The sequence below is a fragment of the Sus scrofa genome, chromosome 8, assembly GCF_000003025.6.
Source record: "Sus scrofa isolate TJ Tabasco breed Duroc chromosome 8, Sscrofa11.1, whole genome shotgun sequence".
In the NCBI taxonomy this organism is placed as follows: domain Eukaryota; kingdom Metazoa; phylum Chordata; class Mammalia; order Artiodactyla; family Suidae; genus Sus; species Sus scrofa.
In genome coordinates this window covers 53,676,045-53,820,223 of record NC_010450.4, presented here as the reverse complement: position 1 = coordinate 53,820,223, position 144,179 = coordinate 53,676,045, and the positions used below count along the sequence as shown (strand labels likewise).

General features: G+C 40.2%; 2 protein-coding genes and 2 long non-coding RNA genes across 19 annotated transcripts; 1 reads left to right on the top strand and 3 right to left on the bottom strand.

Annotated features, from left to right (window-relative positions):
• Nucleotides 6,503-39,371, bottom strand: LOC110262102. Its single transcript, XR_002346665.1, has 2 exons — nt 39,085-39,371; nt 6,503-6,781 (listed from the first exon to the last, which is right to left on the bottom strand). It is a non-coding gene; the product is annotated as an uncharacterized LOC110262102 (long non-coding RNA).
• LOC100519853 (zinc finger protein 525-like) lies at nt 42,856-81,374 on the bottom strand. Of its 11 annotated transcripts, XR_002346656.1 has the most exons (7): nt 80,990-81,105; nt 76,884-76,943; nt 75,301-75,427; nt 59,449-62,247; nt 58,405-58,467; nt 45,527-45,648; nt 42,856-44,242 (listed from the first exon to the last, which is right to left on the bottom strand). XR_002346656.1 is itself a non-coding variant. In XM_021101315.1 (4 exons), the coding sequence occupies exons 2-4, from the start codon at nt 76,896-76,898 to the stop codon at nt 61,322-61,324; spliced, it is 1,068 nt and encodes a 355-aa protein (XP_020956974.1). In that variant the 5' UTR covers nt 76,899-76,943; nt 81,260-81,374; the 3' UTR covers nt 56,594-61,321. The 11 variants fall into 11 exon arrangements, 4 of the variants coding, with proteins under 4 accessions (XP_020956974.1, XP_013834167.2, XP_020956973.1 ...); XR_002346657.1 differs by lacking the exon at nt 58,405-58,467; XR_002346660.1 differs by lacking the exons at nt 58,405-58,467; nt 59,449-62,247.
• Nucleotides 81,140-129,223, top strand: LOC102159863. 4 transcript variants are annotated; one of them, XR_002346663.1, is made up of 5 exons: nt 81,140-81,356; nt 95,475-95,574; nt 105,990-106,109; nt 126,040-127,330; nt 127,719-128,493. It is a non-coding gene; the product is annotated as an uncharacterized LOC102159863 (long non-coding RNA). The 4 variants fall into 4 exon arrangements; XR_001298304.2 differs by having other exon boundaries at nt 126,162-129,223; XR_002346664.1 differs by having other exon boundaries at nt 105,993-106,109; nt 126,040-128,535.
• On the bottom strand, nt 83,235-116,489 carry APELA (apelin receptor early endogenous ligand). Of its 3 annotated transcripts, none has more exons than XM_013978711.2 (3): nt 115,236-116,484; nt 113,949-114,038; nt 83,235-83,466 (listed from the first exon to the last, which is right to left on the bottom strand). In XM_013978711.2, the coding sequence occupies exons 1-2, from the start codon at nt 115,309-115,311 to the stop codon at nt 113,950-113,952; spliced, it is 165 nt and encodes a 54-aa protein (XP_013834165.1). In that variant the 5' UTR covers nt 115,312-116,484; the 3' UTR covers nt 83,235-83,466; nt 113,949. The 3 variants fall into 3 exon arrangements, with proteins under 3 accessions (XP_013834165.1, XP_013834166.1, XP_020956975.1); XM_013978712.2 differs by lacking the exon at nt 83,235-83,466 and adding an exon at nt 90,147-90,289 and having other exon boundaries at nt 115,236-116,489; XM_021101316.1 differs by lacking the exon at nt 83,235-83,466 and adding an exon at nt 107,164-107,192 and having other exon boundaries at nt 115,236-116,489.

The window sequence follows — 144,179 nt, the reverse complement described above, 5'->3', positions numbered from 1 at the left end:
TCTATTTGACCCATCTTATTTTCATGGATTTGTGTACAGGGAATGCCATATTGAGATATATGGAGATATAATTAGAAGTAAGAAAACTAAAAAGGAAGAGGGTATGTGTACACTCTTTTAGAAAGAATTTAGACATATTGGATCACAACTGGTAATTTCAAAATTCTGCATGAATTACTTCCAAACTAACTAAACCTACATATTGGTAATATAAATCTATTTTCTCTACATTACATAGAATAGATTATTTTCATAGCTCTTGCGACATGGCGAGAGATGCTCCCCTTGCAGATCCTGTCTTTTTTGCTTGCCTGTTCATCATGGCAATGATTTGAGTTTTTTATTTGTTAAAAATCATGTACCATTTCTTTTAAGATATGCTCAGGCATTTTAAGAATGGTTTTCATTAAATGTAATGGTATACAGTAGTTACTTTGAAGATGAGAGTAATCCCTTTGTGAGTGTATTATGTTGATTTTGAATAATTTATACCTTGTATTACTGCCATCTTTGAGGCAGGAACAGTAAGAAAACTGTTCTTCACTTATTGTTTCTTTTCTATTTCTTTAAATTTAATATTTTATTGAAGTAGAGTTGATGTGCAATGTTGTGATAATTATTGCACAACAGAGACTCATTTATACATATGCATATATGCACTCTTTTTCTGACTCTTTCCCTGATAGGTTATCACAGAATTTTGAGAAGAGTTCCCTGTGCTATATAACAGGTCCCTACAAATCATCCATTTCCTGGACAATAGTGTGCATATGTCAGTCTCAAATCCCACCTCCATCCCTCTCTTCCACCTTTCTCATTGGTAACCATAAGTTTCTTTTCAAACTGTGTGTCTGTTTCTGTTCTGCAAATGAGTTCATTGGTATTATTTTTTTAGATTCCACATATAAATCATATATGGTGTTTGTCTTGACTTCAGTTCTTAGGATAATCTCTCTGTTTCTGTTCAGCAAGGAAGCTAATTTGTATTATTTTTTACATTCCAACATATAAGTGATATGTGTTGTCTTTCCCTGACTTCAATTTCTTTGATAATCTCTGAATCCAATCATGCTGCTTCAAAAGGCATTCTTTTGTTCTCTTTTGTAGCTGGGTAATATTTCCTTGTATATATGTACCATGTTGTCTTGATCCATTCATCCTTAATGTACATGTTGTTTACATGTCTTGGCTTTTGTAAACAGTGTGTTGTACTACTTTCCATTCCCAGAAGCAGGGTAGGAGTGTTTCTTTTTCTCCACATACTCTCCAGCCTTTATTGTTTGTAGACTTTTTTTTTTTTTTTTTTTTGGCATTTTAGGGCTGCATCTGCAAGTTCCCAAGCTAAGGGTCAAATTGGAGCTACATCTGCTGGTCTATGCCACAGCCACAGCAACACTGGATCCTTAACCCACTGAACAAGGCCAGGGATCAAACCCACATCCTCATGGATCCCATCTGGTTTTGTTAACTGCTGAACCAAGAATGGAACTTCCTGTTTATAGACATTTTGATGATGGCCATTCTGACTGGAGTGAGGTGATACCTCTGGTAGCTTTGATTTGCATTTCTCTAATTCTTAGCTTTGTTGGGCATCTTTTCATGTGCTTTTTGGCCATCTGCATGTTTTTTTAGAAGAAATGCCTATTTAGATATTTTGCCTCTTTTTTTGAATGGGTTGTTTGTGTTTTTCATATTGAGCTGCATGTTTATTTTGCATATTTTGGAGACTATTCCATTATGGGTCACTTTTTGGCATATACTTTCCCCTGTTCCATTGGTTGTCTTTCATTTTGTTGATGGTTTCCCTTGCTGTGTAGAAGCTTTTAAGTTTAATTGGGGCTGTTTGGTTTTTTTTTTTTTTACTTTTTCTTTTATTGGATCAAAAAATAGGAGTTCCCGTCGTGGCGCAGTGGTTAATGAATCCGACTGGGAACCATGAGGTTGCGGGTTCAGTCCCTGCCCTTGTTCAGCAGGTTGACGATCCAGCATTGCTGTGAGCTGTGGTGTAGGTCACAGATGTGGCTCGGATCCTTCATTGCTGTGGCCCTGGCATAGGCCAGCGGCTACAGCTCTGATTCGACCCCTAGCCTGGGAACCTCCATATGCCGCAGGAGCAGCCCAAGAAATAGCAAAAAGACAAAAAAAAAAAAAAATACATTGCTGCAATTTTTTGTCAGAGGTTGTAATAGTTATGGTTTTCTCTGGTAGTTTTATAGTATCCAGTCTTACATTTAGGTCTTTAATCCAATTTAAGTTTTTTATGTTTATGTGTGTGTGTGCATGGTCTTAGAGAATGTTCTAATTTCATTCTTTTACAAGTAGCTGTCCACTTTTCTTCACATCATTTACTGAAAAGACTGCCTCTTCTCTTTTATTTTTGTGCCTCCTTTGTTGTATGTTAATTGATGATAGGTATTTGGGTTTGTTTCTAGGCTTCCTATCCTGTTCCATTGGTTTGTTTCAATTTTATGGACAGTTCCATATTGGTTTATTGGCCATAAATTTATATTATAGCCTGAAGTCAGGATCCTGATTCTGCTGGCTCCATTTTTTTCTTTCTCAGGATTTTTATGGCATTTCTGGGTCTTGTATGTTTCCATAAGAATTTAAAAATATTTGTTCTAGTTGTCTAAACAATGTCATTAGTAACTTGAATCTTTAGATTGCCTTTGGTATTATAGTCATTTTGACAATATTGCGTCTTCCCAATCCAAGAGCATGGTATATCTTTCCATCTGTTTGGTTCATTAGAGATTTCTTTCATTGGCATCTTCTAGTTTTTGCAGTATGGTCTTTGCCTGCTGATTTAGACTTATTCCTAGGCATTTGATTCTTTTGAATGCAATGATAAATGAGATCATTTCCTTAACTTCATTTTTGGAACTTATGTTGTTAGTATATAGAAATACAACCGATTTCTGTGTATTAATTTTCCATCCTGCAACCTTACCAAATTCATTGATGAACTCTCATAGTTTTCTGCTACCAACCTTAGGATTTTCTATGTATAGTATCATGTGGTTTGCAAACAGGGACACTTTTTTTTTATGTATCTCTTTTTCCACTCTGGAGTCTTTTGATTACTTTTTCTTTTCTAACTGCCATGGTGAGGACTTTGAAAACTATGTCAAATAAAAGTGGTTAAAGTAGATGTCCTTGCCTTGTTCCTGATCTTAGAGAAAATGCTTTCTGCTTTTCCCCATTGAGTATGATGTTACCTGTGGGGTTGTCATATTTGGCCTTTCTTATGTTGAGTTCCTTCAGTGTCCACTTTCTGAATATCACTATATCAAAAATGGATATTGAATTTTGTCAGAATCTTTTTCTGCATTGATTGAGATGATCATATAGTATGTATTATTCACTTTGTTAATGTGATGTATTACACTAATTGATTTGCACGTAGTGAAGAATACCTGCATGCCAGGGATAGTCTACTTGATCATGGTGTATGTTCCTTTTAATATATTTTTTGATTTGGTTTGCTAGGATTTTGTTTGATGATTTTGGGGTCTATGTTCATCAGTAAATTTACTTTTTGCATGAATTTATTTTTTGTGGTATGTTTGGGGTTGGTGTCAAGGGAGTGGTGGCCCCATAGACTGAGTTTAGGAGTGTTCATTCCTCTGAAATGTTGTGGAATAGTTTCAGAGGGATAGGTGTTAACTGTTCTCTAAGTGTTCAAGAGAGTTGGCCTGTGAAGCCTTTCAGTGGTGGACTTTTGTTTCTTGGACATTTTTAATACATTTCAATATTTGTGATCAGTCCATTCACATTTTCTCTTTCTTCCTTGGTCAGTCTTGGAAGGTTGTACCTTTCTAAGAATTTGTCCATTTCTTCTAGGTTGTTAGTTAATATTGGAGTCTTTTTTCTTGTAGTAGCCTCTTACGATCCTTATGACCTGGATATTTCCATGGTGTCCATTGTAGCATCGCCTTTTTCATTTCTCATTTTATGGACTTGAGCCCTCTCCCTTTTTTCATAGTCTGGCTAAAGTTTTATTGGTTGTTTTGAAATTTTCAAAGAACCAACTTATATTTTCATTGATCTTTTCTACCATCTTTTATCTATATTTTATTTCTGCTCTGACATTTACATTTTCTTTCCTTGTAATAACCAGGGTTTTTTTTGTTTGTTTGTTTGTTTTTCTTTCTTTAGCTGCTCTAGGTCTAAGGTTAGGTTGTTTCTTTGAGATTTTCTTATTTACTGAGGTGCTAAATTGTGTATTGCTACAAACTGCAGGTTGCATTGCTATATGCCTGCAGGTTGATCTGGCCCAGATTCTAATGGAGTCCCTGCTTTGCCCTGGGACCCAGCACACATGAAACCTTGTATGCACTCTCCAAGATTGGTTTCTCTGTTTTCCCCAATCCTGTGGAGCTCCTGCCATCAAGTCATGCTGGCCTTCAATGCCACATGCTCTGGGCTTTACTCTTCCCGTTGCCACACTACCAGACTAGGAAACATAATTGGGTTCAGAACTCACACTCCATTGTGAGAGCCTCTTCAACATAGACATTTTCTAGCATGTGGTTTGCCCACCTGTAGGTTATGGGATTTCCTTTATCACAAAGGTGCCCCTGCTACCATCTCATTGTGGGGACTTCTTTTTCTTGGGTGTAAAATATCCTTTTTGGATAGGTTCAATTTATTTGGTTGATGATTCTTAAGAAGTTGGTTGTGATTTTTGTGGTTTTGTGAGAAGTGGTGTGTTTCAGTCCTTCTACTCCACCATAATGCCTATCCCCTGATAATGTTTCTTCCCAGTCTTCTAAGTGACATTATCAAAATTATTCACTTTATTGTGACAATTTCATCAGGTAAAAGCCTGAATATTCCCAGGTCCTGATGTTGTTTAGGCATGTATATGAAGTGAACATAATTGATGGTGAGGGGTGTTTACTTGATACTGTATAATGGGGAGACAAATATTCCAACTGAGTGATGCCATAGCATGAGGTAAGAGGCAGAAAATGTACAAAATGAAGAATTGCATCAATCTGCCTGTGGAGAGCATATTCCCTTTTCACTGGTTAAACCACTGACACACTAAATTTAGGAAGAAATTCTATTTTTTATTTCCTAACAACTTCCAATTTTCAAATGTATCCTCATGGTCTTCCTTGCTACATATGAATCCCAGGCATTGTCCTTCTTTCCTTTGTTATGGACACAGAGCTTTTGCTGCTCTCCTCACCCCAATCAACCATACAGACCCTTGTAGTTTCTCATGTGCACTTTCCATTTTTTTCTAAAGGAATGAGAAATTTAAGTGACAAATTTTCTGTCCCTTATAAGATTCAACTACAATATTGTGATTAGTTATTATGGTAAGAGTGAAGAAGCTTCAATGGACCAAAGTTTTAACTCAGTCAGCATAAGGAGTCATGTGAAGACTGAAAAAATAGGACAATATTATTTAAGAGAGTCCCAAGATTGTTTGAATGTAAATACAGAGAGTTCTTTACGAATGTAGGAAGGAAAGACCAAGGAGGCTCACTTTAACCACTCCAGGTTCTTAGGCACCTAGTGTTGGTGCATTGTAATGTAGACATGACAGAAATGGAGACTTGGCATGTGTAGTGGTTTTCTTAGAATCCAGGAAATCAGACACTGACATCATGATTTAAAGAAATTTCTAATCAGGAAATTCCCATTGTGGCACAACAGAAATGAATCCGACCAGGAACCATAAGGTTGTGGTTTCAATCCCTGGCCTCACTCAGTGGGTTAAGAATCTGGCATTCCCATGAGATGTTGTGCAGGTCACAGATGTGGCTTAGATCTGGCATTGCTGTGGCTCTGGCACAGGCCGGTGGTCTACAGCTCCAACTAAACCCATTGCCTGGGAACCTCCTTATGCTGCAGGTGCATCCGTAAAAAGGACAAAAGAAAAAAAAAGAAATTTCTAGTCAGGACTGAGGACTAGACATGATTAGTAGAGAGAGGATATTCCATTTTCCCAGGCTTAGATCAGTGACAGTTTAATGGAGAGGGAGTGTGAGTGAAACAAACTTTGTGAATACATCTTTAAAGTGTCACATGGAGGAGTAGATTTGGGAGAAGAATAAGCCTTCTGGGAACTGTATGGACAGGTCAGCAAGGCATGTGCTCTAATTTCACAGAAAACTACTACCAGTTATGTAACTGTAATACAAAATACATCTCCTTTAAATGAATAACCTTCCAGGGAAGCTGACCCACGAGTGGCAGGGTCCTTTCTCACTTTCTCTTAACAGTGTGATGGTTTTGTCATGAGTTCTAGATTCTGGACCAGGGGATCCCATAGATGGATGAGAGCTTCACCAGTCAGAGGCAGTGAACTTTTCTTTTGCAGTTTCTTTTTCTAGAGGTTCCCAAATTTTTCACAGCCCGTTTTGTCTTTTGACACATCTTGACTAGATTAGGAGGAAATGTCCTTCAGTTGTGGTCATTGCTCTGATGAAATTAGGCTGAAGTTTGTGCTCCCACTTAGCATTGACATAAAAGATATATGATACTGTGTCTCTTTTGATAGTTAATATTTTATGTTCATTTATACCACAAAGTAACTTATGCAAATTTACAGAAAAGCATGTCTATTTGGTGTTATGTATACAGAGCAGAGATTGATGTTCATAGTTGATAAAAGGGCTGAGAATGCATAAGGTACCTTCTCTCTTTTCACTTCTCTGAAATTGTTTAGATGTGCAGAGTTCTGTTCTCTCATAATGTCCATATGGTTGCCACACCATAAAGCATCAAACCTTGTTCCATGCAGCAAAAAGGAGGATGTGAGAATCTGGTAGGACATGGGCATTATGATTTTTTTAATTTTTCAATTAAAATATAGCTGATATACAATGTCCCTTCATTTTTTACTCCACAGGCAAGTGACCCAGCCATATATTCACACACACACACCCACATTTTTTTTCATACTGCCTTCCATCATGTTCTAACCCAAGTGACTGTACACAGTTTCCTGTGCTGTAGAGTAGGATCCCCTTACCCAACTGTTTGAAATGTAATAGTTAGCATCTACCAACCCCAAACTCTCCATCCATCCCCTTCGCTCCCTCCTCTCCCCTGGCAATCACAAGTTTGCTCTCCATGTCCATGATCTGTTTCTGTTTTGTAAATAGGATCATGTGTAATGTATTTTAGATTGCACATACAAGTGATATCATGTGGTGTTTGTCTTTCTCTTTCTGATCTACTTCACTTAGTATGTCTCTAGTTCCATCCACATTGCTTCAAATGGTATTATATTTTCCTATTTGTTGCTGAGTAGTATTCCATTGTGTGTGTGTGTGTGTGTGTGTGTGTGTGTGTGTGTACCACATCTTCTTAATCCTTTCATCTGTCAATGGACATTTGGGTTGTTTCCACATCTTGGCCTTTGTGAATAGTGCTGTGATGAATATAGCGGTGAATGTATCTTTTTAAGTGAATGATTTCTCAGGATATATGTCCAGAAGTGGGATTGCTAGATCATATGATAGTTCTATACTTTGTTTTCTGAGGAACATCCATACTATTTTCCGTAGTGGTTGTACGAATTTACATTCCCACCAACTGTTTAGGAGGAGTCCCTTTTCTTCACCATTTGTTTTTTGTTGAATTGTTAATGATAGCCATTCTAACTACTGTGAGATATCAAAACACTGTAGTTTTGATTTGCATTTCTCTAATAATTAGTGATGCTGAGCATTTTTTCCTGTGCCTGCTGGCCATCTGTATAACATATGTTCATAGAAATGTTCATATAAATCTTTGCCCATTTTTTGATCAGGTTGTTTTTGTTGTTGAGTTTTATGAGTTGTTTGTATATTTTGGACATAAAACCCCTCATTGTTTGGATCTTTTGCAAAGATTGTCTCCTGTGGGTTGCCTTTTCATATTTTTAGTGGTTTACTTTGGTGTGCAATTAGTTTCTCATTGGTTTATTTTTGTTTTTATTGTCATGATTCTAGGAGGTGAGTCAAACAAAATATTGTTGTGATTTATGTCAAAGAGAATTCTGCCTATGTTTTCCTCTAGGAGTTTTATAGTATCTAGCCTTAAATTTATGTCTTTAATATATTGAGTTTATTTTTGTATATGGTGTTAGAAAATATTCTAATTGCTCCCTAATGTTGAGCTGCAGAACATGCACTTCTGGCGGTCTCTCCCTTGACCTGGCTGCAGGCAGAATTGCTCTCTATAGATCAGAATGTATACCAGTGCACCTCCATAGCTCCCTTGGCATGGAAGAATGGCCACTGGAAGGAGCCTTGGAGCTTGTGTTTTTCTCTAGCCAGGTACCCCACAGCTCCCACAGGGAATGTGCCCCAGTAGCCCTTTCATGACTCTCCTGGCATGGAATGGAATGGGTGTCACTAGTGCAGGCCCCCACAGAACTGCTTAGCAGGACCACGAAGGATGTGCTTTTCCCAGTCAGGCAGTTTGAAGCTGCTGCATGGATCATGCACTGATGGCCCTTCTGTGGCTCTTTTGGCATGGAATTTGCTCCACTAGAGTGGGAGCCACTGGCAGGAACAGCAGACCTTGTTTTGTTCCTCTTCCCCCCTGCTGTTACTCCTTCTGCTCTGAGTTCTCTGTAGCTCTAAGTGTAAGGCTGTTCTCCATCTCCTGCTAAGCAGACACTCCTTCTCTCCAGCACCCCTAAACAATGGTGCCTAGCCTCTAATCCTGATGGGTTGCCTTAACTTATACCCTCAAATGTGGTCACCCTATACTCTAATTCCTTCAGGCTGTTTCTGCAAGGCCAACCAAGCTCTCTTTGTGTCTAACCTGAAAGACCAGAGTTTGAGTTCCTGACACTTGCATTGGCATACCATTGCCACTATGGCACTGATGGTTTGTGGACTCTTCTATTTTAACTGCTTCACACCAATTGCCCTGTTCTCCTTTAGTACTCTAACATTCCTCCTCTGTCCAGGCCAACGTCCTCACTGGTGGTGGAACGTCACAGGGTGCAGGAGTTTCTCCTCTTTCCAACTTCCTCCTAGGAGTGACTGTACTGTCTCCCTTCTTTCCCATCTCTCTTTTTCTTCTTTACTTTGTCCTTTAAGGTTTCATGAAGTTTTTCTGGCCCTATCATAATCCTGAGATCTTTTGTCAAGCGTTTGGCAAATTTTCTGTGTGAAGAGTTCCACATGTAGATATATTTTCAATGTATTTCTGGGAATAGGTGAGCCACATGTCTTACTAATCCAACAGCCTCCTCTGGACTATCCTTTCCTTTTTTCTTTTTTTTCTTTTAGAATTTTGACTGGAGACAGGATTAAGATGGCAGAATAGAAGGACTGGAGCTCAACTTCTCTCTTAAAAACAACAAAATTCACAACTAAGACTGAGCACTCTTCACCCAAATAGACTGGGAACTTTTAAAAAGATATCCTACTCCAGAAGAAAAAGAGGAGGACACATCAAGAGGTAGGAGGGGGAGTTCCCGTCGTAGTGCAGTGGTTAACGAATCCGACTAGGAACCATGAGGTTGTGGGTTCGATCCCTGCCCTTGCTCAGTGGGTTAACAACCCGGCATTGCTGTGAGCTGTGGTGTAGGTTGCAGATGCGGCTCGGATCCTGCGTTGCTGTGGCTCTGGCGTAGGCTGGTGGCTACAGCTCCGATTGGACCCCTAGCCTGGGAACCTCCATATGCCACGGGAGTGACCCAAGAAATAGCAAAAAGACAAAAAAAAAAAAAAAAAAGAGGTAGGAGGGGTGATTTCATGATATAAACAACCCCATACCTCCTGGGTGGGAAGCCCCACAGACTGGAAACTAACTGGTCACAGAGACTCACCTACAGGAGTGAGAGTTCTGAGCCCCACATCAAACTCTCTCATGTGGGGATCTGGGACTCTCTCAGATAGAGCCCCTGAAGGATCTGGCATTGAAGGCCAGTGGGCCTTGTGCACAGGAGCTCCATGAGACTGGGAGAAACAGAGACCCCATTCTTAAAAGGTACATGCAGACTTTCACGTGCACTGGGTCCAGGGCAAAGCAAAGTCTCTGTAGGAATCTGGGTCAAACCTAACTGCAGATCTTGGAGGACATGCTGGGAAAAGAGGGGTGAATGTGGCTTGTTATGATGGAAGGACATTGAAAGCAAAGCTCTCAGGAATATTCAGCAGCCATGCCTTTCTCTGGAGATAGCCATTTTGGGAAAATCTAACCTCACCCATCAGTCAGCTGCTGAGAAGCCCCAGGGCAAACAACAACACAGGAGGGATCACAGCCCCGCCCCTCAATAAACAGGCTACCTAAAGAGCCCTCAGGGCACACAGCTGCCTCTAATCCCATTCAGAGACAAAGCCCCACCCACCAGAGGGATTAAAATCGGCTCCACCTACCAGTGGGCAGGCATCAGCCCCTCCCATCAGGAAGCCAACAGCAAGCCCCCATACCCACTTCAGCCACAGGGGGGCAGACATCAGAATTAAGAGAGGCTACAACTCTATTATCTGTGAAAAGGTCACCACACCAAAAACCTATAAAAATGAAAAGACAGAGAACTATAACGCAGATGAGGGAAAGAGAAAGGAAAAACCCCAGAAAAACAGCTAAGCCATGAAGAGATTCTCAGCGTCCAGGAAAAAGACTTTAGACTGTTGACAATTAAGATGATGCAAGACACTGGAAATAAACTGGAGGTAAAGATGGATAACTTAAGGAAACACTGACCAAAGAGATACAAGATATAAAACTTAAACAAGAAGAGATGAAAAATACAATAACTGAAATAAAAAATTCACTAGAAGCAGCCAACAGCACAATACAGGAGGCAGAAGAATTAATAAGCAAGGTGGAGGACAGATTAGTAGAAATTACAGATGTGGAACAGAAAAGAGAAAAAAGACTGAAAAGAAATGAAGAGAGTCTCAGAGAACTCTGGGACAACATTAAACACACCATCACCCATATTCTAGGGGTGCCAGAAGAAGAGAGAGAGAAGGGGACAGAAAAAATATTCCAAGAGATAATAGCCGAAAACTTCCCTAACATGGGGAAGCAATCACTCACTCAAATCCAGGAAGCACAACGAGTACCATATAAAACAAACCCAAGGAGGAACACCACAAGACGCATATTAATCAAACTGACCAAAATTAAAGACAAAGAGAAAATCTTGAAAGCAGCTAGGGAAAAGAAACAAGTGACATACAAGGGAACCCCAATAAGGTTATCAGCAGATTTTCCAACAGAAACTCTGCAGGCCAGAAGGGAGTGGCATGATATACTTAACGTGATGAAAGGAAAAAACCTCCAACCAATATTACTCTACCCAGCAAGGCTCTCATTCAGATTTGAAGGAGAAATCAAAATCTTCACAGATAAGCAAAAGCTGAGAGAATTCAGCAACACTAAACCAGCCTTACAACAAATACTAAAGGAACTTCTATAGGAAGAAAAGAAGAGAGGAAGGAAAAAAAAAGAGCAGCAGAAACAAATCCAAAGCAATTAATAAAATGGCAACAGGAACATATATATCTATAATTACCTTAAATGTGAATGGACTAAACGCCCCAACCAAAAGACATTGACTGGCTGAATGGATACAAAAACAAGACACATATATGCTGTCTTCAAGAGACCCACTTCACTTCTAGGGACACAAATTGAAAGTGAGAGGATGGAAGAAAATATTTCATGCAAACGGGGATCAAAAGAAAGCTGGAGTAGCAATAGCCCTAACAGACAAAAAAGACTTTAAAATGAAGAATATTTTCAGGGACAAAGAAGGTCATTATATAATGATCAAAGGATCACTCCAAGAAGATGATATAACAATTTTAAATATCTATGCACCCAACACAGGTTCACCACAATATATAAGGCAACTGCTAACAACCTTAAAAGGAGAAGTTGACAATAACATAATAATAGTGGGGTACTTGAACACCCCACTTACAGCAATGGACAGAACAACCAGACAGAAAATCAATAAGGGAACACAGGCCCTGAATGAAGCATTAAACCAGATGGACTTAATAGATATTTATAGGACATTTCATCCAACAATAGAATACACATTCTTCTCAAGTGCACATGGAACATTCTCTAAGATTGATCACATCCTGGGCTACAAATCCAACCTTGGTAACTTTAAGAAAATTGAAATCATATCAAGCATCTTTTCCAACCACAACGTTATATGACTGGAAATCAACAACAAGAAAAAAACTGCAAAAAACACAAATACGTGGAGACTAAACAACATGATACTAAGCAACCAATGGATCACCGAAGAAATCAAAGAGGAAATTAAAAAATACCTAGAAGCAAATGACAACAAAGATATAACATTCCAAAACCTATGGGATGAAGCAAAAGCAATTCTAAGAGGAAAGTTTATAGCAATACCAGCGCACCTCAGGAAACAAGAAAAAGCTCAAATAAAGAAGCTAACTTTACATCTAAAGCAGCTTGAGAGAGAAGAACAAACAAGACCTAAAGTTAGTAGAAGGAAAGAAATCATAAAGATCAGAGCAGAAATCAATGAAATAGAAATGAAGAAAACCGTAGAAAAGATCAGTGAAATGAAAAGCTGGTTCTAACCCAAATGTCCATCGACAGATGATTGGATTCGGAAGATGTGCTATATATACACAATGGAATACTACTCAGCCATAAAAAAGGATGACATCATGCCATTTGCAGCAACATGGATGGAAGTAGAGAATCTCATACTGAGTGAAATGAGCCAGAAAGACAAAGACAAATACCATATGATGTCACTTATAACTGGAATCTAATATCCAGCACAAATGAACATCTCCTCAGAAAAGAAAAGCATGGACTTGGAGAAGAGACTTGTGGTTGCCTGATGGGAGGGGGAGGGAGTGGGAGGGATCGGGAGCTTGGGCTTATCAGACACAACCTAGAATAGATTTACAAGGAGATCCTGCTGAATAGCATTGAGAACTATGTCTAGATACTCATGTCGCAACAGAATAAAGGGTGGGGGAAAAAACTGTAACTGCAATGTATACATCTAAGGATAACCTGACCCCCTTGCTGTACAGTGGGAAAAAAAAAAAATCACATCCTTATGCAGTCACTAACCATCCAATCTAAATTTTGTTCCCCATTATCATTTTCTAGCTAAATACCATGCTTTTCCCTTGCAGAGTTGTCATTATACATTGTAACATAATTTCTAATTATACATTATGTGATTGATTACTAAACTATATAGATACACTGAAAAAAAAAAAAAAGAAAAGCTGGTTCTTCGAAAAGGTGAACAAAATTGATAAAACCCTAGCCAGGCTTATCAAGCAAAAAAGAGGGACGATTCAAATCAATAAAATCAGAAAAGGAAAAAGGAGAAGTAACAACGGACACCACAGAAATACAAAGGATCATAAGAGTCTACTATATGCAACTATATGCCAATAAAATGGAAAACCTAGAAGAAATGGAGAAATTCTTAGAAAAGCACAATCTTCCAAGACTAAACCAACATGAAACAGAAAAGATGAATGGACCAATCACAAGAACTGAAATTGAAACTTTGATTAAAAAAACTTCCAACAAACAAAAGTCCAGGACCAAATGGCTTCACGGGCAAATTCTATCAAACATTTAGAGAAGAGCTAACACCTCTCCTTCTGAAACTATTTCAAAAAATTGCAGAGGAAGGGATACTCCCAAACTCATTCTATGAGGCCACCATCACCCTGATACCAAAACCAAAGACACCACAAAAAAAGAAAACTACAGGCCAATTTCACTGATGAACATCAATACAAAAATCCTCAACAAAATACTAGCAAACCACATCCAACAACACATCAAAAAGATTGTACATCATGATCAAGTGGGATTTATCCCAGGGATGCAAGGGTTCTTCAATATCCACATATCCATCAGTGTGATACACCACATTAACAAACTGAAGAATTAAAACCATATGGTCCTTTCAATAGATGTGGAAAAAGCCTTTGACAAAATCCAACACCCATTTCTGATAAAAACCCTTCAGAAAGTGGGCACAGCGGGAACCTACCTCAACATAATAAAGGCCATATATGACAAACACACAGCAAAGATCATTCTCAATGGTGAAAAGCTGAAATAATTCCCACTGAGATCAGGAAGAAGACAAGGATGTCCTCTCTTGCCACTACTCTTCAACATAGTTCTGGAAGTCCTAGCCACAGCAATCAGAGAAGTAAAAGAAATAAAAGGAATCCAAATTGGAAAGAAAGAAGTAAAACTATCACTATATGCAGATGACATGATACTATACCTAGAGAACCCTAAAGACTCTACCAGAAAACAGTTAGAGCTCATCCATGAATTTGGTAAAGTCACACTATAAAAAATTAATACACAGAAATTGATGATATTTCTATACACTAACAATGAAAGAGCAGAAAAAGAAATTAGGGAAGCAATCTCATTTACCATCACAACCAAAAGAATAAAATACCTAGGAGTAAACCTACCTAAAGAGACAAAAGACCTGTACTCTGAAAACTATAAGACACTGATGAAAGAAATCAAAGATGACACAAATAGATGGAAAGACATACCATGCTCATGGATTGGAAGAGTCAATATTATCAAAATGACTATACTACCCAAGGCAATCTACAGATTCAACACAATCCCTATCAAATTCCCAAGGACATTTTTTCACAGAACTCGAACAAAATATTTTAACGTTTATTTGGAAGCATAAAAGACCCAGAATAGCCAAAGACATCCTGAAAAAGAAAAATGGAGCTGGAGGAATCAGGCTCCCAAACTTCAGACTATACTACAAAGCAACAATCATCAAAACCACATAGTACTGGCACAAAGACAGAAATATAGATCAGTGGAACAGGATAGAAAGCCCAGAATTAAACCCAAGCACCTATAGCCAATTAATCTATGACAAAGGAGGCAAGAATATAAAATGGAAAAAGGACAGCTTGTTCAATAAGTGGTGCTGGGAAAACTGGACAGCCGCATGGAAAAGAATGAAATTAGAACACTCCCTAACACCATAGACAAAAATAAACTCCAAATGGATTAAAGACCTAGATATAAGACCAGACACTATCAAACTCTTAGAGGAAAACATGGGCCAAACACTCTCTGACATAAACCACAGCAACATATTCTCAGATCTACCTCTTAGAGTAATGACAATAAAAACAAAAATAAACAAATGAGACTTCATTAAACTTAAAAATTTCTGCACAGCAAAAGAAACACTAAACAAAATGAAAACATAATCCACAGAATGGGAGAACATCTTTGCAAGTGAATTAACTGACAAGGGATTCATCTCCAAAATTTATAAACAATTTCTTCAGCTCCATACCAAAAAAACAAACAACCCCACCAAAAAATGGGCAGAAGATCTAAACAGATGATTCTTCAAAGAAGACATACAGATGGCCGAGAAACACATGAAAATATGTTCAACATCACTCATTATTAGAGAAATGCAAATCAAAACCACTATGTGGTACCACCTTACACCAGCCAGAATGGCTATCATCAAAAAGTCTACAAACAATAAGTGCTAGAGAGGGTATGGAAAAAAGGAACCCTAGTACACTGTTGGTGGGATTGTAAATTGGTGCAACCACTGTGGAAAGCAGTATGGAGATTCCTCAGAAAACTAAAAATAGACTACCATTCGATCCAGCAATCCCACTCCTGGGCATCTATCCAGAGAAAACCACGACTCACAAAGACACATGCACTCCGATGTTCATTGCAGCACCATTTACAATAGCCAAGACATGGAAACAACCTAAATGTCCATCGACAGAGGAGTGGATCAAGAAGATGTGGTACATATACACAATGGAATATTACTCAGCCATTAAAAGGAACGAAATACTGGCATTCTTAGCAACATGGGTGGACTTAGAAACTATCATGCTAAGTGAAGTCAGCCATTCAATGAGACACCAACATCAAATGCTTTCACTGACATGTGGAATCTGAAAAAAGGACAGACTGAACTTCTTTGCAGAACAGATGCTGACTCAAAGACATTGAAACACTTATGGTCTCTGGAGGAGACAGTTTGGGGGGTGGGGGATGTGCTTGGGCTGTGGGATGGAAATCCTGTGAAATCAGATTGTTATGATCATTATACAACTACAGATGTGATAAATTCTTTTGAGTAATTTTTAAAAATAAATAAATAATATATAAATAAAAAGAATTTTAACTATATTTTGGCACTCCCTTTTGACCTGCAGCTTTTCTGTAGAGAAATAAGCTGAAAGTCTTCTTTGATTTTCTCTTGCTGCCTTTAGAATCCTTTGTTTATCTTTCACTTTTGCTATTTTTAAAAACAATATGGCTTGGTGTATGTCTGTTTGAGTTCATCTATTGGGGACCCTCTGTGCCCCATGTACCTGAATATGTTTCCTTCTTTAGACTTTGGAGGTTTTTAGTCTTAAAGTACATGTTAAGCATCTTTTTTGTCTTTCCTTAACTTCTGGGAACCTTGCTATGCATAGGTCAACATGTTTTATATTATCCCAAATATCGCTGATATTGTTTTCCTCTACTCTCTTTTTTTTTTTTTTTTTCTTTTTCCCCATTTGGCTATCTGTGTGCTGTCATGGTTGGGTGATTTCCAATATTCTGGCTTCCAAGTCACTTATTTGTTCCCTCACATTATTCATTGCCTTTAACTCTGCTTTTATCATCGCAACTGAGTTTTCTAATTTTTCTTGGCTCCTCTTATAATTTCTAGTTCCTTTTTACAGTAATCACATTTCTGTTGATAGCCTGTCTTCAACAGTATTTTCATTACCTCCTTTTGAAGTCAGTATCTATTAGACAGTTTCATTGTTTGCTCCTTCATGGGGGTTCCCCTCTTCTTTTAATTGGGATTGCTACTTCTGCTTCTTCATTCACTTTTATTTCTCTTACTCCAGATATGTGGAGATTTTCTTGTCCTTTCAAAAGGCTGATTTATTCTTTCAGTGTTCAGTAGATGTACTGTGAGAATTGTTCTACACATGGATTTTTTATTATATATTTTTGGAAAAAGATAATATCCACCTCCCACTCCTCTGCCATTTTGTACTGATCTCCCTTCCTTTCCTCTTTTGGTCTCATCTCCTTTTATTTGATGTCTAGCTTTTGCTTTATATTTGGATTAATTTTTCTTTTTTCTTTTTATTTGGTATATAGCTATTATAGAATTTTGCTTTGTGGTTATTGTGATGTTGCTAATTAGTAATCTATATACATATATTATTTTTTTTAATTATAAATACCAGTTTCGATATCATATTTGTGGATGGTTCCCTACTTGTATTGTTTGTTTGCCTTTTTACCATTGAGAGTATTTCATAATTTCCTCCTTCATAAATTTCCTGTTTCTACCTGTGGCCTTTTCCACTTAGAGGAGGAGTTCTTTTAGCATTTGTTGTAAAGCTAGTTTGGTGTGTTGTTGTTTACTTTTAATTTAAATTTAATTTAAATTTTTAAATTTTAATTTAAAGCATTTGATCTCCCCATCAAATCTGGATGAGGCCTGGTGGGGTAGCATATTCTTGGTGGCAAGTTTTTTTTCCCTTTCATTATTTTAGATATATTGTGCCACTCCCTTCTGATGTGCAAAATGTCTGCTGAAAAATCATGATAGCCTTATAGTGATTCCCTTGTATATTATCTTGCTTCTGCTGTCTGTGTCTTGGTTGGTGAGGCTGGTCTGGAGGCTTGTGCAGGCTTCCTGGTTTAAGGGGCTGCTGCCTGCCCACTGGTGGATGAAGCAGATCTTGGCTCTATGCTATTCAGGGATGTTTCAAGGAACATGTCTAGAGGTGAATGTGGACTCATAAAGCCTTTAGACAGCCTGACTGCTGATAGATATTGCAAATGATCCCACCCACCCACCCACATTTCATCTTTTGGTTTCATCTGTGTGTCATTGAATGTAGAAAACTTTCTCTCTCTCTCTCTCTTTTTTTTTTTTTTTTTTTTTTTTTTTTTTTTTTTGGTAGACTCCAGTCTTTTGTATAGAGGATTGCTCAGCATTGGCTCTTTTGATTTTTTTTTTTTTTTGTATTTTTAGGGCTGCACATACAGCATAGGAAGGTTCTCAGTCTGGGGGTCCAACTGCAGCCATAGCTGATCTTATGTCACAGCCTCAGCAACATCAGATCTGAGCCACATCTGCAGCCTACACCACTGCTCAGCACAGCTAACTGCAACTCTGGATTCTTAACACGCTCAGTGAGGCCAGGGATGAAATCCATGCCCTCATGAACGCTAGTCAAGTTTGTTAACCACCAAACCATGATGGGAACTCCCTTTTCTTCCAAATTTTTAAAAATTTATTTATTTATTTATTTCACAGTTGTGGTTTCTGTGTGCTTGTGAGAGGAGGCGAGCTCCAGGTCGGTTTAATATGCTGTCTATTCTTCAATCTAAAAAATTTAATAATTAAGCTTTGAATATATGTTAGCTTTCCACAATGAGAATTTGTTTCAACCTTGCCAAGAAATTACATTTATCTAAGAAATATTGTATAATAGCTTTCCTTTAATTTGTTCTTAACTCTCATTGATTCACACAGGTAAACATCACTTTATCCATGAATCTGATTTTGAAATCTCATCATCTTTCTCACAAACTCTTCTTGCCTCTGCAAAACTTTAGCACTCCCATGGTACCACAGAAGCAAAAACCTTCCTTGGGAAACTTTTTCCTCAGAGGGTTGAGTGTTGCCACATTAGATGGGTGTTTGCAACATGTCAGGATAAAATTCCACAAGGTTCTTTCATTTTTGTCATATCTTGTATCAGCCTCTGCTTGCCCCTCTGTTCAATGATTTTTGTATAACACACTGATGAAATGCCAGCTGTCTATGATCAGGGCAAAGGGCAGATTAATTACCTGACAAATAAAATAAAGGCAGTGTCTTGCTATGGTCAAATGCTGTACAGGATTGTTTTCATGCTAATTTAAGAGTTTGGGGGGAGTGAAGCTTAAGATTCCTAATCTTTACTCCATATACTGATTACACAGCAGCCAACTGGACTACTTTACATCACTCCGTGGGACATGTGTACAAAATTTACAGATAAAAGCATAAATACTATTGCTGTCTGTTTGTGTCATGGAAATAATTTTTTGGTCTCATACTAAGGCATCTAATGTGTATATTTTCCATAAAATTGTTAAATCTGTAAGGCTAAAATATTGGAATTTCAAATATGATAAAATCTAAGACCCTCAAATTTATTTCCATTTTGGTGATGACAGGATGCCATGAAAGATTTGACTTTCTTCAACAGAATATGTAAGGCTCCTTTAGAGGCCTGATTAGAGAATATGAAAATAGCCCCTGGAAAAAGTTAAAATTCTCCAGTTCAACTAATTAGTAAGATGGTAGTAAGGGCTCTCCATTATCCTACATCTTAATATAGATGATGTGAGTGGTGGGGATAAAACAAACAGCCTAAATATCCTTCATTTTTGTATCTTGTGCTACTAGTAGAAAGAGGAAAAATTAAAGAGTCACCATTTGATGTAGCCAATTGGTTGCCTGAAACTACAGACAAATGTGCTTGCTTGTATTTTCTGTGCAGTTACTCTACTTTTGGTATCAGTTACTCATGATACCTCCCTCATCTCCAGCAGCATTAAGCAGAAACCGATAAAAACCATATGATCCTCTCAATAGATGCTGAAAAAGCCTTTTACAAAATACAACACCCATTTCTAATGAAAAGCTGAAAGAATTTCTGCTGAGATCAGGAATAAGACAAGGATGTCCGCTCTCACCACTACTCTTCAACATAGTTTTGGAAGTCCTAGCCACAGCAGTCAGAGAAGGAAAAGAAATAAAAGGAATCCAAATTGGAAAGGAAGAAGTGAAACTATCGCTATTTGCAGATGACATGATACTATACATAGACAATCAAGAAGATTCTACCAAAAAACTGTTAGAACTCATCCATGAATTTGGCAAAGTCACAGGATACAAAATTAATACACAGAAATTGACTGCATTTCTATATACTAACAATGAAATGTCAGAAAGAGAAATTAGGGAACCAAATCCCATTTATCATCACATCAAAAAGAATAAGATACTTAGGAATAAACCTACATAAACAGACAAAAGACTGGTACTCTGAAAACTATAAGACACTGATGAAAGAAATCAAAGATGACACAAACAGATGGAAAGACATACCATGCTCTTGGATTGGAAGAGTTAATATTATCCAAATTACTATACTCCCCAAGGCAATCTACAGATTCAAAGCAATACCTATCAAATTACCAAGGACATTTTTCACAGAACTCAAGCAAAATATTTTAAAGTTTATTTGGAAGTACAAAAGACAAAGAATGGCCAAAGACATCCTGAAAAAGAAAAATGGAGCTGGAAGAATCAGGCTCCCAGACTTCAGACTATCAAAACTTTATGGTACTGGCATAAAGACAGAAATATAGATCAGTGGAACAGGATAGAAAGCCCAGAATTAAACCCATGCACCTAGAGTCAACTAATCTATGACAAAGGAGACACAAATATAAAACAGAGAAAAGAGAGCCCCTTCAGTAAGTGGTGCTGGGAAAACTGGACTGTCACCTGTAAAAGAATGAAATTAGATCACTTCCTAACACCATACACACACAAAAGAAACTCAAAATGTATTAAAGACCTAGATATAAGACCAGATACTATCAAATTCTTAGGGAAAAACACAGGCCAAACCCTCTCCTACATAAACCACAGCAACATCTTCTCAGATCCACCTCTTAGAGTAATGACAATAAAAACAAAAATAGGAGTTCCCATCGTGGCGCAGGGGTTAACAATCCGACTAGGAAACATGAGGTTGCGGGTTTGATCCCTGCCCCTTGCTCAGTGGGTTAACGATCCGGCGTTGCTGTGAGCTGTGGTGTAGGTCACAGATGTGGCTCGGATCCCGCGTTGCTGTGGCTCTGGCGTAGGCTGGCAGCTACAGCTCCGATTAGACCCCTAGCCTGGGAACCTCCATATGCTGCAGGAGCGGCCCAAGAAATGGCAAAAAGACCAAAAAAAAAAAAAAAAAAAAAACAAATGGAACTTCATTAAACTTAAAAGTTTCTGCACAGCAAAGGAAACACTAAACAAAATGAAAAGACAACCCACAGAATGGGAGAAAAATCTTTTCAAATGAATCAACTGACAAGGGATTAATTTCCAAAATTTATAAACAACTTCTGCAGCTCCATACCAAAAAAACAAACAACCCCATCAAAAAATGGGCAGAAGATCTAAACAGACAATTCTCCAAAGAAGACATATGGATGGCCAAAAAACACATGAAAACATGTTCAACATCACTCATTATTAGAGAAATGCAAATCAAAACCACTATGAGGTACCACCTTACACTGACCAGAATAGCCATCATCAAAAAGTCCACAAACAATAAGTGCTGGAGAGGGTGTGGAGAAAAAGGAACGCTATTACACTGTCAGTGGGAATGTAAATTGGTGCAACCACTGTGGAAAATAGTATGGATATGCCTCAGAAATCTCAGAATAGAACTACCATTTGATCCAGCAATCCCACTCCTAAGCATCTATCCAGAGAAAACAATGACTCAAAAAGACACATGGACTCCATTGTTCATTGAAGCATTCTATGCAATAGCCAAGACATGAAAACAACCTAAATGTCCATCGGCAGAGGAGTGGATAAAGAAGAAGTGGTACATATACACAATGGAAAATTACTCAGCCATTAAAAGGAAAAAAAATAATGGCATTTGTAACAGCATGAATAGACCTAGAAATTATCAAGCTAAGTGAATCAGTCAGACAATGAGACACCAACATCAAGCACTATCACTTACATGTGGAATCTTTTTGTTATTGTTGTTGTTGTCTTTTTGTCTTTATAGGGCTGCACCCGTGGCATATAGAGGTTCCCAGGCTTGGGGTCTAATCAGAGCTGTTGCTGCCAGCCTATGCCAGAGCCACAGCAATGCCAGATCCGAGCCATGTCTGTGACCTACACAACTCCTGGCAACGCCAGTTCCTTAACCCACTGAGCGAGGCCAGGGATCAAACCTGCAACCTCATGGTTCCTAGTCGGATTCATTTCTGCTGTACCAGGATGGGAATTCCTACATGTGGAATCTTCAAAAAGGACACAATGAACTTCTTTGCAGAACAGATACTGACTCACATACTTTGAAAAACTTATGGTTTCCAAATGAGACAGGTTGGGGGGAGAGGGGAGGAACTGAGTTTTTGGGATGGAAATGCTATAAAATTTGGTTGTGATAATTGTTGTACACCTATAAATGTAATAAAATTGAGTAATTAAAAAAAAAGCAGAAACCAAAATATATTCTTTGGTATTATGAGGAAGTGAAGAAATGAAATATTTTTAGCATGTTTTATACTGGTACACATGTCACCCTTGTTTTCTATGTGATGCCATGCATGGAGGGTCACTGGTTTCAGGGGAGTGTGTATTCATGGGAAGAAAAAGAGAAGTCCCCCATTCTGGTCAGATCTAGATGCTACTAACTACAAAGTAAAGGCAGCAGAGATCTTGCAGAAAAGAGCCAACATTAAATGAAATGCCCTTATTACTCTAAGCAACCTCTCACCATAGCATACCATAACTCCCTGAATTCCACACACACTTGCACAGGGAACAGTGTAATATTACTAGAGCATGTGACTCTTTCACATGAACATTCTTGATATTCGAAAAAACAAAAACATTCTTAATATTCGAAAAAACAAACAAGTGACAGGGTTTGAAAAGGCTTCACAGTGGGAAGAAAACTACTATAACAATACAGACAGGTCCTTTTGGGTGGATTCATCATCCTGTTGATTTTTCTGCTTCAGAATTGATAGAAGAGATTGGTGTTTAACATGATTACTCCCCCATCCTGTCAGTGTTAGATGGAGTACCCCATTAGGAAGAAGTGCCTATAAAGAAGCTTAGCAAGGCAAACTCCACTGCCGTCTGTTAAGAGGGGGTGCAAAATATTTTAGCCCAAATGCCTTCATCCTTTGAGGTCCATCATTTTCATATATGGATGATCTTCTGTTTGTTGGCAGTTGTGGAGAATTGCTCTCAATATCCCTGTTTAAACAATGTTATCACATGTCTTCCAGAAATAATAGCTGATAAAACATGAAAAGTTTGAGTTATTCTTAACAATTAATGTTTGTCAAGACTATCATAATTATAAATGTTCAAAACTTTTAACATGAAAGGAAAAATAGAATCTGTGGTCCTTACTGTGGTATAAATATTTGGTCCCTTAAATTTTCAGGTTTTGAAATTTGGCTCCCATGGTGATGACATCATGTGAATTTTTGGGAGGTGATTAGGCCACAATGCCAGAGACCTCGAACATGCGATTAGTGACATAAATGTAGCCAACAGAAGCTCTTCCATCCATCCCATCATTTCAATACACAGCTAAAAGACCCATTCATGAAGCAGAAATTTGTCCCTCACCCAACAGAAAGTAAGCTGGTAACTTGTTCTTAAACTTCTCAGCCTCAGCCATTATAAGAATAATATATTCTATTGTTTCTAAACTGCCGAGTCTCTGGTGTTTTGTTTTGGCAGCCAGAGAGCTGGCTGCAGAGAAATATCTCTGAGTTCGAAGACCTGTCAATAGAAACCTTGAAATCGCAAAAGAAAAGAGAAAATTGGCTGGAAAAAAATCAACAGAACAGAAGAATCCATCATTAGGGAAAGACTAAAAATGCTATGATATGTACATAATGGGTTAGCAGTATTAAAAGAAGGATAGAAAGGAACCAAAATTAATTTTTAAAAAGTAATGACTGAGAATTTCCCCAAATTGATGTCTAACACCAAAATCACAATATCCAAACTCAGACAAAAATATGAACAGGAAATTACTGACCAATATTGCTCAGGAACACAGATGCAGACATTCTCAACAAAATCTTAAGAAATTGAACCCAACAATGTTTTGAGAGAATTATGACTGAGAAGCATGTATCCCAAGTGTGCAAGGCTCATTAATCATTCTACAGTCAAATAATTGTATTCATCATATTATTGCCCTAAAGAAAAAAAAATATTATGTCAGTAAATGCAGAAGATGTTTGAAAAAAAATCCAACACCGATTTTTCCTAAAGACTCTCAGTTCAATATAAATGGAGTGGAGATTTCTCAAGTTGATAAAAAAAAACTTCATCTAACATTGTACTTGATGGTAAGAAACATGAAGCTTTCCCACTAAGTGCAGGTAAAAATTAAGGATATTCCCTTCCATCACTCATTTTCAATATTTTACTCAGTCCTTGCTAATGAAATAAAGCAAGAAAATAAGTAAAAGAAATACAGATTGGGTAGACAAAATAAGAAAAACAGCCCAGATAAAAAGTGGACTTGGAATTACCTCATGGATCAGCAGTTTAAGGATCCAGTGTTATCACTGCTATGGCTCTGATTACAGCTATGGCATGGGTTGGATCCCTGGCCCAGAACTTGTGCTTGCCATGGGCATGGCCAAAAAAAGAGGTGGATCAAGAAATTTTACAGAGTTACCAAAGAAACTTTACAGACATCCTACCAAAGAAAATAGATGCTCTGCACATAAGTATATGGAAGAATTATCCAGATTACATGCTATCATTAAAATGCAAATTAAAAATACAATGTTATCCAACTACATAGCTCTTAGCTTGGTAAATGTGTAATAGCTACAACAGCAAATACTATAGAGGATGTGGAGCCATAGGAAATTTCATGCATTGCTGGAGAAAATGAAAAATAATACCGCTACTTTGGAAGATAGATTGACAGTTTACAATATTGAATATTGCTGTACCCCCACAACTAATACAACACTGTAAGTGAACTCTTCTCTGACAGAATTTTTTAAAAGAAAAAACAAAACAAAACAAAAAAACAGTCACATTTTAGACAAGAAGTCCTACACATGACCTTCCTCTTCAGCTCATTCAGTACTATGTCATCCATTCTTGTTCTTCTGGGAGTCTAGTTTTTCCATGGGTTCTGTTGACCTGGTCTGAGGGTGGAGGGTGAAAGGGACAGGGATGTTTCCAAGTGTGCAAGAGCCTCTGTGAATGAAGGCTTGTCAGATTTGTCAAGTGAAGTGGGTGCCTTGATCACTGAAGGCTATGAAAGGTAATAAATCTCAAGTGGCAGGCACATTTTTGGGGAACAGTCTCTGGGACAGGTGAGGACCTCAGGTTTGCATAGAGGGAGGGAAGGCTTCACCCCACCCAGAATACCTACCTACCTAACTTCATGAGAGAACGTTTGGATGACCCATCCTAGGTGGCAATTGAATGAAGTCTATTTACTGGGGTTCAGAGAGGGCAGGTCAGGCACTGACTTCTCCAGAAATCTTCCTGCCCATGTCCAAGGGGGTGTGGAATGGGGAGTGGGCCGGGAGCCTGGAGAAACCAAGACCAAGTGGCCTATCTCCCATAGCCCTGTCCATTTATTGAATGAACAGAGTGGATGTGATCCAAATCAGCTGCCACCACCTTCTCCATCATCCACCACTCCCACTCTCTCGCCTGCAGCCATCTTTTAAAAGGCATGAAAGTGAGTGAGGACCCTTCCCCTAATACTGGGTGGTTCAGGCCCTGGTGTCTTCGACAAATATTTCATCTATTGTTGTGAACAATTCTGCCTCAATGATTTGTGAACATTTCAGGAGCCATGGGAGCAGTTAGTCATTATCACCAGCTCCACACATCACCCTCAACCCCACCCCCACTGCCCCCAAAAATTTTGTGGAAGGGAGCACACTTTTCTTTCACCCAAGAGATTTATTTCCTGCTTTCAGAGGGGAGAAGGAAAAGAGGGTCAGAATGGCCCTCAGATGTTGTCGCTTAAAATTCCCAACAATCCCTATACCACTGAGGGAGGCACGTTCTGGGGAGTGGGGGGAACTAATGTGTATACCCCCTGCCTCACTTTCAAAGTCAAACTCAAGGAGGATGTGAATGCCTTTCATGCCACCGGTCAGGTGAATGGGATGGCTTTCTAGGGAAATCCTGATGTCTCCTTTCACCACCATGATGAAAATCCAGAACCAACCCTATAAATTACCATAACTTTGTCAATTGTGTTATTAAAAAATTAAACAACACACACACACAAACCCAGAATGAAACACCCTCTCCTTGACTGGGGGCAGTTGGGGGGAGCAAGCAAGAGAATTCCCAAGTCAGTAGGAGAGGGTCATCTGCAGTGGTGTGAAAAACCCCAAGCTATTTTCTTCCTCTCAAGGTGAATAAACTTTGCAGATGGGAGTGGGTGCCCTCCACCCAGAGGAAAGGCAGGGAGAGTTTTCTCCCTGAAAAGCTTATCCTGCCATAGCATTGACATTATCAACGGTAAGAGGATTTCATTTTGGGCAGCAGCGGCAGCATGGCAGCTGCAATGCCTGGGCCACTTGGAAACATAGACGAGCCATCGAGGCTCGTCTGTTACCCCCAAGGTTGCACAGTGACAAAACTCCTTTGGGGGAAAAAGGCGGGTGAGTGGGTGCGATTCCAGTGTGTCTGTCTGCATTCATTAGGTGTGGGAGAGGAGAAGACAGACATGTGTGTCTTTGACTATCCTTCTTTTTTTTTTTTTTTTTTTGTCTTTTTGCTATTTCTTGGGCCGCTCCCGCGGCATATGGAAGTTCCCAGGCTAGGGGTCTAATTGGAGCTGTAGTCTCCGGCCTACACCAGAGCCACAGCAACGCGGGATCCGAGCTGTGTCTGCAACCTACACCACAGCTCACGGCAACGCCGGATCGTTAACCCACCGAGCAAGTGCAGGGACCGAACCCACAACCTCATGGTTCCTAGTCGGATTCGTTAACCACTGCACCACGACGGGAACTCCTGACTATCCTTCTGAGGACTTGCCTGAGAGCACTGTGTCCCCCAAATACAGCTCGAAAAAGACCACTGCCCTCCCCCACCAGAAGTAGAAGTCCCTTGAAAGAGCTGGCTCTGAACTTGAGCTTCTAGAGGAAGGTTTCTCTCTTGCTTTCAAGTCAGGAAGAAGAGGGTGTCCTTCTCACCATGAGTCCTTTCTGAAGGGCCCTGGCTTCCAGATCAACCTCAAGCAAAAGTGGTCTGTTTGGGGGTGCCCTATTCGGGTTCCCTCCCCACAAACCCCACGCACACATGCATGGGGAATGGTACTATGTTCCAATTCCATGTAAAGCTCCAGAATGGCCTCAGTCTGATGTTCATCTTCACTCCTCTTCAAATAATGTCTGCCCTCACCCCACCATGGCCTGCCTCCTTTAAGGCCAAAGGAACTGTAAGTATCCCCGAGGAAGGGGAAGGAGGATTCCCTGACATGCAAAGAACAGTCTTACGGAAAATGATGATGCCATATGCCAGGGGTGGGGGCGGGGGGGAGTGAGGGAAAGAGACAGAGACAGACAGGGAGGGAGGGACAGACAGACAGACAAAGGCAGAACCAGAGGGAGAAAGAGGAGGAGGGGAAAGAGTCAGTGAAACAGAGCTAGGTAAATGACGCGAGGCCTGGGTATTATTCTGAGTGTTATTATTGATGTGTGTCTGAACTCCTCCTAAGGCCTTTGCAGATCCAGATCAATCCTTTGAGACAAAAGTCAGTCTGCTGTTCCCTACCCATCTGAAGAGCTGTGGTTTGGGCTTTCCAGCCGGGAACCCCTCTTTCTGCCTCTTTGTCCAAAACACCTTTCGTGGGATCTAGAAAGTCTGTTCCGAGACCATCCTAGGAATAGTCATTTCCATATTGACCATGAGACCATTGTGCCAAGAGACGGATCCAAGTTCTGGAACCTCCATTCTCCCCCCACCCTTCCTCCTTTGGACAAAATCTCCTTCCCTTCATGTGCAAAATCTTACTTTTTTTTCTCAATGAATTTTCATTACATTTATAGTTGTACCACCATGGGGAAGATCCTTCATGTCCCTCTAGAATGATGGATGTGGTAGCATGTCTCAATGACGCTCCAAATCCTTGAGCAGGACTCCAAAGGCTACCATCCCATCTCCTCGCCCCACTCGCTTCTGGCTTCTCGCTCATGGTTCCCCTCCTTTTTCCTCCCCTGCAGTTTATCTCCATCTCTGCCGCCCACTTGTAACCTCTCTCCCACTTTGGAACGTGCCTCCTTGGGCCCAGTGGACCGCTTCGGAGAATATTAACAGCAGCCCACCGGCAGGTGGCGTTGCAGAACAAAGTGCAGCAGAGTGAGCAGGATGAAGGCATTAGGATGGCTGCGTTGCCAGATGGATGTGTAGGGCTTAGGCCCTTTCCTCCTGGAGCGCAATTCTTCCGCCCTGGCCTTGAAAAATTTCGACTGTGGGCCGTGGATCTTTGATTGAGGATCCTGGCCTATACTTTTTACTTCCTAATGCCGGCCAGGGCATCCATTTTTGCCACAGCTGAAAAGGCGTTCACAAAAGGGACAGGTGGGCGACTAAGGGAATGCAGTGTAATTCCCCCCCACCCTTTTTTAAGGGTAATATTTAAATTATGTTACGCTGTGGCGCGACAGGATCCATCGCTGGCGTCTATGCAGCACCAGGACTCAGGTCCGATTCCCCGCCTGGCACACTGGGTTAAAAGGATCCAGCGTTGCCACAGCTGTGACTCACACCTGATCCCTGCTTCTGGAACTCCATATGACCCTGGACGGGCCAATGCATACTTACATACCCACCTAAATACATAATTAATTGATTCAAAAAGCGACGGGTTGTCACCGCCAGGGAGCCGGCAAAATAAAATGATATGCATAAAAGTGTTTGGACGTGTTTGATTTCAATGAAGAAAAAAGAAATCAATAGGCCAGGGCAGAAGTCCTTCATAACACCTAATACACCTCCATAGGCCGTGTCTTAGAGACCAAGTCCACGCGGACAGCTGGTCGACCCTTACGGACAGGGTCCGCCAGACCAAGTCCGCGTGGACAGAGGGTTGATCTGGTCCACCACGAAGGCGCGCAAGGGCTGCGACCCACTGTGCAACCACAAACCACACTCCGCGCCGGTGGTGGCCTGGAGCACCCGCTAGAAGACACGCTCGGAAGCCCGTCAGGGTGCCCATCACCTCCCCGCCCCTGCGGCATTCCCCCAGGAAAAAGGGTCCCACTGGGCCACTCTCCAATGCCCCCACACCTCCGTTGCGCCCCCCTCTTCCCTACCCCCCCTCTCCCCCGTCCCAGCCCGGGGGCACAGGGCCCCCTGACAGGGTGAGGAGGAAGTGAGGTGCCCGCCGAGGAGCCAGGCGCTGCGAGGGGCGCCCCCTCTTCCCTTGCCCTCTTGCCTCTAGAGGCCACAGGGGGCCATGCGCCTTCCCCTTGATCGCCAGGCACGGTGGACGACCGCGGGTTGCGGCGGGCAACAATCATCACCACCGCTCCCTTCGCAGGGACAGGGGAGGCCCGCGGAGCGGAGAGAATGGAAAGGAAGAAAGAGATGGACTTGCGGAAGCACAGCAAGCCAGCCGTGGTCCCATCCCAACACCCTTCTAGGCGGAGGGTGAAAGGGGGGGCTGCCGCTGCCATGGTTGCTGAGGGATCGCCAAACCCTTGTGTCGAAAGTTGACTTTCAATAGATCTCAGCAAGGGAAGCTGCTGAAACCCAAACCCAGAAGCAGGTTGTCTAGGAATGGTTTAGCTCGTGGTTCCTCACGATAGTGGGGTACCTGATGGGCGAGGGGCAGGCCACGCTTTCCCGCAGTGCCCCCAACCCGGCCCCAGTTTCCCAGGAGGAAGGGTTCTCTGCACCGGACCCTGGCCCCCATGTGCGTGTAGGGGCAGGCTGCTTGTGAGTGCACAGGGACCCACCTGAGGAACTGGCCTGGGACGCCCTCTCAGAGGCCAACTGAGGCACCCCTGGCCCTGTCCTATCATTCTGCCTGCGAGGGATTCTGACTTATAGGCTTTAGGCCATAATGTCACAGATGGTAGCTTCTGCGCTATTGGCTCCTCAGCCAAGAACATACACCAAATGTCTGAGCCTGAGGTTCCTCTCCTGCCGAGCAGGATTACCATAGCAACAATACCTCATCAGTAGGGTGAAACTAACCTGTCTCACAAGGACAGTCTAAACCTAGCTCACTTTGGTTATTACTGAGTGAATAATCCAAGGCTTGGTGAATTCTGCTTCACAATGATAAGAAGAGCGGACATACAAGGATCAAAACGCAACATCGCTATGAACGCTTGGCCGCCTCAAGCCAGTTATCCCTTTGGCAACTTTTCTGACACCTCCTGCTTAAAACCCCAAAGGTCAGAAGGATCATGAGGCCCCACTTTCATGGTCTGTATTGGTACTGAAAATCAAGATCAAAGGAAGCTTTTGCCCTTCTGCTCCATGGGAGGTTTCTGTCCTCCCTGAGCTCACCTTAGGACACCTGTGTTACTGTTTAACAGGTGTGACACCCCAGTCAAACTCCCCACCTGGCACTGTAACCACTTCCTTAGCGCCAGAAGTGAGAGCTCCTCCAGGATCGCCCCATACCACCTCACTGGGTCAGCGAAAATAAACCATCACAGTAGTGGTATTTCACCTGCTGGTGGTAAGGCTAGTGGATCCCCCCTCCACACTGCCCCTCTCCATAAGACCACAGGATGTGGGGGGGGACTCCCACTTATTCTACACCTCTCATGTCTCTTCACTGTGCCAGACTAGCATCAAGGTCAACAGCATTGTCTTTCCCCGCTGATTCCACCAAGCCCATTCCCTTAGCTGTGGTTTTGCTGGATAGTAGGTATGGACAGTGGGAATCTCATTCATCCATTCATGTGCTTCTCTAATTAGATGAGGAGGCATTTGGCTACCTTAAGAGAGTCACAGTTACTCCCGCTGTTTACCCGCAATTCATTGAAATTCCTCAGTTCCACATTCAGCGCACTGGGCAGAAATCACATCAGTCAACACCCGCTGTGGGCCTTCCTGATGCTTTGTTTTACTTAAACAGTGGGATTCCCCTGATCTGCACCAGTTTTAAGTCTGGCACCGGCAGAGGAGAGGAGCTTCATGGAACCGCCGCCCGGGGGTGCACCTGGCAGGGGAGACACACATGCAGGAATCCAAAGTGCGCGGAGCAAGGCAGAGAGAGGAGGTGGGGTGGTGTTGCAAAGCAACACGCATGCACCACGCCCCTCCCGTGCACTGTTCCCTCTGGGCTCCCCAAGGGCAGACACAATGCCAGCCACAGCCCCTGCTATCCACAGGAAGGCTCAAGTCCAGAGTCAGCACCGATGCTCCCTGCCAGTGCATCCCTAAACACACACACAAATTTAGAGAAGAGTTAACACCTGTCCTGAAACTATTCTAAACAATTACCAAGGAAGGAATACACCCAGCTTCAATCTATGAGGCCACTATCATTCTGACACCAAAACCAAAGAAAGACAAAAAAAGAAAAATACAGGCCAATATCACTGAGGAACATAGATGCCAAAATCCTCAACATTATATTAGCAGACTGAATCCAACAATGTATTTAAAGGATTATACATTGTGATCAAGTGGGATTTCTCCAAAGGATACAAGGATTCTTCAATGTCCACAAATCAATCACAGCGATACACCATATTAACGAACTGAGGAATTAAAACCATACAATCTTCTCAATAGATGCAAAGAAATATTTTGTCAAAATTCAACACTTATTTCTAAAAACAAAAAACTCTCAGAAAGTGGATATAGAGGGAACCCACCCCAACCTAATAAAGGCCATATATTAAAGACCCACAGCTCACATCATTTTCAGCAATGAAAAGCTGAATTTCCACTAAGAACTGGAATAAGACAAGGATGTCCACTCTCACCACTTTTATTCAGCATAGTGTTGGAAGTCCTAACCATGACAATCAGATAAGAAAAAGAAATAAAAGGATCCAAAGTGTGAAAGAAGTGAAACTGTCACTGTTTGCAGATAACATGATCCCATACATCAAAAATCCTAAACAGGCTGTGAGAAAACTACTGGAGTTCATTAATGAATCCAGTAAATTTGCAGGATATAAAATTAATATAAAGAAATCTTCTGCATTTCTATACAACAGTGAAAGATCAGAAAGAGAAATTAAGAAAATAATCACATTTGCTAATGCATCAATAAAAATAATGTATTAGGAATAAACCTACTTGAGGAGGCAAAATACCTGCATTCTGAAAAATATAAGGAGCTGATGAAAGAAATCAAACATGACACACACAGATGGGAAGATATACAATATTCTTGGACTGGAAGAATCAATATTGTCAAAATAACCATACCATCCCAAGGCAGTCTATAGATCCAATGCAATCCCTGTCAAACCACCACAGGCATTTTTCAAAGAACTACAGGAAAAAAAAAAAATTTTAAATATGTGTGGCAACACAAAAGATCCCCCTCCCCAAACCAAAGCCATACTGAGAAAGAAAAATGGAGATGGTGGAATCATGCTTCATGACCTCTGCTATACTACAAAGCTACAGTGATCAAAATAGTATGGCATGGCACAAATACAATAATATTGATCAGGGGAAGAGGATAGAACATGCAGAATTAAACCCACATACCTCTGGTCAACAAACCTATGACAAAGGAGGCAAGAACATACAGTGGAGGAAATCACAGCAATATCTTTTTGGATCTACCTCCTAGAGTAACAGTACATTTACATAATGGAGTATTACTCAGCCAAAAAAAGAACAAAATGATGCCATTTGCAGCAACATGGATGGATCTAGAGACTGTCATACTAAGTGAAGTAAGTCAGAAAGAGAACGACCAATACCATATGATATCACTTGTATCTGGAATCTAAATTATATGGCACAAATGAACCTATCCATAGAAAAAAACAAACTCATGGACATGGAAAACAGACTTGTGGTTCCCAAGGGGGAGGGGGAAGTAGTGGGATGGACTGGGAGTTCAGGGTTTGCAGATGTAAACTACTGCATTTGGAGTGGTGGATAAGCAATGAGGTCCTACTGTATAGCTCAGGAAACTATATCTAGTCACTTGGGATGGAACATGATGGAGGATGATGTGAGAAAAAGAATGTTTATATATGTATAACTGGGTCACTTTGCTGTACAGCAGAAGTTAATAGAATACTGTAAATCAACTATAATTACTATTTTTAAAAGAAAAAATGCTGGAGTTCCTGTCGTGGCTCAGTGGTTAACGAAACCAACTAGGAACCACGAGGTTGTGGGTTTGATCCCTGGTCTTGCTCGGTGGCTTGAGAACCTGGCTTTGCCGTGAGCAGTGGTGTAGGTTGCATACACAGCTCGGATCCTGCGTTGCTGTGGCTCTGGTGTAGGCACGCAGCCACAGCTCTGATTCAACCCCCAGCCTGGGAACCTCCACATGCCACAGGAGCAGCCCAAGAAATGGCAACAAAGACAAAAAGAAAAAAGAAAAGAAAAAATGCTAACTAAATTAACAAAGATTACTGATAGAAATGCAGGTCACTGTAACAAGGCACTAAAAACTAGAAAGTTGAACCAATCAAAAACAGACAAACTGCTGGGATAAAAAGCAATCTAGGAGTTCCCGTCGTGGCGCAGTGGTTAACGAATCCGACTAGGAACCATGAGGTTGCGAGTTCGATCCCTGCCCTTGCTCAGTGGGTTAACGATCCAGCATTGCCGTGAGCTGTGGTGTAGGTTGCAGACGCGGCTGGGATCCAGCGTTGCTGTGGCTCTGGTGTAGGTTGGCAGCTGCAGCTCCAATTCGACCCCCTGGGAACCTCCATATGCCGTGGGAGCAGCCCAAGAAATAGCAAAAAAAAAAAAGACAAAAAAAAGCAATCTAGAAGCAATGAATAGCAGACTAAATGACACAGAAAAATCAATAAGGGATCTGAAAGAATAACGGAAATCACCAATCAAGACAGCAGGCAGAAAAACAAATGGAAAAAAAAAAGAATAAAGCCAATATACAAGATCTATGGGATAGTAAAAAATGTGCCACCCATTGCATAATAGGGGTTCCAGAAAATATCTGCAAAGACACAACCAACAGGGGGTTAAGATCCAAAATATACAAATAACTCATAAAACTCAATGTTGAAAAAACAAACAATTTTAAAATGGGCAGAAGACCCAAACAGACATTTTTCCAAAGAAGACATACAGATGGCCAACAGCACACAAAAAGATGCTCAACGTCACTATCCGAGAAATGCACATCAAAGCCACAATGGAAGTGTTACTTCACACCTGTCAGAATAGCTATCTTCAGAAAGTCTACAAGCAATAAATACAGGAGAAGGTGTGGAAAAAAGGGAACACTCATACACTGTTGGTAGGCATATAAATTAGTACAGCTACTCTGGAAAACAGTATGGAGATTCCTTAAAAACCAAAAACAGAGCTACCATATATGACCCAGCAATCCCACTCCTGGTTATATATCCAGGAAAAATGAAAACTCTAATTCAAATAGACATGCACACCTTAATGTTCACAGCAGCATTATTTACAGTAGCCAAGACATGGAAACCATGTAAATGTCCGTCAACAGACAACTGGCTTAAGAAGATGTGGCATGTATCGCCAATGGACTACTACTCAGCCATAAAAAAAATAAATAATGCCATCTGCAACAATATGGATGCACCCAGAAACTATTACACTCAGTGAAATAAGTCAGAGAGAGAAAGAGAAATACTGTATAATAACACTTATGCATGAGATTTAAAAAGTAATACAAATGAATCTATATGCAACACAGAAACAGGCTCACAGGCATAGAAAACAAACTGAAGGTTACCAAAGGTGGGGGCTGGCGGGGGGAAGCACATATTGGGAGTATGGGATAAAAAGATACAAACTACTTTACATAAAATAGATAAGCAACGGGATTTACTGTATTGGATAGGTAATTACAGTCAATATCTTATAATAACCTATAATGGAATATAATCAGAAAAAATGAATCACTGTGCTGTACATGTGAAATTAACACAATACTGTAAATCAACTCTACTTTGATAAAAGAAAAAGCCACATAGGATAAAATTTACCCTCTTAACTATGTGTACAGTTCAACAGTGTTAAGTACATTCACATTGTTGTACAAAGAATCACCAGCACTTTTCATCTTGGAAAACTGAAATTTTTTACCCATTAAACAGCAACTCCCTATTTCTCCCTTTCCCTCAACCCTGGTAACCACCATGCTACTTTCTGCTTCTATGAATTTGATTAAATACCTCATAGAATTAAAAGGACTTGTCTTCTTGTTGAACATTTTTTTAAGCAACCATATTTTTCAAATTTTCCAAAGCAATAAAGATAGTTTTCACAGGAAAACAACAACTACAACAAAAAACCATGGTCAGTGTGTCATTTTAGTAGCAGGCCACAAGGAAATAGAGGTCTAGAGGTCAGAACGTAAGAAATCTCACAGTGCTGTTTTTTTTTTTTAATTTGAAGGAGGAACAAGAATTAAAGAAATAGGACTCAAGTTGAACAGTAATCAGTGTCTTCATCACTAAACACAGATTTAATCTTAATATTTTGATGAAAAAATATTTGTATTCTAATCTCCCAAAAAATGCTACATTTCTCTTATAAAACCTAATGCAATTTTGTGTGGGACTGTAAAAACTGATGGATTCCTAAGCATTTCTTTTGACTGAATTTCATTGTAGTTCCTCCTTACTCTTGTTACTGGCTTCTTGGTTGTATAAATGCACAACTGGATCACTGCTTTTCACACATGTCAACATAAACTGTGCTCACAGCTTTGTAAGGCAGATATTGCAATTCCACCACAAAGACAAGGAAGGAGATTAGTGATTTATGCAGGTAACAGTGACAGCAGACATATTCCTTTAATAAATATTGTCTATTACGTACCAGACACCCTTCTAGTGCTAGACATACATCTGTGTCCCAAATAATTAAACAAAAACAACACCTGCCTTCATGTACCTTACATTCCAATAAGCAAGAGTCAAAAAGCTCATTGTGGTTTTTTTTAGAAGATCATTTATCAGTCTGCTATTACTAGAAAACAAACCAGGGCAAAACACAATCAAAATCGTAAGGATATATTATTTCTCATGAGAAGCAAGGGAGATGAAAATGTGAGAGAGAGGGTTAGGAGGTCACATTAAATCAGGTTACCTTCTTGAGAAGGTGACTGGTGGGCAGCCTCTTAGATGGCCCTGCTGACCCATACCTTCCTCATAATCCTGCCTTGCATAGTTGCCTTCCTTGGAGAGTGAGCTGGACCTCATGACTTCCTTCTCAAAAACAGAGAAAGTGATGGGATGTCACTTCCAAGACTAGGTTACAAAGAGGTGGTCTTCCATCTTGCATAGCCTTGCTTGCCTGCTCTGATGGAAGCTGGGCCCCATGCTATGAGCTGCCCCACAGAGAGACCCGTGTGGCAGAGAACAAGGGGAGGCTCGGCCCTCAGTTCACTAGCCCATGAGGCTGACTGAACACTGCTAATGCCACATGAGTTTGGAGGGGCTCCACTCTCAAGGGAGCTTACTGAAGGGACCTCAGCCCTGGTGACATCCTGACTGAAATGAACACTTGAGGCAGAGGCACCCAGCTATGTCACAACCTGAAATCCTGACCCACAGAAACTAGGAGAGTTGTTTTGTCTTTTCATGCTGCTAAGATTTGGAGTATTGGTGACACAGCAACAAATCACACAATGACTTGATGGAGGTGAGGGAGTTAGATCTTGGAGACCATGGAATAGCAGATCTCTGCAGAAGGCAAATATCTATGGACTCAGAGTTCTAAAGTACAGAGTCTCCTTCAAAGACAAGATGAAGGACTCTTGCATTAACCATGTTATTCCATAAACAGCTGCACTATGTCCTAAGGATACCCCCTTTGATATTATTAAGATGATAATCTTGTTATTGCCTATGCCTGTCCCTGCCCACTAATCTTGTCACCTCCTCTAATCCCATTAATAATTATTGCATCACCTTCCTTAATAAAAATCATGTGGGCTAAAGCCTAGGTGCCTTTGTTCTGTGAACAGAGTGCCTCCTGGTCCCCACTTTCTAAATGTAAGCAGTTTTGTGTGTTCTGTTATACTGCGCCATCCCTCTTCCAGAATTCCCCATTTCCTTGCAGCGCTGGATGTGGCAGTTAGTCATGTGGCTTTCTGGGGGAAGAGCAGTCTACACAGAGGGAACAGCCAGTGCCAAGGTTCTAAGATAGGGCCATGACTGATTTGCCCAGGGAACAAAAAGGAAGCCAGTGTGTAGGAAGAGGGAATGAGAGCAAGAATAGCAGTTGGGGTCAGATCATATTCAGAGCTAGTAACTCTGGCCTTAGTCTGAGAGCAACTGGAAGCTGTTGTAGAGTTTTGACAGAATAGTGATATGATCTACATTTTGGAAAGATCACTCTGGCTTGTACTGAGAATCAGCTAGAGGGAATAAGAGGAAAAACCAGGAGATCAATGAGGAGTCTGCTGCAGTCAATTAGGCAAGAAATGATGGTGGCTTAAATCAAGAGTGTAGCTCATAGTCATGGTCACAGGGACGGTGTCAGGATGTAGAACCACTGGTTGGTCTGTGGTGCATGAGAGAATGAGAAGAGTCATGGAAGACCCAAGTGTTTTCAGTCTGAGTATGTAAAGAAACAGGGAGACTGTAGGAGGATCAGGTGTGGGGATGAGGAAAATCAGAAGTTCACGTTTGTGTCAAACTCCAGATATCAATTACACACCATGTAGAGACCTTAAGCAGGCAGTTGGACATGACTGTGGAGTTGAGGAATGATGTTTAGGCTGGAGATATACGTATATAGAAGTTGTCAGAACACAAACAGTTTTAAAGTCATAAGACTGCATGAGATCACCATCTACTGATAGAGAAAGGGACCAAGAACCAGGAATTTGTGTTTACCCACATTCAGAAGTCAGGTTAAAAGAAAGAATCAGTGAAGCAACCAGGGAAGGAGCAGCCAGGGAGGGAGGAGGAAAACCAAGAGTGTGTGGAGTCTTGGAGTCAGTTAAAGGAAGTGTATCAAAGTGAAGTGACCAACAAGTACTCTATGTTCACATGTTTACTGAGAAGTGACCACTGGACTTAGCATGGATGCCAGAGACATAAAGAACAGTGGCAGGAGTTCCCATCACAGCTCAGCAGTAATGAAAATGACTAGTATTCATGAGGATGTGGGTTAGAACCCTGCCCCTGCTCAGTAGGTTAAGGATCCATCATTGTCATGAGCTGTGGTGTATGTTGCTGATGCAGCTCGGATGCCACGTGGCTGTGGCCATTGTGTAGGCTGGAAGCTGCAGCTCCAATTCAAACCATAGCCTAGGAACTTCCATATACAGCAGGTGTGGCCCTAAACACACACACACACACACACACACACACAAAAAAAAAAAAAAAAAAACAAAACAAAAAAACACAAAAGCAGTGTCAGTAGAGGTGTGAGGTCTAGAGGGTAACTGGACTGGGTTTATCAGTAAAAGATAAAGAACTTTAGCTAATAAATTAATAAATCTTTAGTTCTGATGCAAAAGCATCAGCAAAGTGAGGCTGTATCTGGTGAGGGAAACAGGGTTAGGTTTTAGGGTTGGTGGATGCAAACTGTTACATTTGGAATGGATGGGCATTGGGGCTCTACTGTACAGCACAAGGAACTCTGTGTGATTTTGTCACTTTGGTGTAGAACAGAAATTGAAGAACCATTGTAAATCATTGTAATGATAATCAAAAAAATGTATTTGCTGATGGGAAAATTGAGAAAGGGCAATACTTTGTTGATTTAGTAGGAGGAAGAATGGCTAACCAATGTCTTTAGGTGGAATCTAGTTAGTGCTCAAGGAGAGAACCTGGCTTTGAGTAGAAATCCACAGAGATTATTCATGCTTTCAGGAAAAAATTATAAATGACTTTGAAAAGACCAAAAAATGTTACTGGTGTTTTGTCTAGCACAGCCTTCAGGTTATTCGCACTTTGTCTCTGAGCTATTTTACAGCTTTCTAAGTCACAGACAATTTGTAGGAATGCAAAAAATTATTTTCTATAGACATGCAAATGAATTTTGTACAGTGGGGCACAACTGATTTCCCTCCCCCATGACAGAAGCCAGTTTGGCATCTCTTAAGCAAATTCATTTTGGCATACCTCATCATCCATGTATGTGTCTGCTCTTTGAAATTCTTCTGTGAACTGCCACTGACATCTTCCTGGTTTCTTAATTATTTAATGAGTTCAATAAAATCTTTGGCACATATGGAAAGTTCTCGTTGTGTCTCAGAAATAACAAGCTGACTATTATCCAAGAGAATGTGGGCTTGATCCCTGGCCTCACTCAATGGGTTAAGGATCTGTTGTGGCCGTGAGGTGTAGTTCGCAGATGTGGCTCGGATCCCTTGTGGCTGTGGTGTAGGCCAACAGCTGTAGCTCTGATTCAAAACACTTAGCCTGGGAAGAGGTGTGGTCCTAAAAAAGCAAGGAAAAAAAAAAGGCACATATTCATTTTATATATGTATGTGAATCATAATTTTACTTTTTTTAAAAAATATCTTTCAATACTAGTAACATGGGCAGATAATGTTTATGGGCAAAGGCTCAGGTGGGTGGAGGTAGTGGTGGTATTCTATGGAAGTTCTCTTCCAACATCTTTTCCCTGAGGACAGAGATGTGACAGTCAGTAGAATGGCAAAGTGAATGGACTAGCAATGTACGATGGTAGCACTGAAGACCTCTTGAGGTTAGTGGCCACCAATATGAAGGGGGCTGTTTATGGACTATTTCTCAAGTCACAGTTCAGCTGCATAGGTGCACACACAATGGAGGGAGGGCTGATTTTAACCAGAGTGTGTCTTGGTGAAATCAGCAGGAAGCAGCAGTATGGGGAGGCAAGAGAGTTGGGGATATATACAAAGGAATGATTAGAATTGGAATTGAAGCCCAATGAGGAGATAAGAAAAGACAGAAAAATGAAGACAATCATGTCATGATATCAATAGATGGAGGTCCCCATGGGTTGGAAAGACTGTTGGAGTTGCTGTACTAGAACAGTGAGCTGGAAAGACAAGGGCTGGTAATCAGAGAAGCAAAGTATTCAACATGCGGTCAGCCCCCTAGCATCTGAACAGTCTATGGTTTGAGAATCCCTACCCAGGAGTTCCTGTCATGTCTTAGTGGTTAATGAATCTGTCTAGGAACCATGAGGTTGCGGGTTCTCAGTGGGTTAAGGATCCAGCATTGCCATTAGCTGTGGTGTGGGCTGAAGAAGCGGCTTGGATCCTGTGTTGCTATGGCTGTGGCATAGACCAGTGGCTACAGCTTCAATTAGACCCCTCGCCTGGGAACGTCCATATGCCTTGGGTGCAGCCCTAGAAAAAGACAAAAAAAAAAGGAATAAAAAAGAGAGTCACTTAGCTGATAAGCACCAAACTCCTCTTTTTGTGCGTGGAAAACACAGATGATTTGCGTGGAGTGTTTATTCCCCTTCTAGTTTTATTCTTATGGTCATTCTCAATGAGATGATTCTATGAAATCAAGTCTTATTTTCTCCAAGAATGAACAGAATCTGCAGACACAGGCAGCATGATGAGCAGGGTCTCTAGGGAAGGTTGTGCAGTTTTTGCACCGCACAGAGGACACCAGGCTGAACAGTGAGTGGCTTGAGACCCAGCTCAAGCTCTGCTTGTTGAGCTACAGTCCCATCAACCGTTATCTTGTATACCCACAAAGGTACATGCCCTGCTGTCATGGGGATATTCCTAGAGTAATGACTTTTCTGATTCACAGAAAGATGCAATGCAGGGTCGCCCTCTGGCCCAGTAGAGTGTGTTAAGGATTTGAATTGCCACAGCTGTGGCTCAGATTTGAACCCTAGCCAGGGGACTTCCATATGCCATGGATGTGGGGGAAAAACATGTGCATAGAATAGCCCTTTATTTGAATAATTAAATTTTGTTTTCTCCAAACCAAAAGATGTCTTGTTAGGAGATCACTGGTATTTGAGAAAAATGATGAAGTATGCCACCTTCAGGGTTTCTGTCCATTTGTCAGAAAAATCTTAGAAGATTAGACTAATATGAGACCCTGACAAAAATTCGTTATTTTTTTTTTTCTGACAAACAATGTGAGCAAGTGGGCAAAAATTGCTTAGACATGTGTAAAGAATTTCTACTTGTTGATTTACTATTTTAAGATCTTTAACATATCAGTTCATTTTGAGATACATTATTTAATAATGGCCCTTAAATTTTCAGGTAACTGTAGTTATACAAATGTTTATAGTCTCCTTAAACAATCCACTAAGCCTTACATAAAAATTTCAGCCAAGGCTTTCTCTTTTTTGATAGAAATTTCAGCCATAACCACTCACTGTATACAGAACAAAGTTTTGTGGACAAACTAATCCATGCTCAATGAAAGCAAATGTTAGTATAGAAAATGAGCTGCAACTCAGACTTAAACACTATTTTAAGCACACTGTTATTCAGTAGTTAATCCAGGGAATGCTGTTATGAGGTAGTTGATTATCATTTCCCCAAATTTAATAGTAACAGAAAAGGAAAAATTAGAGCTATTCCACTAAGCCAATAGGAAAATCAAGAACCTCTGTCCCCACCAAAGCTATTTCTGGATCATTTATGTGAAGAATTTGCAGATTCCTTTTAGGCATAAGGAATATTTTCACCAACACAAAGAACAATGCTGACGGTGATCTTGCAAGCACTGCACAATTCTCAATTATTTTCCATGCTTGAGCTTTCAAAGACCACGGGGCTTTGCTCTGAACCCCTCTGTGGACATCACTACTTCCTTTTTTTCTTCACTTAGAAATGCAAAGTTTGGGCAAGGAAGGGGGTACTGAGAACATTCTCTTACAGCCCGATAGGCTTTTTCCCGGGGGATCTTCATTATTTTACTTAAAAGTACAACACAATTCCAGAACAGCAGCCAAATTCCTAGTTGTAAGCCAGCATAAAAATGCATGCTAAAGTGAAATATATTTTTCCCCAAATACTATGCCACTAAAAATTACCCATGCCATTTATGTGGAAATTAAGAGCAAAACACAATATGCTTTACATTCCTAATGTAGAAAGGTGTGTTCCTGACTCCTGGTCCTGAGGATGGCAAAACCAAATGATGAGTGAAATGAGTATGTCATTTATTTGTAGGCTGAGCAGCTGATGGAGGTGGTATCTGATTGCTGGAGGAGAAAATGCTATATCCGAATTCTAAGAACTTTAGAATATGGGCTGACATACACATATTTAAAGTCAGATTAAATAGGAATCTATGTATGAGTGTCAGTTGACTCCTCCAGGGATGGGGCTGGAGACGATATTCTTAGACAATAAATTCCATATGTGTCAGGTTAATAATGAGGTTCTTTCCCTCAGAGCATGATACATCTTACTGCAAAACTTTAGTACCCAGTACTAGAATGAGACATTGGTATAAAATTAATAAAGTTAATTAATACCTCAGCCAATAAGCCAGTAAATCTTATGCTGCATGGATGTGCAGGTTTTACTGCATTGCTCAGGCTATAATTTTCTATTTTCTTACAATGCATTTATATCCATGTGATTCAGTCATGGGTGATTGCTTTATCACAAGCTATTTCAAGTGTAAACTTTCTTTTTATTTTCTTTTTATTTTATTTATTTATTTATTTATTTTGGTCTTTTTGCCATTTCTTGGGCCACTCCCACAGCATATGGAGGTTCCCAGGCTAGGGAGGGGTCTAATCAGAGCTGTAGCCACCAGCCTACGCCAGAGCCACAGCAACATGGGATCTGAGCCGTGTCTGCAACCTACACCACAGCTCACAGCAACGCCGGATCCTTAACCCACTGAGCAAGGCCAGGAACCGAACCCACAACCTCGTGGTTCCTAGTCAGATTCGTTAACCACTGCACCATGACAGGAACTCCTAAACTTTATTTTTAAATATCTTTGGATTTATCCTATTAGAAGAAACTCAGGCAGACATAAATCCAATTTGAATAACTACAGATAAATGAGGCTACAGCACTATCCAATCAGACATGGAAGTCAGTTCCATTAATGAAGGCTTTTTGTGCACAAATATAAAAATATTTTATTGTCAGATGCTTTCACTTTTAAGGTACTCCTTTGAAAGGGATGTCAAAAAAGTATTACATCAAAGAGGTTTCAAACTTTCTGTCAGGCCATGATTTGAAGGGGAGATGACTACTGACAAATACATAACAGAAATATCTGTGGTAATAGGTGAAAGTATAAACTAATTCCAATAAATTCATCTTTTCCCTGAATCCATTGGTATAAACTTACACTTCGTTGTTATTTTCTTTTTTTTTTTTTTTTTTTTGTCTTTTGTCTTTTTTGTTGTTGTTGTTGTTGTTGTTATTGTTGCTATTTCTTGGGCCGCTCCCACAGCATATGGAGGTTCCCAGGCTAGGGGTTGAATCGGAGCTGTAGCCACCGGCCTATGCCAGAGCCACAGCAACGCGGGATCCGAGCCGTGTCTGCAACCTACACCACAGCTCACGGCAACGCCGGATCATTAACCCACTGAGCAAGGGCAGGGATCGAACCCGCAACCTCATGGTTCCTAGTCGGATTCGTTAACCACTGCGCCACGATGGGAACTCCTCGTTATTTTCAAAGGCTATTCTGCCTTGATTGCCTTGTAATAAGCAGTTACTGAGCACCTATCATATTGTGTGGTCTAGTTCATTTCTAGCAAAAACAAAGCCACAGATGACCTATCCCTTCCTTTGTGTAGGTTTGAAGCTGTTCATATGTTCTTGGTTAGTTTGTTTTTGAGGCAGCTTGCAGAGGTTTCATCTACTCTTAAGCAGTTTGTTGGTTTTACAAAGCTCTCCCAGGTCTGCCACAAGTATTTCTTCTCTGAAGACTCATTTCCTTGAGGAGTAATGAAGTCTTTTGGGTACAGAAATGGAACAGAGGTTCAAGCAGTTCTACAGACAATGTACTTTGGTCTCTGGAACTTGTGGTCCTTAGGAACTGAACCCATCACCTGGTTTGTATTCTTCATGACTGAGGTTTTCTTCAAACAGAAATGGTAGGAAAGCTTTCTTATGCTTTGGATAGGATTTGCTTCTGTAAAATTTGTGACTGAGGAAAGCAGACAGGGCCTGGTTGAAGAAGACGTGTGTTACCAGGAGCCATGAAGTTAAGCTGTTGAATCCAAAGGTGACAGCCATGGAAATGTAGATCATAAGCTCCGCTAAGTAGTTACAAGAAGAAACATATTCAAACTAGTCTCCAAAAGGGATTTGGTGGTTACAATGAATGACCACTTCTGAAATGGAAAAGGAAAATATCCTGAAAATTGAAGCTGCTAAAAGAATGTTTTATTACATCACTCCCCAAATAATTTACAAAAACTCATTTAGAAGGGGGTTCCCACTGTGGCTCAGCAGAAACTAATCTGACTAGTATAAAAGAAGACACAGGTCTGATCTCTGGCCTCACTCAGTGGGTTAAGGATCCAGCATTGCCGTGAGCTGTGGTGTAGGTCACAGACACTACTCGGATCCCGTGTTGCTGTGACTGGTATAGATTCAAACAGCTCTGATTCAAACCCCAGCCTGGGTACCTTCATTAGCTGCAGTGGGTTCAGCCTCAAAAAGAGAAACACACACACACACAAACCCAAAACAAAAAACAAAACTCATTTAGAAAAGGGTGTCATGGACCTGTGCAAACCACCATGTCATTAGCCATTACACCCCACTGTCAATCTACTCCATGTTAAAAAGTCACATGCTTAAGTTACACTAACAACTGTCAATAAGCACAAAGAGAGCCTGTTTCTCAACAATCCTCCAAGCTAGTAATTAAGAGCTCAAACTCCAAAGTCAGACTTCACAAGTTCAAATACTGGCTCTATCACTTTTTTAAAAAATATTTATTATAGTTGATTTACAATGTTCCATCAATTTCTGCTGTATAGAAAACTAGCTGTATCACGTATAGGCTGTGTAACTTTAGATAAGTTGCTTAATGAACCTCTTGTGCCTTAGGTTCCTCATATGTCAAATGAAGATAAGATTGTACCTACTTCAGACCAGTACTATGAAGCTACATAGAAAGCACTCAGGATGGGGCAGGCACAAAATACACACTTGATAGATGCTGAAAAGTACCATTCTACTTTTAATATTTCAAAAAGCCTAATATGAAGCACTTGGTAAATGCTGAACAGTACTATTCCACTTTTAGTATTTCAAAATGCTTAATAAGACAACACAAACTCACTAAAAAGTTTTTACCTTTGTCTGGAATAACTCAGCATAGAAATACCAGTAGTATTAATTATGTTTAGACACATGTATGCAGAGTAGACCCCACATGTAGGCAGAGAACAGAGTCATAGAATTCAGGGCTATATGGGGCCAATGTGGTATTTCAACATAATGCTCTCATTTTATGGAAGATCAAGACCCAGAGAGTCTTGTCAAAAAATGAGTTATTAATAGATGAGTCAACTAATTACAGCAGGAGAGAAAAGAGTGAAAGAAGAGGCAAAAACTAACTTCCTAGGGCTAAAATCCACATGCAGTGGTTCTAAAGGCAATCTTACCTGCATGATTTTTCCTGAGATTGCCCAGAATGCCATGGCACTTATACTGATGGACAGATGACTATATGAACATCATCATTTGAGGATGTGGAAGCCCCGAGTCTGCATCAAGAGGTCCTTCCCTATCACATAGACACAGAAGTAAGAATCATTTCATTAGCTGACCCTGAAAATTTTCAGAGGCTCAGAGAATTAAAAAAAATTATAGTCAGTACAACACCATTATCCACTTAGTTTGCCCCTCATGACTAGAACATCATTGTAATGTAACTTTCCAAGTTCTGAGGGGAGAACACCCTCCTGGTGGATGAAGGAGGCATGTTCCTGAGCCAGGGGCAGCCACTGTGGCCCCCAGCAGAGAATCCCATGCTGACCCTTCTCTTGCTCCTTCTTCAAGTGCTTCAAGTACAGAGATCAGGTCTGCCTCTCTTATGATGCAATCTTGTGTGCTGGGTCATTTTGCATTTTTATTTATAAGCCTGCTGTTATGTCTTTCTTACACTCTGCTGTCAGAAAAACATTTTCTAAATGATCTCACCCTGAGCCACAGCTAGGGAAACCTGGAATGCTGACTGGCTCTGGATACTGAAGAAAGTCACTGGAAGTAAGTGCTAATGGTAATGCTTCTCAAAAAGAAAAGAAATGTAAACTGCAAGATAAAAACCAAAATGGTATCTCTTCCTGATTAGAAAGAACCTAGTCAGAGAGACTTCATTTCAGGTATAGAAACACTCAAAGCCTCATCGTCCTCTCCCTTCTCCAGCTACTCAGAAAGATGGGAAAACTCCAGGTCTCCTAAGGCCTGGCACCAGTGAAACAAATTAAGGACTTCCCTATGTTGTGCAGGAATCAGTCAAGCTAATTAGGGACCTGACTGAGGAAGCACAGCTGCCCACTGGTGTCAGGAAAGAGCCCAAGGCTCTGGAGTCAAGAAGGAGCCCCTGCAACGTTGATTCAAGTCAGAGAATCAAGGATCAAGCTATTCCAAATGGGTACCTGGAGGCATGACTCAGACGAGGAAAGCAAATGAATGATAACAGTCGTCTCCCATTTCCTTCTTTCCTTTCCTTCTTTCTTTCCTTTTTCTTCCTGATTTTTAGGGCAGCACACATGGCATTTGGAAGTTCCCAGGCTAGGGTTCAAATCAGAGCTGTAGCTGCTGGCCTATACCACACCTACAGCAACACAGGATCTGAGCCATGTCTGCCATATATACCACAGCTCACGGCAATGCTGGATCCTTAACACACTGAGCGAGGCCAGCGATCAGACCTGAGTCCTCATGGATACTAGTTGGCTTCATTACCACTGAGCCACAATGGGAACTTCCAAGCTCTTGTTATTTTCATCAGACCCCACAGCTGGCACATGCCTCTGTGTATTCTCTCTCAATGAACTCCTGAACCAGTCCTTGCCATTATTGCCCCAAATAACAGCAGATGACCTCTTGAAGGGCAAGTGGGTGAAACACAAGTTTCAAAAATGCTTCAGAAAGGAGTGTCTACAAGCTAGTTTGTGGGTGTCTCAGCAGCCTTTCCCTGCCTGTTTCTACAGGAGGGAGGGCAGAAATTAGGGTCCAGTCAGTAGAAGAAACTCCAGGAGAGATATGTTATGCTAACAGACTATAAGCTAGTTGGCTACCAAAGTGCTCTGGAAAGTTTCTTAGTGTGAAAACCTAGGACCATTCTCCAGTAATGACAGTTCAAACTGTGACATGGCTACATAAGGATGCCACAGCAGAAGGCTAAGGGAGGAAAAACTGACTTGATTCAGTTCAGAGAAATTAGATGGAGATAGTAGCTGAGTGGCTGGAGCCAATAAATAATCCAGGAATTGAGAAAGATTGTCAATAAGCTGTACTTGAAAATCATTCCTGGAGCCATGGAAGCCTTGGTTTGTCCAATAGCAAGAGAGAGAGGATGATCAAGGACACTGACTCTGAAATCAAACCTGAGGAGAAAGCTTACCCACTGAGTACTGGAAATATCCAGACCTTGGTCTCAATTTATGAGGGAAAGGCCACCTTTAGGAAACAGGGAGCGCTGGACGCAGAGAAAATAGTAACCAATGATCTAGCTTATAGAGTCTGAGCAGATGAAGTGAACTCAGCACTAAAAACTCATTTCAATCTCCCAAACTGTGTTTCTTTTCTTTTTTTTTTTTTTCTTTTTACAAAAATGATGGTCATATGTGTTAGATATCCAATCCTCCTTCCCCCTGGCCCCCAAGTCACAATTCATTTCCTCCTCAGAAGCAAAGGCCAGGATTTTGCTTCCCTCTTCCTGGCTAGTGAGAGGGGAGAAGTGTTAATAGACAGAATTCTGATTGCCCACAGTGCTCTTCTGTGCTCTCACCACAGGCTGCCTCACTAGAAGAAAGGCTTCATTGTAACAGAAACAATCACAGAACTAAATGGTAACAAAATGGCTCCCTCCTTCCTCTTCAAATCACAACTATTCACCAGGAGTTCAGGCAGCCTTTCCTCCTCTGGTGTTCCAGGATTTCAACCTGAAGGACAACATGACCTCCCCACCCACATCCCTCTGCCCCACCCCAGGATGAGGCTTTGCTGAGGCCACCTGGCTTGCAGAACTTGTCTCCTATTCTTGGGTTGTACCTGGATTCCTGCTCCACTCCTGACCCTAGTGACTCTTTCCTTTCAGACAGACTCTACAGTAGTCCATGGACATTCATACCATTGAGGGAAATGCCACATCTTCATCTTTGCACCAGGCTTCCTGACAACTCTGCACTTTTCTCTCTTTACTGAAGGCACTTCTGCTCATGTTGGCATCTCCCAGGTTTTGGCAGTTATGTTAATGTGATGTATAACTTTCAGGTACATTTGGGCACACTGAGTTTTTAAACCTACCATCAGAGCAGCTGAACTGTGGCTGGAGAAATAGTCCATGAACATCCCCCTTCACACATTGGCGGCTAACCACATATGGTCTTCAGTGCTACCATCACATTAAAAATCACTAGTCCATTCACTCTGTCATTCTACTGATTGTCACATCTCTGTCCTCAGGAAAAAAAAAAAAAAAAAAAAAAAAAAAAAAACGAACTTCCACAGAATACCACCACTACCTCCACCCACCTGAGCCTCTGCCCATAAACACTGTCTGCCCACATTACTAGTATTGCAAGATATTAAAAAAAAAAAAAAAAGTAAAATTATGGGGGTTGAATTGGAGCTACGCTGCCAGCCTATACCACAGCCACAGCAATGCGGGACCGAGGCTCATCTTTGACCTGCACCACAGCTCACGGCAATGTGGGTTTCCTAACCCTCTGAGCCAGGCCTGGGATCAAACCTGCATCATGGATACTAGTCAGATTCATTTCTGCTGTGCCACAACAGCAAATCCTTCCTTAAAATTTAATAGAACTTGCCTGTGAAGACATCAGGTCCTGAACTTTTGTTGGTTGGAAGTGTTTTTTACATCACAAGTTCAATTTCAGTATCTGGGATTGGTCTATTCATATTCTATATATTTTTTTCTCTTTCAGGCTTGGAATGTCATATCTTTGTAAGAATTTGTCATTGACATCTCTGCTGGTGAGGGGATATCCTTGGGTGTGAGCATCTCTCTTTTCCTTCAGCACCTTCCCAGTGGTGTAGGTCTCCAATTATCCCTCCCACTTTTTTCTTTTCTTTCCCCTTTATCCTTGCCAGTTCCATAAAGACCTTCCTTGACCTTTCAGGTGTTTTGAGTTCTTCTGTCACTGTTCAGTCACTGTCCTGTAAGGATTATTCCATGTGTAGACATATTCCCGATGTATTTGTGGGAAGAAGAGAGCTCCATGTCCTCCTGCCACCATCTTCATCTACCCTCCCAATCTATTTTATGGCTCGATGGCTTATTTTTTCAGTTCTGAAAATTATTACATTCCAAGAATATATTAGAATATATTTTCCCATTCATCTACTAAAGGACACCTTGATTTACATTCTGGCAATACTGACTAAAGGTTCTATAACTATCAGTATGCAGGTTTTTGTATGGACTTAAGTTTTTAACTCCTTTCAGGATATATATATATAATAACATATACATGAGAATACTTGCTTCTCTGTAAGTTGGGGAGTATTTTCAATAATGTACAAACTGGGTGGGGGGATGCGCTGGGGTTGTGGGATGGAAATCCTATAAAATTGGATTGCGATGATTATTGTACAACTACAAATGTAATAAATTCATTGAGTAAAAAAAATGATATAGCATGTACACATGCATCTTAAAAAAATAATAATAAAGTACAAACTGTCAATCTGTCTTCCAAAGAAGCTGTATTATTTTTCCTTGACTCCAGCAATGAATGAGATTTCCTAAGGCCCCATATGCTCAAGAGTATTTGTTGTTGTAATTGTTACACATTCGACCAAACTAAGCACTATGTCATCAGATATCATTGTATTTTTAATTTGCATTTTAATGATAACATGTAATCTGGATAATTCTTCCATATACTTATGTGCAAAGCATTTCTTTTCTTTGGTAAGATGTCTGTAAAGTTTCTTGGTCCAGTTATTTCTTGGCTGTGCCCATGGCAAGCACAAGTTCTGGGCCAAGGGCGCAAACCATGCCATAGCTGTAATCAGAGCCACAGAAGTGATAACGCTGGATCCTTAAATTGCTGATCCATGAGGTAATTCCCAGTCCACTTTTTATTTGGGCTGTTTTTCTTATTTTTCCTACCCAATCTGTATTTCTTTTACTTATTTTCTTGCCTTATTTCATTAGCAAGGACTTAGTAAAATACTGAAAGGGAGTGATGGAAGGGAATATCCTTGATTTTTACAGGCACTTGGTGGGAGCTTCATGTTTCTTATCATCAAGCACAATGTGACATGGAATTTTTTTTTTTTAGTCTGTTGTTATCAACTTGAGAAATCTCCATTCCATTTATATTGAACTGAGAAACTATATGAAGAATGGGTCTTGGAATTTTTTCAAACACCTTCTGCGTCTACTGACATAATAGTATTTTTTCTTTAGGGCACTGATAGGATGAATATAATTGTTTGATTGTAGAATGTTTATGAGATGTGCATATTTGGGATAAATCCTTTTGAGTCATGATACACAATTCTCTCAAAACATTGTTAGGTTCAATTTCTAAAGATTTTGTTGAGAATGTTTACATTTATGTGTCTGACAAATATTGGTCAGTAGTTTCCTAGTCGTATTTTTGTCGGAGTTTGGATTTTGTGATTTTGATGTCAGACATTCATTTGGAGAAATTCTGTCATTACTTTTTAAAAATTAATTTCTGTTCCTTTCTATCTTTATTCTAATATGGCTATACCCATTAGGCATACATCATAGCATTTTTAGTTGTTCCATAATGATGGATTCTTCTGCTCTGTTGATTTCTTTCCAGCCAATTTTCTCTTTTGAGATTTCAAAGTTCTCTTGACATTTCTTTGAGTTCAGAGATGAGAAACTCTGGCTGCCAAAACAAAATACCAGAGACTTGACAGTTTAGAAACAACAGAGTATTTTATTCTTATAATGACCGAGGCTAAAAAGTTTAAGAACAAGTTACAAGCTTACTTTGTGTTGGGTGAGGGACAAATTTCTTGTTCATACATGGCTTTTTTTTTTTTTTTTTTGGCTTTTGTCCTTTTAGGGCCGCACCTACAGCATATGGAAGTTCCCAGGCTAGGGATCTAATCGGAGCTGTTGCTGCCAGCCTAAGCCATAGCCACAGAAACACCAGATCCAAACCATGTCTGAGACCTACACCACAGCTCGTGGCAATGCCAGATCCTTAATCCACTGAGTGAGGCCAGGGATCAAACCCACATCCTCATTGTTCCTAGTTGGATTCATTTCTGCTGTGCCACGACCTGTGTACTGAAATGATGGGATAGATGGAAGAGCTTCTGTTGGCTACAATTATGATACTAATCCCATGTTTGAGGTCTCTGGCCTTGTGACTTAATAACCTCCCCAAAACTCACGTGATATCACCATGGGAGCCGAATTTCAAAATTTGAAAATTTAAGAAACCAAATATTTATACCACAGAAGGGACCACAGAGTTAATTTTTCCTTTCATGTTAAAAATTTTGAACATATTTATTTATGATGTAGTCCCAACAAACCTTAATTATTAAGAATAACTCAAACTTTTCATGTTTTATCATGGAAGACATGTGATAACATTTTTTAAACAGGGATACTGAGATCAACTCTCCACAACTGCCAACAAACAGAAGATCATTCATATAGAAACACTTTGGACCTCAAAGGATGAAGGCATTTGGGCTAAAATCTTTTGCACCCACTCTTGACAGAGGGCAGGGAGTTTGCCTTGCTACCTTCCTTATAGGCACTTCTTCCTAATGGGGTACTCCATCTAACACTGATAGGAAGGGGCAGCAATCATGGAATACACCAATCTCCTCTATAGATTCTAAAGCAGCAAAGTCAACAGGATGTTGAATTCATTCAAAAGGACCCGGCTGTTTTGTTACAATAGTTTCCTTTCCACTGTGAACCTTTTTCAAACCCTGTCACTTGAACTTGTTTTGTTTTTTCGAATACCCAGAATGTTCATGTGAAAGAGTCACATGCTCTAGTAATACACTATTCCCTGTGCAAGTATGTGTGGAACTCAAGGAGCTACAGGAGGCTATGGTGAGAGGTTGCCTAGAGTAATAAGAGCATTTCATTTAATGCTGGCTCTTTTCTATAAGATCTCTGCTGCTTGCTTTTTATAGTTACTAACATCTAGATCTGACCAGAATGGCAGACTTCTCTTCTTTTGCCCATGAATACAGCCATGATTAATCCCATAGAACTTGGTGCTTCCACACTCTCCTGAACCTACTGACCCTCCATTCATATATGTATATAGACTACTATATTGCAACATCATGGTAAACACAAAAGCAAAATTCTATAATGGTTATACACCCAAAAAAAGAAAAGAAAAAGGAATCCAAACATCAAACAAAAGATAGTCATCAAATCAAAAGAGATGAGACCAAAAGAGGGAAGGTAGATTGGCAGAAGATGGCAGAGGTGCAGAAGGTGGATACCGCCTTCTCCCAAAAATATATATTGAAAAACCCACGTGTAGAACAATTTTCACAATGCATGGATTGAACACTAAAAGAAGAAATCAGCATTCCTAAAGGAAATCTCCACACATCTGGAGTAAGAGAAATATAAGTGAAATGAAGAAGCAGAAGCAGCAATCCCAATTAAAAGAACAGAATTCCCCGAAGGAGCAAACAATGAAACCGTCTAACAGACACTCAGTTCAAAAAGGAAGTAATGAAAATACTGAAGCAATTAAGAAAGGCTATCAACAGAAATGTGGATTACTGTAAAAAGGAACTCGAAATTATAAGGAGGAGCCAAGAAAAATTAGAAAACTCAGTTGCCATGATAAACGCAGAGTTAAAGGCAATGAATAGCAGAATGAATAATGTGAAGGAACAAATAAGTGACTTGGAAGACAGAATAATGGAAATCACCCAACCATGACAGCAGACAGAGAGCCAAATTGAAAAAAAAAAAAAAAAAAAGAGAGAGAGAGAGAAAGAGAAAGAAAACAATATAAGTGATCTTGGGGATTATATGAGACATGTCAAACCATGCATAGAAGTTGAGGAAAGACAAAAGGGTGTTAAAAATGTACTTGAAGCCTAAAAACTTCCCAAATCTAAAGAAGGAAATGGATATGCAGGTACATGGGTCACAGAGGGTGTCCAACAAGACAAACCCAAACAGACCTACACCAAGGCATATTATTTTTTTAAAAGTAGCAAAAGTGAAAGTTAAACAAAGGATTCCAAAGACAGCAGGAGAAAAGCAAAGCGTTAATTATGAGGGAACTCCTATAAGGCTTTCAGCTTATTTGTCTACAGAAAAGCTGCAGGCCAGAAGGGAGTCAAAGTTCTGAAAGAAAAAAAAAAAGGAGAGTCTGGAGGAGGATGGTGGATTAGTAGGACATGTGGCTCACCTATTCCCAGAAATACATTGACAATATATCTACATGTGGAACTCTTCACACAGAAAATTTGCCAAGCACTTGACAAAAAAATCTCAGGATTATGATAGGGCAAGAAAAACTTCATGAAACCATAAAGGAGAAAAGAAAGAAGAAAGAGAGAGGGGAAAAGAAAAAAGAAACACAGGACAGTCCCCCTAGGATGGAGCTGGAAGAAGAAAAACTTCACTTTGGGAAGTTCCACCATCAGCAGGGAGATGAGCCTGGACAGAGGAGGAACTTTGGAGTATTGGAGGAGAACACAGCAATTGGTGTGAAGGAGTTAAAACAGAAATAGTCCACAAACCATCAGTGCTATAGTGACAACTGTATGACTGTGTAAGTGTCGGGAACTAAAATTCTGGCCTTAGAGGTTAGACACAAAGAGAGAGCTCAGGATGGCCAGACAGAAACAGCCTGAAGGAACTAGAGTATAGGGGGACCACATTTGATGGCGTAAGCTGAGGCACTCAGTCAGGCTTAGAGGCTAGGTGCCATTGTTTGGGGGTGCTGGAGAGAAGGAGTGGGATCCACCACTACAGCCTTGTTCCTTGTGTGTGCTCTCAGGCTGCAGGTCACTGTCTGCTTCAGCTCTGGGAGCCACCCAGCAGCAGTGGCTGCCTAGCAACAGCTGGGGAGCAGCCTCGCCTTTAGGGCTATAGAGAACTCAGAGCAGGAGGAATGACCATGGGGGTGGTGGGGTTGGGGGCATGGTGAAGCTCTGTGGCTCCTGCCAGTGGCTCCCACTCTAGTGGAGCAAATTCCATGCCAAAAGAGCCTCAAGAGCGTCATCAGTGCAGGATCCCTGCGGGAGCTGCAAACTGCCAGACTGGGAAAAACACAAACTCCATGGCTCTGCTCAGTGGTCCTATGGGGGCCTGCACTACTTGCTCCCATTCCATGCCAAGGGAGTCCCGAAAGGGCTACTGGTTCACACTCCCTGCGGGAGCTGCAGGATACCTGACTGGAGAAAAGCACAAGCGCCAAGGCTCGGGCCAGTGGCCCTGTAGGGTCCTATTCCAGTGGCACTCCATCCATGCCAAAGGAGCCATGGGAGACTCATTGGTACACATTCTGATCTACAGAGAGCACTCCTGCCTGCAGCCAAATCAGGGGAGAGACCACCAGAAATGCATGTCCTGCAGACCAACAGTTAGGGAGCAATTAGAATATTCTCTAACACCATATACAAAAATAAATTTAAAAAAAATTTTTTTTTTTTGCTTTTTAGGGCCACACGCACAGCATATGGAAGTTCCCAGGAGCTGTAGCCACTGGGCTACACCACAGCCACAGCAACATCAGATCCGAGCCGCATCTATGACCTACACCACAGCTCATGGCAATGCCAAATCCTTAACTGAGTGAGGGCAGGGATCGAACCCACAACCTCATGGTTCCTAGTCAGATTTGTTTCTGCTGGGCCACAATGGGAACTCCTAAAATGTATTAAAGACATGAATTTAAGGCCAGATACTATAAAATTCCTAGAGGAAAACATAGGCAGAATTCTCTTTGACATAAATCACAATGACATCTTTTTTGATTCACCACCTAGAATAATGAAAATAAATACAAAGTAGACCAATGAGAAACTAATCTCAAAAGCTTTTGCACACCAAAGGAAAATACTACAAAAGTGAAAAGACAACCCACAGAATGGGAGAAAATCTTTGCAAAAGATCCAACTGACAAGGGTTTTTATCTGCAAAATATACAAACAACTCATAAAACTAAACAACAACGAACAACCCAATAAAAAATGGGCAAATATCTATATAGACATTAATCCAAATAGAATGTACAGGTGACCAGCAGGCACAGGAAAAAAAAAAATGCTCAGCATCACTAATTACTGGAGAAATGCAAATCAAAACTACAATGTTTTGATACCTCAGAGTAGTCAGAATGACTGCCATTAACAAGTCAACAACAAAAAATAATGGTGAGGATGTGAAAAGGGACTTCCTCCTATACTCTATGTGGGAATATAAACTGGTACAACCATGTTGGAAAACAGTATAGAGGTTCCACAGAAAACTAAGTATAGAACTACCATATGATCCAGCAGTCCCACTTCTGGCATATGTCCAGAGAAAACATTCATTTAAAAAGATACATGCGGAGTTCCCATTGTGGCGGGGCAGAAACGAATCCGACTAGGAACCATGAGGTTGTGGGTTCGATCCCTGGCCTTGCTCAGTGGGTTAAAGTATCCGGCATTGTTGTGAGCTGTGGTGTAGCTCGCAGATGTGGCTTGGATTCTGCATTGCTGTGGCTGTGGCATAAGCCACCAGCTGTAGCTTCAACTATACCCCTACCTGGGAACCTCCATATGTCGTAGGTGCATCCCTAAAGAGCAGGAAAAAAAAAAAAAAAAAAAAAAAAGATACATGGACCCCTATGTTCACCACAGCACTATTCACAAAAGCCAAGACATGGAAACAACCCAAATGTCCATTGATAGATGAATGGATAAAGATGTGGTACACATACACACACACAATGGAATACTACTCACCAGTAAAAAGGACAATATAACAACATTTGAAGCAACACGGAAGGAACTAGAGATTCATACTACGTGAAGTAAGGCAGAAAGAGAAAGATAAATACCACATGATATCACTTATGTGTGAAATCTAAAATATGGCACACATGATCCTATTGACAAAAAAGAAAAAAATCTTGGACATGGGGAACAGACTTGTGTTTACCGGGGAGAAGGAGAGAAGGGGATGGATGGGGAGTCTGGGGTTAGTAGATGCCAACTATTACATTTGAAACAGTTGGGTAAAGGAGTCCTACAGTACAGCACAGGGAACTGTGTATAGTCACTTGGGTTAGAACATGATGGAAGATGGTATTACAAAAAAAAAGAATGTGTGTGTGTGTGCTCGTGCGCACGCGGACTGGGTCACTTGGCTGTACAGCAGAAATTGAAAGAATATTGCATATCAAATACATTTTATTTTTTAAACTTTAAAAAATCATAACCCCCATGTCCTATCAGATTCACACATTCTTCTTTTGGGGGCATGGAACATGATTTGATGCTTGGTAATGTGGCAAACGTATGGGCAAATTATGAGAGAATGGAAATCTACACATCTAGATGATTCCAGAGAAGTGAAAAAAGAGAAGGTACCTTATGTTTTCTCAGTTATTTTAACAACTATGAACATCAACCTATTCCCTTGTACATAACACCAAATAGACATTCTTTGTATAAAAATGCATACTTTTTGGTATAACTGAACATAAAATATTAACTATAGAAAAAACACATTATCATATACCCTTTACATCAATGCTAATGTGAGCACAATCTTCAAACAAATTTCATCAGAGCAATGACCACAATTGAAGGACATTTCCTCCTAAGCCAGTCAAAATATGTAAAAAGACAAAATGGGCTGTGAAAAATTTGGGAAAGTCTAGACAAGAAACTGTTTGCAAAAGAAAAGTTCACTGCCTCTGACTGGTGAACTTATCCATCTAGGGTATCCCTTGGTCCAGAACCCAGAATTCATGACAAGACCATCACACTGTTAAGACAAAGTGAGAGGGACCCTGCCACTTGTGGGTCAGCATCCTTGGAAGGTTATTCATTTAAAGGAGATATAATTTATGTTGCAGTTACACAACTGGCAGTAGTCTTCTGTGAAACTAGAGCACACACCTTGCTGACCAGTCTACACAGTGCCCAAAAAGCTCCCTCTTCTCCCAAATATACTCCTCCATGTGACACTTTAAAGATTTCTTCAGAAAGTTTGTTTCACTCACACTCCCTTTCCACTAAATTGCCACTGATCTAATCCTGGGAAATGGGATACTCTTTACTAACCACATCTGGTCCTCAGTACTGACCAGAAATTTGTTTAAATCATGATATCAGTGTCTGATTTCCTGTATTCTAGGAAAAGCACTACACTTGCCAAGTCTCATCTCTGTCATTTATACATTAGAGTGCACCACTACGTGCCCAAGTCCCAGGAGTGGTTAAAGGGAGCCTCCCTTGCCCTTTCCTTTATACATTCGTACACAACTCTCCATATTTACTTTCAATGAACCTTATATTTCTCTCTAAATCAGCACTGTCCTATTTTATCAGTCTTCACATGACTCTTAATGCTGTCTCAGTCAAAACATTGATCCATTGAAGAATCTCCATTCTACCATAATTAGCTAACCACAATATTATAGTTGAATCCTATAAATGACTGAAAATTTGTCACTTAAATTTCTCATTGCTTTAGAAAAACTGCAAAGTGCACATGAGAAACTATCAGGGCCTGCATGGTTGACCGGGGTGAGGAGACCAGTGAGTACCCTGTGTCCATAACAAAGGAAAGAAGGACAATGCCTGGGAATCATATGCAGCGAGGAAGATAATAAGGATACATCTGAAAATTGAAAATAACAAAAGAAAAGGAAATCAAAGCAGATTTTAGGACTCACATTTCCTAAAATATTAAATAGCTGGCCCATGCATGAAACCCAAAACAAGATGAAGGGAGAGACAGTGGCAGCAATTTTGTGCATGCATTTATCAGTGACAATGATTGAAATGTGGGGGGCTTCCTGATAATAAGTGCCTATCGTTGAATGAAAACCCAAATGAGTAGGATTTTCATGCTCTTAAGAGTCTTATTGAAGGTGTGCATGAAAAGAGGAACCAGAATTTGTCTGGAAGACTGTGGATCGCAAAGGCTGCTAGGGAAACAAAGCAAAAACTTGCATTTGCTTCTGAGTTTGTAGCCTTTTTTCTCCTGCACATGCTCACAGGAATGCCTGGTGTCAGTTCACATTACCCAGTCTGCCTAGGTACACCAAATAACTGCTGATGAGGCAATAGCAGGACATACCTTAGGTAAGTTTTCAACAATCCTCCTGATAATCCTTACTATAACCATCATAACAGGCCAGTCCTTAAAAAGAAGAAATTGCACCATATACAAATTATGAAAAATAAAAAAATTATTTGAATTTTGAGGTTACTAGGAAAAGGAATAATTATAGATGCCACCCTATTTTTTGATCAAATAGGTCACTGTTACCATCTGTTACCTAAAACTTTAAATAATATGGGAGGTTTCATCCAGGTGGTGTGATAACACTTCATTAATTATGCATCAAATTTACCATGTTAAAAAGCCATTCAGTTTTATTAAATAAAATATATATAATTTCACAAATAATGTAAATGAAACTTTTCACAATGCACTGTGTGATCCTAGATCAAAATACAGGTTATCATGGAGTTCCCGTCATGGCGCAGTGGTTAACGAATCCAACTAGGAACCATGAAGCTGTGGGTTTGATTCCTGGCCTTGCTCAGTGGGTAAAGGATCTGGCGTTGCCGTGAGCTGTGGTATAGGTTGCAGATGCGATTCGGATCCCTCGTTGCTGTGGCTCTGGCATAGGCCAGTGGCTACAGCTCCAATTAGACCCCTAGCCTGGGAATCTCCATATGCCATGGGAGAGGCCCTAGAAAAGGTAAAAAGACAAAAAAAAAAAAAAAAAAAAAAAAATACAGGTTATCAGAATTCAGAAGCATTTCTGTTTTTCAAATACATTCCTCTGAGGATTTTGATTTCTATGGTTTACAAAATAGAGGCCAAGTCTTTAGTAAACACAAATGTACATTAGTTTTATAACTATTAAGCAGAGAGTTAACTACACTTTTCTCGAACGGTGATGTCTTTATTTCAAAACTTCAACAGAGATGCATGAGTCTTACTGCTTTTATGACAATACATCAGGTTTTCAACAAAATGCCTTTTTATCATGAAAAGCAGTTGCAACAAATATTTTAGAGTGACATTCTGTCTAACATAATTATAAAGAATGATTTCCAAAACACTTAAAAATGGTGATCCACAGGAAAGTTTTAAGTCAATCATACATACCATCTCCATTTAGGTTTTCTTGCACATTTATATGACAGGGTTCTTAAACTTCCATGGAGTATCAGATAGAAATATTTCCCACCTAAGGTGGATGGGCTCCTCTTGTCTTTGAAGCCACAACAGTGAAAAACAAGTTCACATACATACTAGGAAAAAAATCACATAGCATTTAGTAATTTTGAACTTGAATTACAAGCATTTTTTTGTTGTCTAATAAGCCCAGATAATGTCCATAGAGATATAAGAATAATACCACCCCAAACTTTCCTCCCCTAATCCTCTTGTCCATACTGATATTTTTGGTGTTTCAAGTATGGATTATTTTAAGTTCTGAGTTAGAGCAATCTCAGAAAAGAGTTATTGAGTGAATTTGTTCTACTATGCATTCCCTATATGTGAGTAGATTTGATTTTGACTAAACATTCCCCTCGACGTTTTATATCATTAATGTTTCTTTCCTGTATCTTTCCTCTGGTGTTGTCTAAATTATGTATTTACTATAAATATCCTTTATTACATATTACACTGCAAGATTTCCCTCCATTACACATTCTCTGATGTTAAGAAATACGATAACTCTGATGAAGGGCTTTGCCACATTCTCTACATCTGTGAAGTTTTTCTCCAGTATGTATTTTCTGATGTCTAGAAAGTACTGATGTTTATAGGATTTGTCACATTTAGTATAATTGTGAAGCTTCCTTGTAGTATGAACTCTCTGATATTGAGTGAGATGTGAGTGATAGGTAAAGGCTTGGCCACACTGATTACATTTGTATGGTTTTTATCCAGTATGGATTTTGTCACATTCTGTACATTTAATGGCTTCTCTCCAGTATGAGATCGTCAATGCTGATTAAAACCTGACTACTGGCTAAAGGCTTTGCCAAATTGTGTGTACATTTTTAGAACTTCTCTCCAGTATGAGATCTCTGATGGCGAGTAAGAGATGAATGCTGACTAAAATCTTTGCCACATTGCGTACATTTGTAAGGCTTCTCTCCACTATGAGATCTCAGATGCTGAGTAAGATGAGAATGCCGACTAAAGGCTTTGCCACATTCTGTACATTTGTAAGGCTTCTCTCCAGTATGAATTCTCTGATGCTGAGTAAGACCTCCAGGCCACTTAAAGGCTTTGCCACATTCTGTACATTTATAGGGCTTCTCTCCAGTATGAGATTTCAGATGCTTAGTAAGATGACAATGGTAACTAAAGGCTTTGCCACATTGCGTACATTTGTAAGGCTTCTCTCCAGTATGAGATCTCCGGTGATGAATAAGATTTGAAGGGTAATTAAAGGCTTTGCCACATTCTGTACATTTGTAAGGCTTCTCTCCAGTATGAGATCTCAGATGCCAAGTAAGATGACAATGCTGATTAAAGGCTTTGCCACATTTTGTACATTTGTAAGGTTTCTCTCCAGTATGAATTCTCTGATGCTGAGTAAAGGCTGAAGGCCGATTAAAGGCTTTGCCACATTCTGTACATTTATAAGGCTTCTCTTGAGTATGAGATCTCAGATGACAAGTAAGATGACAATGCCAGTTAAATGCTTTGCCACATTCTGTACATTTGTAAGGCTCCTCTCCAATATGAATTCTCTGATTCCCGCATAGATGTGAACACCATCTAAAGGCTTTCCCACACTTTATACATTTGTATGGCTTCTCTGCAGTATGTATCAGATGGTGTCTAGCAAAGGCTGAATACCATTTAGCATCTTCACATTTGTCAGCTTTCCCTCCAGTATGTTTTTTCCTATCTTTTCGTAGATTTAATGACTGATTAGAGACTTTTTCACATTTTTCACACTTGCATTGCTCCTTCCTAGTATGATGATGCTGATGTTGAATAAGTCTTGAAGCCTGGCTTAAAACTTTGCCACACTCACTAAAATGGCAAGCTTTCTCTCCAATACAAATTCTATGATATGCGATGAGATCTGAGCTTTGAGAAATGACATTCCTATGTTTATTTCGTATCGAATGGTTTCCTGAAAATTGAGTCCCTGACATTTCATGAGATTTGAGTCTGGGTCAAAATTTGTCTGAGATTCAATGCAGGAATCACTTCTTGTTCCAGTATGTACACTCTTATAATGACTGAATACACAGCTCTTGCTTAAGGCTTTACTCCTTTTAGTACACATGGTATGTTGGTCTATATTAACTGTATTATCATACCTACTGAATAATGATGGTTGGATCAAGACTCCCCAATTAGTATCAACATTAGGGATGTTGGAATAATCAGGAAATACTTGTTGGTTGAAGATTAATGAACCCTTGCTATTAGATCTCCTGAAGCGATCATATTGGGGGGTTTTCCCTCCATTTTTAAGCCTCTGGTGTTCATAAATGTTTGAATGAATGTTTAATCCAAGCATATATTCATGTTTTGCACCATCATTTGCAGTACAGTCTATATGATTATCCTGATTTTCCAAATTTCCTTTCAGAGAAGACCCATGTTTCAATAAATAATGTGGGTCTCTGCTTACAAAAGTATAATTTTCTGCCAATGATACTGACTTAAAGTGGAGTTTTTCACAATTTGATTTATACCCTTGATCTCTTTTACCAGCAACATTTTCCTCATGGATAAGGGTCCCAGTAGGAGTATGTGCATCATAACAACCTTCCTGCCCTTCACATGCCCCCTTACCTGCCCTGCCTATAATTACATCAAAAGTGCCAACAGGATAGCTTTTATATTTTCCCAGCAGCATTGTTTGCAAGAAAAATTCCATGCCTGGGTTTTGTGGCATCAAACTCTGGGTGTCATGAGAAGACAGAGCTGCAAGATAACAAATAACAAATTATCCAAATTAATGTTTTCATTGAACATGCTTTACAATTTCATGTACAATGGAGAATCTCTTAGCTAGATTGAAGAATAAAACAGAGAAGAATTAACAAAATCAGAAGTGAAAGCAGATATCCTATAAATGACACCACATAAATAAAAGTATATATAGGAAGCTACTATGAATAAGGGTATACCAACAAAATGGACACTTCAAAAAAAAAGTATGAATTTCCAGTGAGATACAACCTATTTAGATTTCAGCATGAAGGAATAAATAAATAATCACGACAAACCTAAAACTATTCAGTAGACCAAAATTTTAATTGCAAAGAATTTCCAAATGGAAAAATTTCTGGATTTGATAACTCAACAGGTAATGCCAACTTAAAAAACAAAACAAAACAAAAACTATAAATACTCCACAATTATATACAAAGTTTGAAGAGGAGTAAAAAATATCAAGACTTTTTATGAGACCAATATTATGCAATAACAAAAGCAAGCAAAGACACTAGAAATTAAAAATTAAGAAAAAAACACAAAATTACAAACCAATATTTTAATAAATACTGATTCAATAGTACTCAACAAAATAATAGAAATGTGAATTCAAAAGTTCACTCAAAGAATTATAGGGAGTTCCTGTCATGGCACAGCAGAAACGAATCAGACTAGGAACCACAAGGTTGCAGATTTGATCCCTGGCCTCAATCGGTGGGTTAAGGATCCGGCATTTCTGTGAGTTGTGGTGTAGGGTCACAGACACGGCTCAGATCTGGCATTGCTGTGGCTCTGGCGTAGGCCAGCAGCTATAGTTCTGATTAGACCCCTAGCCTGGGAACCTCCATATGCTGTGGGTGCAGCCCTCAAAAGCCAAAAAAAAAATTATAGAACAAAAATAATTTAGAATTTTTTTATGAAATCAGGGGGTTGATTAGTAATTTAAAAAATTAAGTGCATATACAGAGTTAAGATCATAGTACAGAATTATATTAAATGAAATAGATACATAGAAATATTAAGTACCATTACATGATTGATATACTCAAACCAGGGATTGACAGTAATTACCAAAGTGTAATAAAGATCATGTAAGAAAAACACAGTTATCATTGTGATCAATAGTAGAAGTCTCTATATTTAAAAAAAAATTTAAGAATGAACACTCTCATAATTTGCATTAAACTTAATACTTGATTTTTTTAACCAAATGAGCAAAGAAATAAAAAGCCACTGAAACCAGAAAATGTGGAGTAATGATCTCTGTTCAAATGTGACAGGGACATTCACATTAAAAAAAATAAAAAATAAACACAGAAATTATTTTAAAAAAATACAAAATGAAGAATAAAAGAAAAATTGGTTTGTATATACTAACAGAAATAATCAAAAACATTATGAAAATATATTTTCTTCCATATTAGAATCAAAGAGAATAAAATAGTAAGTTTTAATAAAGGTAGTGAAACATTTTTATGATGAAGATCATAAAATGTTGATGGAAAACAACATAGAAAACATTTTAAAAAATGAACACGTATTCTATGTTCCTGAATGGGAATAGTTAACATTAATTTTCAACACTACCCAAGTTGATCAATAGATTCAAAGCAAACTCTTTCAAAAATCCAAACAATTTTGACGAAAATATAAAAGCTCCTTCTAAAATGTATCTTAAATATCAAAAAACACTAAATATCCTAAATATCCTGGGAAAGAAAGTGGAGAGTTGGAGGCATGACATTTCCTGATTTTAAAACCTACTACAAAGACAAAGTAAACAGAGGTATCACTAAATACAACACGCAGAAAGGAAGAGAATAGTGCATCAGCATGGAGAGCAGAGATAAAAGCTCTCATATTTATGGAATTTGATTGCACAATAATTTCTTGGATATGAAAGCAAAAGCTCAGTAGACTAAAGAAGTAGGTTCATCTTAAAGGGAAGTTTAGAGCAATGCAGGTCTATCGCAAAAAACAGGGAAATTATCAAGTAAGCAAGCTAACCTCCCACCCAAATGAATTAGAAAAACAAACAAAACCTAAAGTCGTCAAAGGAAATAATGAGGATCAGAAAGGAAATAACTAAAACAGATTTAAAAAATAGGAGTTCTCATGGTGGATCTGTGGATTAAGAACCTGATATAGTGTCCATGAGGATGTGGGTTTGATCCCTGGCTTTGATCAGTGAGTTAAAGAACTGACAGTGTCACAAGCAACAGATTAGAGGGCATATGCAGCTTAGATCCTGCATGGCTGTTACTGTGGTGTATATATAGGCTGGCAGCTGCAGCTCCAATTTGACCCCTACAAACAAAAGTGCAGAACCAGATGCCTTCACAAAAGAATTCTACCAAACATACAGAGAAGAACTTACACTAATATTTCTCAAATGCTTCCAAAAAATTGACAAGGAGGAATCACTCCCAAAGACAGTCTATAAACTCACCATCACCTTGATACCAAAACCAGTCTATGATACCACAGAGAAAAAAAAAATCACAGGTCAATATCTTTGATGAATAGATACAAAAGTTCTGCACAAACTACTAGTAAATAGAATCCAACAGCACATAAAAAAGATCATATACCGCAACCAAGAGGGACTCATCTCAACTTCACAAGCATAGTTTAACATACACAAAGCAATGAATGAGATACATACAACACATAAGTAAAGACAAAAACCATATGGCCATCCAGTTAGATGCAGAAAAAGCACTGGATAAAATTCAAAAAACTCTCATGTGAAACTCTTTTACCACATGGGTATAGAGGAACAGAACATAATAGAAGTTAGCTAGGACAACCTCACAGCCAATACAATATGCAACAGTGAAAAACTAAAAGCCTTCCCACCTAATAGGGTATAAGACAAAGATCTCCAATCTCACCTATTTTCCTCAACATGGTATTGGAATTCCTCAGCACAGCAAACAAAGACAAAGAAATAAAAGTATCAAAATTGGAAAAGGAATTCCCGTTATGGCACAGTGGAAACCAATTCAACTAGGAACCATGAGGTTGTGGGTTCGATCTCTGGCCTCATCCAGCGGGTTAAGGATTCGGCGTTGCTGTGAGCTGTGGTGTAGGTCACAGACACAGCTCGGATCTGGTGCTGCTGTGGCTCCAGCTTAGGCTGGCAGCTATAGCTCCAATTCGACCCCTAGCCTGGGAACCTCCATATGTAGCAGGTGCAGCTCTAAAAAGAAAAAAAAAAAAAAAAAAAAAGAATTCATTATGTTAAAATGGGAAAACATAAGTTCGTGTTGTGGCACAATGGAACCAACCAGGAACCATGAGGTTGCAGGTTTGATCCCTGGCCTCGCTCAGGGGTTAACGTATCCGCTGCTGCAGTGAGCTCTGGTGTAGGTTGCAGACACGGCTTAGATCCCGTGTTGCTGGGGCTGTGGTGTAGGCCAGCAGCTGTAGCTCCAATTTGATACCTAGCCTGGGAACTTTCATATGCCCTGGGTTCTGTCCCTAAAAAGCAAGTAAATAAATAAATAAATAAATAAATAATAAAGAAAGGAGTTCCCATTGTGGCTCAGTGGTTAACGAACCCGACTAGTACCCATGAGGATGTGGCTTTGATCCTGGCTTCGCTCAGTGGGTTAAGTATCTGGCGTTACTGTGAGCTATGGTGTAGGTTGCAGACACAGCTTGGATCCCACATTGCTGTGGCTGTGGTGTAGGCTGGCAGCTGTAGCTCCGATTAGACCCCTAGCCTGGGAACCTCCATATGCCATGGGTGTGGCCCTGAAAAAACAAATAAATAAAAATAAATAAATAAATAGAAATAAATAAATAAATGGGAAAGCAAACCAAAGCAATCTATAGATTTAATGCGATCACTGTTGAATTACCCATGACATTTTCATGGAACTAAAACAGATAATTCTAAAATTTAAAGGGGATCATAAAAGTCCCTGGATTGCCAAAACAATCCTGAGGGAAAATAATAAATCAGGAGGCAGAACCCTCACAGGCTTCAGAAAATAACAAAACTACAGTCATCAAAATAGTGTGGGCACATAAACAGATGTACAGATCAATAGGACACCTACACACCTATGGTCAATGATTCTTTGACAAGGCAAAAATATATAATGGGGAAAGCATGTATCTTCAGCAAGGAGAGCTGTGAAAGTTGGGCTGCTGCATGTAAATCAATGAGATTAAAAGACATCCTCACACCATGCACAAAAATAAACTCAAAATGGCTTAAAGCCTTAAATGCAATAAAATACATCATCAGACTCCTAGAAGAAATTATATTCTTTGACATGAATCATACAATTTTTTATTATTCATGTATAGTGGATTCACAATGTTCCTTCGATTTCTGCTGTAGAGCAAAGTGACCCAGTCACACATGTATGTACATTTATTCTTTTTCATATTATCTTTCATCATGTTCTAACCCAAGGGACTAGGCACAGTTCCCCACACTGTACTGTAAGACCCCATCACCCATTCATTCCAACTGTAACAGACTGCATCTGCCAACCCCAAACTCATCTGTCCCACTCCTTCCCACCACCCCCTGAAAACCACAAGTCTGCTCTCCACGTCCATTATCTGTTTCTGCGCTACAGACAGGATCATCTGTGCCATATTTTAGATTCCACATACTTACATGCCATATGGTATTTGTCTTTCTCTGACTTACTTCACTTAGTCTCAGAATCTCTAGTTGCATCCATGTGGCTGCAAATGGCATTATCTTGTCCTTTTTATGGCTGTGTAGTATTCTAACACATATATGTACAATTTCTTTCTGACATATTCATCTGTCGATGGACATTTAGGTTGTTTCTATGTCTTATATATTGCGAATAGTGTTGCAATTAACATAGGAGTGGATGTATCTTTTTCAATGAAAGTTTTGTCTGGATATATGCCCAAGAGTGGTATTGCTGGATCATAAAGTCATTCTATATATAGTTTTCTGAGGAACTTCTGTACTTTTTTCCATAATGGTTATATCAGTGTCCATTCCAACCAACAGTGAAGGAGGGTTTCATTTTCTGGGAGTTCCTGCCATGGCACAGCGGAAATGAATCCAACTAGGAACCATGAGGTTGCAGGTTCGATCCCTGGCCTCAGCAGGTTAAGGATCTGGCTTTGTTGTGAGCAGTGGTGTAGGTCACAGACGCAGCTCAGATCTGGTGTTGCTGTGGCTGTGGTATAGACGGGCAGCTACAACTCTGATTCAACCCCCAGCCTGGGAACCTCCATATGCTGCAGGCGGCCCTAAAAAAAGGCCATTTTCTCCACACCATCTCCAGCATTCGCTACTTGTAGGTTTGTTAATGATGGCCATTCTGACTAGTGTGAGGTGGTACCTCACTGTGGTTTGGATTTACATTTCGCCACTAATCAGTGATGTTGAGCATTTTTTCACAGGTCTACTGGCTAACCATATGTTTTCACTGCAGAAATGTCTACTTAGGCCCATTTTTCAATTCAGTTGTTTCTTTCTGTTGTTGAGTTTATGAGTTGTTTGTCTATTTGGAAAGTTAGGCCCTCATCTCTTGCATCGTTTGCAAAAATTTTCTCCTATGCTGTGGTCTGTCTTTTCCTTTTTAAATGGTTTCTTTGCTATGCAAAAGCTTTTGAGTTTAATTAGGTCCCACTGTTCTATTTTGTTTTTATTGACCTTACTCTAGGAGATGAATCAGACAAGATGTTGCTGTGATTAATGTCAAAGAGCAAAGAGTGCTCTGCCTGTCTTCGTTTAGGACTTTTATAGTATCTGGCCTTATCTGTAGGTCTTTAATACATTGAGTTTATTTTTGTATATGGTTTTAGATGGTGTTTTAATTTCATTCTTTTCCATGTAGCTGTCCAGTTGTCCTAGCACCAGTTATAGAAGACTGTCTTTATTCCACTTTATGTTCTTGCCTCCTTTGTCACAGATTTGTTGACCATAGGTGCTTGGGTTTATTTCTGGGCTTTTACCCCATTGCATTGAAGCATATTTCTGTTTTGGTGCAAGTACCATACTGTTATGGTAACAGCAGCTTTGTAATATAGTTGGAAGTCTGGGAACTTGATTCGTCCATTTCCATCTTTTTCTTTTTCAATATTACTTCGGCAGTTTGAGGTCTTTTGTGTTTTCATACACATTTTAAAATATTTTGTTCTCTTCCATGAAGAGTGTTCTTGGTAATTTGATGAGGATTGCATTGAATCTCTAGACTGCCTTGGGTAGTACAGTCATTTTGATACTACTGATTCTTCCAATCCAAGAGCATGGTGTATCTTTCCTTCTGTTTGTATCATCTATGTTTCTTTTCAACAGTGTCTTATAGTTTTCAGAATAAAGTTCTTTCGTCTCTTTAGTTAAGTATATTCCTAGGTATTTTATTCTTTCGGTGCAGTGATAAATGGGATGGTTTCCCTAATTCCTCCTTCTGATATTTCATTGTTAATACATAGAAATGCAATTGATTTCTAGGTGCTAATGAACAACCAATGAACCACTGAGGAAATTCAAAAGATACTCAGAGACAAATGACAATGAAGATACAATAATCCATAACCTACTGGGACACAGTTAAAGCAGTTCTTAAAACCAAAAGGTGGTTCTTTGGAAGGATAAACAAAATTGATAAACCTTTAGCCGGGCTCATCAAGAAAAGGGAGAGGGTTCAATCAATAAAATTAGTAATGTAAAAGGAGAAGTTTCTACTGACACCACAGAAATAAAAGGGGTAATAAGAGAACACTATGAGCAAGTACAAATAAAATGGACAACCTAGAAGCAAGGGACAAATTTGTAAGAAATTCTTACCAAAATACAACTGACCAAGACTGAATCATGATGAAATAGAAAAGATGATTTTCCACACACACAAAAAATTACAGTCCAATATCACTGATGAACATAGATGTGAAAATCCTCAACAAAATATTGGCAAACCACATCCATATATATTTCAAGGATTATACACCATGATCAAGTGTGATATATCAAGAATAATATCCACAAATCAGTGTGATACACCACATCACCAAACTGAAAAATAAACACTCTATGATCATCTCAATAGATCCAGAGAAAGCTTTTGACGAAATCCAACACTCATTTCTTTTTTTTTTTTTTTTTTTTGTGTGTTTTTGCCTTTTCTAGGGCCACTCTCACGGCATATGGAGGTTCCCAAGCTAGGGGTCTAATCAGAGCTGTAGCCACCGGCCTACGCCACAGCCACAACAATGCTTTCAGAAGATCTCAGCTTTCCCAAAGGGTAAGAAAATCTCCACAAACCTGGGTATGAAAAAAGAGAAAGAGAGAGAGAAAAGCCTCAGGATGGGAGTAGATCCCCTGGGTGTTGGGGAGAGCTGTGAAAGAGGAAAGTTTTCTGCACACAGGCAAGGCCCCTCACTGCAACTCCCCAACACTCATTTCTGATAAAAACACTCCAGAAAGTGGACATATAGGGATCCTAACTCAATATAGTAACAGATATATATGACAAACCCAAGGCTAACACCACTCTCAATGGTGATATACTGAAAGCATTTCCACTAAGATCAGGAAGACGACAGGATGTCTTTACCACTACTGTTCAACATAGTTTTGGAGGTCCTAGCAGTGGCAATCAGAAAAGAAAAAGAAATGAAAGGAATCCGAATTGAAAAAGAAGTAAAGGAGTTTCCATCGTGGCGCAGTGGTTAACAAATTCGACTAGGAACCATGAGGTTGCAGGTTCGGTTCCTGGCCTTGCTCAGTGGGTTAAGGATCCAGCGTTGCCGTGAACTGTGGTGTAGGTCACAGATGTGGCTCAGATCCCGTGTTGCTGTGGCTCTGGTGTAGGCCAGTGGCTACAGCTCTGATTCGACCCCTAGCCGGGGAACCTCCATATGTCACAGGAGTGGCCCTAAAAAAAGGCAAAAAGATAAAACAAAAAAAAAGAAAAAGAAAAAAGTAAAAGAAGTAAAAGTGTCACTGTTTGCAGATGGCAAACAAACTGTACGTAGAAAACCCTAAAGACACTACCGGAAAACTACCAGAACTCATCAATGAATTTGCAAAGCTGCAGCATATAATGTTTTCTTATGTCAGTCTTCCAAGGAAATAGAAATAAAAACAAAAGCCAAAAACAAAACAAAACAACAACAAAAAAAAACAGAGAGACAAAGAGAGAGAGATCTAATCACACTTACAGGCCTTTGCAAAGCAAAGCAAAGCAAAGCAAAGCAAACCATGTTAAAAAATAATAAACATTTGCTAGTCTTCTCTCGGGGAAGCAGAGGAAAGGAAGGGTATCCCTTTGCTAAATGCTGATAAAATTAAATTTTTAACATGTCTTATAATCTACCCATCATCATGGAGGCCAGTAGGGAAATATAAAAGCTCAACATGAAATTTTAAACAGTGATTCCAAGAGACTATAAAAGACATGGTTGCATAGGCACAACTTATGATCGCCATTTCCGTGGAATGAGGATACCTGGCTGTTCTACCTCTGGAGAGGAGAAAGTGGATGTTATACAGCAGAGATACTAAGAAATTCCATCTTGATAAATGAGGTTTTGATACATACGAAGTGGTTGCCTACATATGAGGAAAAAATAAAATAAGCTGCCTGATTCAAAACTGGAAAGCTGGAGGTCAGGGGCAACAAGGTGAAGAAGCAGGACATGGAACACGCTTTCTCTGACAAATATATCAAAATACATGACAATTATCTCCACAGTGATCAGAGAACATCTACTGAATGCTATCAGAAGATCTCAGCTTTCCCAAAGGATAAGAAAATCTCCACAAACCTGGGTATGAAAAAAGAAAAAGAGAGAGAGAAAAGCCTCAGGATGGGAGTAGAGCCCCTGAGTGTTGGGGAGAGCTGTGAAAGAGGAAAGTTTTCTGCACACAGGCAAGGCCCCTCACTGCAAGAGACCAGCTGGGACAGAGAAGGAGCTTCAGAGTCTCAGGAAACTGTAGCAACCAGTTTATAGAGGGCAAATGGAGAATACCTACAAGGTTCCTTGGTACTATTACCCAGCACACCACAGCCAGATTTGCTGAGCCTCCGAGGTGAGCCAGAGCAGGGTGCTGAGACTAAAGCTTCCAAGGTCAGATCCTAGAGAAACGAGGGGTTGGTTGTGAGGCGTCAAACTGAGATAGCTAGGGTAGAAAGCATCATAATCGAAGGAGATCAGGAAAAAGCCTGGGCCTGACAGAGAGGACTGGTGCCTTTGTTGGAGGGCAAGAAGAGAAGGCAGGGGTAGGAAAACCAGAGGTGCTTCTTTCTCCATACACAGGCTCTCAAGCCACAGGACACCACATGCTTGAGCTCTGGGGGCTGGTGATGCCACCACTGTCATCTCTGTCTCCAGGGGTTGGAGCAGACCTGCAATGAGGTACTCCTGAGCAAGCGATGGTCACTGCTGCCACCACCCCCACATGCCCAAAACTGTGATCAGGCACCAACCCCTCTGGCCCTTCCCCAGGAGTGCACACAGCTCCACTCCCAGTGCTGCCACTCTCAGGGGGCCTGTAACTGCCTCTGACTCCCTGAGAACTTGTATGGCCCACCACCACTGCTGAAGCACCAACCACTGCTCTTGACTCTCCAGGCGATTTTTACGGTGCTGCTGCCCCTGCACCTAATGAGACCAGGCAGCACCCTTGCCCCTATAACTGACATACCCATGATTGAGGCAGGTTCTAGAACAGTGCCAACAGTGTCCTCTGGGTACACACACAATGAGGAAAAGGTGACACAACAGGGCGGATTCACAGTGAACAGCTCAAGCAGAGGATTACTCAGTGGCTCTTTTCTCAGGTGGACTGCTGCAAACCCCCCTACCTCACACTGCAGATCAGATTCACAGTTCTGAAACAGTTCCTACTCCAACAACAGGGAGCAGACAGGGCAGTGAAAAAAAAAAAAAAAGAGCACACAGAAAGCTTTGCTCAGTCAGGTCAATACAATCTCAAGTACACTGCCTATCAAGAGGATAAAAGCAATAATATGCTGTGGAGAGCTGACAGGCTGCCTAAAATCATAATGAATTGACAGCCACCAATCACAGGTCACAGGTCACAGCCCTGACCACCAGGGGGGCAAAACCCAGTTCTAACCACCAGTGGGACGGTACCAGTTCCTCCAACCAGGAAGCCTGCATGAGCTGCTGGGCCCAACTCACCCACCAGAAAGAAGGCAGACACCAAAAACCAGAGGAATTCAATCCCCGCAGTCTGTGGAAAGAAGGCCACAGCAGAGAAAATTACACAAAATGAAACAACCAAGAAATATGCTTCAAAGTAACAAGATAAAAACTGCAAAACCAATTCAATGAGGGGAACTAGGCAACCAACCTATAAAAGAATAATGATAGTTAGAATGATCTAATATCTCAGGAAAAGAATGGATACACAGATCAAGAAGTTACAAAAAATGTTTAACAGAAAAAGATAGAATATTTAAGGAACAACAAACAAAAATGAATAATACAATAACCAAAAGGAAAACTACACTAGAAGGAATCAATAGCACAATAGCTGAGGCAGAGATGAATTAGTGAGGTGGAAGACAGAGGAGTGGAAATCAATGCCATGGAAAAGAATAAAAAGAAATGAGGATTGTCTATGACACAACACTAAATGTACCAACATTCACATCACAGGGATCCAGGACAAAAGAAAGGGCCTGAGAAAATATGTGAAGAGATTATAGCTGTAAACTTCCCTAATAGGGGAAAGGAAACACTCAGTTAAGTAGAGCAAGCACAGAAAGCACCATACATGATAAACTCAAGGAGAATCACATCAAGACACATATTAATCCAATTGACAAAATTTAAATACTGGGGAAAAACAGTAAAAGCCACAAGAGAAAAGCAATAAATAGCACAAAAGGTAATTCCCATAAAGTTATTAGCTGATTTTTCAACAGAAACTCTATAGGCCATGGCAAGATATAGTCATACTGATGAAAGTGAAAAACCTTTAAACAAGATTACTCTACCCAGCAAGGCTCTCATTCATATTTAACAAAGAAACTCAAAACATTACAGACAAGCAAAAGCTCAAAGAATTCAGCACCACCAAGCCAGCTTTACAGCAAATGCTAAAGGAACTTCTTAGGTGAAAAGCAAGAAAACCCAAAAGTAGAAACTTCTTGATCAATGAGAAAGCTCACCAGTAAAGGCAAACATAAAATAAAAATAGGGATTCATCCACAGACAAATATGATATCAAAACAAGAAATCATTGGAAGAGGAGGGAATGAATGTGGAATATTAAAAATGCATTTGAAATTAAAATTCTTAAAAACAATTTTACATACAACTATAATAATGCTGAATGTTTTTTCCTACCAAAAAAGGATATAATTAAGTGTATTTGAGGGCTACATTTAGGAAGGTGCATTATGCTTTGATAAAGTTATTTAGTCTGAACCTTCTAGGGTCATTTTTGAAGTTTCCTTGGGATTGGACATTTAAAAGCAGAAAGCATATACTATCTGTCCCCACTGCTCCTGGAATTTTGGCACCAAATTCCAGTGTTTCCACAACCCTCCTCACTCACTTCTGATTAGATGAAGAAACAGAACTTGAAAGAAAAGCTTAACAAAGAGTTACTTAGAGGAGTTCCTGCCATACAACAGCGGAAACAGATTTGACTGGGAACAATGAGGTTGCAGGTTTGATCCCTGGCCTCGCTCAGTGGGTTAAGGATTTGGCAGTGCCGGGAGCTGTGGTGTGGGTTGCAGACGTGGCTCGGATCTGGTGTGGCTGTGGCTGTGGCATAGGCCAGTAGCAACAGCTCCGATTAGACCCCTCGCCTGGGAACCTCCATATGCTGGAGATGAGGCACTAAAAAGATGGGGAAAAAAAAAAGGTTACTTAGAAATGTGCACAGCCTTTCCTAGAACTCAAAATACATGGAAAAACAGCCAGGTAAGACTTCCCATTGTGGCTCAGAGGAAATGAATCTGACCAGTATCCATGAGGACAGGACATGGGTTCAATCCCTCACCTCACTCAGTGGGCTAAGGATCTGGCATTGCTGTGGGCTGTGGTGTAGGTCTTGGACCAGGCTTGGATCCCTTGTTGCTGTGGCTGTGGCAGCTACACCTCTGATTCAACCCATAGCATGGGAACCACCACATGCCCTGGGTGCAGCCCTAAAAAGACAAAAAAAAAAAAAAAAAAAAAAAAAGAACAGCAGGACATACAGGTCCTCACAGGTCAAGACCAGGATTCTGGCTCTCCATGTGGATGAGAGAGAGAATCTTTAATGGTAAAGGAGAACACATGGAGGTTTAAGGAACACAAGATTTAGGCAGCAGATGTCACTCTAAGACAGCAACAAAAAATAAACCTGTGTTTCTCAAAAAACAGTGCCATTGAAGCAGATCTTCCCAAAGCATACTGTAAGGTTCTTCCTCTGCCATCTGCTTCATCCATGCACACATACCTAGCTGTATGGCTATTGTCTCCATTCCCTTCACATCCCAAGGATCTTTTTTTGCTCCAACAAGGGAACCAGGTCTGGCTTATAGATAACATATTCTGTTCATTTGAAAGGAAAACATAAGTTTTCCTGGAGATTCACCAAAATCCAATCTAGGATTGGACTCAGGTGAAAGAGATGGCATTTGGGAATGTTAGAACATTCTAGATATTAATTTCTCCACATATTGTCCTTTGAAAGCACATTTAAGACCCTAAGTGACAGGTAAAAGTCAGTTCCTCTGTTCCCCGCCTAAGTACTACTGAGTCAAAAGTAAAGGATACAAAACTGATTTTAAGATGCAGGCAGCACTCTCTTATACATATGACCTTCCAGAACTGCAAATAATTTAAAGTGAAGGATGCAGATTTCCTCAAGTAGGAGTTCAGTTAGAATGACGATGCATCATTATGAAGCCTTTGTAACTGTACCCACAAACTCTCAATTATTCCTAAAATGTTGGGGTATGAAAATCTATTATACGATCAAGAAAACGGCAGCAGACATTCTGCAAATGGAGGATCCCACACCCAGTGGGGAGAAAAGGAATTCTAGAAGGAAGAGGTTCTCACCCAAGGAGACCAGGTGCTTATAGATCTCTATCATCACATCTCTGTACAATTCCCGTTGACGAAGGTCCAAACATTCCCACTCCTCTGGAGAGAAATCGATGGCCACATCCTCGATTGTCAGCAGTCCCTGAAATGAAAAGGGCACATTCCATGTGGCCACAGGTGAGTTCATTATGTGACTCAGGATGAAAACAGCAAGTCAGAAGAAATGGTTTTGATTTTTTTAATGTCTTGAAACATTCAATAATACATATTTGAAACAGTACTATTTTCTACCATATTTCTAACTCCCTGAAAAGGGGATGACAAGGGATCCATAGAACTGCTATAACAAGGTGAACCTCCATAGAACAGTAATTAGAAAATGATGATTAATATTCCCACAGACACAGGCATTTTTGAGTGTTTATACTAGATAACATCTGTGTATTTCTCAGAGGGAAAATCCACAGTGAGGTAGAAATAGACCTCTTAATTCTGAATGAGTATGTAAGTACACTAGAGAGGCTATCAAAACTGATTCCCATCGTGGAATGGTGGTTAACGAATCTGACTAGGAACCATGAGGTTGTGGGTTCGATCCCTGCCCTTGCTCAGTGGGTTAAGGATCCGGCGTTGCCGTGAGCTGTGGTGTAGGTCACAGATTCGGCTCAGATCCCGCGTTGCTGTGGCTCTGGCATAGGCCGGCAGCTACAGCTCCGAATGGACCCCTAGCCTGGGAAACCTCCATATGCCATGGAAGCAGCCACAGGAAAGGCAGAAAGACAAAAAAAAAAAGAAAAAAAAAAAAAAGAGTCAGCCTTTCTTAATAACATGGAGAATAATTTCTACTTTTTTTTTTTCCAGAGCTTTATGAGGGATTCAAGCCTACTAAGCTCACCTATTTATCTGTTCATTTTCTTTCTTTCTTTTTTAATTATTATTTTTGTCTTTTCTAGGGCCACACTCAAGGCATATGGAGGTTCCCAGGGTAGGGGTCTAATCGGAGCTGTAGCTGCCAGCCTATGCCACAACAACGCCAGATCTGAGCCGTGCCTGCGACCTACACCATAGCACATGGCAATGCTGGATCCTTAACCCACTGAGCAAGGGCAGGGATCGAACCCGCAACCTCATGGTTCCTAGTCAGATTCGTTAACCAGTGAGCCACAACAGGACCTCCAATCTGTGCATTTTCTTAATCCTATTCCAAATAGAATATGCTGCATCCAGATGTAAAATAATCACTACATTTGCACCAGCTTCCCTCAAACCCCAACATGGAACCCATTCCAATGGGATCTTGCATACCAATGCCTTCCCATGTTGATGTCTCAACACTTGAAATGTAATGATTCACAGTAACAATTCATGCTCCACAGGGAGCCTGGATGCAGACAATGGTGAAAAGGCTCTGGGGCAGAGTGAGAGTATTTTTAACAGCTGATCATGACTATCCTGAGTGTACAAGAAAAAGGTATTTGAGAACAACCTCACTAGGCAAGAATATCAGAAGGAGAGAATTCATGATTCTTACATTCTCAATTCATGGCATTTCAGGAGGAAAAGCAGACACAGACTCTAATCTAGGACAGGACGGTTACCTGAGAAGCTGCCATTTCCTCCTCTTCTTCTTCCAGCTCTGGGTCACTTTCTCATCAATACTGTGTTGAGGAATCACATCAGCATCTTGAGAATACACCATCAAAGGTAAAAGCTCTTTCCCCTGTGCCCACCATGCCCACAAGCTGTACTTCCAAGACCAACTCTGAAATGCTGAAAAAGCCAAACTCTCCAGTCCTTTCAGAACTCTCTCAGAAAAGATTCAGAAACAATCACTTCCAACATGGAGAACAAAGTGAGTTTGTTCCTTGTTGGCTATATGTGTTCATCCCCATACAGATGTCCCAACATTCAGTTCACATAGGGTACAGGGGCCCGCACTGACTTTTCCCTTCCAAACCCCTGTGGAGCAGACTCTGTTGCCTCTCTTTGGGATAAAGTTTGGTCCGAACTCCCACAAACAATGCAGGAGCTCACATGCTCATGTCCCTGGCCTCACTATAGAATCATCTGGAGCTCTTAATAAAACAACACTGATGCTTCCTTAGGACCAAGAGACAGGGTCTCTGGGAACACACACGTGATGCTATTTCTTAATACTGGTCATGGGATCACATCAGGGTTGTATGAGGTTTTGCTCTAAGAATTCTTCCAAAATTACCATGAGTCTTAGGCCTTTTCATCCCATTCCCTCCCAGGGCCACAGGGATTCACAAAATTGTTTGCTGCATGACCACCTGTTTGCAGGTAAGGGAGCCTCCACCTTCAGAGACCAGGAGCTTGAAGCTGTTTCCATTATAGAGCAAATCTTTCTATTTTTTTGTGTGGCACCCAAAAGAGCCAAAGGGATCCTTAGAGAGGTGAACAAGCTGGAGGCATCTCACAACCTGACTTCACACTATATTGCAAAGCTTCAGTCACCAACACAAGCACTGGCAGAAAAACAAGTGCCCAGACCAGAGGAACACCAGAGAGCCAGAACTAAACCCTCATGGTGGGGGTCAGTTAACTTTGGACAAGGGGACAAGGACCTTGGGGAAGGACAGTCTCCACTGAAAACTGTGCTGGGAAACCTGGCCTCCTCTACCTACCACAGCTGTCTCTACCACACAGAAATCCAGCCAAAACCCCAGTTTTCCACATGGAGCCCCTCTTGTGTCCTCTGAAGACAGACACCCTCAGCAGTCAGTCCCACCCAGGAAGCTTCTCACCACGTTTCCTCAGTTCTCCTCCTAGGGTCACCTCGATCCTCTGGAAACCCAGCTCCCATCTGTGCAGACACAGCCCCCCCGCCATGTCCTGAAGCCAAAACCCCCAGAATCCAAAGACAGAGCTTTGATAGCAGAGAGGGGGGCCGGCTGGTCTCAGCTAAAGCCCAGGCAGTGCCAGAGTACACACAACTCTGCCTAGCTGCCAGCAGAGCCCTGCCAACCAGGCCCCTGCAGGCACCCTGGGTCACAGAGGAGGGCCTGCCCTCTCCCCACCCCCGACCCCACCTCCCCTCTGTGGGAAGTATAGGCCACGCCCCCTCCTCAGAGTCGCTGGACACAGCGCCCCCTCCTGGCAAAATGGCTGAATCCCTTCCACCTCCATTGAGGCACACGGAAATGGAGACAATATCCAACAACTTCTCCAAAAAGAGTTAAGGAATGATTCCTTGGCAACCATTTGGCATGAAATGAACACAGGCACAACTTTACAACTTACACTCAATTCACTCACAATTACTCATAGACAAACTGTAAAGGCAAAACTATTAAAATCATACTATACAGAAGAAAATCAACATGAGCTTGGGTTTGGACATGGTGCTCATGACCTTTCAGTTTTCACATGCAACACAAAAAGGCAGACCAGAAAGCAAAACAAGGAACACTGTGGACTTTATAAAATTAAAGATTTCTACTCGGTTGAGACCTTCATTTAGAAAGCCAACAGACAAGTATCACTCAACTATACTGCCTACTGCCCCTTCATACACCCACTGCATCCTATGCTTCCCTCTAGTTCCACCTCAAAGTACCTTCTATTTGTCATATTTGATAGGTTCACATTTATTCATATTTGATGACATATACAAAAAAAAACATTTAAGGTAAAAACAAGGGCTTATTCACTCCAGCATTAGTGACTTTCGTCAGTGAGAACAGACAAAACACATTCTGAGAGGTAGCAATACCTCAAGAATTAGGTCAGCATCCAAGCGGACCACTGAACTAGCTAGATGTCCTTGCCAAATTAACTTCTGAGATTCAGTTCTCAAGAATGGAAGGCACATGTCACAGCACCTGGCATTTAACACATTGACAATAAAATGAAAGACTATCTCATAAAACTTCAAAAGCTTGAGTTCCCTGGTGGCCCAAGATCCAGCATTGTCACTGCTGCATGTCAGGTCACTGCTATGGCACAGGTTCCATCCCTGGCCTGAGAACTCACACATGCCTAAGCAAAACCAAAAATCTCTCAAAAACTCTTAGAAAAAAAAAAAGCACTGATAATTTAACCTAAAAGCTGCTGTTTCATCAAAGCTGCCTAAATATTCATTGACAAGCAAAAGGCACTAAGTTACACAGTTCTTTCCAAGCCAATCTCCGTACCCACCAACACTACTTGTTATAAGAGCTATGGACTAAGACTGCAGGGACTTTTAAACCTTAACACTTTCAAATGGGTACCTGTGAGTAGGGTAAGGAAGATGGAGAATAAATGGGTCTTGAGGGGAGGTTTCAGAGAGTGGTCAGAGATTAGAAAATGAAGGCTGATGAAAGTTTTAAGAATCTTGCCTTGGGAGTTCCCGTGGTATCACAGCAGAAACCAACCTGACTATGAACCACAAGGTTGCAGGTTCGATCCTTGGCCTCCCTCAGTGGGTTAAAGATCTGCCATTGCCATGAGCTGTGGTGTAGGTCTTGAGTGGTGTGGCTGTGGCTTAGGCTGGCAGCTGTAGCACCAATATGACCCTGAGCCTGGGAACCTCCATATGCTGTGGGTGCGGACCTAAAAAGCAAAATAAATAAATAAGTAAAAATATAAATAAATATAAATTAAAAAAAAAAAAATCTTGTCTAGAGTTCCCATTGTGGCTCAAGGGTAACAAACCCAACCACCATCCATGAGGATGTGGGTTCTCCCTGGCCTCTCTCAGTGAGTTAAGGATTCAGTGTTGTCATGAACTAGATGCAGGTGGCAAAAGTGGCTTGGATCCTGTGTTGCAGGCCAGCAACTTAGCTCCGATTTGATGCCTAGCCTAGGAACTTCCCTATGCCCTGGGTGTGGCCCTAAAAAGAAAAAAAAAAAAAAAAAAATTAAGAAAGGTTGTTTTTCTTGTTGTTGCTTTTGTTTTTTAGGGTCCTGCATGAAGGTTTTCAGGCTAGGGAGGTAGCCACTGATCTTCGCCAAAGCCATATCAAGGCTGAATCCTTAACCCACTGTGCAAGGCCGGGGTGGAAGGGGCAACATCAAGGATACTAGTCGGGTTCATTAACTGCTAAGCCAAAAGGGCATTTCCAGAACGGATGTACTGAAAATGGATTCTAGTACAATGCAAAGAAACTAACAAGGCACTCAAGCACAGGTGTTACTGTGCCCCCTTTTCCCAAGCATACCTGCAAACCAGTCTGCCCAATGTGTCAGGACCAAGTCATTAAGTAAACCAACAAGAAGTGCACAGAACCAGCTTGGCAGGCACTGCTACCGCCCCAATTCAAGCTACCCACGTCTCTTCCTGTATTAAAAGCATTTTCTACTACCATTATCTTCCAACTTAAAAACCTTCCATTGGTCCTTTATTACATTCAGAAGGTAAATGTCCAACCTTGGCTTGCATCCTAAATACTTGGGAAGACTGCAGGACCACATGCCCAGTTTCTAAGTCTGCAGTTGACGGGGCAGGCCTGAGGACGGTGGTTTGCGCAAAACAAACCTTAACAGGCCCAGCGAGGCAGGCAGTGTAGGATTCCCCGGCCAGCTTCCCCTCCTCCCCTTCCCTACACGGAAAGGCGATTCCCAAACTGTGGGCCACAGCACTACTTCACACATCTAACGCCGACCCCACCCCGGACCCCAGAGTTTGGAAAGACCCAGGGAAATGCAGCGAGGCCGGGGTCAGCTAAACCCCGGGCCCTTCCTCGTGACACCCACTCACCTGCAGCGGTTCACCCCCGCCCCGCCAGGAGCTAGGAGTCTAAGAGATAAAGACCCCGCCCCAAGCGGAGATCCCGGGATGCCCCGCGAGGTCTTCGCGTAGTGATTGGCGGCCCCCGACCCCGGAAGTGGGCGGGGCCAGCCTGTGCCGGCTCAGTGACAGAGGCGGGGCCCGAAAAGACCTGAACCAGAGGGTGGGTAGGAGGTGCTTCTGAAGTGGTCGGAGCTAAGTAGGCTTCTGCGGATCATCCGATTCCGGAGCAACATTTACCTGTTATTCCTGAGTAAATTGAGGATCCAAGTAAGGTCGTGGTCCCTGCGAAAAGCGTCACCGTTACCTCCTGCTTCTCACGACTTCCGGGATCCTGGTGAGCAGTGCGGGCGGGGCCGTTGTGTGCCCTGACCGCAGGATCCCTTGCTCATGGGGGTGTGAATGGGTGGATCTGCCCTATCCTAGGGTTTGGGCCCCGCCCTGAGTTCCCCAGACCTCTCCTGAGGAAGTGACAGAGGGTAAAAGTGGTCCAGGAAGGCAGTAAGGAAGCCCTGCAGCTGAGGAACTTGGCACCCAAGGAACAAGGACCTTAGTGCGACCCTCGGAAAGCAGGCAGGTACAGGAAGAAGACCAGGTGAAGAAGGCCTTGTTGAGGCTGAGCTGACTGGCCTGGAGCTGCTGCAAGATCTTTAAAGGAGAAGTTAGGATGTGGGCTTTATCACTGCAAAGGACATCCAGTGAAGCATTTTTAACCGTTGATGCAGTGTGTCGTGTTATGTAATATTTGAATTTTGAAAGGATGACAGGCAAGCAATGAGGTCCTGTTGTATAGCACAGGTAACTATATCCAATCACTTGTGATGAAACATGATGAAGGATAATATGAGAAAAAGAATGTATGTACATATATATATACATGGCGGGTCAATTTGCAGTACAGCAGAAATTGACAGAACATTGTAAATCAACTGCACTTTCATTTAAAAAATTAAAAGTAGAAAAAGAAAGGATGACCTGCTACAATTCAGGAGATAGTCTTTTGGTGCCTTCAGGAAGTCCAAGGATTGTGCCTGGTGGGCAGGCAAATACAGCTCTGAGACTCTTTAGCAGGTGTTACAGCTGTGGTTCCTAAACCTTCTGAATTGCTGATGACAGCAGCTTCCCTTCTTTTTGTTGTTCTTTTACTGTGGGGTGAGTGTGTGGTTTTAATTTATATGTGCTCCATGGTACAAAACAGGAGTCCCTATCAGAGTTCTGATGTACAAAACTTAAGACAGAAGCCCACTCCCCGTGACACTGAATCCTGAAAATCTGGCCCTGCTATGCAGGATACAGCAGAATTGAGCAGGATGGAGCCAGCCTACCTGCTACATCATTAGCTTGCAGTAAATTCTTCCTCTGGACCCATTGCTTTTAAGAATTACCATTGTGTTTCCTACAAGACAACTTCAGAAGTTATCTTGCTTTCGTCCTTAGCCCTCCTCTGTAAGAACTGAAAGTGTTCTATAGTTATCAGTGATTTAATTTCTGAGGAATGGAATATTTTTATGTGTTGCTCTCTGAGATGCTTTATAGTCTTGAGCTCTGGCTGGTCCAACTTGTTTTAGCATGTTGCTCATCCTCTCTTTCCCCTTTGCTACATATATGGGAAGACCTGCAAAGACACAACAAACCTTTACTCTGTAGTGTAAAACATGTATATATGTGGGCATGTCTCTGTGCATACATACATATGCACACTTATGATAACTAAGAATGCCTGTTTCTGTTTCCCACAGAAATGAGATTTAGAGGGAACACGACTAAATATCCTACCTTGTTTTGTACCATTTGTGAAGTTTAAAAAAAAAAAAAAAAAAAAAAAAAAAAACTAAAATGCATGGCCTTTCTGTGCCACTTGAAATTAACTTTTTAAAGTGAAAAGGCCAAGGTTTGTTTTTTTTTTTTTGATAGTTATTTTTAGAATAGTTAAAATATTCTGTATGAAAATGATGATAAATCAAAGAAAGAATTTTATTTTATGCAGGTACTCTTTTCTCTTTTTAAAAAAAATTAGTAAACAGTAATTTTCAAAAGTCCCTGAAAGGAGATGAGAGAAACTTGGGAGGGAATGAATCCAAAGTTTGTTGAAAGGAGTGTGAGTTGTACAAACAGAGAAATACAAAGTGTTCTGATTAAGTAAGCTGAAGTGGGGATCTGTATGCTGCCTCCAGAGGTTAATAGAACATACAGTGAGGCCAAACAACTGAAACACTGCAGTTTGAAGCAGAGAAAGATTTATTGCAGAGCCAAGCAAGAATGAAAGTTTCTGGTACTCAAAAACCCCGAACTCCTCAGTGGTTTGGAGTGAGAAGTTTTTTATAGATAAAAGACAGGCTGAGGGCTGTAGGATATATGACTTTCTTCTGATCCGTTGGTAAGCTTCCAGGGAAATCTTTTGCTCGGCCTGAAGTTATCATCCTCCACGTGGGTGGGAACCTTAGTTCCTGCAGAATAATTGAAAGATATTGTTATGTATATTCCTTGAGGGAGAACCAGAACACTAACCCAAGACTGCACTGTTGTTTCTTGACTGAAAGGAGTCAAGAAACGGGAGTTTTGGCATTCCCTCTCTTCCCTGACTAGCAAAACCCATTCAGCAGAAATCTTTCTTCACTTTTTCATTTACAGATCACAAAAGCATTTTTTATTCCATTACCAAATATGTGGCTTAAATAGGGAGTTTATAACTTCTATTGTACCCTAGTGCTTGAGAACACATTTTGGAAAGCCCTTAGCTTTGTATCCCAACTGTATTTACTTAGCTGTGGGATTGTAGATTACTCTCATTTTCTTACTTCTTGTTTCCTCATCCCAAAATGGGCAAAATGATACTTAATTTCATAAAGTTCTTGGGAAAGCAATTTGCAGAGGCAGAACTTATTTCCTTCCTCCTTCTCTTCCTTTCTAACAGCTGTACTTTTTTGTCATTGTCTATTTTTTTTCTAAGACCGTACCCACTGCATATGAAAGTTCCCAGGCCAGGGGTTGACTAGGAGCTGTAGCTGCTAGCCTATACCACAGCCACAGCAACGCCAGATCACAGCCACATCTGCGACCTACACCAGCGCTCACGGCCATCCCAGATCCTTAACCCACTGAGCGAGGCCAGGGATTAAACCCGCATCGTCATGGATACTAATTGAGTTCGTTACTGCTGAACCATAATAGGAATGCCCTAACAGGTAAACTTCTAAAATAAAATTAATTATAAAGAATAAAAAAATAAAGAGGCTCAGACACAACAGAAACAGAACTCCAAAAATTACAATATGAGTAACACTCATTCACAACTCATTAAAGTGTTTAAACAGAAAACACTATTTTTAAAAGTAAGATTGCAAGTTTAGAACATTTATTTTTCAAAGCTGATCTTATTAAAACATTTTTTCCAAATGCTGAAGAATTGGAATTATTTTTGTTTTGGTTTACTTGTAGTAGTTGAACATTTCATGACATGGCTCAGTTTATACAAGTTCTATTTAGTTAAGCATAACAGAGTTGTGAAACACAAAGCTTTTTTCTACAGTGCACTCTGAAAGAAGAAAATAGTGTGCAAACTAACATAGTAACACATTCTCACAGGAAACATTACATTAAAAGTACAAAAAATTAGAACTATGTACCAAAATATTTTTTGCTCTTAGTTAATACTAATTTTAAAACTTCGAAGAGTTCCTGTCGTGGCGCAGTGGTTAACGAATCCATCTAGGAACCATGAGATTGTGGGTTCGATCCTTGGCCTTGCTCAGTGGGTTAAGAATCCAGCGTTGCCGTGAGTTGCAGTGCAGGTCGCAGTCTCAGCTCGGATGCTGTGTTGCTGTGGTTGTGGCATAGGCCTACAGCTACAGCTCTGATTGGACCCCTAGCCTGGGAACCTCCATACGCTGTGGGAGCAGCCCAAGAAATGGCAAAAAAAAAAAAAAAAAAAAAAAAAAAAAAAAAAAAAAACTTTGAAGAATATTATATGGCCACTTGCATAGCAAGTGCCACAAAATAGTTGATATAAGGTATATAAGAACTTGCAAAAAAAATAGAGTATTGTAATAATCTTAAAAGTGTCAAGTTAGGAGATGTTGTAGTTAGTTCTTGTGGATTCGTAGTGTACAATCAGATGGCATCCTTCTGGAGGACATTGATAGGACTTTTCTGCAGAGCAGTTGATAGGGGCCAGAGCCTCACATTATCAACCCCACTGTCTTACCAAGACTCCATGGTATACAATTGTATTATTTTATAATAGGATGATAGTTGATATAAAAAGAATCCATAACTAGAATCCAGTGTTCTTTCCAGGATCACTCTGGCCTCATGGAATCCAAGAATGGAAGATGGGATCTTGATCTGGAGTTTAGGAAGTGAAGTCATGTGGTGAAGTGAGAACAAAGAGAAGAAACAGAGAACTGAATTCAGGCTATAATGAGCTAAAACAAGGATCTAGTTATTGACAGAACTAGAATTCTTAATTTTTTTCTTTTGCCTCAGTCTCTGACATTGGTCTGCTCACACTATGTTTATCTAAAATTTGCTATTTTGTTCATCATGCATTATTTTGACGTTTATTTTTTTAATAGCATTAAGGAGTTCCCATGGGTATTGAGGGTTAAGGATCAGCATTGTCACTGCAGTGGTGACAGTTCAACCCCTGGCCTGGGAACTTCCCCATGCTGCAAGTGTAGCAGGAAAAAAAAAATGGCATTAAAACTGCTATTACTTATCTTGATTACTGATGTTTTGGACATAGTCTTTAATTTTGTGCCGTCATATTCTAGTCCTGGCCCTGGGAAGGAGAGTGAAGATGGTGAAGGTGATGCAGGTGCCTCATACCCCTGAGAGAAAAGTTATATTTCTTCCCCTTCTTTTTGAAATGAATACTTTGAAATTGAACAGCTTAAATCCTTCCTTGTCCTTTTTGGGGACTTAGTTACACCCTAAACACAATCACCCATAAGCTAAAGCTGAGCAGAATTGCCTGTGGGTTAAAGTTTATTAGCACATGATGTCTTTCAGGAACTTTCCTAGTTTGTTCTAATCTCTGACCAATATGCCCTTTTCACAAGTACTATTATTCTAGATGATAACCCAGAAGACCTCCATCATGTTCATTCTAAGATCTTCTGACTCCAGCTTTGATGACTAGGATTCCCCCAAAGAAACAAGAATGCATGTTTGTCCCAATCCTGATTCCTATCTGAAAAACTGTTTTTCTCCTTTTTGCTATAAAACTCCTTGCAATTCATTCTAAGGGGATGGGGGGGGGGGCACAGTCTTTAAGGCATTAGCCTGCTTTGCCTCTCCTTTGCCTGGCAAAGCAATAAAGCTTTTTTTTTTTTTTTTTTTAACTCCTTTACCCAAAACTCTGTCTCTGCTTTTCAATTCAGCACCAGCAGACAGAGGCCAAATTCCATCAATAAAGGAACCAAAGCCTTCACCAGTTTCAGAGTTTGGAAAGGCCTGAGCCCAGAAAGCACCAATCACATTTACACCTTTTCTATGGTCCACTTCTCTCTACCCGCTCCATGGTCTCAAATTGGGGTGACACCATTACTTCTGTTGCCCTTCACCATCTTTTTTTTTTTTTTTTTTTTTTTTTTTTTTGGTCATTTTAGTGCCACACCTGTGGTATATGGAAGTTCCCAGGCTAGGGGAATCAGAACTGCAGCTACCGGCCTACACCACAGCCACAGCAATGGGAGATCTGAGCTCTGTCTGTGACCTACACCACAGCTCATGGCAATGCCTTATCCTTAACCCACTAAGAGAGGCCAGGGATTGAACCCACATCCTCATGGATACTACTTGGGTTCCTTCCTTACTGATGAGCTACAATGGGAACTCCTGCCCTTTACCATCTTGATTAAACTCTACAACATTTCTTTTCCTTTGTGTCCTGAACATGTTAGAAATGGCAAAGAACTTTTATTAGAAAAATACAATCACCAAATCACACAGAACGGTAATGGTAAAGTTCAAAGGACACATATTTTGACACTCTTGGTCTCACCCTTGACCTTGCCAGTGAATAAAATAGGGCTTCACTCTCATGGATTTGTTCCAGTATGCCACTTTTAGCATACCTGCCACTGTTCGTTGAGTTTTTTACAATTTGGGAGTATCTTTGCCTTTCCTCTGGCAATCTTGAATGAAGTAAATCATCTGCAGTGGCAGAGTATAGCAGGGCTGATGTTTCTTAAATGTCCCAGTGAGGAGCAATGGAAACAAAGATGAGTACCATGCTATATCAATAGTCAGAACCTTTCTTATGCAAATAAGGACACCTAGGCACTCAAGTCACTGGGTGTTTTATTGAAAAATTACTGAAATTGTTTGAGTTGAAATCCATAACCATGTAATTACCTGACAATAGTATAGCTGGTTTTTAATTTTTTCTGTGAATGTGAGAATCTGTACTTGTAAAACGTAGGCTTGTATGCCCTAAGATGCATCTGAACTGAATAAAGTATTGGAGTTTTTTGGTGTAAATTACATAAAAAAGCACATACCTGTTTTAAACAAATATAATTGTTAAGAGCTCATGTTTCTACTGAAATGCCCTTGTGGAGAGGAATTATAATTCATCCAGAAAAATCATTTAGTTTCCTTCAAATATCCATTTTAAATAATAAAATAACACATTTCTTAAAATCTTTTGTTTGTATGTAAATTTGACTACAGTACATTTTATAAACACCTTGCATCCAAAAGACACTGTGAATAAGCTGTGAAAAGGAGACAAATTTTCAGCATTTCAGAACTTCTATTTCAAATTCTTTATGTATTAATCCCAACCTTTTATTTTGGCAAAATAGAGGGTAAGGGTTTATCGCTTTGAAGCAGAATATTATCTCAGGTAGTCAGTGTAGGAGTTTGGACATCCATGCATTCTTTGATATGGCCATGGATTAACATTTGTAGCTTAAAGGCTTCAGAGAATAACATCCCCATAGGCCTTGTTTACTATAAGGAGTGCACCTATGCTCAGAAGGACATTAATCCCTAACTCCCTGTGACTCAGTTTATGGGAAGAAAAGGACAAAGAAACTATGAGACTTACTGGACATTTCCACCCCTAAGACCCTATTGGACAGGACTGATATGGGTAACTGAGTAAGGCCAATGGGAGAAGACCACATCTCTCTGGACCCCACATTGGTACCCCCCCAACTAAGAGATTAAAAACCCCTATAGGACAATAGAGAAAGGGGGCTCTTCTCCCCTCTCCCAGCAGCTCTGGGAGCTATCTGCTTTCCTTTATTTTTATTTATTTATTTATTTTTGTCTTTTTGCCTTTTCTAGGGCCACTTCTGCAGCATATGGAGGTTCCCAGGCTAGGGGTCCAATTGGAACTCTTCCTGCCAGCCTACACCAGAGCCACAGCAACACGGGATCCAAGCCTCGCCTACAAGCTACACCACAGCTCAAGGCAACGCCAGATCCTTAACCCACTGAGCAAGGCCAGGGATCGAACCCACAACCTCATGGTTCCTAGTCGGATTCGTTAACCACTGCACCACGACGGGAACTCCTATCTGCTTTCCTTTAATAAAGACTTTGCTTGCTTGCTCCTGTGTGTGGAGTTCATTCTTCAACTGCCATGAACAAGAACCCAGACTCCAGTATCATCTTTCCAGTATCAGCTTCTCCCACTCTAGAATCTTTACAAACCAAGTATGTTTTCCCTATTCCCTAGGCAAGATAATGAATGCATACGTTTCATATCTGGAATTTAACCAAAAGTAAAATAATAAAAGCTTTCTGGCACTGAGCTAACAGTTTTTGAATAAATACAGATTAAGAGCATATTGAACAACTCGGGAACAACTAATTATCAGTACAATTGCTTCTGGAATAATCATATCCTTAAATTCCCTTTGAATTTGTATTTACCTGTCTCACCACCACAAGTTGAATAACACCGAAGTGAAATCTAGCAGAGGGGTGAGAACTTATATATTCAAGACACTGCCCAAATTCTAAACGTCAATTTTAAGTTGGCCTTTCTAATAAGCTATTTATACAAATCAATTGAAGGCATAAAACAGAACTTCACAGGAAATCAAACATTAGTTTCTTAGGACTACATTTTGAGAAACAGATTCAGAAATGAACATTTCTGTTGTAATATAAAGAGAACAACAATTAGTATTTCAGACTTTCTTGTGTGACTTTTTTTCCCCCCTTTTCTATGGCCACTCCCACAGCATATGGAGGTTCCCAAGCTAGGGGTCCAATCAGAGCTGTAGCCGCCAGCCTATGCCACAGCCACAGCAATGCCAGATCAGAGCCATGTCTGACCTACACCACAGCTCAGAGCAACGTCGGATCCTTAACCCACTGAGCAAGGCCAGGGATTGAACCCTAAACCTCATGGTTCCTAGTTGGATTCATTAACCACTGAGCCACGACGGGAACTCCCTTTTCTTGTGTGACTTTAATTGGGTGTTATTCAAAGTAAAAAATACTTTCATAAACATTAAAGCCTATTATATCAAATAAGTAGCAATGAATAGCTTCTTTCATAGTCTCTATATTCAATGAACCAAGTATGTTTTCCCTATTTTGCAAAGCCAAAAAGTCAGTGCAATTGATTTCAGATTTAGGATTAAAAAAAAAAAAAAAAATCGGGAGTTCCCATCGTGGCTCAGCAGAAATGAATTTGACTAATAACCATGAAGATGCAGATTTTATTCCTGACCTCAATTAGTGGGTTAAGGATCCTGGGTTGCCGTGAACTGTGGTGTAGAGAGCTTGGATCCTGACTTGCTGTGGCTTTGGTGTAGGCTGGCAGCGGTAGCTCGGATTCAACCCCTAGCCTGGGAGCCTCCATGTGCCATGGGTGCAGCCCTAAAAAGCCAAAAAAAAAAAAAAAAAAAAAAAAAAAAAATTCACCCAAATATGTACGAAGTAATTTTAATGCCTTTGGAAACTTATAGGAATATGAAAGGATAATTTTAAATCCTTGCACATTTTACTATTTAGGCAGTTCTAAGACATTAAAAAGTTTTTCTTTTTAACTCGGGTAAGAATAATGATGTACGGGAAAAGATAAGAAAATTTTGTTATGCAAGCAAATAACTATATTTCAGCCTGGAATTGTTTTGGAATTTATGTTATTTTTCCTCTAAAGAGAAACACAGGGAGAAGAGAATTCTGTGGAACTAGTAAACCATCCGAGGTGCTTTCAGACAATTCCTTTTCATACAGGATATTCTGAGCAATCACACTCATACGTGGGTGGGTATCTTTTCCTTCACTCTTCTTTTGGCAGGCCTGGAGAAGTTAAATAGAGAAGATTGTATTTGGAAGCAAAGGACAAAGAAACATAAGAAATTCTATCCAGCAGGCCAATTTACTCATGCTTCATTTTTTTTTACAGCCAATGAGTTAAGAAAATGTTCTGGGGTTTTTCAGTTTAAAGCAACTTTATATTTCCTACCTTTCAATATAAATACAGGAACTGTATTTCTTTAAAAAGTCTGAATTGATGCTCCTAAAGAGTTTTTGTTTTGTTTTTATGGTCACACCTGTGGCATATGGAAGTTCCCGGGCCAGGGATTGACTCAAGTTGCAGCTGTGACCTATTCCACAGCTCTGGCAATGCCGGACCCTTTATCCCACTGCACCAGACAGGAGATCAAACCCACACCTCTGCAGTGACTCGAGCTGCTGCAGACAGTTACTTAACCTGCTGTACCACAGCAGGAATTCCTAAACAGATTTTTAAATTAAATTATTTTTCATCTAATAATGTTTATTTACTCAGAGACCCACTTTGGTAGGCTCAATTACTTTTCTTTACATTTTCATTCCTGATATTTACAACAGCTAAGACAGTTATTTGGAGCAGATCAAAAAAAGAACCAAAATCTTAATTTGGGATATTTTATTAAACCAATAAAATGGCCCCCAAGAAAGACAAATACTATATCCTATTACTTAAGTGTGGAATCTGAAAAATACAACAAACTAGAGAACAGAACAAAAAAACAGACTCACAGATATAGAGAACAAAGGAGTGGTTAACAGTAGAAGGGAGGAGTTCCCGTTGTGGCGCAGTGGTTAACGAATCCAACTAGGAACCATGAGGTTGCGGGTTCGATCCCTCCCCTTGCTCAGTGGGTCAAGGTTCCGGCGTTGCCGTGAGCTGTGGTGTAGGTCGCAGATGCGGTTCGGATCCTGCATTGCTGTGGCTCTGGCATAGGCTGGCAGCTACAGCTCCGATTCGACCCCTAGCCCGGGAACCTCCATATGCCGCAAGAGCAGTTCAAGAAATGACAAAAAGAAAAAAAAAAAAAAAAACAGTAGAGGGGAAAAGGAGAAGGGCAACGTAGGGGAAGGGAATTAAGAGGTACAAATTATTGTGTATAAAATAAACTATAAGGACATACTGTGCAACCCAGGATATATAGGTAATATTTTATAATAACTATAAATGGAGTATAAATTTTAAAAATTGTGAATCACCATATTCAACTGTAGCCTATATAATATTGTCCATTAACTATACTTCAATTAAAAAAAATAGTCCCTAGGAATCTTTTAAATTTGAGTCTATTTAATAATTAATACTTAGTAATACATTTCAAATATATGGTAGGGCAAACTATAACTAATTTTCACTTGAGTAAAATGGGGGAGTTTCTGGTGTGGTGTAGTGGAAACGAATCAGACTTAGGATCCATGAGGTTGTGGGTTTGATCCCTGGCCTCACTCAGTGTGTTGGGGATCCAGCGTTGCTGTGAGCTGTGGTGTAGGCAGGCAGCTGTAGGTCTAATTCGACCCCTAGCCTGGGAACTTCCATATGCCACAGGGGTGGCCCTAAAAAGGAAAAAAAAAAGAGAGAGTAAAATGGGGAGTTCCCATCCTGGCTCAGCAGTTAAGGAACCCAACTAGGATCCATAAGGTTGCAAGTTCGATTCCTGGCCTCACTCACTCGGTTGGGGATCCAGCGTTGCTGTGAGTTGTGGTATAGGTTACAGACATGGCTCGGATGTGCACTGCTGCGGCTGTGGCTGTGGCTGCTGCCAGCATGTAGCTCAGATTTGACCCTAGTCTGGGAAACTCCATGTGCCTGTGTGGCCCTAAAAAGCAAAAAAATTAAAAAATTAAAGAGGAAAATGGATCTTTTATAGCAAGAGAATTACTGGTGCCGATGTTTTCCTAGGCAGCTTTTTAAAAATTCATTTCCAGCTTTAATAGAGATATCATTGACATATAACAGCCTTGTGTAAGTTTCAGGTATAAAAACTGATGATCTGATATGATTATACATTGAAAATAATTACCACCTTAGCTTTAACTAACATCTCCATCATGTCACATAATTACAATTTCTTTTTTGCTGTGAGCACATTTAAGATCTACTCTCTTAGCAACTTTCAAGTATATAATACAGTATTATTAATTATAATCATTATGTTGTGAGTACCCAGAACTCATTGATTTAAAAGATTATGTTCTCAGGTATACAACATAGTGATTTGATATTTTTTACAATACAAAATTAGGAGCTCCCTTTGTGCCTCTGTGGATTATGAACCAGACTACTATCCATGAGGATGTAGGTTCGATCCCTGGCCTCTCTCAGTGGGTTAAGGATCCAGCACTGCCAAAAGCTGTTGCAGGTGAGGCCTGGATCTGGCATTGCTGTGGCTGTGGTGCAGGCCTGCAGCTGAAGCTCCCATTCAACTCCTAGCCCAGAAACTTCCATATACCACAGATGGGGTCCTAAAAAGGAAAAAAAAAAAAAAAATGATCACAAGTCTGGTTACCAACTGTCACCACACAACATCATTACATTGTAGACTATATTCCCCATGCTTAATATTCCAGATGACTCATTTTTTAAAGGTTTTGTTTCGCTGCACTCACTGCATGCAGAAGTTAACTCTTCTTTAACTGTTTGGTAAAAATCACTTATACATCTCTCTGGTCCTAGGCTTTTGGTTGTTGGGAGTTTTTTAATTACTGATAATCTTCACTACTGGTAATCAGTCTGTTCATATTTTCTATTTTTTCCTGATTCAGTCTTAGGAGATGCATCTAGGTGTTTATTCATGTCTTCTAGGTTCTTCATTTTACTGAAGCATAATTCTTCATGTCAATCTCTTATGATTCTTTGTATTTCTGTGATATTAGTTGTAATTCTATCTCATTTCTAGTTTTACATATTTGGGCACTATCTCTTTTTTCCTGATGAGTCTGGCAAAAGGCTTATCAATTTTGTTCATCTTTTCAAAGAACCATCTCTTGGTTTCATTGATCTTTTCTATTTTGGGTTTGTTTGTTTGTTTGTTTTTTCCTCTGTTTTATTTATTTCTGCCCTGATCTTTATTTATTATTTCTTTACTTCAATTAAGTTTGGGTTTTGTTTTTCTTTTTTCCTAATTCATTTAGGTGTGTGCTTAATTTTTTTTTTTTCTTGTCTTTCTGTCTTTTCTAGGGCTGCACCTGTGGCATGTGGAGTTTCCCAGGTTAGGGGTCTAATCAGAGCTATAGCCACCAGCCTACAACAGAGCCACAGCAATGCCAGATCCGAGCTGCATCTGTGACCTACACCACAGCTCACAGCAATGCTGGATCCTTAACCCACTGAGCGAGGCCAGGGATCAAATCCGCAACCTCATGGTTCCAAGTCAGATTCATTAACCAGTGAGCCATGGTGGGATCACCAATTAGATTGCTAATTTGAGATTTTTCTTGTTTCTTAAGATAGCCTTGCATCACTATAAACTTCCCTCTTTGGGCTGATTTTGCTGTGTCTCATAGATTTGGGGTCATTGTGTTTCCATTTTCCTTTGTCTCAAGATTTTTTGATTTCCTCTTTGATCAATTCAGTGACTCATTTGTTTACTAAGTCTGTGTTTTCTTGAATTTTTTTTTTTTTTGTAGGTGATTTCTAGTCTCATACCATTGTGGTTGGAAAAGATGCTCAATATTTCAGTCTTCCTAAATTAGTGACATTTTTGTGATCTATCATGTTATCGCTTCTGGAGAATATTCCACGTTCGCTTGGAAAGAATGTGTATTCTGCTGCTTTTGGATGGGATGCTTTATATATGTATTTATAAAGACTATCTGGTCTAATATAGCCTTTAGGGCCATTGGATATTAAAGTTCCCTGTTATTACTGTCAACTTCTCCCCTGATGTTTATTGATATTTAGGGACATATATATTTACAATTGTTGTATCATTTGTTAGATTGATCACTTTCATTATATAATAGCCTTTCTTATTACAATCTTTGTTTCGAGGTCTATTTTGTGTGATAGAAGTATTGCTACCCCAGCTTTCTTTTCACTTACACTTGCAAGAACTAACTTTTTCTCTCCTTTCACTTTCATTCTGCGTCTAAAGACTCCTCTCTCTTTTCTGTGTGTGTATCTATCACAGATTTTTGGTTTACTATTACTATGAGGTTCGTATATAACAACCTTTATGTAAGCATGATTTTTGAACATTGGTGATCTCTTAAGTCCCAGCACATTTTAAGAAACCTGCATTTTTACTCCCCCCCACCACCCAACATGTAATATTTTGGGCCTTACATTTTACATCTTTTTGTTTTCTGTAGCCTTTTTTATTTATTATTTTATTTATTTATTTTTATTGTGGGTATAGATGATTTTACTACTTTTGTCTTTTACTTAAGCCTCCTAACAGTTTTATAAGTGGTTGAACTACTTACCTTTACTGCATATTTGCCTTTACCAAGGAGACTTCCTTTTATAATTTTCGTATTTCATTTTCTTTCTTTCTTTCTTTCTTTCTTTCTTTCTTTCTTTCTTTCTTTCTTTCTTTCTTTCTTTCTCTTTCTTTTTCTTTCTTTCTTTCTTTTTCTTTCTTTCTTTCTTTCTCTCTCTGTCTCTGTCTCTGTCTCTGTCTCTCTCGCTCTCTTTCTTTCTTTCTTTCTTTCTTTCTTGCATATGGAATTACCCATGGCATATGGAATTACCCAGGCCAGGGGTCAAATTGGAGCCATAGCTTCTGCCACAACCACAGCAATGCCAGATCCAAGCCATGTCTGCAATCTACACCACAGCTCACAGTAACACCAGATCTTTAATCTTTAACCCGCTGAATGAGGTCATGGATCAAACCCATGTCCTCATGGATACTAGCTGGGTTCATTACCACTGAGCCATTACGGGAACTCCTAATTTTCTTATTTCTGGTAGTGGTCTTTTCCACTTAGAGAAGTCTTTCTAGTATTCCTTTTTTTTTTTTTTTTTTTTTGGCTGCATCCAGAGGATGTGGAAGTTCCTGGCCCAGGGACTGAACCTGCACCACAGCAATGAACAAGGCTGAATCCTTAACTGTGGATCACCAGGGAACTCCGCTTTGAGTACTCATTTTAAAGCCAGTTTACTGGTGCTGAACTCTTAGCTTTTGCTGCTTTGTAAAACTTTTTATCTTAGCTTCACATCTGAATAATAGTGTATTCTTGATTGTAGGTTTTCCTTCCAACATTTTCAATATATCATGCCCATCCTCTTCCGGCCTGCAAAGTTTCTGCTGCAATCAGCTCATGGCCTTATGGGAGTTCCTTTGCATGTAAGTAGTTGCTTTTCTATTGCTACTTTTAAGATCCTCTCTTTAATTTTTGCCATTTTATTTACAGTGTGTCTTGATGTGGATCTCTTTGAGTTCATCTTGTTTGGAATTCTCTGTGATTCCTAGATCTGGGTGTCTGTTTCCTTTCCCAGGTTAGGGAAGTTTTAGTTAATATTTTTCAAATAAGTTATCTGCCCTTTTCTATCTTCTCTTTTTAGGACCTACAATGTGAATTTTACACATTTGATGTTGTCCTAGAGATCTCTTAAACTATCCTCATTGATTTTTACAACTTCATCTTCCTATTCCTTGATCCATTCCTCTGTATCATCTCATATACTCTTGATTGCTTCTTGTATTATTTTTAATTTGTTATTGTATATTTCAGTTCTCTTTGGTTCTTCTTTCCATTTTCAAACCCTTTGATAAACTTCTCACTGTCTTTATTCATTCTTCTCCCAAGTTCTTTGAGCAACTTCATCATTATTACTCAGAACTCTTTATTGTTTAGATTGTTTATCTCCACTTTTTCAGTCTTCTGGATATTTATCTTGTTCCTTTGTTTACATAGTCCTCTGTCTTCTCATTTTGTCTACTTCTAATTTTCTGTGTCTTTGGTAAGTCAGTTATATTTCTCTGTCTTGGAGGAGTGGCATATGTATAAGACACTAAAGAGCCCAGGAATACATTCCTCTCTGGTCACCAGAGTCATATGCTCTAGGGGTGAGCTTATATTAGCTATATAAGCTCTTCTATTGTAGCATGGCCGAGTACTGTGGACATTTTGTAATGGTTGGCTACCCTGCCTCATGTTGGCTGCAAATTCATTGGTGGGCAAGGCCAGGTGATGATGTGCCTGAATATGGGACCTGGGGGGTCCCAGAGTTCACACCAGCCACTTGGCATGTGGGGCTGGAGACCAGCACAGCTGGCTGTGTGTCCAGGGTTGTCCTGAGGTTGGTCCTAGGGGTGTTGTTTTTTCACTGTCTCCCAAAGACAGGGAAGCAGCCTTTTGGTTCATTTCCAGAAGCTTCTTTTTCCTTCACTTTTCACTTTCCTGATGGTTACAGTGAGGTGTTAACTATAATTGATTTAGCAGTAAGAATACGCAAGTATGCCTCTCTAGAAAATCTCTCTCAATGCAAACTATCTAAATTTTGAACATAAAAATGAGATGAGTTTTTTGCATATGAGATAGGCAAAGACTAAATTTCTTTATAACACTTAATGCTGGCAAAAGAATGGGAATTATGTATTCTTATGACTTGCTATTGGATATGCTAAGTGGTGAAGCTTTTCTGGAGAAGCTTTTCTGGAAAGCAATTTGCCACTAAATACCAATGTTTAAAATATGCATAACCTGTAGGGTACTTTAACTGATGGTGTAAGGAACTCTGTGGTCCCTCTTCCCTGTGAATCAACCATAGTGGGTGAATTTTTTTTTTTTAAGTGTTTAAAGTCTCTGGAAACTGTCCTAAAGGAATAGAACAAACAGAAATATTTATTCAAGTACTATAGGATGAATGTTTGTTTTCCCCAAAATTCATATGCTGAAACCTAATTCACAATGGATGGTATCTAAGGCAGGGCCTTTGAGAGGTGATTAGGTCTTGAGGGTAGAGCCCTCATTGTTGAGATTAGTGCCCTTATGATGTTGAACTCAGAGAGCTCCCTTTTCCCTACCACCATGTGAGGACACAGCAAGAAGATGACTATCTATAAACCAAGAAGTATGTTCACACCAGACACTGAATCTCCTAACATCTTGTTCTTGGACTTCCAAGAATTTAGGGCTGTGAGAAATAAGTCACTGTTGTTTATAAACCACTCTGTCTATGGTACTTTGTTAAGACAGCTTCAGACAAACATCAGAAAAATCTACTAATCACAAGAAAAAGAAATAACAAATATATATATATATATAAAATATATATATATATTTCTGCTCCTTTCTTCTTTTAGCTTTAAAGGACCTAAAATTGTGTTAAGTAATAATTAAAATCAAATTGAATGTCATATGTATGTAATATTGTAACTATGATAGAACTAAAAAGGAGAAGAAAGAAATGCACTATATATGTATTTCTAAACCTCACTGGACATAAAATAGTAGAATCTGAAATATATTCAGATAAGTTCAGATATATCTTAAGTCCTATAGCAACCACTAAGGAAAGGATGTGTGAAAAAAAAACGAAAAACCATTAAAGAAAACATTACACCATAAAATATCCACTTAATGAAAAAAAAAAGGCAGTAAAGGAGGAATAGAGGAACAAAAAAGACATGAGACATATAGAGGACAAAATGTAAAACAGCAGATATATGTCCAGTGATGTCAATAAAAGCACTAAATGTGTATCAGCCAAACTAAGCACACGAAAGGCAGGTATTGTCAGAGAGTATGAGTAAAATAATCCAATTATGTGTTCTTCAAGAGACACACTTTTATTCAAAGTCACATACAGATTAAAAATAAAAGGATAGTGGAGTTCCCATCATGGCGCAGCAGAAATGAATCCAACTAGGAACCATGAGGTTGCAGGTTTGATCCCTGGCCTCACTCAGTGGGTTAAGGATCTGGCATTGCTGTGAGCTGTGGTGTAGGTTGCAGACACGGCTGGCTCGGATCTGGTGTTGCTGTTGCTCTGGCATAGGCTGGCAGCTATAGCTCTGATTAGACCTCTAGCCTGGGAACCTCAAAATGCCTCAGGTGCAGCCCTAAAAAAGGACAAAAGACAAAAAATAGAATAAAATAAAATAAAATAAAAGGATAGAAAAAGATAACATGCAAACAGCAAACACAAGAGAGCTGAAGTGGATATATTAAGGTCAGATATAATAAATTTTAAGACAAAAATGATTAGAGAGACATTTTATATTGATTAAAGGATCAATGAAATGTGCCTGGGCTGTGGGATGGAAATCCTGTGAAATCAGATTGTTATGATCATTATACAACTACAGATGTGATAAATTCATTTGAGTAATAAAAAATTAAAAAAAAAAGGATCGCTGCAGAAAGATAAAACAATTTTGAAGATACATTATACACCGAAAACCAGAGCCCCAGAAGACAAGAAGCAAAAATAACACCATTGAGATGAGAAATAGATGATTTAACATCAGAATGATATTGGAAATCAACAGAAAATAAATTTGAGAAATTCACAGATTCCCTAGAAAAACAGAAACTTCCAAGACTGGCTCAAGAAGAAACAGAAAAATTTGTATATGCCTTTAACAAATAAAAAGATTGAATTAGCAATTAAAAATCTTCTGACAAATAAAAGACCTAGGCAGATAGCTTCACTGGTGAATGCTACCAAACGTTTAAATAAAGAGTATCAATCCTTCACAAACACTTCCAAAATAGAGAAGAGAAGGAAACACATCCCAATACATTCTATAAAATCAGTGTCACCCTGACACCCAAACTAGAAAAGGACACCACAAGAAAACTACTCCAGACCAGTATCAATGTAGATGCATACATTCTCAACAAAATACTAGCACACTGAATCTAGCAATATATAAAAATTTTATCTAGTGGGATTTATCCGGGGAATGCAAGATTGGTATAATACCCCCAAATCATTCACTGTAATAGATGATTTCAATGGAATAAAGGACAAAAATGCATGATAATTTCAACAGACACAGAAAAACAGTTGACAAAACTCAACCCTTGGTTTATGATAAAAATCATCAACAAACTAAATCCTGAATGGGACATCTACAAAGATCCACAACAAATATCATACTTATGGATGAAAGATCGAATGCTTTCCATCTAAGATCAGGAATAAGACAAAGTAGTGTTCTCACTACTTCTATTCAACATTATACTAGAGGTTCCAGTTAGGGCAATTAGACAAGGAAAAGGAGTAAAAGATATCCAGATTAGAATGGAATAACCTATTTGCAGACAACATGAGCTCGTTTGTAGCAAATCCTAAGGAACCCACTATGAGAATTAATAATTTCACTAAGGTTATGGGATATAAAGTCACTAGCAAAAAATAAATTACAGTTATATATATTACAAATGAATTATTCAAATATATAAATTAAGAAAGTTCCATTTACAATAGCATCAAAAGATTAAAATATTAGGAATAATTTAAACAAAAGAAGTATAAAAATTTTGAAAAGTATAAAACATCATTGAAATAAATTAAATTAGATCAGAATATGGTTGACTTTTAAACAATGTGGAGATTAGGGGCACTGACCTTTCACGGAGTTAAAAATCTACATATAACTTTACAGTCAGCCCTCTGTATCTGTGGTTCCACATCCACAGATTTGATTAACCACAGATTGTGTAGTAGTGTGGTACTTATTTAGTGGAAAAAAAATCCATCTAAGTAGACTTGCAGAGTTAAAGCCCCTGTCATTCGAGGGTCCATGTTCGTGTATTGGAAAACTTAAATATCAAGATGGAAATATTTACATATTGATCTACAGATTAAACAAAATGCTAATCAAATTCCGCCTGGCTTGTTGCAGAAATTGACGAGCTGGTATTAAAATTCACGTGGAATTTCAAAGGAACCCAAATAATCAAAACAATCTCGAAGAACTATAAAACTGGGGGACTCACACATCTTGATTTAAAAACTTGTTATAATATGGCAGTAATCAATAGGATTGTTATAGGACTAGTTCAAGAATTAATAAATAGATCAATGAAATAGAACTGAGAATCCAGAAATAAAAGTAAATGATTGTACATTTGTGGCCCCCAGATTTTTGACAGTATTGCCAAGGCTGTCAAGGCTTTCTCAATGGGAGAAAGAATAGCGATTTCAACAAATGGTGTTAGAAACTGGATATCCCCATGCAAAAGAAGCTGAACCCCTTCCTCATACCATATACAAAATTTCATTCAAAATGGATCATGGGAGTTCCCGTCGTGGTGCAGTGGTTAACGAATCCGACTAGGAACCATGAGGTTGTGGGTTCGGTCCCTGCCCTTGCTTAGTGGGTTAATGATCCAGTGTTGCCCTGAGCTGTGGTGTAGGTTGCAGACGCGGCTTGGATCCCGCGTTGCTGTGGCTCTGGCATAGGCTGGCAGCAACAGCTCTGATTGGACCCCTAGCCTGGGAATCTCCACATGCTGTGGGAGTGGCCCAAGAAATAGCAAAAAGACAAAAACAAACAAACAAACAAACAAAAAAAACCCATATGGTACTGGCATGAAGACAGACACATAGATCAGTGGCACAGGATAGAAAGCCTAGAATTAAACCCACGCACCTACAGTCAACCAATCTATGACAAAGGAGGCAAGAATATACAATGGAAAAAGACATTCTCTCCAATAAGTGGTGCTGGGAAAACTGGACTGCCACATGTAAAAGAATGAACTTAGAACACTCCCTAACACCACACACAAAAATAAACTCAAAATGGATTAAAGACCTAGATATAAGACCAGATACTATCAAACTCTTAGAGGAAAACATAGGCCAAACACTCTCCAACATAAACTACAGGAACATCTCAGACCACCTCTTAGAGTAATGACAATAAAAACTAAAAATAAACAAATGGGACTTAAAAGTTTCTGCACAGCAAAGGAAACCCTAAACAAAACGAAAAGACAACCCACAGAATGGGAGAAAATCTTTGCAAAGGAATCGACTGACAAGGGATTAATCTCTAAAATGTATAAATACATTCTGCAGCTCAATACCAAAAAAAACAAACAAATGGGCAGAAGGTCTAAACAGACAGTTCTCCAAAGAAGACATACAGATGGTCAAAAAACACATGAAAAGTTGTTCAACATCATTCATTATTGGAGAAATGCAAATCAAAACCACTCTGAGGTACTACCTTACACCAGCCAGAATGGCCATTATCAAAAAGTCTACAAAGTGCTGGCGAGGGTATGGAGAAAAAGGGAACCCTATTATGCTGTTGGTGTGAATGTAAATTGGTGCAACTACTGTGGAAAACAGTATGGAGAGTCTTCAGAAAACTAAAAATAAAACTACCATTAGATCCAGCAATCCCACTCCTGGGCATCTATCCAGAGAAAACCATGACTTGAAAAAGACACATGTACTCCAATGTACATTGCAGCATTCTTATGCAGCATTCCAAGACATGGAAACAACCTAAATGTCCATCGACAGAGAAGTGGATAAAGAAGAAGTGGTACATACACACAGTGGAAAATTACTCAGCCATTAAAAGGAAAGAAATACCAGCATTTTTAGCAACATCGGTGGACCTAGAAATTATCATGCTAAGTGAACTCAGTCAGACAATAAGACACCAACATCAAATCTAAAAAAAGGGAGTTCCCATCGTGGTGCTGCAGAAAAGGAACCATGAGGTTGCGGTTCAATCCCTTGCCTTGCCCAGTGGGTTAAGGATCCAGCGGTGCCGTGAGCTGTGGTGTAGGTTGTAGATGTGGCTCAGATCTGGCATTGCTGTGGCTCTGGTGTAGGCTGGTGGCTACAGCTCCAATTAGACCCCTAGCCTGGGAACCTCCACATACCATGAGTGCAGCCCTAAAAAGACAAAAATAAAATAAAATAAAAATAAAAATAAAAAGGACACAATGAATTTCTTTGCAGAACAGATACTGAGTCATGGACTTTGAAAAACTTATGGTTTCCAAATGAGACAGGTTGGGGGTGGGAGGATGCCCTGAGGGTTTGGGATGGAAATGCTATAAAATGTGGTTGTGATGACTGTTGTACAACTATAAATGTAATAAAAATCATTGAGTAATAAAAAAAGAAAGTGAAAGGACAACCAATAGAATGGAAGAAACTAATTTGCAAATCATTTATCTGATAAGGAATATGCATTCAAAATACATAAAGAACTTTTACAACTCAACAATAAAAAGACAAGTCAGTCAACTGAAAAGAAAAATGGGGAAAGGATTTGGATAGACATTTCCCCAACGAAGACAGACAAATGGACAAAGAGTACATGAAAAGATGCTCAACATCTTTAATCATTAGGGAAATGTAAATCAAAATCACAATGAGATACCACTTTACATCCACTAGGATAGCTATCATAACAGGCCCTGCTGAGGATGGAGAGAAATTGGAACCTTATATATTGCTCTTGGGAATGTAAATTGCTGCAATCACTGTGAACACTAGTTTGGCGGTTCCTCAGTAAGTTAAACATGGAATAACCATATAATCCAGAAATTTTGCTCCTGCATATAAACAAACCCAAGAGAACTAAAAATATATGTTCCAACAAAAACTTGTACACGAATAATCATAGCAGAATTATTCCTAATGACCAAATAGTGGAAACAATAGATGACCAGATAAACAAAATGTAATTTTTCTATACAATGGAATTTTTTTTGTTTTGTTTTGTTTCAGGTTTATTTTATTTTATTTTATTTTTATTTTTTTTTATTTTCCCACTGTACAGCAAGGGGGTCAGGTTATCCTTACATGTATACATTACAATTACATTTTTTTTCCCCCACCCTTTGTTCTGTTGCAACATGAGTATCTAGACAAAGTTCCCAATGCTATTCAGCAGGATCTCCTTGTATATTCTAAGTTGTGTCTGATAAGTCCAAGCTCCTGATCCCTCCCACTCCCTCCCCCTCCCATCAGGCAGCCACAAGTCTTTTCTCCAAGTCCATGATTTTCTTTTCTGAGGAGATGTTCATTTGTGCTAGATATTGGATTCCAGTTATAAGTGATATCATATGGTATTTGTCTTTGTCTTTCTGGCTCATTTCACTCAGTATGAGATTCTCTAGTTCCATCCATGTTGCTGCAAATGGCATTATGTCATTCTTTTTTATGACTGAGTAGTATTCCATTTATACAATGGAATTTTATTCAGCAATTTAAAAATCCATCCTATACATGGATGGGTCTAGAAAAGATTAAGCTAAGTGAAAAGCCAATTACAAAAGAAAAATTACTGTAAATCTATTCATATGAAATGTCCAGAATAGGCAAAACTATAGAGACAGAAAGTAGATTAGTAGTTGTCGAGGACTAAAGAGTTGGGGAAATGTGAGGAGGCCCTGTTCATGGGTATAGATTTTTTTTCTTATGGAGTGATGAAAATATCTAAAATTGATTATGATGATGGCTGCACAACTACATGAATCTAGTCAAAGCCATTGAAATGTAGACCTTAAATGGGTAAATTATTTGCAATATGTATTTTATCTCAAAAAAATTAAAAATATGCATGTCCTAGTGATTTACTTCTAGAAATGTTTTGTAAGAAAGTATACAAGTGCTCAGATATTCAGCGCACCACTATTCAAAACAGCATAAAAATAAATAAATACCCATCAGTAGATTCAAATTGAACAAATTAAGATGCCCATACAATGAAATACTCAAAATCAAGCAAAATGATTATCTCCATGTTTACAAATAAATACATCTTAGCAGTAGTAAGGCAACTGTAGTGAGGCAGGGTAATAAATGCATTCCACATGTGTTTAAAGAATATGTATATGTAATATATATATATAAATTTTTATATATGTAAAAACATTGCTCCTAGAGAAAAAGTGGGGAATAAGTTTGAAGTTGAAAGGTCTAACACAATTTCGATAAAAACAAAATGTTAAACCTAAAGTGCTCCAAAGCCACATCTCGAAGTTACTTTGGAGCAGTGTAATGAGAGATCTTATATGTAGCTAGCAAGCACACACACACACACACACACACACACACACACACACACACACACACAGTGATATTTGCTGAAAGTCCTAATTGAGTCAGAATTCAAAAACAAAAACAAAAACAAAGCTTGGTGAAGTGAAGGAAAGAAAAAATCCTAGCTTCTAGGCAGAGAAAATAACTCTGCAGTGTAAAGGGAAATGGATCAATGTGACAAACTCACACATAGCCACAGTGAATTAGACAGTTTTGGAAAGAGAGAAGTGCTTTATCATGCACAGTTTTGTTACACTAAGAATTTCATCTTAATCCAAGGAGCAGGGCAATAACTAAAAGGCATTAGAGCAGTATGAAGCTATAAAGAGAAGCAAGAGTGGATGTAAGGGAGTTGGTAGGCAGTAGTTAGGCATGGCTGGGGTGAACTAAAGATGAAACATGTCTGGAGCTGGGAAACTCAATTTACAAATGGATCATGGCCAGGCCATGTAATATATTGTATATATTACAATAGAATTTTGATCCCCCAACTCTGCCATAATTAGTCTGGGAGGCCAACAATAACCTCTGCAACAATTGGCCTAACATGGTGAAATTTTGGTCAATAAGTGTCAGCTGCCCTAATATTTGCCCCACCTTCCCTTAATTCTAGTTCAAGTCTGTCCAGAGAAAGTCATACTTGTTTGCCAAACCAGTCACACAGGAAGCCTCACTTCCAGGAAACCCACCACCAACCTTCTCAGACCAATACTCTCCCATTAAATTATACCTGAGGTTTCCTTTTTTTTTCCCAAAGAGCGTTCACACTCCCCACCCGCCTTTGGTTCTTGTCAAACACAGGTGATGGTGGCCAACTCCCTCGCTTCAGCAAGCTCTGAATAAATAGGCTTTGCTTGTCCTCATTCAGATGGTCTCCTTTCCTCCTGCAGGGTGTTATCAATCAATGTAAAGCGGTAACTCAGGCCAAAGGAATGGCTGAGACAAAGCAGGAGAAAGTAGAGAGAAACTCCATGATGAGTCTCCCGGGAAAGATAAAGCCTGCCTAGGAGTCAGGGTTGGAGCTGAGAACTTAGAAGAAAACACACATGGAATTTACGGGGGAGACTGGGCAGTCAGTTTTTACAAACTCAACAGTCAATAGCTAAATATTGCTGAGAAATCAGAGGGAAGACTAAGAAAATGAAGATGATTGATGGTTATTTTAAACAAGGTGCAAGACAGATTTAAAGCAGGTTGAAAAGGGAATGGAATAGAATGAATTGGAGACAAGAGGACAGAAGAACATTTGAGACCCTTGACTAGGGAGTGTGCATGTTGTTTTCCTGCACAGTCTTGTTGGCATTTAAATCTCCATGCTGACTTGAGGATCCAGACGGCAAAGAGGGCAAAGACAAGGCATAAGTTTCGGTTTGAGATTCCTGAGAAAGAGGGATGGGATGGGGACCACACACAGACAGAGGAAGGGTCTTGCCTTTGATGACACCCAGAGGAAGAGGAGGGTGGGTGTGGGCAGAGTGGGGGGTGGTTAGATGGTATTCTAGTTTTATGCGTGGAAGCTGAGAGATACACCGTGTGATGGCTTTTCTCTGTGGTAAGAGGCAAAGCCATCTGCTTTAAGACAAGGGTCTAAAATTTGAGGTGAATCGAAAAAGAAAGTTACTGTGGCGCACAAAGCAGAAGGTGACCCCACAAATGGAGTTTCTGTTGGATAGTCTGGGATGGAAGAATTTAAAGCATCTCTAGTCTGACCTCTTGTGTGTTCTCCAGCAGCACTTAAGGATTCTTCTAGAACAATGGGATGAAGACAGAGCAGCAGGAGAACTAGTAATACTGGTGGCGATTATGGAAATAATGCATTAGAGGATCCCAGCAGGAGAAAGGGACCAGGTAACACTCAGTGCTCTGGAAGGCCTGATGGGATGGGAGTTGTGGCATGGCTGACCAGCTCCTGGCATGACCCTGCTGTGTGGGCCTGAGACCCAAGGAGGAGGCCTTGGAAAAGCCTGGTGGACTCTGCCAATTTTTCTTTTCTAATAAATTTTTTTTCTGTCATTTTTTTGTCTTTTCTAGGGCTGCACCTGCAGCATATGGAGGTTCCCAGGCTAGGGGTCCAATAGGAGGTATAGCAGCCAGCCTACAACAGAGCCATAGCAATGCGGGATCTGAGCCAGGTCTGCGACCTATACCACAGCTCACAGCAACACCAGATCCTTAACCCACTGAGCAAGACCAGGGATAGAACCCACACCCTCATGGTTTCTAATAAAACTTTAACGCAGCAGATTTGAACAAAGCAGAGCAGAAGATAAGTGGTTTGCATTTTTCCTTGTAAATACTTATAAATATTCTAAGTGGTAACAAACTCTCAAGGATTGGAATCATAAATTGGCACTATTCTGCAGAACTGTAGATACATTGACAAGATTTTTAATGTCTCTGGTGATAGATGCTTACATATTTTGTTAAGATCAGGAAGGTTAGAATTTTTCTCACATTTTGATATTATTGGTAGTGTGGAGAAAATAGTGGCATTCACCCCACAGCGCTATTTGAAAAAAAAAAAAATGCATCCAAGAGTGAAATGTATTGAAGAAGTTAAATGATTTTGTTTTGCTCAAATATCCTAAAAAACAATAGTCTCTTGCTATTATCTAAGAATAATATATACTTCAAATACATTAGAGCTATGTAGTAATAAAGTTAGCCTGAAATCACCAGGTAAATGAATACTTAACAATGTGAAAACATAACTGAGAAGCAAAAAATGTATGCTACAAAGATATTTTAGGAACTCCCGTCATGGCTCAGTGGTTAACGAATCCAACTAGGAACCATGAGGTTGCGGGTCTGATCCCTGGCCTTGCTCAGTGGGTTGGGGATCCCACATTGCTGTGGCTGTGGCATAGGCCAGTGGCCACAGCTCCGATTTGGCCCCTAGTCTGGGGACCTCCATGTGCTGTGGGAGGGGCCCTAGAAAAGACAAAAAAAAAAAAAAAAAGATATTTTAGATTCTGAATACAATATAAAGCAGCTACTTTCACTAAATATTGGCAAAAAAAAATTATTACACACTTTTCAATGAGAAATAAGTTCCCAAAGTGAAGAAAACTTAAATTAGGCTTAAGTCCATCACATATATATATTTTGTATAGGGGGATACACATTTATTATAATATATAAAACATAGCTATATTTTATTTCTTTATATATTCAATATGTTATATACATATTATCATTAAGGTATCATGGTCTTTATTTTTTTTCTTGCTTTTTTTTTTTTTAGGACCGCACCCGAGGCATCTGGAAGTTCCCAGCCCTGGAGTCCAATCAGAGCTACAGCTGTTGACCTACTGCACAGCTCACAGCAAGGCCGGATCCCTGACCCATTGAGCAAGGCCAGGGATGGAACTGCATCCTCATGGATAGTAGTCTGATTCATTCCTCTGCGCCACAGTGAGAAATCCATCATGGTCTTTATAGAAAAGTTTTATTTCTTCATTAATTTAGGAACATTCACACACTACAAAGGTTTAGAGACTAAACTTTAGGGCCACCTCTTTTCTTCAAGGAGCTCATATTCCAATGTTGATAAACTTTGAATATGATAAATGGCTTTAAAAATCTACTGATAGAGATGCAGTGATTTGTTAAGAATAGAAGATAATTTTACACTCACTGAATCAGGGTTGGCCTCACCCAGAAATGGAGTTTGAAGAACAGCTGGGGCAGGGGCAGAGTTTGAACTTGGGGAGTTAAAGAAGGGGAAACACTCCAGCACAGAGGCCAGGAATGAGTTCAGCCCGGCAGTTAGTACCAGGAAGTCAAGCCAAAAATGTGCACTGGAGCCTGATGAGAGTAATTCTTAAATCCTAAATAATAAATAAAAGCTTCATGTCATTTCTTTGAGCAAAATTTATGGAGTGCCTGCTATATTGCAGGCAGTTTTATCAGCTAATGATACCAAGATAAATAAACTCAACCCACTGCTGAGAATCTGGCTAAGCTATTCCACAGTACCACTGCTAGGTATGCATTCTGTGTGGTTGGGTGGCCTTCATGGGGCCTTGAACTGACACCAGCCCCTCATGGGAAGGAAGAGCATGCCCAGGGTCAGGTCACACACAAATGGACAAATGGACATTCTAACGTTACCCCCAGAAGCCTTGTGACCAGGAATCTCCTTCTTCTGTTTTTTTTTTTTTAATTTTTATTTATTTATTCATTCATTCATTTATGTATTTATTACTTTTTTTTTTTTGCTTTTTAGGGCCGCACTTGTGGCATATGGAAATTCCCAGGATAGGGGTTGAGTCAGGGCCACAGCTGCCGGCCTGTACCACAGCAATGGGGGATCCTAGCCATGTCTGTAACCTATACTACAGCTCACCACAAAGCCGGATCCCTGATCCACTGAGCTAGGCCAGGGATCAAACCTGCATTCTCATGGATACTAGTTGGATTCGTTTCTGCTGCACCACAACAGGAACTCCTGGTACTGCTTTTTTATAAACAGGATCATCAGGGAAGTCCTTCCTGATGACATCTGTGGTACTGGAGCCCAGAGCTGAGTTACAGGAATGGCTGTGCAGAAGCCATGGCAGGGATGAGCCATGACACTATGGCCATGGGCTCCAGGAACCTGCAAGGCAGCTGGATGCCTGCACAGGTCCTGAAAAGAAGAAAAGTGATTTACTCCAGAGGTGGTCAGAAGGGAGGACAGTAGCACTCAAACCAAGGAAAATTAATTCCATGATCTGACTCCCAGAGACAGCTGATGTGTTGACAGAATTTAAGAAGGAGGTCACTAGGGACCTTTCCCAGAATTCAGGGGGGAGCAGGGTGTTAAAAATAGATGGGAGGAGGAGTTCCCGGTGTGACTCAGTGGGTTACAAACCTGACTAGTATCCATGAGGACTTGAGTTCAATCCCTGGCCTTGCTCAGTGGGTTGAGGATTCCACATTGCTGAGGCTGTGGTGTAGGCTGGCAGCTCTAGCTCCGATTAGACCCTTAGCCTGGGAACTTCCATATGTCGCAGGCTCTGCCCTAAAATGCCAAAAATAAATAAATAAAAAGGGGAAAAAAAACAAAAATAGATGGGAAGAAAGGAAACAGCCACTTTTTCAAGAAATGTGGCTGTGTGGGGAAGGACATGGCTGGTCACCAGAGAGCACTATGGGGTCAAGGGTCTAACTCTTTTCTTTTTTAAAACGTGAACTACATCTGTTTTGATATACTGATTGTGAGGAAGAAAGGGAGTAGTAATTGGATCAAGGTTCCAGAGGCGTGGAGACGTTAGCAATACCCACGGGAAGACTCTCTTAATGAAAGACTAGGGAGGGAAAATAGAAGTGCTGCTGACATGGATGTTTGCAATTGAAGGGCAGGGTCTGATTTTGAAGCTTGATCATCTCCATTTTCTCTGGGAAGAGGAATTCTCTCTTGCTATGAGTTTGGATAATGAGGTTTAAAAGTTTAAGGAAACTGGAAGTCATTAAAGGTTTGAAGTCTAGCTGCCTGGGAATGAGAGTTGCCTCAAAGTAGGAAGAGTCTTTCGCAGACAGCCCTGCTGTCACTGAGAGGAAAGGCTCTCCTCTAGTGGAAATGCTGTGCTGAAGGCAGACGTAGCTTTCCCTTAAGCCAAGGGGGCAGATGAAGTGAGGAGGACACGGTGCTAGGACAGAATCCAGGGCACTAGGACAGAGCAGAAAAGGTGTGCAGGCAGGAGGGTGGAGGTTTTGATCAGAGGGCTCAGAAGCCCCTGACTTTAAGGGAGTAAGAATAAGGCAGAAAATAGAGAAGTAGAAGCTCATTTGAATGAGAATCAAGAATGATGAGGGTATTAGCTGGTCTCAATTTAAATTACTGTATTAAAAGGTACCTTTACCGGATTGTCCGGAGTGTCCGCTGTGGCTCATGAGGATGCGGGTTTGATCCCTGGCCTCATTCAGTGGGTTAGGGGATTCAGCATTGCCTGTACGTCACAGACGCACATGTGGCTTGGATCCCACGTTGCTGTGGCTGTGGTGTAGGCCGGCAGCTGGAGCTCCAATTTGCCCCCTACCCTGGGAACTTCCATATACCGAGGGTTTGGCCTTAAAAAGCAAAAAAAAAAAAAAAAAAAAAAAGTACCTTCAGCAAAAACATTTCCATTGCCATTATTTTTGGGAAAGGAAAGTGGGCAAAGGGACGAGGGAGGGGGGTGGAGGGATACTTCAGACTTCACATTCTTCCAGACTGTCAGGGAAGATGTCATGCCATGAACATATACTATAATGACTATTAAAAAGCTGGAAAGAGGAGTTCCCAACTTGGCACATCGGAAACGAATCCAACTAGGAATGATGAGGTTTAAGCTTCCATCTCTGGCCTCCATCAGTGGGTTAAGGAATTGGCGTTGCCAGGAGCCGTGGTGTAGGTCACAGACAGCTCAGACCGGGCGTGGCTGTGGCTGTGGCTGTGGCATAAGCCAGCAGCTACGACTCTGATTAGACCCCTAGCCTGGGAACCTCCATAGGCCATGGGTACAGCCCTAAAAAGACAAACGACAGAAAAAAAAAATTAAAAAATAAAAATAAAAAGCTGAAAAGAGCATGTGTTGACAGTGCGTAGTTAACCCAGGTCACATATGTATCAATAAAAGCAGGCCTGCAGTCAAACTGTGCTGTGTGAAGAGGACACCTGGTCTCCACTCTTTAGCTCTCACATCCACCTGTAGGCTTGGACTTTCTGGCACGCCTTTAGTTTCCTTCACTCTCACTGACTTACGGCTGAAGGTGGTGTTAAAATGTTTTTAAGGGGGGAAAAATAAGTATCCAGGAAATAAATTTTATACAGCATGGATGTTCTACTGCATCACCGGGACTGTTGGGAAATCTCACTGGGTATATTTGAGGCAGACTCCTGGGTGTGGGGTATGGGGTGGGAGGGAGGGGGAAACTGACAGAGGAAAGGTTATAGGCTTTGGTATCAAGTGAGCTACAAGTCCACACCCCTCCATGTCACGTTACCTGACCCATCCTTTTACAGCCCTCCTAACTGGATCAGGTCAGGACATGTGATTTTACATAAAACATGTGGAAAACCCAGGGGGATATACGAACCAAACCGGAGGTTCAGCCTCTTCCGAGGGCCACCACCTGCATCTACAGCGCATTTATCCAGGCATCAAGGTGCCTTGGTTGCAAGACACAAAACAAGTGTGCAAGTATCTAGGACAGTGCCAATCATGCTCTCAGACTCGCAGGGAACACTGATTAAAGCACTGGTTGAACAAAAGCTTGGGAAGTTATCTTTTTTTTTTCTTTTTCTAAAGTATTAATTTAAATGTTTATTTCCTCTTTACATTTTGTATTACAAACTCATTTAAAGCAACAGCTCTATAAATAACAACTAATTCTAAAATTCAAAAGGAAATACAAAGGACCTAAATAGCTGCAGTTTGGGGCTGCCTCCTAGGAAAGTGATCTTGATGTGTATCTGGCACTGGCTGTTACACTCCTGCTGGATTCCAAAATGTGACTTTTACACATTCTTCAAAGTACTGGAGCTGGAATGCAGGGCTAGTCTAAACACTGAGAAAATGGATGCTGTAACCTGAGCAGTTCTTTAAAAGGCTTACCCAACTTTTGTAAAGGACTGCTATTATTAAATGGTTTATATGGCTTTGACTGAAGTTACTCTTTGGTTTACAAATTTGGTTTATAGGTCAAATTTTTCCTTAACTTTGATAATTCAAATTTCACCTCTCTATCTTGTTTACTTGCAGCCCTAGTATTTATGGCAGGTGGTTTGTGGAGAAAACCAATATAATCTGTGGCTGACTAAGGGCTTTGTTCCGGCATATGCAGGAATTCCCTTCCTACTGCGAATGGTGCCTCTTTGTTATCTGTGGAGGAGTGCTGGAAAAATCTTGAACTTCTCCACTCCTCCTAGGCACAGACTTGACCACTGTTTACATGAGGAACTGAAATGCATTATCAACACACACCAAAGGATTTTTCTAATAATATAGCAAATCCTTTTAAGGCATGGTTTAGTCCCTATTAATTGGCTTCTCAGGAACTTCCTTCCTATTGCAACTCTCTGGAACCCTCCACCAAATTTATTTTTCATACTTTGATAGCAGAGAGTAATTTGTTACAGACGCAGGCGTAGAGAAGAACATGGCTTTTTGTCTCAGTCTTCCTGATAAACGCTTATTACTGAAAGGCTCTTCCTTTATTTAACATCCTACTATAGGGTACTCATTGCTTTGAAAAGCACATATTAAACTCCAGGCACAGCCACCATTCTTTCCTTTGAATGTATAGTGCCACAATTACTCCAGTCCACAGGCCAACTGAATAGGCTAATTCAGCAATTGCCTATGTTATGTTAACCAGCTGAGGAATATTTCTATGACATTTTTAAAAAAAGATAGATTTCATATGAATTAAAAAGCTTAAAATAATTACAATGGAATGTCAAGTTCCTTATTTTTTAGTATGAAGTAACTTAAACTTGGGCAGTTAATTGATTCAAGCAGTTTTACTGATGCTGGTGGTGGTGTACAGTCATGGCTTTTTCCATGAATGCAAAAAAAAGGAGGGAGGACAATTTTTTTTCCCAAATTTATGCTTAAAGACGCAACCATCAAGACTATTAGTGAAGCTGGAAAACTGTCATGTCATTAATTTTATAGTGATTTTGTATATTGAAAGAAACATCTTCAGGAATAATAAACTGCTAAGTACTAAGGCTAATACATCAACCATTTGGCCTTGTTGGGCAAATGTGTCCAGATGCTTTCAAGCACACAGTGGCCTTAAAGGGAAATGTGCTTTTTCTGGATAACATACGGAGTTTTTCAAAACACATGTTTAAAGATACCTTTATAATTAAATTCCCCTGGTACCCGATTTTTTTCATTATGAAAATTCTTAAACACACACAGCAGTATTAATTTCCTTATAACTATCACTCAGATTCAACAATCAAGATTTTTGTACATGTTCTTCATGTATCCTATTAGATGATTAAAACAATTCCCTGGAATTCCCCTTGTGGCTCAGTGGTTAACGAATCTGACTAGGAATCATGAGGTTGTAGGTTCAATCCCTGGCCTGGCTCAGTGGGTTAAGGATCCGGTGTTGCCATGAGCTGTGGGGTAGGTCGAAGACCCGGCTCGGATCTCGTGTGGCTCTGGCATAGGCCGGTGGCTACATCTTTGATAAGACCCCTAGCCTGGGAACCTCCATATGCCGTTGGTGCGATCCTAAAAAGACTAAAATAAAATAACATAAAATAAAACAATTCCCAAACATCATTTCATTTCACCGTTAGTATGCAGACTGTTAGTATGCATTCCTTAAACTGACATCACTGCAATGTCATTATCACATACTCAAAATGTAAATAAACATTCTCAAGTATATCTAATCTAAAACACTGCCTACACAGAGTAAAACTATTTTCTATCAGAAGTACCTCAGGGGGGAGTTCCCCATTGTGGCTCAGCAGGTTAAGAACCTAACTAGTATCCATGAGGATTAGTGTTAGATTCCTGGCCTTGCTCAGTGGGTTAAGGATCTGGGTAAACTGTGGTGTAGGTCACAGACATGGTTCACATCTCGTGTTGCTGTGGCTGCGGTATAGGCTGGCAGCTGCAGCTCCAGTTCAACCCCTGGCTGGGAACTTCTACGTGTCTTGGGTGTAGCCCTAAAAAGCAAAGTATAAAAAAGAAATACCTCAGGGGAAAGGCACCCGTGAATGGAGAGGCATGCACCTCCTCTGAAGACAGTTGTGTCTGTGCAACTTTCTTCTTACTGCCAAATTAGCTGAGGGGAAAAAGGAAATATTAGGAGCATTACATAAATTAGTTGTTGTTTAACCCGGAGAATGGGACCCAAATTATACTGTGATTATTTGCTATTTGTTCAGATGTGATTATGATATTAAAAACCCACAAGATGCAAATGTGTGCCAGGTATTCTTAACAGTTCACATGTGTGGTGGGATCTATAGTCCTAACAGTTCACATGGATGGCAGGATCTACTGGTAAAATTTTTCTCCTACATGACTACTTCCTAAATGCTCTTGGAATTTTCATTTTATGCACTGAATTAATCACAAGTATTTTACAAGAATATTGTCCAAGTTGTTCCGTGTTTTGAGAGGGGAAACAGTTTGAATAGCCATTGCTATAAACAGTTAGAAGGCATCAGCTGCTTAAAGAGTTGCTAATTTGAAACTTTTCCTATTTATGTAAAAAAAAGGCAGACCAGGAGCCTTCATTTGAAATAATCTCAATGATCAAACATCTGATTAATTTAAAGGTAGAGACTGAATATTTAACCAGTTATCCACCATTTTCTGTTCTAAATGGAGAACTATATTATCAAGGGAATTATCTAACATATGTGTATATAAATGTTGTCACCTTTCTATTTAAATTTGGGCTGGCTTTTTCCCTTAGTGAGAAAACTTCCAAATTTTTTTTTTCACTTGCCAGTGCTCTGCAATCTTATATATTTGGTTTTGAAGTAAAAGCACTTTAGGATAACTTTACTAGATTCCTGTTAAGAACAACACAGCTAATACATTCTTTGAAAAATATGTCAAGCAGATAAATATCTATCTCGACTATACGTACTTTAACTTCTTTTGGCTCTATAAACACAACATTAAAAATCACACTTTTTAAAGTGACACATCTAACTATATATCTAGAAATAACAGCTATCCTTTTACTTATAAGGACAACATATCTGTAATAGCCTTGGGATCAATTTTCTTTGAATTTAGAAACATAGTGGTAAAATATTTATCATCATTTGAAAATCCAGCTATTATTTTAAAATAGCCAAATAACATACCTCACAAAATAAGGAGCATACTTGTGAAATCCTACACGTTTACCCCAACACCCCAAAGCAAACCTAGGAGATTTTCAACAGAAACAGTCATGGTGGGAGGCCCAGGCACAAACAGACATAAAAACAAGTTACTCATTACAAATGGTCATAAGTCCTACCTGGTCTCTGTCCGCAGATAAGTAGAAGATTCATCATAAAAATAAAAAATACTAAAAAGAACTGTCGAAACCTCATCTTTCTGCCACACTGCAGTAGGTGAGACAGCCCACGAGGTCGCAGTCTGAATGGTCCGCGGTGCCCGGGGACCCTCCTCTCATGCTAAGGATAGACCTCGGCCGGCAGCTGCTGCGCTCAGGAGGTTGATGGTCACCGCGCACGAGTGACTGTGGCCGCGGGCCAGTCTCAGACTCCTCCTCCACCCGCTCCCGCCCGTCCCGCCCCTTGATTTCCATAAGTAAATACGTGCAATGAGCTGAGCCATCTCGGAACAGACCCGGGGGGGAGTTCGGCCCCCAGCTCCCGTGGGGGAGGCTGATCAGCCCGAGTGGAGCTGCCTCCTTCCTCTCCATTTACATCTGTTTACAGTTTACATCGTCCACGCTGGTCCCACACGCAGAAACCCAGCGGAATGACAGGAAGTCCCTTGTCCTTTTCAGAAGGAATTCTGGAGCGCTAACTCAGACTGCCAAATGCTTTGTGGCCCGAACATGTGGCCAAGTCTTCCTCCTTTCCAAACCTACTGCAAAGTGGTGACTGTTTGCCCCAAATCTCTAAACTGCTTGTTACATGGGTTTACTCATTAAACATTCCTGGCATTTAGAATGTTCTGAAATAAATCTCCAAACTGTATATATTTATATTTTGTAAAGTGCAGCCTCTAAGATAATGGAGATAATTTTCATCTGCAGTATATCCAGGGTTTTAAAAAAAGGAAGTTGGGGTAAGCCACAGATTCCTAGAATCTGTGTTCTGTTAAAAAATTTATATAGGGTGGCTGGTACATCTCCCATGAAGAAATGAGGGGTGGAGAAAGACCTCCCAGCTCCTCTTGGGATGAGCCCAGAAGACAAAGGCAATCATGTGTTATCTTCACACACGCTCCAAGACATCTTGTTAAGTGCTTCCTTGCCTATCATAGGTAGCTGTTACAAATGAAGAAGCCAGTACCTACTATAAAGTCAACTGAAACAGTAGTGTAGATACACTCACATATATGTAGAGACAAAATACCAAATCTAAAGAGTAGGCAACTTGTGAGTTGCCAGGAATTGTATTGCATTATGTTTCTCTAGATTCAGGCAGTTGGTACAGGACATTGAGGTTTGAAATTAATGCATAATTTGCTTGTGTGTGTGTGTGTGTGTGTGTGTGTGTGTGTGTGTGTGTTTAAGGTCACACCTGCAGCATGTGCAAATTCCCAGGGTAGGGGTTGAGTCAAAGCTGTAGCTTCTGGCCTAGGCCATAGCCACAGCAACGCCAGATCTGAGCCGAGTCTGCAATCTACACCACAGCTTATAGCAATGTCGGATCCTTAACCCACTGAGCAAGGGCAGGGAATGAACACGTATCCTCATGGGTACCAGTCGGGTTCGTCACCGCTGAGCCACAAAGGAAAGTCTAATTTGCTTGATCTTAGATATCAGTCTGTAAGAAGCATATGCATGTACTTTATAACAGGCCAGAACATACAGAAATTCTTAAAATCACTTTCTTAAAATCCTGAGAATATTTGCCCATCTGACTGGAAGTTTGGGGTTAAGGGGCACTATGTTGCCGTGATGTATTTGGGCACCACTCCATGACATCAACTGAATACAAGAGTGTGGACTTGTGGTCTAAAAGTGCTCAAGAACAGCAAAGGGAGGGACTGTTGGAGTTGACACATCTGCCTGAAAGCTTCCAGTACAGCACACTGGGATCTGCAAGCTGACAGAGGTGAGCATTTAGTCCAGCAAACCACCTGGAGACTGATAGTTTACAGTACAACTCCAGGCCAAATCTTAAGTCCATTCAGAGTATTCGTGAGCTTTCTCTGGGGTGAGATAGTGGCTACTACAAACTGCATATACCGATTAAAATTTCCATATTTCATTTCCAGCCGATCAACAATGAACTCCTAGAAAATGGCTAATACAAGAAAGTACTGGGAAGATTATCTCCCCAGTCAGCATACAGAGAAGTGCTATATTTAAGTTATGTAACCAGTTTAAACATAATTTTGTCATTAAAAAAAGTGAGATAAAATGGAAGTTCTTATTGTGGTTCAGCAGGTTAAGAACTCGACTAGATCCATGAGGATGCAGGTTTGTTCCCTGGCCTCGCTCAGTTGGTTAAGGATCCGGTGTTGCCACAAGCTTTGGTGTAGTCACAGATAGAGCCCAGATCCAGTGTTGCCTTGGCTATTGCGTAGGCCGGGAGCTGCAGCTCTGATTCAGCCCTTAGCCCGGGAACTTCCATATGCCACAGGTGCAGCCATAAAAAGAGAAAAAAAAAATGAGATAAAATACCCTGTATTCCACCTGAAATAGTTACAAGGGTTTTGTGAGATAACATATTGCATTTATGAAAGTTGACATTATCTATTCTATTCTATTCTAATTTTTGCTTTTTAGAGTCATATCTGTGGCATATGGAGGTTCCCAGGCTCAGGGTTGAATTTGAGCTACAGCTGCCAGCCTGCACCACAGCCACAGCAACGCAGGACAGGATCCGAGTCACATCTGTGACCTACACCACAGCTCACGGCAACACTGGATCCTTAACCCACTGAGTGAGGCCAGGGATCGAACCCGAAACCTCATGGTTTCTAGTTGGATTCGTTAACCACTAAGCCATTACAGGAACTCCCAATAAAGAATAATTTTAAAATATATAAATAGGAGTTCCCATCGTGGTGTAGCCGAAATGAATCCAAGTAGGAACCATGAGGTTTCGGGTTCAATCCCTGGCCTCGCTCAGTGGGTTAAGGATCCAGTGTTGCCCTGAGCTGTGGTGTAAGTCGCAGACATGGCTTGGATCCCTCATTGCTGTGGCTCTGGCGTAGGCTGGCAGCTACAGCTCCGATTAGACCCCTAGCCTGGGAACCTCCATATGCCGTGGGTGCGGCCCTAGAAAAGGAAAAAAAAATTATTCTTTATTCTTTCTAAAAACAAGGAAGAAGTTGATGATGATGATTAAGAAGATGTTTTCTGGGAGTTCCCTTGTGGCACAGCAGGGTAAGGATCCAACATTTTTACTGCAACAGCCCAGGCTGCTGCTGTGATGTGGTTTCGATCCCTGGCCTGTGAGAACTTCTGAGTGGTACAGGTGTGGACAAAAAAGAACAAAAAAAGAAGCTGGTTTCTGTAGTACAATGAAATAGTATATAAAGTTGATGAGAAAACTGAAATGCTAGACACTAAAGGACAGTGACAATTGACCTGGCATTTCTGTGGGTTGTGAGTCCACAGCACCAATAAATCACTTTTCTGTGAATACTTCAAAACATCCAAATTAGGCTAGCTCTTCTCACATCTCTTATTTATGCTCATGTTCTGTGTTTCTTTTCTTTGAAAAGACCTGCTCTGTTAGTCCAAATTTTACTTAACTGAGATCCTACTAGATGTTCAGGATTTAACCCAATCATTCCAAATCAGCTCAACAGGTATTTGCTGAGGACCTAAATTGGCTACCATGTTCCAAGCTCTGGTTCCAGGTACTAGGGATAAAATGAAGAATCAAAGATTCTACTCTTGTATTTAATGTTTACTCATTAAATTTTATCAAATTTAATATAATTTTCTTATAAATTCATTAGATTTCCTCTACAAGCATTTCCTAACTCTTGCCAACTGAAAGTGATTTCAGTTCTGTTCTGGGAATCTGGAAAATATCTTGTTATCATGGCCTTTTCACCACCAAGGCTTTATGCCTCTCTTGTGGACCATTACACATTCATCCTGACAGTTTCTTGAGGGTGTATGGACTCCTGCAGAAATAAAAACTCCTTGACACTTGCCCTTTCTCCTTTTGATGTCTTCTGTGGAGCCTAGAAATATTGAATTCATATCAATTTGAATTGAGTATGAAAATCATGAGATATTAAAAAATGAATGGGAGTTCCCGTCATGGCTCAGTGGTTAACGAATCCGACTAAGAACCATGAGGTTGTGGGTTCGATCCCTGGCCTTGCTCAGCGGGTTAAGGATCCGGCGTTGCTGTGAGCTGTGGTGTAGGCTGGAGGCTATAGCTCCAGGGGAAAAAAAAAATGAATGGGTGCTGGGAGTTTCCCAGTGGCTCAGCTGGTTAAAAGTCTGGTGTTGTCACTACGATGGCCCAGGTTTGATCTCTGTCCAGAGGGCACTTCCACATACCATGGGCATGGCCAAAAAAACAAAAACAAACAAAAATGAGTGAGTGAGAACTTAAAACTAGTATGACTCTGGAAGTGAATATAGGAATAAAGAAAAGGAATATGTAAAAAATTTACCTAGAAAAGGTGAAAAGGGGGAAAAAAGTCAAGTTCAGGAATTAATTAGAACCATGGCTATTTATTCATTAGGATAGCTGTTTATGGAACTTGACCTAGACAAGAACAAAGACTAGGTTACCTTTCAAGCCTGAAAATTTGTGTTCTGTAACTATGGTCCATAGCCTGTGACTTACCTACCTCTATAAAATGTAAACTCCATGGGGGTTGGACATTTTATGTTTGCTTCATTGTCATAGCTTTCTTATCTGAAATATTGTTGCATAAAATTCCACTCAGTTTCTTAGTAAAGCACACCCTAGTACTCTTAGGTTTTGCTCTTGGTTTCTGGTTTAATACCTGTCTCTGTTTGTGGTGGGTTTAGCTCCTGCCCAGAGGTGGGCTCATTAATTACCAAGCCTGGCAGAGACAGACTGTGGCCTGATTTCCTCTTTGCCTCCTGGTTGCCTGGATGGTGTTGACTGCCCCTTCCTAACCTTGCTCTGACTTCGGTTATCTGCCCAAGGCCTGGCTTCCCTTGGGTTTCCCCTGGCTTTCCACGTCCTCAATCTCTAAGCTTTCTGACCCTCTGGACTTCACACTAACACATTGACTGACTTCTGGTTTCATTATACATTTTTCTGTTGCTCCTTGGTCCCATTTTGACCACTTTGGGGTCTAGACCCGATCCCATGTGTTTAGTTTCCACTCACTTCATTAGTTCTCTGAGGCTGCTTTTCATTCTCTACAATCATTCTTGGGTCCCAAATTAACAATGAAGAAGAAACTGACAACTGGAGTTATAGACAACAGAATCATTGTCAATAAAAAGGTATTGGCTTTGCAAAAATATGAGAGCAAAATTGGCATTCTCCCTGCTTTGAGGCCATAGTGAATTAGACATGTTAGAGATTACAAATGGATAAAATTAGAATATTACTGTGCTAAAACATTTACTCGGTAAAATGCTCACTCAGAAATTTTCCCAGGATCTTCTTGGGCATATGCACTAGTTGAAAAAACATTACTGATCATAAATGCTGCATCAAGCTAATATCTGAGCCAAAACACATATTTTCACAAGAAACCAAAATTCCAAAAAAGGCACACACTTTTGAGAGTATGGATATCTTTTTAGCCCTCATACCCCTGGCAAATTAGAAAAAAAAAAAAAATAGCATCATCAGGGTTACAGTAGACTCTCAATGATAACAAGTACAGAAATAATCAAGGTAGCAACATATGTGAGATGTCCAGACCCCTCCCTTGTGGTGACTCTTTCTTACCCAGGCTACTGGGTTAAAGTGATTGGCCAAATGGCATTAAGAAAACTTGTCATGGAGGTACATTAAATAGGGATATTGGCGACCTTTACATATTTTTCTAATGAATGAATCAGGTAAAAATCATTCAATACTTTGTAATATTTCTCTTTTTTAAAAAATCAGTGATGGAGTTCCCATTGTGGCACATAGTAAACAAATCCAACTCAGAACCATGAGCTTGCAGGTTCAATCCCTGGCCTTACTCAGTAGGTTAAGGATCTGGTGTTGCCATGAGCTGTGGTGTAGGTCACAGAAGCGGCTTGGATCTGGCGTTGCTGTGGTTCTGGTGTAAGCCGGCAGCAACAGCTCCAATTAGACCCCTAGCCTGGGAACCTCCATAATGCCGAGGTGTGTCCCTAAAAAGACAAAAAGAAAGACAAAAAAAAAAAAATCAGTGAGATATCTTGGATTTATCTTCTTTACCCCAAATTATAACCTCTTTTTATGCTTATTTTTATCAAAAACTGTCTCCAGAATTTTCATAATAAATCCAGTGATTCCTAGGCTATGATTATTGTTTATTGGATGAATTGTATATGATATAAAGCTGCTAGTAAATCTTGCACTGGAATTCTTTAAGGCCATATTTAAGACTGAGATAGTCATGGAATCTTGAGTGTCTTTTGAACCACAGGAATTGAATGGTCTAGAGTTTAAACTGGTGAAACAGAAACTGAATGTTTGACTCTTGGCTTGTGATGATTTGGTTCATCACCAAAATCCGAAGGTAATTTGTTGTGATGGAAACAGCATGACCATAGGAATCAGGCAACTTGCATTTTTAGTCCTGGCTCCTGTCACTAAGTCACATGGCTTTGGTCAAGTCATTTTATCAGATCCTTCACTTAAAATGTGAGTTATTTAGTCTTTACATTTACAGTTCCTTAAGTCCTCTGAAACCCTAACTTTTGGTTCTATCTCAATTTCCTTTGACTGAAAATGTAAGAGGCTTCATTAATCCATTTAATAAATATGAAGTGAACATATGTGGGGATTTTATTGCATTTTATGAGGAAGAAAAGCATAAGCCCAGAGCATGCATGTCTCATATTGACCCCTCAGGTGGTAGTGTGCTAACTAGGGGATGGTTGACAAAGTACAGCAATCGTTGATCAATTTCCAAGCATTTCATCCTTTCAGTCCTGAACTTTACTTCACTCCCTAGTAACATCCTGCAGAACATCATTTCTCTTTCCGGGAGAATCCAGTCCCATCCATGTTCCCCCCACCGGGGGCTCTCCCCCCACCCAGAAGCTGGCCATTGTTGCTACCTGGGCCTGACTTTCTTCCTGATCATTAGTCAAGAAGAGTTTTCAGCTCTCTTTTCTATGAGTGCCCATGTGAGCTATTTGAAAATATAGGATACAGTTCTCTGTCATGCCTTTTGACCCGGCTGGGGGAGTATTGTATTATTACTTATTATTTCCATGCTACTTCTGCGTTCCCTAAACTTGGCACCTGAGCTAGAAACATTTGTGATCAGTTAATCAGCTACTGTGACTGTTTTACATCTATTGAGCCCTTATCACACACAATATTTAAACTAGTTTACGTGCTATCGAAGTCTAGGAAAGGCCTGAGAAATATAAATATTATGTGTATATTATGTATATATAAATATTCCATGTATATATTCCAATTCTAACATTCCATGTATATATACATACATGAGATTCCCATGTACACACACACACACACGTATATATGTGTGTGTGTTTGTGTTTTGGAATTGAAGTCCAATCCATTCCTTTATACAAATTAAAAAACTGTCATTAAATAACTTCCCAAAGGCCAACACAATTTAGTAATAGAACAAATCTCGGAGTTCCTGTTGTGGAGCAGCAGAAATGAATCCAACTAGGAACCATGAGGTTGCAGGTTCCATCCCTGGCCTTTCTCAGTGGATTAAGGATCTAGCATAGCCATGAGCTGTGGTGTAGGTCACAGACATGGCTCAGATCCTGTGTTGCTGTGGCTGTGGCATAGGCTGGCAGCTAGAGCTCTGATGTGACCCTTAGCCTATGAACCTCCATATGCCACAGGCGCAGCCCTAAAAAAAAAAAAAAAAAAAAAAAAAAAACAACAACAAAACAAAACCAAAACAAAATACCCACAAATCTGCACCATGAAGATTCTTGTTAGAAGCAAGTTTAACATGAAAGATTTTCTATCACTCACTGTGTGCCAAGCGTTACTGTAGGAACTTTACTTAAAAACTAGTTTAATCCTCACAACAGCCCTCTTTTGTCTGTTTTACAAATTAGGCAACTGTGGAGTAAAGAAATGAGGTAATTTCCTAAGGTTGTGTAGTGCAAACAACAGACCTAGCTAGGGTCTGGACCCAGATAGTGAGACCCCAGAGTTCCTCTTCTGAGCTGCTATGACCTTTCCATAGCTGCAGAAATAAAACCATCCTTTTCATACGTTGAGCTTCATGGATGGAGCCATCTTTAATATTTAAAATGAAAATAGTTTTGTATTTTTAATCAATCTCTATTTGAATATTAAGTTGTATCTGTGCTCTTCAAATGAACAAATCATGTAAGTTTTCTGTCTGACTGATGAACTTCCAATCAAATGCTATTTTTCAGAAATATAATGGTTGTAATTATAGACTGTATGCGTATTTGTAAGTCTTAGAGATGGGTGATAAGTTAGGTTAGGCTACTGCTTTCTTTTCCAGTGAGCAGCTTTAAGACATCCCCTTCCGCTGTAATGCAAACACAGGTCTCTGTGTATGTCATACTAATTTGCCAAAAATAAGCTGGACAGATAATCGCAGGAGTGTCTTTCTACTTCTGGCCCTTATCGAAGTCAGAACTCCACACCGAATTTCATTTCTTTCAAAAAGTCTGTAAGCCAGCCCATATGGATCCAATTACTTAATTGTCTGCAGAGTCGTAAGGGCAGTTCCTTATACCAATGTGGGCCTTTCTATCAGATCTTGCTGCTCCTCTCACTGACCCTTTGTCCTTTCTGGAGGAAGAAATCAGTAGCAGACGCTGTTGGGTGAGTGCTGCCAGGTGTGTGTGTGCTCGTATGTGTGTGTGTGCGCGTGTGTGTGTGTGTGTGTGTGTGGCATACGCACACGTGCACGTGAAGGAAAAATGTGTGTGTTAATCCAGTTATTTGAAAATAAAAAGAATAAAATGCCTAGTAAAAGGGAAAAATGGGAAGAAGGAAAATAGGAGGAAGCAAGACAAAGGGAAAGCCGAAAAGAGAGGAGCTCACATGTTGGGGAATTTCAGTAGTCTTTATTTGTCTATTTTTGGGAAAGTCTGTCTTACATATTTAATTACCACATAACACGATGGCTTCTGGCAAAAAGCAATACTACCGCCATGCCAAATTAAGTGAAGTTAAGGAAGTTGTAGAGCTGGAATTACAATCTCATGGAAAGGACTTTAAATTTTGAAAGGACTTTGCTAGGCATCTAATCACACCTCAGCATGAGGTAAGGAGGCTAGTTAGCATACTAATGTTCCCTCCAGATTAGAGCAGAGGACAAGGCAGTGTCACTTTCCATTAAAGCTCACCTTAAAAATAAAAATGACAGAGGTGATCAACCTCTTCACTCTGTTTTCTGCTGATTCTCTGCTCGGTTTCTCTGATTCCTTTTATCTCATTCTTTTTCAAAACCTATTGCAGGGAGATTGATGTCAGCAAAACAGGGTGGAAGGAAAATCTCAAGGCAGAATTACTAAGGCTTTCTCCTCCACACTTTGGAGACCACATTCCTTTACTTTTGATGATTTGTCAGTGCTGCCTACAGGTGAAGAATGAAGCACAGGTGATTGCTTGGTGGAGCCCAAATAAACGACCCCTCAAACAGTCAAGATTCCCTGCACTTATAGGTTCACTACTGTTCTTTAATGGCTTTTCTTTCCCTCACCTGAGGGGGTGAGGGTTGCTCAAGTACTGGCCAGCTCCTCTTGAACACAGGGCATGAGTATAGCACTACTAAGTGGTGCCCTTCTATATACTAAGTAGCATTTTACATAGGCTACATTGATTGATAAATAAGATGCCATCATTGAAGCTGAGTTTCCCTAAAATCGAGTTTCCTTACTGAGTTTTTTTTTATTACTTATAGGTTTTATTACATTTATAGGTGTACAACAATCATTACAACCAAATTTTACAGCATTTCCATCCCAAATCCTCAGTGCCTCCCCCCCACCCCCCAAACTGTCTCATTTCTCTTACTGAGTTAATGATTAATGTCTCTAAAACTTCATTCCCTTTCTTGTCCCCTCTGGCCTCAGTCCTATGCTCACTGAACACTGATCAACCAGAGGCAGGTGACTACAGTTGCTGTGCTCAAACATCATTAATGCACTAAAATTGCTACTCGAGATATCATCATTAACTTACAAACGCAAGTTGTTTCTCCAGGGCAGGATGAGCTCACAGACCCTTGAGCTGTAGACCACTTGGCCAGAGAATCATAAACCAGAGACATCCTGATTCCCAAAACTAAATTAAGAAATGTCACAAGTTGATGAATCCAGCCTCTTTGTTCTAAAGATCAAGCTGGAGTGCATCAATGCAAAGATCAAGCTGGAGTGCATCTGAGGCTTGCTCGGTGTCTTGCAATAAACCCTTACTTTGCTGCAAACTCCTGCTTCCAGAGTTTGGCTTCCTGAGCTGCAGACACATGACCCTTTGCTTGGTTATATCTAGCCAATCTTCTACTAAGGACTTAACAAGCAAGTGTACTTTCTGTTCTATCATTATAACACTGCATATAGCTTTTTGCGAAGTTAAATCAATAGCCTTGTTTTTTTTTTTTTTTTTTTTTTTTGTATTTTGTCTTTTTAGGGCTGTGCCCTCATCATATGGTTCCCAGGCTAGGGTCTAATTGGAGTAATCAGAGCTGTTGCCACTGGCCTACACCACAGCTCACAGCAAGACAGGATCCTTAAGCCACTAAAAAAGGCCAGGGATTGAACCCACAACCTCATGGTTCCTAGTCAGATTCGTTTCCGCCGCACCACGGTAGGAACTCCCAATATCCTTGATCTTTGATCGGTTGGCATAAAAGTCCAGTTCACTAATGAGAAATATTTTAATGATAAATATAGCAGCCATTTTCGGAGCTCATGATATGTAAGTGTTGTGAGTACAAACATTATTCTACATAGTCCATAACAACACTGGGAGATAGAAACTATTGTTTCTCCACTTTAGGACAGTGAAACTGAGCCCCAGAGAGCTGAATATTGTGCTTGTCTTCAGAGAGCAGAGTCAGGATTCAAATTCAAGCTCAGACTTCTATCTGCTGTGCTAACCTGGAGTTTCCATCTGTGTAGATGGTTGACCAACATGGAGCTTATTACCAACATAACACAGTTCTGGTGTGCTGGCCATGTACAAAGGGAAATAAACAGGAGGAATGTCAAATGTGTCACGAGATCTGCTAAAATGGAGAACTCCTTGGAAAGGGCGAGAGAGCAGCAGGAATGGCTTAAAGTATACTGTTTCCAAAGTAGCATGTATGGTGTTGTACCATCTTGACAACAAAAACAAGAAACTAAAACCAACCAAACCCCCCACCATGTGTATGTAAGTGACAAAAAGGAGATGCAACATCATACTGAGTCATCAGTAGTTCTCTCTGTGAAGGGGAGTGGTAAATGCCTTCTCTTCTTTGAGGGTGTTTTGTTTTGTTTTGGTTTGGGTGTATATCTACAGAGAACATGCATTTCTTCTGCAATTAAAACTTACTGGTCATTGTTGAAACTTGAGGTTTTCTATGCTATTCTTTTTTTTTTTCTTGTTCATGTTTAAAATTTTCACTCTCAAGAGTGTGGAGATACTTTGAGAAAATAAAAACAGCTTGAAACACAGACTAATCCTAAAAATGGCTGCTGCAGCTTATTGGGAATAAATGTGGATGCCAATGAAAATCATCAATAAACAATCTATAATAGGAGTTCCCTTCTTGGCTCAGTGGAGACAAAGCCGACTATTGGCTATCCAGGATGACGTGGGTACAATCCTTGGCCCTGCTCTGTGGGTTAAGGATCCGGCATTGCTGTGAGCTCTAGTGTAGGTCACAGATGCAGCTCGGATCCCTTATTGTTGTGGCTGTGGTGTAGGCCAGCAGCTACAGCTCCAATTGGACCTCTAACCTGGGAACTTCCGTAAGCCATGGCTATGGTGCTAAAAAGACAAAGAATTTTTTTAAAAAGTAACAGTCTATAATAGGAATAGAAGAGGATTTTATTTGAGCCAAACTAAGGGCTATAGCCCAGAAGACAGCTTCTTGGATTACTCTGAGAATCTTCTCTGGAGAAGCAGGGTTTTCAGCACAATTTTATGTGTGGTCAGAACAAAGAACATCAAGCAAGTCAGGGATACATTCTTCCAAGGTTTCAAAGAAACAGACCAGCACCTGCATGGCAAGTCAGCATCACCCCTGCACCTGGAAGGGGAGTCTTATCATCCATAGTGTACCAGAGCTGGCCCAGGAAGAGAGGTATTTAATCTTTTTTTTTCTTTTTTTTTTTTAACATGGACATTCTTTGCTTCTGGTCAGTGCACCCTTTTCTTTAATAATTAAAGCATGGAGAACAGACTTGTGGTTGCCAAGAGGGAGGGAGTGGGAATTTGGGGGTTGGTAGATGCAAACTATTGCATTCGGAGTGCATAGGTAATGAGATCCTGCTGTATATCTAGTCACTCGTGATGGAACATGATGGAGGATAATGTGAGAAAAAGAATGTTATGTATATATGAAAGAACAACAAATAAGAAAAATAGTGCTACAAAACTGAATGGCCTTAGATATATTCACTGCAGCTAAAGGAGGTATCTGTGCTATTATAAAATCTGAATGTTGTGTCTATATTCCTGATTATTCACAGAATGTGCCTGATTCCCTGTGAAATCTCTGACAGCAGATTCATAAGATGTCTGATCCAGCTCCAGCTTTTGCAGCTGCCCTCTGGAACTGGTTGACCTCCTCCTTCACCTTAGTCATCATTGTGATCTTGATCTTTTTATTTGGACCCTGTATAATTAATTGTATTTCTCGCTTCATTACATCCTGATTAGCAACTATCAACATTCAAATGGTGATAGAAGCAGTACCCAATGTAATGTATCAAAGCCCACTTGACCATCCCATGAGTGGAGACCTAACTTCTTTCCCCTAACAATGTCTCTGTACAGCAGGAAGCAGTCAGAGTGGTGGTAGCTCCCTTTCCCCCTGAAGTTAGAGTCTCCAACTCTAGAAGAAGGGATTGAGGCAGAATAATAACTCAGGTAGTTAGTGTAGGAGCATAGGCTTTGATGCATTCGATATGGCTGTTGATAAACATTTGTGGCTTAAGGGCTCCAGGGAGTAACATCCCCACAGGCCTTGTTTACTACAGGGAGTGCACCTATGCCCAGATGGACATTAATCCCTATCTCCCTGTGATTCAGTTTATGAGAAGAAAAGGACAAAGAAACCATGAGACTTATGGGACATTCCTGTCCCTGAGACCCCTTTTGGACAGGGACCCCTTTTAAGTATTTGGGCAAGGCCAATGGGAGAAAACCATATCTTTCTGGACCCCACGTTGGTACCCCCATCTCTAAGGGATAAAAACCCCTATAAGACAATAAAGAAGGGGGCTCTTCTCCCTCCTCCCAGCTGTTTTGGGAGCTGTTTTCTTTCCTGTAATAAAGATTTTGCTTGCTTGCAAAAAAAAAAAAAAAAAGTGTGTGTGTGTGTGTGTATGTATTATATATATTTTATATATGGCTGGGTCACTTTGCTATACAGCAGGAATTGACAGAACATTGTAAATCAACTATAATTAAAGAAATAAAAATCTTTAAAAAATCGTTAAAGCAGAGGTGCAATGTATGTGTGATAGGTTACAAACAGGCTGTTCTAGTCAGTGGAAATTCAAGTTAACTCATGCATAAGCCAGAATGACGTCTCCACACCTCTATGGGAGAATTTCCTTTATCAGTGGCCAAAAGTACCTCCTGGAATATGATTCTGCATAAGAGGCTCCCTTGAGCAAAGGCCACATTGAGTTTCAGAAGCAAAGTCATAAGAGGTGAGAGGTATTTGGTAGATTTCCCTCAGAAGAAGATCTGGTGTGGAAGCAGCTCCTTCCATATCCTGTTCCTGGGGCCCATCTATCCTAACCCCTCTCCCCCAAAACCCCTGCCCACCCTCCCCACCTTCCTCCCCTTGCTGTGTTCCATGGCATATAAAACCCACACATTCTCCTGCTACAGGGTCTTTGCATCTGTTCCCCCTCCTTGGAACTCTTGCTCAGATCTTTTTGTTGTTGTTGTTTTGGGTCACACCTGTAGCATGTGGATGTTCCCAGGCTAGGGGGTTGAATCGGAGATGTAGCCGCCGGCCTAGGTCAGAGCCACAGTAACTTGGGATCTGAGCCGTGTCTTCGACTTACACCACAGCTCATGGCAACGTCTGATCCTTAACCCACTGAGTGAGGCTAGGGATCAAAGCTGCAACCCCATGGTTCCTGGTCAGATTCCTTTCCATTGCGCCACAACGGAAACTCCATCTTGCTCAGATCTTCACACAGATAGTGATGGGGTGCAGAACACAGTTCCCCAAAATATGGTAGCTAGTATGTTGAGTATTCTAAGCTGAAGGATTTGAGAAAACAACACAAAATGGAAAGTCACTGTAACTTTCCCTCTTCTCATCTCCCACAAAGCCGGTTATAAAACCCTCATCTGAGCTGTGCCCTCCCTACATCTGCAAGAAAGGAGCATCCTTAGCTTCTAAGACAAAGGGGCATGAAGAAGAATCCTATGAGACAGGTCTGTCGCTTCTCAGGTTACTACACTGAGCCCATATTCTCTTACCTGTTTTGCTCCTCCCATGCCTGCTCCTCATGAAAAAGCATAAAATATCAGGTATGTTTCTTCTGGTCTCTGTTTACTTCAGAAGGGTCCTATGTCACAACAATTTATGTGAGATAAATGTGTATGCTTTTCTCTTGTGACTCTGTCAGCTTAATTTGCATACCCAGTCAGGAAATCTAAGAGGGTGGAGGTTTCCTCCCACAATAGCTTTTCTTTCTGGACATGGCTGCTCTACTAGTTACACTCTCATACTGTCCTGTCCTTTGGAACATTCAATGAGCTCTTAATAGTTTTAAAATTCATTTGTTCAGTGGATCTCTCCCCAAGAGAGTACAGATCTATGAAAATGGGATCTTGTTTCTTTCTACTCACAGACCCTGGAACAGTATGTGGGACATAGCAGTCACGCAATAAATAGTTGAAAAGTAACCAAATGAAAAGAGGCTCTGCCTGAGCTCTGCTGTTCTGTGGTCACAATTCACTCAGAAGTGAACACTGAGCTTCCCCACAGAAATGCCAACCATGCTCAGGTGCAGAGTGGGGGATTTAAAGCCTTTGTTTTCACAACCCAGAATGCCTCAACTTTTGCAATAATATTGCATGTTAATACCTTAACCTGTGTTCATAAATACTAACATTTATAAGCCCCCAAACCCTAAGTAATAAAATATATTTTATTTTTTATTTGTTTAGTGTTTTTTTTTAGGGCTGCAGCATGTGGAAGTTCCCATGCTAGGGGTGGAATCAGAGCTGCAGCTGCTAGCTACACCACAGTCAGAGCAACTCCAGATCCAAGCCATGTCTACAACTTACACCACAGCTCAAGGCAATGTAGGATCTTTAACCCACTGAGCTAGGCCAGGGTTTGAACACACTCCTCATGGGTCCTAGTTGGGTTTGTTAAACACTGAACCATGACGGGAACTCCACAAAATATATTTAAAAAAATTAAAGTTATATATGCACAAGAGGGAACTAATTTATTTTTAGTGATCATATGGCAAAAAAAAAAAAAAGGTTAAAGGACAAAGAACAAGGAGAATATAATTTAACATTTCTGCCACGTTTAATAAGAATTTAACATTTTGGAGGGCTTTTATCAGACTGGAAAATGATAATTTCCAGGGTAAATTCTATCCTCCTTACATATACTTCTATATTCTGACCACCCAGGCTGCATTTTTTGTGACTCAGTAAGTTCAGGGGAAATTTTTTCTATTGTCATGTAGCTGGGAGATTACTTTTCTTACTTTGTGAAAGCATCTAATTTGCAGGGGGCCTGCTGACAGAGGTAAGGGGGAGATCCACAAGGGCACCCTGTCACTGTCCTCACAGAGTGGAGAGTGCAGACCTGGGCTGGCTCACTGTGTGCCTAGACCTGCCTGGTGGATCACAAAATCCAGACACAAGGAGCCATTCAAACCCGCCTTCTTAGGAGTTCCCATTGCGGCTCAGAGGGTTACCAAGCGACTAGCATCCATGAGGTTGCAGGTTCAATCCCTGGCCTGCTTAATGGGTTAATGATCCTACATTGCCATGAGCTGTGGTGTAGGTCGCAGATAAGGCTCGGATCTGGCATTACTGTGGCACAGGCCGCCAGCTACAGCTCTGATCCAACCCATAGCCTGGAAACTTCCATATGTGGAGCGTGCAGCCCTAAAAAGCAAAACAAACAAACAAAACAAAAGAAAACAAAAAGCCCACCTTCTCCTCCCCTTGTATCCAGAGAATCAGTCAGAAAACAACCAACCATCAAAGGTCATCTCTGGATTAACAACGGGCAGTTTTAATTTATGCAAACTAAAGCATCAATCTCCTCTCTGTGCTCTACAAATCAGATTAATAGTATCCACTTTAGGGGTTTTTGTAAGCCCCCCAAAACCAGAACACTTTGGTCTGAAGGAATTAATTACTTTGGTTTAAAAACTGTCCAGGTTTTCAGAAAACAAACTGCAGAAAGGATATGGAAGATCTCCTTACTTTTTATTTTCATTTCCTCTGAAATCTTACAGTGTAAACACAAGCACATATTTTTAACTCAGTTATTATTTTATCCTGTTGGTAAAACTGCCTGTCTTATTCCCCATTGAAGCTGCCTGCATCAACAGAAAAGTCAGATACAGGATGCACAACAGCAACTTACCTTATGATCTCAGCCAATAACATCTGAGTCTCCTCTTTTTAATTTTGGAATATTGAAGCATATTGATGTTATTATTACTTTTTCATTGTTTTCATGGGTTGTACTTAAACGTATAGATCTATAATTTCTTTTTCGAAATGCTCTTCCAAAAAGTGTATTGAGTAAAGCATTTTGAAGTAGTCTTGGCTATGGTCAAAAAATTTCAACAAACATTAGCTTTAAAAAACAACACATCCAATAACTTGCTGGCTCTCTTAGTGAGGCTGCTTGCAGAATCCTGGCATCAGGTGCTTTGAAGAAGGTCAAGGCTTAAAGACATTAACATTTCATGATTTAGTGTAATCCAAACAAATTAGCCATCTGTCTACGGTTTTATTTCCAGACATTTCCGATTGATCAAATGGGCTATAGTCACCAATCTAGAAGTACGTAGTTACCCAGTGGCAGTGGTTAAATTAGAGAATAGAACGAAATTGCCTTTGCTTTTGCAGGCAATAAAGTTCTTCTCACGCTCTTTGACTTCAACTCATCCTTGTCAAGGAAGACTTGCCCATAAATACTGTTCCCAAAGCAGCACTTCTCAGCTCTGGAATGTGGATAGTAATATACATTACGATTTCCCCCAAGAGGCCAGTGCCTTTACCTTTCATTCCTTCTTTGTGTGACACTGATTTTGTTCTTGCTACTAAATGGGGAATCATTAGAACATCATAACTTACAGTGGGAAGGTAGATGGTAGATGGTTATTTTTCCCATGGAAATCAAGTCAGGGGAGAGCACTAAAGAGCCTTCACATCATCCAGATCTTCTGGTGCAGCGGCCCCAGCTGGGTACCACACTCCCACAACTGCCAGCTGCGCACATGCATGTCGTGTAGGAAATGTTTTATTGATGTCACTTACAGTGATATTTTGTGTGTCTGTCAGGAAACATCATCTGCATATTTCACATGGGAATGGAATTTGCCTTTACAAAGGAATGTAGTTGATGTCTCCTCATGCCTTTACGCATTTTTTTTTTTTTTTTGTCTTTTTGCCATTTCTTGGGCCGCTCCCACAGCATATGGAGGTTCCCAGGCTAGGGGTCTAATCGGAGCTGCAGCTGCCGGCCTACGTCAGAGCCAGAGCAACTCGGAATCTGAGCTGCGTCTGCGACCTACACCACAGCTCACGGCAACGCTGGATCCTTAACCCACTGAGCAAGGGCAGGGATCGAACCCGCAACCTCATGGTTCCTAGTCGGATTCATTAACCACTGCGCCACGATGGGAACTCCTCTTTATGCATTTCTTTCTTCTCTATCTCCCCTCTTTCCATTGATTGCAATTTTTACTTATACCAATTATTTCAATAAAAAGACTATAATATAGTAGTTCACACCTCTAGAATCTGACATCAGCAAGACAGGGGATAAATCTTAGCTCTGCTACATGCTAACTGTGTGTGCCTAAGTTTCTTCTTGGTAAGAAGAGATCGGGTCTAATAGGAAAAGAGTGAGGCATAAATGATGGTACAGGGCCATCATGCAGTACAGGCCTGTGAGTGAAATGCTAGCTTTTAGTATTAATTACATTTTAAGGAGTTCCCATCATGGCTCAGCGGAAATGAATCTGACTAGCATCCATGAGGACGCAGGTTCGATCCCTGGCCTCACTCAGTGGTTTAAGGATCCAGCATTGCCATGAGCTGTGGTGTAGTTCCCAGACATGGCTTGGATCTGGAGTTGCTGTGCCTGTGGTGTAGGCCAGAGGCTGTGGCTCCAATTCCACCTGTAGCCTGGGAACCTCCATATGCAGCAGGTGAGGGCCTAAAAAGACAACAACAACAACAAAAAGTGCATTTTAAGTTACACTCAAGTTGAGAACCCCGGGGCTGGCGACTGGCTCAGTCTGTAAGGTTGAAGCCTGCGGGAGGGACATCACTTTGTTCCTGCCATGATCCATTGCCCCAAGCCTCTGCCTCTCTTGCTGTGGGCTGCGGTGTGGGAGCAACAGAAGAGTTGGCAGTTAAGAGGCAGGTACAGAACAAAGGCAGTTTTCTCTGCTGGCAGAATCTTGGGGCCCTGGCCTTACACACTGAATTGGATGACATTGAGTTTTGTATGATTCCAGGGTCCTTTACGATCTTACTGCTTTGACTGTGACTATCTAAGGATTATCTTCCTAGCGCCCCGCCTCAGTCCCACACCCTAAGGGAAGGGTACATTTCCCTCCTTCGTCTTCTGCTCAGGAACACTGCTTCTTCCACAGCTTCCCACAGGAGTGGAGGTTACCGCCTGCCTTCTCTGTCAGCTCAGCAAACAGCATCTCAGTTCCTGCATTTCCTTCATCATCCCTCCCCCCGCCCTCCCCTTTCAGCTTACCCTCTCCTGAGGTGGCGGGGGCAGGGGGGGGGGAGAAGGGAGGGGAGTGACGCCCGGGGCAGAAGCACCCAGGGCCTTGCCACCTGTGCAGAGTGAGAAGGAAAGTGGACCAAACCTGAATGAAGAGCTCTGCAGCACTGCCCCAGATTGATAGACTCTTGGTAATAGTCTCAGTTCTGTCACCTAGCTGCTGAGACTTTGTGTCATTTTCCTGCATGACCTTGAGAAAGCCAAGAAATAGCTGGAAAAGCCAGGAAATTTCATTACCTGTTAAATGGGTGTATCACTTTTCCATATTCTCTTGGAGGATAGCTGCAAAATACTGAAAAATGAGACTATAGATGAAAAATTTTTCTTTTTATCTATCAGTAGCAGTTTATTTAAGCACCTTTTTTAAACTTTTTTTAATTACTCAAATGAATTTATCACATCTGTAGTTGTATAATGATCATAACAATCTGATTTCACAGGATTTCCATCCCACAACCCAAGCACATCCCCTCACCCCCCAAACTGTCTCCTCCGGAGACTATAAGTTTTTCAATGTCTTTGAGTCAGCATCTGTTCTGCAAAGAAGTTCAGTCTGTCCTTTTTTCAGATTCCACATGTCAGTGAAAGCATTTGATGTTGGTGTCTCATTGAATGGCTGACTTCACTTAGCATGATAGTTTCTAAGTCCACCCATGTTGCTAAGAATGCCAGTATTTCGTTCCTTTTAATGGCTGAGTAATATTCCATTTTGTATATGTACCACATCTTCTTGATCCACTCCTCTGTCGATGGACATTTAGGTTGTTTCCATGTCTTGGCTATTGTAAGTGGTGCTGCAATGAACATCGGAGTGCATGTGTCTTTGTGAGTCGTGGTTTTCTCTGGATAGATGCCCAGGAGTGGGATTGCTGGATCGAATGGTAGTCTATTTTTAGTTTTCTGAGGAATCTCCATGCTGCTTTCCACAGTGGTTGCACCAATTTACAATCCCACCAACAGTGTACTAGGGTTCCTTTTTTCCATACCCTCTCTAGCACTTATTGTTTGTAGACTTTTTGATGATGGCCATTCTGGCTGGTGTAAGGTGGTACCTCCTAGTGGTTTTGATTTGCATTTCTCTAATAATGAATGATATTGAACATCTTTTCATACAGATGAAAATTGAGAAGATAAACAGAGCTCATCTGTGTGTCTATTACAAGTCATGCAGGAAGACAGTTTACCCAAAGGGAGCCCATAAACCAAAAATTAACAGTAAGCATTAGCTAGTAATTTTACCTTTTTTTTTCGTAATGGGTCAGTAAGAGGTGGGGAATAGTAGCATCTGTATGTTGGAACAGGTTTTGAATTTCGAATGCCAGGAAGGAGCCAGTCTGGGTGTAGGAGGAAAGCCACCCCCTCCGCCTGTTTGCAGTGTGTGTGCCAGGTTGGCTGGATCCACCCCGTGGGTGCCTGGTTGATATAAAGTTAATTGTCAACACCTGCTTCCATCTCTGCTGATACAGCCAATGCTCCTGGTTCCAAGGAGTTGCTGATGAGTTAAACTCCAGGGCACAAAAAAACCCCACACTTTTATAATGGGTTCCAGATTCATTACTGGTACAATTTAAAATGGTCGGAATTCATGGCAAAAGGGAGATACTTCTGCTTTTCATTAAATGTCACCGATCAGGTGCTGAGTTCTGCAGTCTTTAATGACGCCCAGCTTCTGCTAAGTCCTATTTTAAAAGAAAATACTTGAATTCCTCCCAAACTTCACACTAGTTAGAGAGTTCAAATGAGCGCATATTTTATAACCTCTGTTTTGCATCATTTGGTTTAGATTTCAATGACAGAGTTTTCATTTTCTGGTGGAATGACATAATGGTTGGAAAATACATAAATTTGTCTTTATTACATACGTAATTGCAAAAAAAAAAACCCCAAACAACAACAACAACAACAACCACCCCTCTGGGAATGCCAGCGTTCTTTTTTTCCTGCACCAAGATGTGTTGAAAGGAGGGCTCCTCTCCCGGGGACTATTTGGAACAAATGCCTTTGTGCCTGGAGATGGCAGGTAATGGGAAGACATGTGACTTGCATTTGATTCATGGCTGATTCACAGAGGGTTAAACCTGATATTCCAAGCTGTTGTTAGGTCTGTTTACTCATGTTTGTATGAGGCTAACAACTCCCAGGGCCGCCTTTTAGGTCCTGGTTCCCAGGTGTCTTTGTTGAACTGCTGGGCCCATTTGAATGACTTTATGAGGAATATTTAGAAAAGAGAGAATAGGATGATTAAGGGTGACCTGGGCTTCTCAACACCTGGAGAGAATTCTCTGTTCTGTTCTTCCCCACAGCCCATGTGCAGAGAAGCAAAGTCCTGATTTTTACCTGTGATTTCTAGAGTTTCTTACTGAAGAAACTCTAGAAATTTTATAGGAGTTAGTCACTGAAACAGCTTCTTTGATTTTGGAGACTAACAGGCTTATTTATTTACTTAGATTTAGAATTTTAATGAGACAGCTAAAAACTTCTTTAAACTAGGTGTACAGGACATTTGAGGTGACAGTTGATGTTGGGGGAGATACAGGAGAAAGTCTTAGTTCTTAGGAGACACATACTAAGGCATGTAGATGTGGAGAAGTATGACTCCTGCAACACATTTTGAACTGTTTTAGCAAGAAAATATAGCGATAGATTAAGGAAATGTGGCAAATTGTTAAGATATTATTGAACCTAACTGTTTAACAAATGTCTCATATATTGTTCTTCCAATGTTTCTGTGTGTAAATTTTCATAACAAAAAGTTGAAAAAGAAACTCTTCTATCGATAATCACAAAATGCTATGTTAAGACTCAACTGATAAAGTTGGGAAATTTTTGCTAAATATATGTTGTGTATAAGATTATTATCCTAATAAATCAATGAGAATCCTGAACAGTCCAATAAAAAAATAGGCAAAAGAAATGAAGTCAAGTCATGAAAGGAAAAACAAAAATAGACAATAAATGAACAAATGCGTCTTTATATAATTGCATGTCTAGCTCACTATCAAAAAAAGTATAATTTAAAGCAGATAAAAATGTTATAATAAGTCTCAGGCAGTTACTCTGAGTCAGGCATTATTCAAGTATTTTCCCTCTCTTTTCTCATATACCTCTGGCAAAAGCCTATGATGTGGAAACTATTATTTCTATTTTACAGAAGAGGAAATTGAGCCCATGGCAGTTAAATGCCTTGCCCAAATCTACCTTAAGGAAACCTTAGTTAGTTTGGAGCAGGACTTTCACTTAAGACCATCCTGACCAGAGCCAGCTATGTTCCTAACATGCGGGTGAACGTTCACAGCTGTTGCGTTAACAGAAAACACAATAGCCCCCCTTTCCGGGGGTGATCTGACAATACATGTGTATCAAATGCCTTAAAAAATGCATGCATTTGACTTAGTGATTCTTCTTTTTTTTTTTTTTTGTCTTTTTTGTCTTTTTAGGGCCACACCCTCAGCATGTGGAGGTTCCCAGGCTAGGGTTCTAATCAGAGCTGTAGCCACCAGCCTACGCCAGAGCCACAGCAATATGGGATCCGAGCCAAGTCTGTGACCTACACCACAGCTCACGGCAACCCTGGATCCTTAACCCACTGAGCAAGGCCAGGGATTGAACTTGCAACCTCATGGTTCCTAGTCGGGTTTGTTAACCACTGACCCTCGACGGGAACTCCTTAACTTAGTGATTTTTATTCTAGGAATTCTTCTAAGGGAACAGGACATGTGTGAAATGATGTTTACACAAAGATATTAATCCAGATCTGGGTATGTATTAAAAAAAAAAATCACAATTAGGAGTTCCCTTGTGGTGCTACGGGTTAAGGACCTGGCTTTGTCAGTGCAGAACTCTGGTCCAAACTGTGGCGCTGTTTTAATCCCTGGCCTGGAAACTTCCATGTGCCCCAGGTATGGCCAAAATACATAACAAAACAAAACAAAACTAAATGACAAATAAGTCAAAGATTGGTTAAATAAGCAATACAATAGTATATTAGGCAGCTATTAACACATATCTATTTTAAAAAATGTTCATAAAACATTGCAAATCAGTGAAACAAGCAGGTTACTGTAGAGCATAATTCCATGTTGTTGAAAAAAAAGGAGTTATAAGGCATATGATATATACATATATTTGAAAGAATATATACCAAAATTTAACAATACTTGATCTTTTTTTGGGGGAGGGGATTTTTGGTTCCGCACCCATGGCATATGGAGGTTCCCAGGCTAGGGGTCAAATTGGAGCTGTAGCCACTGGCCTATGCCACAGCTACAGCAATGCCAGATCTGAGCTGTGTCTGCAACCTACACCATAGCTCACAGCAATGCCGTATCCTTAACCCACTAAGCAAGGCCAGGGATTGAACCTGCGTCCTCATGGATACTAGTCAGAATTGTTTCCACTGAGCCACAATGGGGACTCCCTATAATTAATTTTTTTAAGGAAAGCATCTAAAATTATAATCTGGGAGATTTGTTGGTTTTTTACAGAGCAAGTAATTAGACAATGAGGGAAAGAGAGAGGCTGCCTATTTTAGCCTGTCTATTCTATAGGTCACACAGACCAATGGTGGAATTGTACCCTGGGATAGCATGAGACTAAACAAGGGTATTGATACAAAGATACAAGAGTGGTTAGGACCATCTTAAGGGCTGGTTACCACAGTAGTCTAAGGTGGGGTCTAATAATTTGTATTTTTAGCAAGTTTCCGGGTGCTGCTGCCACCGTTGGTCCAGGAATCACACATTGAGGCCCATTGCCCAGGTCAGCAGTCTACTCACTCTGCAAACCAATGGTTTCAACTGAAGACCATTAGAACTTGGAAGGTCATGGTTGGAAACACAAAAGACCCTGAATAACCAGAACAATCTTGAGAAAGAAGAACAGAGCTGGAGGAATCAGGCTCCCTGGTTTCAGAGTATACTACAAAGCTACAGTTACCAAAACAGTATGGAACTGGCACAAAAACAGAAATATAGCTAAATGGAACAGGATAGAAAGCCCAGAAATAAACCCAAGCACCTATGGCCAACTAATCTATGACAAAGGAAGCAAGAATATACAATGGAGAAAAATGACAAGTCTCTTGAATAAATGGTTCTTGAAAACTGAACAGCTACATGTAAAAGAGTGAAACTAGAACATTTCCTCATACCATATTTTTTAAAAAAACAACTCAAAGTGGGTTAAAAACTTAAATCTAACACCAGAAACCATAAAATTCCTAGAAGAAAATATAGGCAGTCAGAAAATGTTTTCTCTATGTTCTCTTCTAGGAGTTTTACGTCGTCTTGTCTTACATTTATGTCATTAAGCCATTTCTTTAAATTTAATTTAATTTTATTTTGGTTGAGTTGTTTAGTCTTTTTTAAAATTGTTATTTCCCTAATACAATTTTTTTTCTACTGTACAGCATGGTTACCCAGTTACACATACATGTATACATTCTATTTTCTCACATTATCATGCTCCATCATAGGTGACTAGACATAGTTCCCAGAGCTACATAGCAGGATCTCATTGCTAATCCATTCAAAGACAATAGTTTGCATCTATTAACCCCAAGCTCCAAATCCACCCTACCACCCCACCCCACACCCACCGGCAACCACAAGTCTGTTCTACAAGTCCATGATTTTCTTTTCTGTGGAAAGGTTCATTTGTGCCATATATAAGATTCCAGATATAAGTGATATCATATGGTATTTGTCTTTCTCTTTCTGACTTACTTCACTCAGTATGAGAGTCTCATGTTGCTGCAAATGGCATTATTTCATTCTTTTTTATGGCTGAGTAGTATTCTACTATGTATACATACTACACCTTCCTAATCCAATCATCTGTCAACGGACATTTGGGTTGTTTCCATGTCTTGGCTATTGTGAATAGTGCTGCAATGAACATGTGGGTGCATGTGTCTTTTCTAAGGAAAGTTTTCTCTGGATATATGCCCAAAAGTGGGATTACTGGGTCATATGGCCGTTCTATGTATAGATTTCTAAGGTATCTCCATACTGTTCTCCATAGTGTTTGTACCAGTTTACATTCCTACCAACAGTGCAGGAGGGTTCCCCTTTCTCCACACCCCCTCAAGCATTTGTTATTTGTGAATTTATTAATGATAGCCATTCTGACTGGTGTGAGGTGGTATCTCGTGGTAGTTTTGATTTGCATTTCTCTAATAATCAGTGAAGTTGAGCATTTTTTCCATTAAGCCATTTTGAGTTTACTTTTGTGCATCATGTGAAAGTTTGTTCTAATTTCATTGATTTATATGCAGCTGTCCAGTTTTCCCAACATCACTTGCTAAAGAGATTGTTTTTCTCCCCCACTTTATATTCTTGCCTCCTTTGTTGAAGATTAATTGACCATAGGTGTATGGATTTATTTCTGGGCTCTCTGTTCTGTTCCATTGATCCAGATGTCTGCTTTTGTGCCAGTACCATGTTGTTTGATTACTATAGATCTGTACTATTTTCTGATGTCTGGGAGAGTTATGCCTCCTGCTTTTTTTTTTTTTTCCCTCTCAGGATTGTTTTGGTAATTCTGGGTCTTTTATGGTTCCATATAAATTTTAGATTTATTTGTTCTAGTTCTGTGAAAAATGTCCTGGGTAATTTGATAGGGATCAAATTAATTAATTAATTAATTACTTCTTCCACTCTAAGAGCATGGGATATCTATTTCTTTGAATCCTCTTTAATTTTTTTTATTAATGTTTCATAATTCTCAGTGTATGTCATATGTCTTTTACCTCTTTGGTCAGGTTTATTCCTAGGTTTTTTTTGTTTTGGTGTAATTTTTAAACGGTATTTTTTATTTTTACATTCCCTTTCTGATAGTTCATTGTTAGTGTACAGAAATGTGATCAAATTCTGAATGTTAATTTTGTACCCTGCTACTTTGCTGAATTAGTTTAACAGAACTAGTAGTTTTTGTGTGGCATCCTTAGCATTTTCTATGTATAGTGTCTAGTCATCTGCATTTAGTGACAGTTGTACCTCTTCCCTTCCAATTTAGATAATTTTATTTCTTTTTCTTGTATGATTGTGGTGACTAAAACTTCCAAGCTATGTTGACTAAAGGTGGTGAAAGTGAACATTTTTGTCTTGTTCCAGATTTTAGCAGAAAGGCTTTCAACTTTTTAGGTCAGTCTCCCAAGGAAATAGAAATAAAAACAAAAAATAAACAAATGGGACCTAATCAAACTTACAAGCTTTTGTACAGCAAAGGAAACCTTAACAAGGGAAAGAAAGAAAGAAAGAAAGAAAGAAAGAAAGAAAGAGAAAGAAAGAAAGAAAGAAAGAAAAAGAAAGAGAAAGAAAGAAGAAAGAAAAGAAAGAAAAAGAAGAAAGAAAAGAAAGAAAGGAAATGGGAGAAAACAGTTACAAATGATACAACCGACAAAGGCTTAACTTCCAAAATATTCAATCAACACATAGAACTGAACAACAACAAAAAAAAACAAACAATTTGAAAAATGGACAGAAGACCTTTCTCCAATGAAGACATTTCTCCAAAGAAGACACAGATGGCCAGCAGGCACATGAAAAAGTGTTCAATATCACTACTTATTAAAGAAATGCAAATCAAAACAGCAATGAGTACCACATCACACCAGTCAGAGTGGCCATCATTAATAAGTCTACAAATAACAAATGCTGGAGAGGGTGTGGAGAAAAGGGAACTTCCTGTGCTTTTGTTGGGAATGTAATTTGTTACAACCACTATGAAAACAGTATGGAGTTTCCTCATAAAACTAAATAGAACTACCATATGACCCAGCAATCCCATTCCTGGTTATATATCTGGACAAAACTTTAGTTAAAAAGATATATCATCCTTATGTGCATAGCAGCACAATTCACAATAGCCAAGACAGGGAAATAACCTAAATGTCCATCTACAGATGAATGGATTAAGAAGATGTGGTACAGGAGTTCCTATTGTGACTCAGCAGAAATGAATCCAACTAGGAACCATGAGGTTGCAGGTTTGATCCTTGGCCTTGCTCAGTGGGTTAAAGATCTGGTGTTGCCATGAGCTGTAGTGTAGGTCACAGACATGGCTCTGATCTGGCTATGCTGTGGCTGTGGTGTAGGTAGGTGGCTACAGCTACAATTAGACCCCTCGCCTGGGCATCTCCATATGCTGTGGATGCGGACCTCAAAAGACAAAAAAAAAAAAAAAAAAAAAAAAAAAAAGGATGTGGTGATGTGGTACATATACACAATGGAATACTACTCAGGTATAAAAAATAATGAAATAATTCATTTGCAGAAACATGGATGCAACTAGAGATTCTCATACTAAGTGAAATAAGTCAGAAAGAGAAAGACAAATACCATATGATATCATTTATATCTGGAATCTAAAATATGGCACAAATGATCCTATCTGCAAAACAGAAACAGATACGCAATTATAGAAAAGAAACTTGCGGTTGCCAAGGCGGAGGAGGGAGGGAGTGGGGTGGAGGGGGAGTTTGGGTTAGTAGATGGAAACTATTGCATTTAGAATGGATGGACAATGAACTTCTACCATACAGCACAGGGAACTGTGTCCAGTCTCTTTCCATGATGGAAAATAATATAAAAAAGAAGTCTGTGTGTATATATATATACACACACACATATATATATACGTATATATATATGTACTTCTACCATACATCACAGGGAACTGTGTCCAGTCTCTTTCCATGATGGAAAATAATATAAAAAAGAAGTCTGTGTGTACATATATATATACACACACACACATATATATATATATGCGTATATATATATATATATTACCGAATCACTTTGTTGTACAGCAGAAATTGGTACAACACAGTAGATCAACTATAATAGATGAATAAATAAATAAGAAAACATAGGCAGAACACTCTTTGAAATAAATCATGGCAATATTTTTTAATCTCTCTCCTAAAGCAAAGGAAATAAAAGCAAAAATAAACAATTGAGACCTAATTAAACTTAAAAGATTTTGCTCAACAACAGAAACAATTCACAAAATGGTTGAGGGCATCAGGCACTGGAAACCCCAACTTAGAGCCTGTCAGTCAGGAGCATAGGTGACAACCTGGACCTGTGCTGACTCTGACGGGGATCTGAGTGGGAAGTGGGGAGGTACTAGGCTTCAGGGCTGAACCCTAGCCCATGGGATCAGATGCTGTCCCCAGGCAGAGGGCATCCAAAAATTGAGGATGTGGGGGAAAATCTGCATCATGTGTTGTATCTGATGATAAGAACCCCTAGTTGGTTTTATAATTGCGTGTTGGTAATAGTGATTAGCAAACTCAATACAAAATAATTTTTTTCCTGGAATTAAAAAAATTTTTTTTAATTTTAAAAATCATAGTTGACTTAAAATGTTCTGTCATTTTCCACTGCATAGCAAAGTGACCCAATCATATATATATATAATTATATATATAAACATTCTTTTTCTCCCATTGAAAATAATATATTTTTAACTTTATGAGCCATATGCAAAGAATGACAGAGTGATTAATAAGACAGTCAAACAAAAATATATTATATTAGAATAAATTCTCTGGGGGAAATAAGTAGAAATATTATTTTAAGGAGAAAATAGAATAATGACAAACATTCTGTTCAAGGAGAGTCTTAATATTTTTTTTATTAATATATTTTTTAAATGAATGATTCTGGATATCAGATCCTATTTTGATTTACGAAATAAATACCTGAAATATGCAGGCAAAAGTATAACCACAGGGCTTTTCAACATTGTACTGGAGCATTATCTAATAGGTTTACATATGAATCACTGAATTTTCTAAGGCTATGTACTTCTTTTCATTTACTGTTTACTCTTGATCAAAATATACCATAATTCTTTAAGAATTGATGCTACCGTGTACAAAACTTATAGGAATGCAAAGATTCTTGTCCAATAGTGTTACAGGTGAATGTTGCCTAACAGAGTA

Coding starts and splice junctions, on each gene's coding strand:
- APELA (XM_013978712.2), bottom strand. CDS start 115,311: ATGAGGTTTCGACAGTTCTTTTTAGTATTTTTTATTTTTATGATGAAT. Junction 114,039..115,235: donor TATCTGCGGACAGAGACCAG/GTAGGACTTATG, acceptor TTTTCCCCTCAG/CTAATTTGGCAGTAAGAAGA.
- LOC100519853 (XM_021101313.1), bottom strand. CDS start 61,466: ATGTCAGGGACTCAATTTTCAGGAAACCATTCGATACGAAATAAACAT.